The sequence below is a fragment of the Neodiprion lecontei genome, chromosome 3, assembly GCF_021901455.1.
Source record: "Neodiprion lecontei isolate iyNeoLeco1 chromosome 3, iyNeoLeco1.1, whole genome shotgun sequence".
Classification (NCBI taxonomy): Eukaryota; Metazoa; Arthropoda; class Insecta; order Hymenoptera; family Diprionidae; genus Neodiprion; species Neodiprion lecontei.
This window is the reverse complement of record NC_060262.1, coordinates 33,781,052-33,883,394: the sequence shown is the minus strand read 5'-3', so window position 1 is coordinate 33,883,394 and position 102,343 is coordinate 33,781,052. Positions and strand designations below refer to the sequence as shown.

Sequence of the window (102,343 nt, the reverse complement as noted above, 5' to 3'; positions counted from 1 at the left end):
TTTATTTTGCGATGAATGGAATAGTTAGTTTGATGCTATCTGGTTCAGTTTTTTCCTGGGCTTTAATGGGTCAAGGAAGTATTCCAGTGCAATTTCGGTAATATGAAGTTTTTTATTTTTGAAATGACCAAAACAGATATGATCAAAAATTCCTTTAAAAGAAATTTAGATTATGGTAATATGTGTACTGAAAAAAATTCCATTTTTCTCCGATGAAAGTGTATGCGCAAGGAACTTTTGGTAGCGATGCGCTGGAAATTTTCTACCAAAAGTTCTTTGCTCATACACTTTCATCGCAGAAAGTTGACATTTTTTTTCAGCACACATACTACCATAACCTTAATTTTATTGGAAAGAGTTTTTGATCACATCTGTTTTAGTCATTTCAAAGATGAAAACTCGTTATTATCGAAATTTCACCGGAGTCCCCCCTTGATTTATAATCAACTAAAAATCTCCATCAAATCAATATAAATATTTTATCATAATGGCAGATGGTCCTGAACCACCAGTTCCAGAATACCCAGTTATAGGCCTGCAACAAGAAAGAAACGACCTTGAAGCATACATGGAAGAAGACAGCGATAATTCGAATAAAGATTTAACAGAGCAAAATGAAGAGGAAAGAGAAGCTGATATAACAGCTGAATCAAATGCAGATGAACAAGAGGACGCAAGTAATGAATCGGAGGCTGCAGAGGAGCAAGAGCAGAGAGGATCTGGCGATGGTGAGTCTGCGGAGGAAGAGGAAGAAGCAAATGAGTATGATGAACTGAGGCAGTGGGCTATCGAATCCAATGTTGCACACAAAAACCTAGACAAATTGTTAGCCATCTTACGCAAAAGGCTACTACCTGATTTACCAAAATCGGCCAAAACTTTTTTGAAAACTGACTCTTGCCCCTATATCGTGAATGACACACAACGTGGTCAATTTGTTTATTTTGACATAGAAAATGGGCTTCAGCGTACTTTCGACGTTTAATGTTTGCCCCGTAACTTAAAGGTGATTAGCGACCATTTATCAATGCTTTTCAATACATCCTTGTATACCAGTTAGATACTTATTAGTGATCGTCGGCTAATTACCATTATATTCATCCAAATGAAAATGTTTACGATGAATGTATGATGTTAAATTGAATAACGACACTGATAATTTATTGACGTGATGTGTTGCGTTGATAATCAAGTGACGCGATACTGCTTCCCGTTCCTCCAAGAACGACAGAAATATATAGTGATTGCTTTTTGCAAATCACCAAAGTTTGGCAACCGACCGCCCCTTGTGCGCAGTATGTGCCGCACACGTAACTTTGTGGTATGACCGATTGGCCACAAAGTTTACCACAGCAATCTGGTATACCTCTGCATATCGTGACGTACTCTTCCAAGAACTGGCGAAGTGAAGGAACTTCTGAAGCAGACATCGTACGATCTGCGCCACCTCCAACTTGGCTTGAGGTCGTTAGAGACCCACGCTAGGTCAGATAGTTCAACAAGGTTTGAGGATGTCAGTCGTAGTAGCTGCACAACCAGGGGATGCCACTTTCGCCCGTTCATTCGCGATGAACTTTTATCAGCGAGACGGCATATTCGCTTCAGCGATCTAACGGCTTGGCGATAATATAATATCCATTACTTCAGACGTCGATAAAACTCGCAAACCGTATGCGGAAATCCGAGGGCGTATAAAAGTGTGAAAATAAGTGAAAATAAGTGATATACCAGAGCATGGTAATTGACGGCAGTGGAACGATCAGTCGTTAGGAGAACAATGTAGCCCGAGAAGTGATAAATTAAGCCCAAATGAAAAGTAGGTCCATAAAACAGATATAATTGGCCAGAAGACTTGCGTCACTTTGCCGTAACGACGCGTACAAGCAGCCTGAACGCGGCATATGCTGCAGAGGCATTGTTCAATCCCCAGCCCAGCGGCTCAACGACCCAATCAACCCTCGACAAAACTGACGCCTCTAAGTATTTAGCACAGCAGCTTGCTCATGCGTTCTATTAATACCCGGCGAATTCCTGCTTCGATGAAATTAGCGAGAATTTCTCAACCGCGTCGGGAGAGGTGCAGTGGCACCTACTCGGCGATTTCTCTTTGACGAACCGGGGCCTGATAACTCCATCGAATTTGCAGCCATCCGAACGACGGGGAGGAGTGAATTGCCTGGCTGTGGGAAGTGGCGGAAGTACCAACGGCCAATCAGTTCGCCGAGAATGTAAGGATTCGGCAGCGGTTGCACAGCTGGAACACAGCCGCTTAGCCGTGGTTTTCGTCGCGTCTTTGGTCTTGGAAGCTCCGCCAGCTGCGCACATGGTCCCATGTTCTCTATTCGCGATCCGCATTCAACCGATTCCGTTGCTTCAGTTCTCGGCTCGGTACACTCGCACCTTTCCCTATGTTGTGTGGGAGTTTAAGCACGTGTGCAGCGTATTCGGCTACGTGTTCTCGGCTCGTTTCGCTCGACGATCTATTGTTGTACAAGGTGTCACGATAATCCACCAAGGAAATTGGCAGAACGAATACTCCGCATCGACATCTGGCGATGCCGCGACGGGAACATCTAATCCACTTCTCCTCTAGAAGTATACACATCCTTGAAGTTAGTTTGTGTGTGCATGTCACAGAATAGAAGGATACGTGTACTCACCTACGTAGCGGAACTTCTTAACGAGAAGAATTTACTTGTGCATGAAATTTTGTACATACCCACTTTTTTATTAGTGCATTGATTATGGCTCTGTCGATGTATGGTATAAATGATTTTCAATCGATGTGTTGAATTGATTTTACCTGAATAAAAACACTTTTAGTTTAGTAATGCATTTTCATAGTACATAAATTGAGGTTGTGAAATTCAGCGAGATACACAGAACTCGAAGCACTGATTAATTTCTTTGATATTAAAACTGCTTCACGATTAAATATTACATTTATGAATACGGTTAATCACAATTAGTAAAGTAATTGAAACAATTCGTGAAACAAAATTCCGAGACGAAAAATATAAAATTATCCGAGTTCAATATTTTACACGGTTTGTAGAATTGGCGTACGCTTAACAATCCACTATCTTGGGTTCACCGTATCAGATCAGACGAAACTTGACATTTTAAAAATGCTGACCTTCACCTTACTGCACTTGAAAAGCACTGCGCGGTAAACTGCTCCCATAAAAGTGGATTAATAAGGTATTCCCGTAGAGAGACGGGATTCCCTGGAAAAAAAACCTTTCCAAAGTGCAATATTTCCTGAAGCTTGGTGGCGACGTGATGAGATACCGTAAACCGAGGTTACATTTTGGCCTGTTTTTTAACAGCGTTTCGCTATTATTTTTTCCCATGAGAAGCGTCTAGTTTGCGCGTAGAATCGTGCAAACTTGATACTTTGGCTTTTTAACGCAAGGGTAGTAGGTGCATTATCCTCCAACGTTAGGAACGTACAGCTTATACCAGATTATCGCGAATAATACGCTCTTCGCCTGTGGAACTTCGCTGCAGCACGTCTGGCCTTTAATTTAAACGGAGTATAGAACTTATTTTCATTGTTTACCATTTGGTTGTGTGCGCTCTCCTATCTAGCCTGATAACGATAACCGTACATCGTTCCCGATATGAATGACGCATCTGCCATCAACCTACGGATTGCAGAGTTCTCATATCTGGAAAAGGAAATACATATCTATACCGCGCTGCGATGTATGTTTTTTTTCTTTCATTACACGTGAGCTGCGAACGATCGGTTATAAAAATTTATTCCAAACGATGCTTTCGTGCTATCGTGAATTTGTTTTTTCAGTGTCGAATTTCGAGTCATTCTGCGTTTAACGCACAACCCTTGCCTAATATCGGATGGAGAATTTCATTGGCGCAGTCACGCGTTGACGTTAATAAATAACAACAATATACATTGTGTGCCAGTGCCGCAAAATGAAGACACACAGAAGGGGCTCTCAACGACGTTGGCGATATTGTCCCCAAATTTGCTGCCATTTTCCCGTTTAGTAATGTTCACGTAGCAATAAGACGGAGATGAGCCGTGGAACCCGGAAGGCACCCCTCGTTTTTCCCCGAGGTAGAGCCAAGCCACACCGTATTTCGGGTAGAATCCCTACACTCGGTGTCAGATAGGCTTGCGTATCCTCCCTTGTTTTGGATTGCGGTGTTACTTCACTCGAGCTATTCGAGTTTTAAAGAGATGCGCGAAATCGCCGTGTGTTTATAATACGGACGTGTTGCTGCGGCGAGCGTCGTTAATTACGCTGATTTTACCCGAAGTATTACGGATCACGTACCAAGGAAATAATCCATGGATCGTTAATACTTGCACACTTGCTGCAGTAATAAGAGAAGACTGTACTCAGGGAAGGAAAATATGGAAAGGTCCGTTTTGGTATTCGAACAATTTAATCGGTACGTTTTCTTCCTATTTCGAACGATTTTCCGCAATTTTCTGGACCACCGTGTACATATTATCCGTGCACGTGAATCTGTGTTAGGTATTAGGAGAACTACCACGTATACCTACCTCTACCGTGAAAAGGGTATATTGGCGTGCCTTCTGTATTCGTTACGCCAATAATCTGAAGGCTAGATCCTACCATTGACTGATTCGTCCCAGCTTTTGCGCAACGCGAACAACATTGCCGTCTTACAGCCACGATCGGCATATACGTCGATACTTTATCATCGTACTATAGCGGCGGGTGTGCAACATATATCTAGCATACAACGCTTATCTGTATAATATATTTATATATTTTCATAAAGATTTTTATCACAAAGGGGGGGTGGGATGGGGGGTTTACATGACAGCCACCGGAAGTGGCCGCGATATTTATCTTTGTCAAAAATCGTTCCGCCGTTAACGCAGCTTTGCAGGAAGGTAAACCTGGCGAAGGAAAGCACCCGAATTTTTGGAAAAACAAACGATTGAACGAATTAATCAAGGTCCTTGAACCGCACGAGTTTCACCCGAAACACCGTCTTTACCCTACAACCCTTATCGATTATTGTTGTGTGGGGGTGGGTGTATATAGAAATATGGTATTGTATACAGATGGTATAAGCTTCGCAGAGCGAGATGAGTCGCAAAAGTTGTTTAGCCCCACGCGCTTCAGCTTTTCTTACCTATACACGCACACACGCACACACACATACATATATATCGAGAGAATTTTCGTCGCCAGATAAGAGCAGACTCAGAATCTTTCGTCCGAGAAGCTCCACGTGCCTAAAAGCCTCCGGAATCTCATAAAGATACCTATCCATAAATTATGTCAAGTTACTTTTTTTCCTTAGAAATTTCGCCCTTGTCCCTTTTTCCCTACATGCATGCCTAGGAGAGATTTTCGCGGGGTTGTAAAGGGTACCGTATTTTTATTAAGGGTTGATGTTTCCTGAAGTTACGCGATATTACATATCTCCTCCTCAATTGTTAGCCGAGAACAAGTTATCACGCAGATATCTTCAGTGGATTCGTAGAGTAGTTGGATAAATAATTCATAATGATGACAAGAAAAAATGGAATCAATTTTTTTAAAAGTTATTGCGTTTTTCCATGACTTCCTATATTGTTCTTTTCATCCATATTTCGATGTACCTAAACATCGATATACCATCCCCGCTGAGAACGTAGCGTAATTTATGGATGACGACGGGTAAAAGATGTTAAACAGACTTTCTGGTCCTCCGCGTATTGTGAGGACGGGGAAAAGAAGTCGTGCTCCAATACACGTAAAATTTAAGGATTCAGCTGCTGTAACGGTTCCAGCAATTATTTGATAATCCGTCGACGATTGAAATGATTTCGTGATCGAGAAAAGCTTCATAATATAAGAGCCGAAATGATCAGTAACGAGATAGGTAATCCATCTGAAACACCCGCGGTAATCTTGCTCATATATTTTCTATTCTTGCCGAATTCTCCCTGACCAAAGATTCCGGTTGTAACAAAGGAAACGGAGATCTGCAGCCGCGTATTGATGGGATATGATATAAAGCCTCCCTCGGACGGGTGAAATTCTACTCAATTGAATGAGTTTGCCGCAGACGCGAGTCATTAGATACCGTTCGTTTCGTATATTCGCCGCGTGGAATTCACCAGGCGTGACCTAATCGAGAATAATAATTTCAACGAGTTACCGATGCGGATGCTGCGAGCGACGAGTCGTACGGTTTTTTTTCCCCGGTGATGATACTGTAAGCTCGTACCGAATATTATCGCGGATGGAATACCGAAGCCTCGAGCGAAATAGGTTTGTTAAGACAATAGTTTGCATAAAAAAAAAAAAAAAAAAAAACGAATAAACTTTGCAACACGGAATCCTGTAGCCACCGCGTATCTTGCCGTGGGCGTTTTGGAATAACGCGGCAATTTGGTTCACCTTTTTACTCGTCTCTTCCTCCAGCTCTCCCAGGAGGAGAATCCTTCGTATCTTTGGCAAACCCAAGGTATACATCTTACGTTAGCGGTGTGTACAAAATAGGTACAGTTGTGAAGTTTACAACATTTGCATGCTACATGCGTATACACGCCGGAAACCAGTTACGTAACAGAGGCATCTTATTTCTTAAACATTATTCAGATATTCTGTACTTTGAATGATACGTACCTAAATAAATTCAACCGGAACAGTTTTTCGTTTCTTAAAACAATGTTTAGTTTCGACTCTGGTTCGGTTCCGAAAATTTTCACTATTACAATCATCCAACTTCAGATTATCCGTAATATGTAAAGACATAAATTCATTTCTCGACTATTATTTCATCAGTCTTAGACTTTAAAATAACGATAAATCATAAGCAAACGGATTCAGTCCATTTCGCAGCCGGTTCCGACTAACATTTCCATTAAAAATTTCTAATTATAAATATACACGTGACGCCCATAATATTTAATACAAGGAAAGGTAAATTAAGAAGTTACAAATGCTTGCGCTTAATCATGCTTACGTAGCACCATAGTTATAGTATATTGAGCGTGATATTGAAGTACAGTAGGAGGTACTATTACTGTTATAGTTATCATTATCATTATTGTAAAGATTATTATTATTATTATTATTATTATTATTATTATTATTATTATTATTAAACAGGATATTGAATAGGTTTGGTCGTTATCAGATTTTCTATCAATGTAATAAGGTATTCGTATTATGTATATACAAAAATACACGCACGGTAATATTTCACGTTACAGGAATAGCGCAGGGGAAAAAGAAAAATTAAGATTGAGCATAAGCCTTTAAATAACTATAATTATTTATAATGCAATGACAATAATAGTCATTGTCAACTGTCGTTTCGAAAAGCAAATTTACCGCAAGTTTTAAAACTTCTGGTAACGCGGTGAACACCGTGCCGGGAATAGTTGCATTGAACTTTGGTACCGCGATTCGACGTTCGTACATAGACGCCGACATATATTTGGCAAAGTTTCGTTACATTTTGAGGCAAAATGGCGTGGAAAGACGAAAGAGTACACATCAAAGCAAACCCGTATATATGTATAATAGGATCCCGACCGATTTTAGCTATGATGCGTCGATTTTTTGCTTCTCGAAAGGAGTCATTAATAATATCACGATAGCCTCTAAATAATAAAAATGTACAAGCACTGGGCGATGAATTCAAAACTGCCGAGATAAATTGATTGTTGTTTTTGCAATTTTATTGCAGAACCTCAACGTCCACAGACCATTACGACCATTTTTATATCAGTTATATTTAGCTCGAACAGCGTCGTTTCGCAAGACGCGAATCGACTATACATCCACCTCAGCAGCTTTAATCGATATACCTGTACCGATACAGTATACGGGTTATATAATTGTTTTCAATATATCTGCGCAACGATCTTTGCTCGTAGCTGATCCGTTATTAAAAAACAATTAATTCAACTACTGGTTAAAAAAAAAAAAAAAAAAATAAAAAAAATGAAAGTATAAAGTTAGGATTATGGCAAACGTAAATCGCCCTCTATCAATTCATCTATAAATTGCACCTTTCTATTACTTCACTTCGACAACATACAATTATAAGCTGGGTAGCCATATGATACAATTAATATAACGAGGGTAATGAAATCCAATCATTGCTATAACAAGTAGGATCACGATTACAACAATAATGATAGTAATATTTTTCCACAGAATAACAATATGGGTATATTTAGGTATAATAATAATAACATCAACAATAACACGATTTATTTAGAAAGCGATCAAGGTTCGCCATGAAGTTAGGAACAGGTTGAAGGAGGAATTATTGAGTCGCGCGTCGTTCTGGAGATAAACCACAAGGGTACAATCGTTTTTTCGAGTGAAACGTTCCTGCTGTAGGCAAGCAGTTCGCGGAAGAATATCGAATTAGCGGTAGACGACTTACAGAGATGAGTTTTCTTCATCTTCCTAAGGATGTTTTCGAATTCAAATTACACCGGGATGAAAAATTATAGGATTGGCAATGGAAGCGGAGTGTATTGACCCCAATCGTCATCTGGTGAGCAATTCCGATTTAATTTTAAACGGATGCTGCCCGGGAGGTGGGTGGGGGGGGGGGTCTTTGTCGAGTAACCGCCTCAACACTTGTCAAATGTCTCTCGGCTATGCCGTGCCTATATCTGTGCAGTAGGTCGGACGGGGCGAAACGATGGGGAAACGACGGGAAGGGTTCGTTCTCCTCGAGGATAAAAAATGCCCAAATTTTGTAGAATTTAAAACGTGGCCGGATGACAAACGAGTCAAGAACGCCACTCGCGACACGAGGGACGGAGAAGGCCGCCGCCGCTCTTATCCCTGTGTCAAATCCGTGTCTAACAGAATACGCGTATACGGATACATTTGAATATACGTGTACGTGGGCGAGCACACGGGGTTGGCCAAAGATTGAATGTACGTTTGTTCAGGAAAAATTAATTTACAACCGGCCGTCCGAGAAATTTACGACCTCTGTAAACGGAGGAAAAAAATCACGACGACGTGGGGGAACGACGTGACATGTCATACAGCATATTTACGTTAAAAGTACCGCGTTACAGAAATGAAGATCGATGAAACCGAGAGGAAATAATATATTTTTTCTCAAACGATAGATCAAATATCGTTAAATTAACTTACGCCAGCTAATGCGTAGTAAAGATTTTTCGAAAAATTGAAACTCCCCGAACTCAACCTCAACCGAACTCACACACACACACACACATATAATATAATAAACATATAATATACGTGTAACGTTTTCTTCGATTTACGGTCATCAGGAAGTGAAATTTAAACATATTCATGCATAGGGTAACGTCGCTCTGTATAATCTAATCGTAAGCGGGGATGACGGATTCATGCACAGGTAAGTGTAGACTATACCGAGATATATTGCACACGAGGAGATGTAGCTACATCCGCGCTTAAGTAGGATCCAAAGCACTCGAGTTAAGTCGCAACCTTGAGATCTCCAGAACAAAGCGTCGTTGAACGGCGCATCGGTGGAGGATGAAGAAACCGGATGGGGAGAACGGGAACGGGAACGGGAACGAGAAATGGATTGGGGAGACTCTCCAAACGGGGCCCTTCGACAACGGCAAGCATCTTCAACCGAGAAGCGAAAATTCCGCGAATTATATTTCACTCTAGTCTCGATGCGCAAAACCTGTTATTAACGTTTTTACGAATGTTTAACCCCATTCATTGATTCTGTCCGATTGACGTCTGATGGAAGAAGAAAAAAAAAATAGAAAGAAAGAGAAATTTTTTTTACATTTTTTTTACATGACTCAAGTACGCACAAACTGATAACAATCAAACGAATATAACATTGAAGCTGCGCCCAAGTATCAATGCATCATCCGATAGAGATCGCAATGAAATAAAGGATTACTTGCAGACTTTTCGTATTATTCTTCGCTAGCCGCGTATTATATGATTTCGTGAATTATGTCAACGGCAAGTTTTATTTATTTATTTTTTTTTGTTATTCATTATATATATATTTGCCGACATCGTGGGTTTTATTGTTTCTGGATATGATAACATGCTTTTATCACCGTCCGAGCTTTGCATAGTTTTGCCAAAGTATAATGCGTTTCTCAGAATCAAGTCATAAAGAAAAGAAATACACGAAAAGACATAACAAAATGACAATAAAAAAATAAAAAATAAGATAAAATATCTCTTTCGTAATACCGTTGACTCGGTATACACGATTTAAGATATGAAAAAGAGGCTTATTTTATCATCTTTTTAATATACTCCGGGACGGTGGTGTTTTCGAAAGAAAAGGCCGCTTTTAATTGTCTGCAGTGAATCAAGAGAGAAAAAAAAAAAATGCAACACAAAGAAATTTCCGCAGTTATTTAGGCGGTGAAAAAAAAATGGCGATATACTTATAGATGTTACTTTGTGGAGGTGAAACTGTATACATAATAAGAGCGAGCGAAGCGTTTTCTACGTGCCTTTCGAGACTTTGAGACGGGTTGAAAGGCCTCCCGGTGACAGAGAATGGTTTTCGGTTCAGAGACCCGGGTTAAAGGTAGGTTGGTGGGTGAATAGAAAGGAGGAAGCCTCCGCGAGAGCCCCGAGGATGTTTTTCTTTTTTCTTTGATTTTATCAACATTTTTTTCTTCAGTTTAACTTTCGGTTTTTTTTCTCTTATTTTTTAAGCATTGATTTGTTTTTTGGTAAACGGGTATAGGGTATTTATTAGCGAGGCCCAAGCGCGTTCACCGGTGACTATGATAGACACGTATGTACTGCCGCGCAGAGAAATTTATATCCTACACGGTTGAATATAATTTAAATATTTCACCTAACGCATGAAATGATGTACAGGTATAAATGCATACGGGGCATTACTCACTAGCGATTTGTCTTAGAAATAATAGTCTGACAACCAACGTTTAATTATACTAATAATTAAGTTCCGTAGGCACTGAGACACCCTCGCGGGTTGGCACTTAAAGTAGGAGCAAATTTCACCACTAATTAAAACTTACTTACTTACTTACACGGTTATAATTAATTACACGGTTTCGAAAATTTATTTGATGTATCTTCATTTTTTTTTGCTTTTTCTTTTTTTTTTTGTCAATTCTCATTTCAACCTCATTCTTGCACATTATTGTACCACGCGATGGGGATCTTAATGTTCTCTGTACGAATTCAGTCTTCTTCTTCTTCTTTATTTTTATCTTTCGTTTTACGTCCTAAACGGTTTAGGTAAATTTCTGCAGAGTTTGTAAGATAAAAGAATTTAATTCAGCGCACTCGCTTACTTTAAATTTACACTAGCATGTTGGCCTGATTTTGCAACGAGGTACACTTATTTGCCAAATCTCAAATATTTTTCATCTGATTCATAATTTTTCTGTCAATCAATTACAGTACACCTCTCGCCCAATTATCCTTTTTACCCCCATCGCGTGAAAATACCTTCGCGGTGGATCATAGTGGATTTTCTCTCTTTTAAATCTCGTTTGTTTTGACATTAAATATTGACTCTTACAGGTTAACTATACACCGTGCTGTTTATTTGGTGATGCAACGAAATTAAACTACTTCGCAATCAGTTCGTCGACCACACGCATTTTATGCGCGTCTGACGATGCGTTGATTAAAATAATGTATCCTGCTTATTCCACGCGTAAATAATTAATTTATTATATACATCGGCGCAATGCGATTCCACGTGCGATGCATTCCTAAATTTAAAGGAAACAATTCTGTCCTTTCAAATCAACTGATATATCGTATTCACTACCTTCGTGTGTTCTCCTTTGCAGAATAACCCCATAATAACACATCGGGGATCTCCGGATGCCCGTTCAAAGATACTCGACGAAACGGCTTCCGTTCTTCCCGATTAGGATGACAATAGCCTTGCCGTCTTGTTAAAAACTACACTAGAATGATAATATACAAATAATGGTTGTCGCAAGATAACCGCTGTGGCGTGCTCCAAAATCGAACTCTGTCCAACAGCTGCTACTTCAACGAATCACTCCACCTAGACACACAGTAGAGACAAACATAGACATTTACACAATGCGGTCGAAGTAGAAACATCGCACAACTATTAAAATCTTCTTAGTGTTCCTTTTTCAAAGTACGTAGGTAGGTGTTGGCGATCAACGGGCTCTGCTTATCGCCCCGACGATTATCACCATCACCATCATCATCATCATCATCATCATCAAAAGTCCATTCGATGTCTCAGTGGGTTGATTCTTCTGGACCCAGATCGCCTGGCTCCTCTTGGGGCCGTTGACTATCTCTCCGAGGCGTAGCCGGGTCCGAAGAATCCAAGAGTCTTCAGCGTCCGCGTAACCCTGTCGATAAGCTTGTTCTTATACCTCCATATCGTCGTGTCCATCACGCTGTTCTCTCTGTACTCGACGCACGACTTCTTCAGGGACTTGACGCAGTCAGCGCGATAATGCTGAAGCTGGGCGTCCTCCGTTTCTATTGGGTAGCTGGTGCAGCCAGATCCCAGACAAGCTAGCGGGAAGTGATTGTGAAGGGTTACAACTCGTTCTGGGTTGTGAAAGCACTTCACGTACTGATTCGGCTTCGTAAAGTTTTGCGCCCTGTAGACGTGCTGGAGCATGTGCATGTACCTGCAAACAAAACGCTTCGGTCATCTCAATGTTCTTCAAGGAATTACAGCTGCGCGTTAATTACCATAGCCGAGCCGGCCTGAAGCAGTTTTCATCCATATGACATCAGAATAACACATTCTTTTGCAAACCTTGGCTCGCTTGGCGCGAATTCGGATTTAAAAAGTATCATCATCTACTTTTTATTTTTTTATTTATTTAGGTTTTTTTTTGTTTAAGCTGGAATCGCAAAGTGGCAATCATAGTTATTTCGACAAATCTGTACCCACAGGATATACGGTAAATAGGGCAGTTTTTTTAAACAAACATTGACGATTTTTCAGGCATGATGAAATGCATCATGAGAGCACGACGTGAGGGATACTTTTTGCAGCCAAATCCGTACCGAGCGACGGAAGATTTACGTAAACAAATTACCCTAGTGCCAGATCGCATGCAGCAATATTGTACGACGAAGAAGAAGATACGCATGAATGATGCGCGAGCGTGATCCGTAAGCGTAGATCTACGTCGGCAAAACCTCGCCATTTAATGCTGACAAACTGCACTTTTTAGTGCCGCACAAAACATTTTCACGGAGTTTAAGATACAAAAATGGCTCGCGAATCATTGCGTATCCTCGTTCGGCTTGGAGAAGGTCATCCGATCGTGTCTTGAATTCCTGATATCCCGGAAATTATAAGAAGCAGGAAATGCGGATTATTGAAATTGTACGTACCTTGGCACGTCTTTGAACCATCCATGCGAGTGTAGAAGATCGTCGAGGAAGTAGACGTTCCTGACGTTGTAGGAAGCTCTCGATTCGTTCCGGATTTTCAAGGACTTTGGCAATATTCTGTCCATCAACTCCCTCCACGTTGCGTCTTGAACGGGCATGATAACCTCGTCGATGTCCAACAGCGCTATATACTCGTACTCGTACATGTGTTTGTAGAGACAGTCGTTGTACGGTATGAGCTCGTTCTGACGTTTGTGGTTCATCTTTTTAGTGAGGTACATGTGTTGGAATGCGGGAACGTTCGGCTGACCCCCAGGAAGGGTCAAGGGAGTGACGTGTATCTTGCCAAGTTTCTCGTAGTAGTTCAGCACCTTGCTGATATTCGGATGGACCTGAAGTTCGTAGAAGAATATTTTATCGGCACCGAGGAGGGTTATCATTTCGATCCACTCGACCAGTCTGACAGAGAGATCTTCGTGAAGGAAGTCCAGCCCCTTGACGCAAACAGCGAAGTCCTTCTTTTCCGGCGGTTTGTTGTAAATTACCCTCAGATTATTTGTCGCTGTGTCGCATGCCTTCGGCACCAACGACACCGAGGCTGGCACCTGTTTATGGTGACTTTGGGGTACTCTACACGTGATTATGTACGGCTGATATATACCTTGCTTGTAGTTGCCCCACTTCGAGTACCAAACGTATTTGTACTCGAAGGTCTCGACCAGCTGCGGTTCTTTCTCACCCTCGTACCAGATCTGGCAGAAGCTCTTCACAGTCGGTTCGATCCTGTTGATCATGCCGACGATTCTGACTGCCGGCCCAATCTTGGACAGTTCCCTGGTGTCGTAGAAAGCGCCAAAGAGCTGAAAGGAGCCGTTCGAGGTGTGCATGCTCTGCCAGTAGATGTTGTTGAACTCGAGGTCAAATATACTTGGAAATTTGGCGCAACTTTCGTTCTTGTAGTGCATCGCCTTGTTATTTTTATTACGGTTCCAATAGGCGAGAGGTAGACTCGGGAGCCTCGTCTCGATTTCCTCGATCAGCTTGTCCTCGGTCCGTGAAGGGGTCTTGTCGAGGAGCGGCTCCATTTCCAGGGGGCTCTGGGTCACCGGGACAACAGGCTCGCGGGTGTAGCTGGAATCAATCAATTGCTGTAGGAGAAAACGACCGGAGCTTAGGCTGGCTCCGTGGGACGCGGATCCAGCCACATTCTCCTGTACTGTTTCCATGTGACGGAACTGTATAGCGGCGATCATTATCAATCCCCATATGAAGACGAAGAAAAGCGCCTTGCGTACGCAGCGGGCGCTTCCGCTGCACCACGGCTGAAGCATCCTGGCGGTCGTCTCTTTCTCTGGCTCGCGATTCGCCTCCTCCAAGTATCACGGCCCTCCGGAGCAGCGCATGTCTGCAACATTCGGAAAAGAAATATTTTCGTTAGACCAGACCGCGTACGGGGACGGGACTCGATCGATGCGGCTCGGCGGAAACGTGCGGAACCACTGTCGCAAATCAACGCAATTATACATATAATATATATATATATATATATACATGTATATGTATATATGTGTACGACACGCACTCGCGTGGGTTTCAAAGTTATTGTACGACCGTAGTCTGTGTAATTTTGGGCCTCTGTAACAAACGGTGCAAGGTTTGGCTATAACCTAACCGTCTTCCGCTTGGGATTTAGTATATGCTTCGAAAACTTGCCCTCCGTTATAACTCACCAGTATTTCGCTGGAATTTGGATTGAATCATGTCTTAATTTTGTATAAAAAAAAAAAATAATAAATAAAAACAGCTTGATTCACTACGTCGACAAGCAAATTTACAGCAGAGTGGCAAGTTATTATCACTAGCCGGATGATTCGACACGGTGTGTATAACAAGGATGAGTGATACATAATAAAATAATATCGTCAGCGACACTTTGTAGTTCAGGGATGCTCTAAATTTACATTTCAAGTTATGAGCAAATTTCAATCACGTTTCGTGTGGCAGTGTGTCTGCCTAACAGAGCTCATTCCAATTAGGGTTGGGCGACCCGACGCACCAGTTCACTTTGTCGCAATAGCTGAAAACAATGAGCAGGCTGTTGAACCCCGGCGGTATAATCACCGACTGGAATTCGCGCCTCTCTGATTGATTGGAGCGTGGTCGAGTATTGGCTATAATACGATGAAACCAGAAGGGGTGAAATTTTTCGATTGGAAGCACACGGGAATGGCGGGGCTTTATTATACCGCGTGAATGTTCTCGGCAATGAAAACTTCATCATCGAATTTAACGCCGATGGAGTTGACACGCAGTCTCGGTTTTGTTTTAGCCTAACGATTGATTTTCCGTCACTATCAATTTACGGATAGAAATAAAACCACGAGGCGGATATACGGTGCTTTTTTCCTCCGCGCTCTATTTCCTTTCAGGATCTCGGTTTTTCCAGCGTAAGGAGAAAACAAGGGGGAGAGGGTCTGCAGGAGCAAGCTGAATAATTGGGCAATAACTATTCTCGGTCTACCGACTCAGAAGAACTTTATTTCGTTCAGGTGGTTTTGGTAAAGAAGTACTCCGCCGCCGATACAATACCTCGAATATTCTCCAGAGCCAAAGTTCCCCAATGCAAGAAAACAAATTGTCATCGTAGCCGACACGGTCGTGTATAATCCGTATATTGAAGCCGTTTTTGCGGAACTAATTTGTAACTTTTATGCCCAGAAACTAAGTATATGTGTTAACGCGGCATCGGTGAGAAATATACCGGAGTATTAGAAATTTGAGTAACTTGTTTCGAAAGTATGGAAATAGCGTATTGAGGTGATTCGTATTGGTTGATTTGGAAAAAGAACGGTTTAAACAAGTTCCAACGCGAGATTCTCTTTTTGGGTTATGGTTACGGTTATGATGGTGGTGCACAACTAATGCCCCATAAATAAGGATAGCTGAAACGAGGACTGTTCCAAGCGGTGTTAGATACGACGTAACGTATATGAAACGTAAATTTGCCCTAGAGTGAAGATTTACGAGTCTTAAAATCAACGGCGGCCCCGACGTATGGTAGCCTGTGCGGTAAAACACGCGTATTATTCGGATAACGGAGACACAAAAAAGGGGATACATAGTATGGAGATAAAAAAAAATTTCAAAAAAAAAAAAAAAAGAAATGAAATAAAATAACAAGCATGGCGGCGCAGGAGCGTCCGTTTCAATTAATTGTACCGAGGTGTTTTATTGTACACGGGAAAGTACTCGGGCGATACGCACCGGGCGCGGAACAATTGGACGGACCGATATTGTAGCGAAATACTGCCAACGAACCAACCCCGCCAGTTGTTTACACGAGCGTCCTGCGGTTTTCACTTTTAGATTAGTGTACGCCCGCACCGTCTCTTCACATTGCCCCGTTTGTGCTGCAGGGAGAGAAGACCTCGCGGATGGGGCGAGGTTGAAGTTCCGAATTTGAAAAGTTCCGAAAGCGCCTAATTCCGAATTATTTGGTGGCGGAGGTTGAAGTAAGGAAATAAAACTTTTACGAAATAACAAAGTTTCGAATGGTCGGAAAGCCGAAGACTCCAAGTTCCGAAACGAAAGATTCCGAAGATTCAAGTTACGATATAGTGAAATTCCGAAAGTTAAAATATGCTCACACAGCGTAGTTTACCGACGTAACGAGTGGGTGTCAAAAATCAGAAAAACCAAAAATCAAAATGACCAAGATTACGACCATGAAGACAGCGGAACTCCAATACAAAGAAATATCAAAGTGAAAATATTTTACGAGCATTCGCTCGTGGATTCCGTGTGAAAAATCGTGCAAAACACTCAACATTTTTTACTGTTATTCGCAAACGATACAGACAAAGATCTTCATACTTTAGAAACATCTTAGGAGTACCATTTAACAATTACATAAATAGTTTTTCATTGAGATGCCTGCATTTTTTCTCGGTGAATTTGACGTTAAGCGACATTTCGCCGCATACCCGTCACGTACCGCCATGGCGCCATAAGCACCCGTGTATGAGAAGTACAACATCGACTATTAATTACTCGAAATCTATGTAGACCATTCGTTTCAGGTTTTGGATAGTAACGTAATTAATATCAATCAATATTGTGTAAAAACTTGAGGCACGTGGTTGCACTCTGATTTTCCTCACCAATCTTTTTAATATTTCTAAGATTATATTTTCAGTTTCGCGTTTAACTTTATATTTGTGAGAAGCCACGCGTGATGGCAGACGGGTTATTCGTCGGGAATATGCATCAGAATTTAATCCTGTAATATAATGAAACTGTGAATTAAATTTTTGCGAGGCGTTATTCCGAAGTCGGTATGGGGTATTTCATACCACGTGGCCGGATATTGTCGCGCGTCACTCGCAATCAGAATTGAATCGAGCGTTTAGGGGTTTGTAATACACATCCCTTCGAGAGAACGTATACCGATTTTCCGAATTGCCCAAAATTTGGGGGATATATATTGAATTGAAATTCCGAATTTTAAAATTTTTTCGATTTTTTCACAACTATATGAATATGAAAAAGACTGCATTAAAGATTGTGTAAACCGGTATACGTACTCTCGGAGGGATGTATCACAACCCCATAAACGCTCGATACAATTCTGAGTGACGAGTGTCAAGGTCTGGCGATTTGGTACGGAATAACCCGTATAAACGACGAGTAACGGCGGTTGCGGGAGCGAGAATTCGTTATACATGTATTATTTTACAATTCTACATACATCCATACTGAGAATATTCACTGCAGGTGTATAATTTAATACAGAGACATTTTATCTGCAGTTTCCTCGATTTCACGATATATATTTGAATTTTTCTCTCGCTTTTTCCAATACAATTCGCACCGGGAATGCTCGATCAAGTGAATACATATTTCCAACTTGTGAATATTTTCTTGACGATTGCATAGGGTTTTGGATATTCACTAATTAAATTAGCGTTATAATTAACCACGCGCAGAAATATATTTCTGAACTTTCGCAATTCAAGTTTTAATTGCCGTGAAATTTATTTGAGTTTCGCGACTCTGTTGAATGCCACTCGTATACATAGAAAGTCATACCTACCTAACAGCTCTACCTATTTTGCTTACGAAATGAAATCCTGGGCATACTGCAGTTTCTCGTGGATCAGATGCGAGTACCTTATCGATCTCTCTGTGGCCAAGCTTCTATAGCTACGGACACTCCATATCCTTAATTATTTACAAGACTAGCTGACTAATCCAGAAGAGCAACGAATTTCCCTTACTAGTTAGCCTCGTGTTAACGCCTCAACACCAACGATGTTGTAACTTGTCAGCTACTTTCATTCCTTTTAAACCACAGGTATTTCGAAGCTGGAACCGATACTCGAACGGATCGCTACGATTTAGCCGTCAGTGAGTGGAGCAATCTTGAGTCTTCCCTGCTTCTTTTCCCTCTTTTTTCTTCTTTTGGTGTCGGTAGAAACCCAAATATCATCGCAAGATTGAAAATACTTTTACCGTGGCGTATAAGTTCATAGTCAATTATTTGTAACGATATCCCGAAGAAGAACAAAGGCATGAAATTCATGTCCGCATTACCACAATAATTTGACCTTGTGATTCCAACCAACCGCGAGGGATCCGTTGCAGCGAATACCCTAGGAGTAAATTCACTTTTGATATGTATTTTAAATTCGTGAATCGACGAAAAAAGTGTGGAGTAAATTATGTTCATGGATCATCCTCAATCGGTTCGTTTCAAAAAGATTCATAATTTTGTCTATAGATGGTAACGATTTGGTTATAATTGAATTTCTGCATAATTCAATTCAGATGAAATGCAGACATTGAACATTGAAAGTATGAATGTAATAATACGGGTTTTTAAATCGTTAAAATATCACACTGTGACAATTTTCACTGAATATCTTACTTAAGGAACGATGGTTAATGTAAGACGAGAACAGTAACCATACTAAATTTATTGTGATGAAATTTTCGATGAGAAGTCTGGCACGTCACACTGTATTCCCAAGTATACCTAGAATCTATGGAAGAGTTTGAATGACAGTTTTAGATAAGAAATGAGCTGTCCGGATGATAATATCGTTATAACCAACTTGGCTTTCAATGATCTGTGGTAAGATCATACATATAATAACTGTGCATCGCATGACGTCGAATTTGAATAAAGTAAAGATAGATGTCAATTAGGTATTCCGTCGGATATACGTGCACTGAATCCATTAATTCTTGTCCATAAAATGAAAATAAATACAAGAAAGAAAGCTGGCTACTTGAGTCAATGGGAGTTTGCTGGTTTCAGAAACGCACCGAGTCCCAGTTTCAGTCGTAAATCTTCCACGAGGCTTTAGTATGTCGTGTCAGAGGGTGAGGGTGAGGGTGAGGCTGAAGGTGAGGGTGAGGGTGAGGGTGAGGGTGAGGGTGAGGGTGAGGGTGAGGGTGAGAGTGAGGTCCATGGAGTTTTATGGTCCGACGAGTAAACGAAAAGTATATAAGCGGAGTACCTAGGAACAGTACGGGAAGAGTCGAGATAACTTGATCCAGGTTTACGGAACCTTCAGTTAAAACGATCGTCGTGGTGCCGTGATGCCGACAAAGAGGCGCACGGAACACGCGTAGGAACACGTAAAGCGATGTAAAGACGAGATCTTTGCGTGTACGTCACAATCCGACAGACGAGATGTCTGTTCTTTTTGAACGGGCGAGTTCTTGAAAACCGCGTGAACAAATTTTCCACCAGGAAAACGCGGAGGTTATCGACTTTTCCCGAGATAGAAGGAAAAATTATGACAAACCTTGAAACTTCGACACTCGACGGCTCCGTTTCTCAGAATTAATCAACTGATTTTACAATTTTCTACCCCAGGCACTCCAAAACTCTACGGTAGTAAACTTAATACATAGTAAAATGTGTATCGTCTTAAGCCTCTATCTTTCTAACTGCCTTCAAGTTCTCACCCCGAATTTGCTTTCCCAGTGTAGGGGGGCTTTCAGAGAATGATTGCCCCATTCTGACTAAGTTTGCCAACTTTGACGTAGCGCAAAAAAGGGATCTTGTTAGGGCTTTTTTCACTTATTACCCCTCCGGATTACAATAATTACTTCCAGCATATAGAAAAAGTTACGTTCACTCCAAATGTTTCAAACATTATATAATTATTTTGAATTGACGGACCCCTGTTGTTTGTTAAAACGATATAACAGAGCACATTTTCGTCAGTGCGTTAAAATAATGAGGTTATATCGATGAAAGTGGATCAGCGAAGTGATTTTTCAGCTGCCCAATTCCCCCCCTCCAAGCACTTTTTGTTTGTCTGCTACGTCAAAATGGTAAATCTGAAAACATTACGGAATAACGTCAAGACTTCCTGATATTTATGGACTAATATTAGCCGAAATGTCAGGCGCCTAACTTTGTCTGAATCCTGAATCATACAGACTCCGGACACAGCCAAAGGACTTTTTCTTTTCCGAGCGAATTTCATTTCGCGTCACGACCTGCGAGGGCCTTCGGTCGTTAGATCAAAGCCGACCCGTTCAGGAAACATTGGGGGCAACGAATTCCTAGTTACCGGTGTCCCCAATTCCTGTTCGGAATCAATTTGCACCTACAATTGAGGGAAACGTTGACCGGAGGCATCGCCAGCCGATACGCTGTCCAATTTATCCCCGACAATGGCGGATCCTTGCGGCAAAGGCGTTGCTATTACATTCTTCGACTTATCGTTTGCGTCAGATCGTTCTCACTGGGCAGTGAAACGCACCTGCAGACACCCTTTTTCCCAATAATCTGAACACCAGAGGACGCAAAGTAGCCGTTGCTTAAATTCCCCCAGCTCTCGCTGTGATAATCGGCATGCGTAACAGGGTGCGAAGCGGGTCGATTTAACTGATTCAAGAAATACCAATAGACCTCACTAATCCGGATTTAATGGGGTGAGAAGTGGATTGGGTTCGAAGTTTCAATTGAAACTCTGAATGCTTCGATTACCACGCTATTCCATTGTCCGAATGAATGATCTATCGTTTAAAAATTCATCGCGCACCTATACAGCCTTGAATTCTAAGAATGTATTTGACTCTACAGTTTTATATCAGCGCTTTTCTCCCAGCTCATTATACTCCTCGAAGACAATTGGAGTTTATGCCCCGCAAGGTCGTATAAAAACTAACCTGAGGGTGTTTTATCCGTCTGGAGATATAAGCCATTTTATACCCAAGTATATAATCCAACCTCGGCGAGACGACAGGAACCATTATTGATGCCGATGAATGTACAAGATGCGGAAAATGTACTTGTACCGATATTACGTTCCCATAGGATATAGATACTTCATTCTCCTGTATCATGTACGTGTAAACTACGTTTCTCAACAGCTGATCACCGATTATCCGTAAGTTCCAAGCTTTCAAGTTTCTTACTGCCAAACAAAACAGATTTGCATTCTACACCAGACAGCCCGAGGCCGAAAGCCTTCATCGTATACCTACGTAAGTCCAAAGTTAAAGCTTGATGTATTCAAACTTTCATACGATCTTACCGCCATAGACTTACACTGTCCAAGTCGGATTCTGCGCTTGATAAATTAAAATCTGCCACGATGATACCGACGACGTGGTTACAAATAATTTGTACACCTTTCGAATCAATTTTTTGATTGCACCGAAATTGTGGATTTGACTCGATTTGCCGAAACGAATTCACCACATGAATAATTCGTACTCTGGCGGTTCAAACGATGAAATTGGAAAGATTTCCCAGTCCAAATGAATGAACTCGTACAGCTTATCGGAGGATCTCAGATCCCATTACAACGACCTTGCCGTCGGGCAAGCGGCTCTTCTTTTCGAGAAAGTACAAACGGATCTGATTTCGCCTTGATTCACAAACCGGTCACCCGTCGCTTTCGAACGAGCCCAACAGATGCGTGGGAGTGCACGAAGTTATGTACACAATGTTCGTTCCAATACCTACATGGAAAGCAATCTACCGTGTCAGTAGCGACATGATTCAACCAATAACAACCGCGTCGACTATCTCGTAATTTTTAATTAAAACACAGTCCGCGAACTGTTTCGTTGGTCGATAATCTCTATAGATCAGCGATTTGGAGGGTTCAACACCATCACAGAAGTTCGGAAGCTTTTGGGTCATATACAATTTTCCGGGTTACAAAAACCTTTGCTCTATTAAAACGATAGCTTATTCCGGAAGTTGAGTGGAAAACACTACACAAAAAGGTATCTCTGTAACTGGTTTGAAAAATCTTCCGATACGTTTCTGCAACCAAATCGTTCTCTACACTACGTGTATGCGGATGATTGTTCCCGTTTCTCTGAACGTAACACCTGCCTCCACGTGTAGAAACGCGCATATTCTTGGTCCATCTTCAAGACAAAGTCCCGTTAATCTATTCCACATTCCTAGTAGATATTTCCCGCAAAGACTTCGAACGTGGCTTCGGCGCGTTTAGCAGCATGGACTTGACACAGTGACTGGTTCATGGTTTTCGAGCGAACTGTAATAGGCTAGCTGGCTGGTTGGTTGGGTGGTTGGTTGGTTGGTTGGCCGGCCGACTGACCGGACGATTATGACGTTCGCGTGACGGTGAATCGTGCAGACATTTCGCTGCGCTGTATTGCTTCCGGTTGACCGTTCCAGTTCCCCTAGGGTGTGAGCGAGTTGTGGAGCAAGCCGATAGATTAACCAATAATTCCACAACAGCGTTTGGCCCTGAGGTGGATATCAGCGAGTACAGCACAGTTTCAAAACGATGAGGCAATGTTAGGTTTTACGTTTTCAACTATGTTACATCAATGCACCAACGTCTGTCCGTGCAATGAAAGAATATCGCCATAGCTCCGATTGGCAGGAACTGTAGATTACCATCGGAAAATGTACACTCACTCACAATTAGCAAGGCGGAGACGTGATTGATGCGAAATTAGTGTGACGCTCCCACCGTTACATCAAAGGATTACCAAATATATGTACGCCGTCTTTGCTCGTGGCAATCGTCTAATCGTGCGAATTGTTCCAAGAACTGTTATACCAAGTGCGTGGATCATGGCAGAGGGAGGAGTAAGATGGGTGAATTAAAAGAGAGTACAGCGAGAGAATCGGCGGTCGAAAAAATAACGGTAGACTTGTTCCCTCCGGGTAAAAATGCAACAACATGTATATATGTGTAATTGAAGGAAAGAGACGCGTGGGAATATCCGACGTCAAGATACCAGCGACACTATAATTATGAACAGGTTCATCGCAACGATATTCCGTGTAAACACATACCGCACACACGGACAAGGTATCTCGCGTAACATTTCAACGATCGCGAGCTTCCTATCCTGCCACTTTAAAGAACCTTGTGATCAGGCAATTTTACGCTCACGTCTTAGAAGCGCATCCGTTCGTTGAGGTAAAGATAGGAGAAAAGATGTTCGCCGGATAGGATACTGCAGCATCGACTGCCGCGGATGCGATTGAAAATCTGTCAAGTAATCGAACTGCTCTGTTCTGTTCCACCTTGCCACACGCCAGAGTCAGACGCGAAAAGTGGATCAGCTCCCCGGAGTCGAATCGGTCTCAAAGGACGAGAGCTGGCTAGAGTGGCAAAGAGCCGGCGGAGATACAGGGAGTCGACGGTCGTTTATTTAATTATCGAAAGAAGAACGAGCTGCTCGCATGCGTCAAGCTGGGACACGCAATCTTCGCCTTCGCCTTCGGATTGCGGCATTCTATTTCGAGGGAAAGAGAAAAGATAGAATTGCCGCTATCAAAACCCTCGGGAGCCTTTTCGAGTTGGCACTGCAAGTGGTGAAGTAGAAACAGGAGAAGTGCCAAGGTGGATTTTAGGAACCACCGGCACTCGGGCGGTGCTAACGAGGGAGTCGTGTTTAGTCGGTCATTATTTTGATCACCTGGTGACCCTGGTCCAAGAACCACTTCGTCTTATTCCCACCGAGGATCTTGTCTACACCATTACGCGGAGGAGAACCTTAAAGATAATCGACAACCGGAGGCAGCTTGTTACGTTAGTTTAGTTTAAGTTCGATTAGACTTACGGTCACAGTTCAGACGTCGCGTTTGCATTTGTCAAGTGGACAGAAATTACGAGCGATTAGTCAAGCAAGGTTGCTCAAGATTTATTTGAAATATTCACCTAAGGCATCGCCGAGTATCGTAGTTTTCATTTTCCGGTGCACCGATATTGACGTAATACACAATATCGACATTCTGTATGGTTGCAAACGCTTTCAATCCTCATTTATGGTTTATAAAATATCACGGTTTTTAATATACTTTCGTGATCAAGATGGTGGCTATTTTATCAAACTTATTCCAACCCTGAGCTTAAGCTCGAAGAAGGTATGCCAAGTTTGAAAAGACTTTGGATTCCAATATTTGAATTATTATACGTTTTAAAGTTACAACCATTTCAGCTTTCAACGTTCTAATTCGAATCTGGATTTGTAAGCTGAGGATTCGATTATTACACAGGCTGGACGCTCTCCAATTTACCACTTAGGAATTTGACTCGGCACATGCTGTGAGATTCAAGTATTATACCAACATTACGCTCTGGCCTCGAGCATATTCTAGTATTATACCCATGCAACACGTCTACTATGGTTGATTTAAAAAAAAAATCGTGTATATACAATAATATACATGCGTAGGTTTACAGAAACAAGATTGATTATCAACTGGTTATCAAAAACATACACACGGTATATTAATCACAAGGGTATAGGTCTATGTCGAAATAATACGCGCTATTTACAGTCTAAGTCAGATTAGCCTCTAAACGAAACAAAGTTCACGAAGAATGAAATTCAACAGTTCAGCAGCTGCAACTAATTTACATACAGCAACTCTACATTTGATTCTCCGTTTATCCAATTATCATGTGCAAAATTCTGAAAATGTCACTGTGCTCGTGAGTTACAAGTATGACGTAACCGAATGTGAAGTAGGAGTGAAGTAATCTTTGACGTGAAATAGGAACATGGTTTGGCGAGGTTCGTAGATGGCTATTAACTCATCGCTCCCTGCTAAAACACAGCGACGTTTTGTCAGGTGAATTATCGTATCGTGTACAATAATCATTCGCGAAACTATACCTTCGGAAAATGTTAGACCCGTTGGCTGCATTAATTTGCGTTACAGTAGACGTACATAATTCTAAGACCTATATATTCACGCCTCAAGATATTTGATACTTGGTGTTGGCCAATCTATTTCGATTCAAGTCCTATAATATTCGTTCATCACGAATGTGTTTTGCGCAAAGTCGCGAGTCTGCCTAATTGTCTTTTTGCCGCTTGGCATCGCGTGACGCTCTTCAAAGTTCAACCAGTCTGTATAACCGCGATATACGGCGTTGTCATTGCATCGATCAAAAATGTTCTTTCACTCATCGACGAGCATAATTTGATTTTGCACGTATTGTGAGCTAGGAAAATTTACTGCCGTGATGTAAGAAACGCGTCTGACAACGGCGTCGAAACGGGACTCTGACGTTAGACCAGATGGAAGGTGGTTTCCGATCTTTTTTTTTTAACGCCCGGAGCTACCATACGTCTGAGCGAGTGAACTGTGTTAAGAGTAAACAATCGTAGTTCGACCACTCGAGCAGTTCGGGCAATAAAAAATTCTATTTCTAAACAGTAAAACGGTGGCGGATATTATACTATACTCGTTTATAAATACAAATAAAAAACGATCGAGTGACCAATCGCAACGCTTTAATCAAGGTGCTGCAGTTCCACTTACTCTTGGAATTTAACAGTAAGTTATACAGAGAATAAGCGGTTGATACGATTGGGTTTAAAGAGTGTTGCGTGAGCGAAAGAAACACTGGTAGACTACTGCGCAAAGGCAGTGTCAGACAACAGACACTACGGACTGTGCACATCGTATACTTATACACGTACACCGAGAAAAATTTCATTTGGTATGGTAACTAGAAAAATCAGTAAGCCAGGTATCGATAAAAAAAAAAACTGTTTGAATATTGTTGGAATTACGAAAAACGAGGTACACGTAAACCATTTTGCGCTATTGTCGATCCTTTTTTGGTAATTGCAACGCAATATCAGTTTGTTCGGTTTACTCTACTTTTTTAGTTAAACAGGGCTTTAACATCAATTTATTCCTGCACAAGGATTAAATTTTCGCAACAATTACGAGAAAATCTAGTAACAGTGATCGTAATGAGAAAGAATAGCAACGTAGACTTTCTGTTAACAGCTAAAAAACTAATTTTCATTTTCTACCTAGAACTATATTTTTCGAGCGTGGTAAAAACTGAAAATAGTTAAGGACTCGGCGGTAACCGGAACTAAAAATTTCTCTGAGGGTAGTAACGCGGAGCTGGGACCGAATTTACTCGAAAATTGCGAGTGGTTTCCCCCCGTTGCTACTTCCGGGACATCGAGCATATTTGGCAGCTCTACGCTAATTGAAGGCCCCGCCTTAATTAGTGAGGGAATTCTGGATGACACACGTGAGAGAGCACAAGGGAATTTGGTGCAAGACAAGTCGATTCCAACCCGACGACAGTGTAGACCGTAGTCAGCTAACGTCGACTGCAAACTTGCGCGTAATTAGCCATTGCAGTTCCCTTTGACGGGGGCCTACTATAAACAGAAATTTCTCTGTCACGTCCATCTATCGTTCAACATGATCAGCTGCTCTGCAGGGACCCCCAGCAGGCATTCCGGGCCTTTCACGTCCAGGTAATACCGCTGTCTGGACTGTCCGTTACTGGAATATCGACGAGCGTCGCGCGTCCCGATGGGAAAATTTCATATAGCCTCTTCCCATTTTCGGGACTGATGTGAGACAAAACCGGTAGCCGTTAATACGGTTGCAATTTTTACACTATAGATGTTTTTCGTTGGACGACAGTTTTATCTGAAAAAAAATTCACGGAGCAATTGAGATTTTTTCTCAAACCTCTGGCGCGAAAATGCCTCACGATCAAATTATTACAACAGATTACCCTAACCGAATTACTTGACATTCGTCTACGATATTTCATATGGTTATCAAATAATGTGTGATTACTAATTGCCTTCGCGAACAACCCAACCTCAAATGTAGAACAAGTTTCAGGGTCTCTTAGCAACATATTAGAAACCGGGTAAATTGTGTTAAAATTAATAAACGTCTAACGAAAAGAAAAAAGTTAGGTGACCAATTTTAGATACCCGAGTGTCACTGTGTAAATAAAGTTATTGCCCAAGCCAGGAACATGTTTCTCAAGGCAGCTTTTGGGGCAGTGATATTTCTCGTCTAGAAACGGCACTAAGTATAAGGAGGAGTAGGAGTAAGAGTAGGAGGAGGAGGAGGAGGTGGCTGCAGACAGCGAAGCAAACGAACCTGAAAACCCGGCTGACCTTTCACCGCGACACCAAGTCAATTTGGCGTAGTATGGACAGAAATAGAGCGGTCAAACACTGGGCTGGTATGTGTTTAAGCGCGTTGTATACAGCGTGGCTTGCGGAGATAAAAATGTCCATCAAGCCTATCCCACAGCCTGTTATAACATTGGACAGCAGGCGCCGGTTTACGCGATATCCGAACGGAGTTAAAAAGCCGTTAACGAGACTCGAGCGGCTTTATTGAACCCGACTTCCCATCATGCGTGATTCTGATTAATTCTACCGGCCGTGCGTAATATTGAGCTGACCTAGGATACGTCACACGCGCGCGTTCACGTTCGCCATACTCGGAAGAAAGGTCGGAACGACGATCCACGACGATCCACGAGGATCCACGGTGATCCACGTGGGTCGACTTAATTTCAATTGAATTGTCGAACGAACAATAAATTCAACCGACTCAATGAATCTATCAGCGCACTCCCACGCTCAAACAGGCTTGCACGCGTCACAATTATCGTCTGTGTGTTTGCGCGTGCGTGACTCGCACGTAAAGCGAGACTCCAAAGACAAGGCTTTCAAATCATTCTCGACGCCGACGGGTCAATTTTGTATATCACAGTGTCCATTCGCCTAGCGTGACCAGGTGAATACTGAAACCCGGAAGGAAATCAACGTGACATTGTATTAAGAAAAAATTTCTTTTACATCTAAATTTGCTTAAGTCGTTCACGCAAAAGCCTCGGGATCGATTTGATTTACCGTAAAGCCATTTCTCGAAGTTCTAACACCTCTCGTTTGAAGCCATGCAGGGTGTTTCAGTGTCGGAAGAAAATAAGTGATTGTCAAAGTTGCAGAGAAATACCATGAAACGGGACTACGTTATACGTGACGGAGGATTTTAACACTCCAAAAATCTACGTCTAACAATGTAAAAATCCAGGAAAGAAAAGGTTTCTAACGTACGTAGCTATACTTGGTCATTATTACGGTAAACGGTAGGCTCTTGTCATGGATTGCATTGCACAATTTGTTATATAACCGAGGAAGAGTTGTTGGACCAATGAATGTTTTTTTTTTTTCATCCACAATGGTGAATTTACGCTCTGCGAGAAGTATGAATAGCCAATCGTTACATATCGATAGACGAGCCACGGTAATTTCCGTACAGAGGATACATTCTGACGATGAAATATACGTTTTCAGTTTTCTACAAGAAACGGTACGTCATAAACTGAGAGAGACAATAAAGAAACAAGACCAACTGACGGAATACATTTTTATACTCCTCTATGATACAAAGAAGTTCTGTTTCATGATAATAGGAAATAATAATTACGGGATAAAACATGCTGTAGACGCGTTTCGTTGTTGAGAAATGAAAGGGTGTATCCGCCGTACTTTTCTCCTGTTAACAAGGAGAAGATTAAACCTGTAATATTTAACACCCGGGGAAGAAGAGTAATAACTCGAGTTGCAAATATGAACGTAATGAAATCGTCGTTGGTTATAAACCTGGTTAGCAGAAAAAAGCAAAAAGAAGATTTGACGGGACTGAATCTCGAGGTAGACTTAAAACTCGACTGCAGACGAAAATTGCTAGGTGTATTTCAGTTGACTAAAAGTTGCCGGAGCGGAGTTCTACGGACAGTCATTACAGCCATCAACTTTTCTTTTTTCCACAAGCGTCCGACAGCGGCGATACTGACGAGATTTAAGCAAGTAACGTTAACGTAACGAAACATTCAAGTATTTTCCAACTTTTTCATGTCTTTGGATGAGTCGAGTTTTCAAAATATCACAGTACAAAATTTTGTGTTATCGCCGTTTACTTAATTTAACGTTAATTGAAAAATAACGTTTTTTTTTTTTAAATACAGGGTTACATCGACTTAACAAATTTCACGGGGCTAAAGTTAGTAACGTTAACGTGAGATTATCAGTGAATAAATCATTATAGCGCAATTTGAGAACGACTTTCAAGGAGTTGGCTTTGCAAAATATGGGTATATTTTATTCATCATGGTTTACTAAACTTTTGACATTCCTAAAGATGCGAAGTAACGATTTTTGCATCAACGTGCACCATCACAGTAACGTTACTAACTTCCTCCCCGTCGAATTCCAACCTTCTCGATACTGGATCTCATATCGCAGATTCTACACATTGTGAAAAACTTTAGCTAAACTCTCGCTAAAATCACTCTGTGTCGTTTGAAAGGCGACGAAAAACTGTGATCCTTGGTTTTTCTTACGCCTCGAGCGTTCGATAACCGGGAACATTACGTATCAGCGATCCTAGGAGACGGCTTCCAACTCCTCGGAGAGTACTTGCCGCGAAGAAGTGTGACGTGTTTGAAACTAGCGGGCGTATCTACCGCCAGAGCGTTGAAGGATGGAGAAATACCTGTTTCGCAGTCGAAACACTTGCGCGCGCGAGTTCTACTCCGCTAACAATAAATTGGAGATTCTTGAGAGATTCTGCGGTCCATGTGGCGGGCTGCCGCGCCCCTGCAGACAATTTAGAAAACCTCTACCGAGTCAAACTTTAAATTGCTCCGCGGCAACGTCTGCCGGCCGTTCAACCAGCAGGTTCTGCTTATTGGAGACCCCTGGTGCAATCCTGCTACGGCTAACAAGGAAAAAGAAGCCGCAAAAACATCCCGCATATAGTTACGTTTATATAGTATGGAACGGTTCTTCTCCCACGAGCTTAAGAGGTTTCACGTACTTTACTCTCTTGCTCCTCTTTCGACGTTGATGGAGCGTTTCGGCTTTGCCTTACGTCACCGGTTCATCATGGTACATCGATTTAGCGACGTACTTTGAACGATGATGAGCGTAACGCGCGAGTGCTTTGGCTTATTTTTAAGCACTAACAAATTTCAAACGAGTACTCGTGACGTAAGGGAAAGCTTGCCTGATTTCGTGTAATCCGGGCGTTGAAAAACACAAGGCTAAAAAGGTTTCAACCGGAATGTATCTCGTTAGAAACGTACGTACGTTATTTGACAGATCAAAAAACCAGTTACCTTCGCGTGTGACATCGTACAATATAGGTTATATACGAACTGTCAATTTGACCCCGTAATTCATGCGAGCGTCGATACTTGGCGAAAATATAACGACGTCAACGTGTGATAAAGAAAGTAGTAAAGTGTATCGTACCTTCGTCACATTGTGTATGCTGTGTGTCGCTGACGTATTCTAGGTTGCATAATTTTCATGAATAAAGATTGGCTCGATCGCTTTTTGCACGGTGCAAGGTGTTGACTGCAATTTCTGTTGTTCTTCAGAGGTTAATAACACCGCAGTGACTGTCACAATATTAGATTACATCCCAACGTCATAGAATCCTAAATCGCGAATGATAAATTGCCTTTCGTCCCGTCTTGACAGCAGTTTGTCAATAAAGTGAGATGCGCGAGAGAATAGAGAAAAAGAGAGAGAGGGAGAGTGAGAGAGAGTGGGGGCAGGTCGATGTTGTCTGTTTAGTTTATTACACACTGTCCGTTTACACGCGTGATGAGCAAACATCAGACCAGCTAGGTTTACGTGACGGGTTGATAACCTGACGGCATCGTATTTCGGTGTAACATAGACGTTTAAGGGGCATCAGGCACCGGAACCTCCGCGATTTAGGTTTGATAAACGAAGTATAGCGCAGGGCACAGTGTCGCCACTGTCTCCTTATTAATGATAAACCACGGAGCTTTGTTAGGTAAAACCAGAGTATTCGACCTACGGCAAGCGTTCTCCTCTAGACGGTCAAATTAACGATGCGTTACGCATTGATGCGCCGTTTCTAATTAAGTCTATTTCACGTTTGTGATTAGAGGTAGAAGCCAAAGATGCTCGTCAAGCTGTGCCGTATACATGAAAACGGACGAACGGCGGTCGAGGAATCCGTGTAATTGCTTTTGCGCCTCGTAATTACAGCTGCATGTAAAAAAAAGACTCCCGTCACTAAAATTAGCCGATGATTCAACCACTTGCCAAATCATTCTAAAGTATGAGAAAACAATTTCCTTTATTTATTATTTCGGTTTCTTTTTTCGGCTTCTTTTGTTTGTCACGTTTCTTGGTTAGAGCCACACGATCAATTCTGCTTCTGGCGTTGCTGCACAGTTGCGTAAACATATTTTTCAAAGACGGAAACGAAACTAGCCACAGCTGCATCGCGCAGCTGTATATTTAAATTGCTTTAGAAATCTGTATGTGCAAAGACTCGAAATTTGAATATCTTGAATGCATGAAAGTAGAATACAAAATGACCTGAGAAATCAACGATAATGGCTGGCGCCGTATCCTACAGTTGCAGGCCGATTGTTCTGCTGTTCGAACATCTTAATGATCAAGCGAGCCTACGGTTTGAATAGGAAATTTGCCGTGAAACGTTTAGCGGGTAATTTCATTTTTTTTTCCTTAACTTTTTTTCTGTATTCTTTCATTTTACTTCCGACCATGGTACCCCTTGCATTGCTTGAAGCACGTTGACGGGTTAAACGGTGTCCAATTATTACACGATATTCAATTACACAAATTAAACCAGCTTTCTTGCGTAATCCACCTTTTATCAAATTAATTCCAAGTCCAACTAACACAAGCGCGGAAAGCTCCGGATCCAGTCAATGCGTGAGCGAATTACACCCGGTGTGCTTCAAGCTTTGCCAGGAAAACCATCCTGCAGGATACAACGGTTCAGGATATAATCCCGAAAACGAAACAGACTATGCAGAGAAGCCGTGTTTCGCGTGACACTATTCGGCTTGTAAGGGTGCCCGTACCAGTTGAAATTATTATAAATTCAGAATCGTTGCAGAGGCGATCGAATAAGCGTTCTTTGCCGACTTTGCAATCGGCGTGAAAATACGCGTAATGTGCCGCACAGCCATTGACCACGGCCTACCCTCTTCCTCGTTTCGCGAATTACGATAATCGCGAAATCAATTCTCCACGTCAAGCAACGCGCGCATTACTCGATCTTCGTATTTTCTATATTTCTTTGTTCTGATCAATCACCGAATACTCACAATCGGTGAGGCATTCGTTCTGTCGCTTGTATGTCGCGATGCTAATGCCAAAAAGGCTTGTACCCAATTACACGCCCTTTTGGATTCAGAGAGCTATCTGAAGCCAAAAGAGCGTACAATTATTTTTTCCATTGTCAATCGTTCAGTAGACTTATTTTCAAGTTAAATATTGAAAAAAAATATATACGCCCTTTTGGCTTTAAATTTTTGTCCCCAATATATAGCTTATAAATAAGTCTACGGAACGATTGGCAATGACACAAAAAAACAAAAACAAATTATACACCCTTTCGGCATCAGCACCGTAATATTAATGGTCACTCTGTATCGACGATTCAGGATTGAAGTTATATAACTTTCTTCGTTTTCCTTTCAAGCCGTTGTCGTGAAAGAAGATATTTCCATTCAAAGGCCAGTTTCATATTCAGTGAATGGTCGTTCGTTGCACGAAAAGGTCTGTTTTGTTAATTGACAAATCGAGATGGCGCGCATTAATCTCAATAATCGCTTTACGAATACCGCACAATATCCAGACTATACGTTGGTGTTGAATGTTAAACGTTAATCATGCAGCGTTACGCAAGAGACGAGGAATGAACGAACAGTACGTACAACACATCACTCGAACATTCTCTAAATATATATTTTCTCCGTAAGAAGCAGACGGAAAAAAATTTGCGGGCCGACGTGTAAATGAGGGGATATTTTATGAAGAATTAAGTACCATTAAAATACTAAGATCCTGTGAGTAACAGACCTTAATATCAATTGGTTTTCAATAAGAGTAAATAAATAAAAGTAAAAAATAAAAAATAATTTTTACTCTAGGATTTGTGGGACCGATTTGTTTAAAGATTTAATATGATATTAACGGAGTCAACAGCTTTCACAGACACAATGGATGGAATTTTAGCTCAATGCATTCATGATAAAACAAATTATCGTCTCTCAAATTTTTGTTTTTCACTCTAATAATTTTCTGAGAAAAATTATGAAACTATTATTTCAACATTCCTTATAGATTCCTTATCAATTCGTATTTTTTTAGAAATTTTTCGTAACGATACGCCGTGGTTAGAAAAAATAGAAACTTTAGATATACTGAAATAATTTGTTTACAATCAGTTTTTTTACAATAACTGACTTACATTAGAAGTTTTTTCCAATGACAATTTTTGGACACACTTCTCAACGTGTATGTGAGTAAAATGTAAAAAGGATTTGAATATTGCATCGGTACGTTCTCCAAAATTAACTTCTGAAAATTAGCCTTATCGAATACTTGAAATATCACATCATTTAAACCACTGAAACAGAGCAGCATGTTCATCGAACAACGTCACGTTGTGTCATGTTATGTTAGTATAGAAATCAAATATTGGCCAAATACTGCGATCAGTTCTGCACTTTTGAGTCAAACAAAAAACAAATCAGCGAATCGTATAAGAAGACACGCCAAGTTCACGGTTACATAAAAGTGTCTTCACGGAGATTAGATGTCCATTTTATTGTTTAACGAAATATTTTCGTAGTTCGAACACAGACATGGTAAGATATTACGAATGGTGTATTAAAGTCAATTGTTACTCGACATTTTTAATATCTGTCTTGTTTATTTCTATTTGTTATACAGACATTGCAGGTGTACGTAACAAGTGCGCAAATTTGACCACGATAGTTCATACGCGTACAATAATTCTGTACGAGAATTACGAAAACCCACAATTTCAAATGAATTGAATCAATAAAATTTCAGTACGAGAGTCAAAATATTGCTGCAAACCGCGAACGAGTTGAGGATTTTTATTGCGCAACGACATATTGTCTTGTATTACGTTATGTTTTGTTAGAACAGTGTAGAAAGTGAGACTTGGATAAACGGTGCAATCGGTTCTGCATTTTTGAGTCTAACAACCGGCATGTTGTTGCCGAATCAGCGAATCGTAGAAACACGACGGGTAATTCATACGGTCGCATGTATACAAGTGTTTCTACGGACAAGGCTCTCACTTTGTTGTTTAATATATGACGAAATGTATTTACATAATGAGTTTCAACGATAAGGTGAGATGAGACAAAGAGAAGAAAAAAACCCCCCGTTCACTTTCCAACCAGGAGTAGAGTGAACCGCGGCGTAATTAATATAGTTAATAATAATTAATAAAAGCATAAAGTTGACGGAATCCTCGAAGGATGGTGGGAAACGTTTAAGTAGATTCCGGCGGCCCTTGAAATATGTTACAACGTTAATCACAATTTTCCGCGCAGACATTCGAGAAGAGATTGTCACGTAGCGATAAATTCTTACCAGAGCTGTATTATGTAGTAGTAATGCCCGATCCGGTAAATCTGAGAAACCAATATTACTAGCTTTGTGTTAAGAAGCTTTATTGAACAATAATTTACAATTTCATGTATAGTTGTCAATATGGAAACCGAACTGTGGTCACTAATTCAGAATTCCCAAGGCCTATGACGTTTAATCGGATAAATCTGAATGCCTTAAAATGTGTCGAGTTTGTATTAATTAAACTCACTAAAGACGGGGCAAAATTTTACAAGTTAAGAGATATACTATAATTGCCTTCAAAGCGAATAATTGTTAAATGGAATAAGCTACTTTGTGTTCTTATAATGAAATAATGAACTTTCATATTCAAAACTCGTTGCCTTTCCGATCTCTGTTCAGAATTCTCCCCTTTCATCCAACTTCGACGAACGTTTCTTCTACATACAAACAAAAGTTTAATGAAAAATGATTATACGGTGACTTCGTGAACTTTAGGGTTCGAACAAAATAGCTGTAGAAAATAGGGGTCGCACAGTTCGGAAGAAGAAAAATGCTTTCATCGTTAGATTCTGTGATCAAAGATAAGATTTTACATCGCCCGAGACTTTTTTCTCTCTTGAGACACGGTCACGGTAGGGTTTTACTTCTTAATTGGAGCTAAACTTTTAATTACGCCCGTATAATGCCTAAATAGTATCAGACGAAAATGCAAAGAAGACGGCAACGTCGGCTATAACAGTGTTGATCTTTCTCAACGATTCTCTGTAAAATTACATTACTCTCAACGAGTACCAAGCTTCCGCTTGAACAGATTCGAGGATGCAGGTAACTTCAGAGAAGCTGGTAGAAAGAAATTAACGAATAGTCATTTGAATCATTGGCGCATGGACAAGAGTCACGTTTTCACGACGAAAATATAACGGGTCCGCGAAGAATGAGAGTCACTGTCACGCTTTCTGATTGGTTATACGCCCGTGACATGTGCCGAGGTCATTCCCGATTGTTCCAAAGCCGCGTGTAATTTTAATTAATTTCTTACTCCCGTGAGCTTGAATTATACAGCATCCTAAGAATTTCCACTTTTTCTCTACAAGTTGATTGAAAATTCCTCACTCGATTCCCACGGAAATTCAAGGTTGACAACGATTTTACAACTCCGATGCGCCGGAGGAAGTATCTCCGTAATTCTAACCCGTTTGACCATACGCGTACAAACAGCGATCAGCATATTGAAAACATCCGGAGCGCGGAGAACAGGTTTTGGATCAGATATCCATTAATACATCAATTCCCCAGCAAAATTGTAAGATCCGCATTTTATGCATCCAAATGGATTCCGCCTAAAAATGTCAACATTCAAAATGGTCAAGGCTGCGAGTCCCTCTGAAAAAATCTCGCCTGGTTAGCTGTACACCACCGTGACTGTCCCATTCTCCCGTTTCTTGCGGATATTGGTTCGTCGCAGAAAAAGGATGGTAATAATGGAGGCTATCGGACCGCACGATTCATCCGTCAATTTTTTTTCACATCGGCAAATAACCCACGTGACAGGGCAACGTCGGGGGAAAAACGCGCGGTGAAAAAAAAAAAAAAAAAAAAAAAATTTCAGCAAAAAGAAACAACACCGACAGACGAATGAAGTGGATAACATCGAACGTTTCTTCGATAACTCTCCGTCTGGCGTTGCGAAGCACTGAGGAGTATCGGTACACGTGCAGGGCCATCGTGATATATTCTGTTCGTAAGTGCAAAATTGGGAACGATATTTATTAATTACGAAATATTTGTGCGAGGCGTTTCGACCTCCGAAAGCTTAAGAATCAAACCTTAAGTTGTAATCCGCCAATACCGTGCGCGAGATATTCGACCCAAGGTTAAAGTTATAAAATAAGTATTTTACCGTACTTTCGACAAGTCTAATTAACTAGCGAAACGGCATAAAACCGTTTCGTCGCAACCTCGTGAAACTCGACCGTTCAGAGTTTAGACTTTTCGAACCGACGGTTCCGACCCAAGTACAACAACTCCGAATTTTGACCGTATAAATACAAAGACGAGCTTGCGACTAGTCTAGGACGACCCGAAGCCTGGCGTATTCGTGCGTAAATGTTCTATTTCTGTTGCGAAGATCCTGTACGAAAGGTGAAACACGCGACTCGCTTCAAACGAACGAAAGCGAGTTCACGGCATCCAACCCGAGTTGCAGCTTCGGATCGAGCTTTGACGAATGTAGGTACGGGAAACGCAGAGGACGACGTGCGGATGCCCAGCGGTCCGGATTTCTGGGTTCCACGTATTAACCGAGGCGAATTGACTTTTTTTGCTTCCGAGGTTGGCGTCGGTGGCGCGGAGTCGACAAGCGGCCGACGATGAGAAGGCGCTCGCTCGCGTGTCGTCGACCTCGAGAGCTCGGAGGCTGATCGCAAGCCTCGCCGGAAGCTGTGTAAGCATCTACGCCGCGGCGGGACGCTTTTACCTACCGAGCATAGGTGCAGGGTACGGGATACGCGGCTGTTTCGTGGTCGACCTCATCACCGTCTCTTATACCTTCCAGACTTCTTACGTCAGATGGGAATGGGGGAAATCGTCGGCACGGCCACGTGGGCAGAACCAGGACTCGATGAGTACGAGTTACACACACGCGCGCTGTCGCTTCGTTGCACACATGCCTGTCTGTGTGTGTGTGTGTGTGTGCTTAAACACACGCTTTTGAACGTACGCAATGACGAGATGCGTCCGATTGTATGCTCTTGGGGATAAATGAGCGCCGTTCTGAGAATTAGCCGTTAGTTGATGCGATCTAGGTTGTATACGAGCGGTTACAAAGGGTGAAATCACTCGTTTTGTCCACCCTTTCTGATCTAGTAGTTATCTTAGAATGAAAGACACGTAAGAGCTTCCGTACGTCACAAAACGAGTCAGGTCGCTGTCGTCAACCGATATTCTTGTAATGACAGTAGTGTTTCAGATTTTACACTGAAAACACGCATTTCTCACATGTTCTGATTTCGCTGCCTGTTAATTCGCTTTCGGATAATACGTTTCGGATCATTTTGGCAACATCTGCGTTATCAATGCTCATTGTCAACTTGTGTATCTGAATTTTCGACGTTTAATGGAAACGCCGAAGCCGCGTTTGATGAGAAAAAGGAGTCATTTTCAAAATTATCATCTTTTAAATTGAATCACTCTTTTGCATTATTCAATCGAAGCTTTCTCTCTCTGCGTAGAAAAATATTTCTATCGACTTTGACAAAATTTGTCTCCATTTTGAGACCCGTGCATATTCTTTACAGGTATTTTATACCATATTACATTCAGATTGATTTTGAAATGTAGGGCCGCGTGAAAATTATTATATACATATATTAGTTTCTTTCCTTGACAGGTTTTAATGATAGGTGGAATTAAAATTAAGGAATCGACACATTGTAATCACCTCGTAAATCCGAAATAAGGCATTAATCAGCCCGACCTCATCACGCGGCGAAGAGACTTTCACCGAACGTACGTAAGTATGTATATAGGTATAATATACATATATATTTAAAATTCCGAACAACTCTATGTAAATTCTGTATAGAGAGTAGTACAGAACCCGTGTTAAAATCGAAAAACCGAAAGGAAGAGATGAAATGAAAGTGATGGACAGTTTCGCATTGGTGAAACCTTCACAATTATTAAACAAATCTACAATAAAATAAAATTGTACAGCAAGGTGTGCTCCGATCAAAGATTTTTGTAAAATAAAAGTTTGATCCATATTTTCTTACATCTGATGCAGTAAGGAAGACGAGTATAAAGCAAGAAAAAAAAAAAAAAAGTAAAAAAGAATGTGTGATGAAATAAAAAGAGGCCAAATTTATTCGCGAATAAGAAGAGATCTGCAAAGACGTTGAACCGCCCCACGACCTCGACTTTCGATCACACGTATCCATGTACGTATATATGCATCATAATTTTCGTTTTGGTTACAGTTTTGCATCGCCTATACATTCACCGATCAATTATATTCGTGCGGCCACTTTCAAGCAGCGTACGGCTGAACTATAGATATACGTATGTACCAAGGCTACGGAAAGTCCTTGTGTGACAATACGATAAAAATGCACGGGTTAAATTACAGTTTAAAATCATTGGTGCACGCAGTCATCAAAACTCGGAAGAGTCGCGCAAGATTATTTCAAGTCGATGGGTCAATGGCGCGGGTTCGTTTGATTCCACAAGTGGATTCGTGAAGGTAGGTTTTTCGGTGTCTTAGGCGAAAATGAAAAACTGTCAATTGCTTGACGTTTCGGCCCTTTGAGGGGTGTCCTCCTTAGAAGCTGATATATAAGTTGTACAAAAAAATTAATATAAAAAAAGATTTTGTCAACTCCGATACTTACATTAAATACAAAGATTATCATCAAAAATCATCGTAAAGTTCCCAAATGAAAAAAACCATTAGGAAAGTAGAAAACCGTTGTGAAAAGTCAAGTCGGAAGAACGGTAGAAGCTCGTCAATATATAACGATAATAAAGTTATTGTCAGAACAAGGATTGCAAAAACTTATTTCTTCCTTTTGTTGCTTCTTCTGGTTATATATTAATTTATTTGTATAGCTTGTATCTGTATTAACATATTATTAGCTTGTGAGATAATTTCAAGACATTAACAGTTTTTCATTTTGACCTAAGCACCAAGAACCTATATTCACATGTATTGAATAAGTTCGGGAAAGAACATACATTAATAAGTGGATTCGTAACTCTTATATGTGGGCATAGGAGTTACACGTTATTCCTTGAATAGGGGCAGCAATAATTGTGCATAATTGTTGAGGGGTCAGGGATAGAAAAGAAATGATCATTCCTATTTCTTATCCCTGATCCTTGGGGCCGGTAATAGATTCATTCTTCAAGCCATCCCCTTCTCGACGTTCCAATGCCCTGCAATCTGTCCGAGTCTTCGGAAGTTGGTAATCCAATGATCACAGCTAGCGTAGCGGAATGAGGGAGCGAACGCCTCTGACCGATCCCTCACCTACATATTCTGCACGAGTTATGCCCAACTTTTGCCATGTACGGACGAACAATTCAATCGCGGAGAATCGCTCGGAAGTCGAACGCGGGCATTACTGGCTAACAGTATCGATCATTGATCAAAACAACGAATCTCGAACAGCGCGAGCGAAATCGTGGTTTCAGATCGGTCGGGTCATGGTCAACAATGGTCAACAAATAGGAACACATGAGGGAAAATCTGCGGTAGTTAACTGCAAGAACGTCTACGTCAATCGGTATCAAAATCGATATCGATTCCGTCAAGTCTTGATTTGTTATTCTCTGATCGTTGTTATGATCAACGATAAGTATTTGTCAACCGGCGATATGACTATAAATAATTTTTCTTACAGGACTCGTGGTAACCGCCTCGATTAATTTCGAAATTGATGTTTCTTTTTAAATTTGAATCAAACAAACCATTCGTCAACTTATTTCGACCTGCCTCAAGATAACTTGAAAACAAAGAGATTCAGATCGATCAGAGCTGGTCATTTCGTTTGAACCCTGCAGCGGTATAAATATCAAGAAAAAGTAGAATAACACAATCCTAATGTAATGATAGACGATTTTATAGTCTAAGTAAGAGAAAATTTCATTGCCGATTGAATATCACACTCCGTGTATGACGTTTATCGCGTATCTAATCTATAGACTAATTAATGTTAGATATTTATTCCTCGAATGGCTGCCATAGCCAGTACGTATAAAACACACGAGTGATCGCCTTGTGTCGATTCGACGTAAAATCGGCTTTTAAACTGGATGAAAAAATGATTTTATCGCCGCGTCCGCAGATACGGCGATGTATGTAAAAGTGTGTTGTTAAAAGATTCCAGATTAGATGATCAATCATTCCGATAAAGAACCACCAAGGTTCAGTAAAGCCTGTATTATAACCACATCTTTTATATGATACGCAGAATTAACGTGCACTTGTGCAATTTTCATTCTACCGAAATAAACGGATCAATTTACTTCCGAGCAAGTACATAATGAAAAACGTAATAAAAGTGGTGATACGTCAACGATAATGTAACGTTTATCGTTCGTTCAGCGCTCGTAAAAAATCGTAGAACATGTTTTCGCGCGACTAATAAGTACATATCGCTAAAAAATGGTGCATCGGTGAGGATCGGATTCGATCGAAGGCCAACGGATGCCGGTAGCCGGCGATCTCATTTTATTCCTGCATGAAGTAAAATGTACCAGACCCAATGTATTTCGTTTGTACCGTTAAAACAATAACTGCACCGTTGCATATCCGAAGAATCCGTAACCGTCAAACATATGCTTCAAGTAGTTGGTTGAGTACAAGCAGATTTCGAACGGTGTTGAATTTCTCAGCAGGGATCATCGACTCGTCTTTCGTCATCTCGGCACGGGCGATTCGACGATATCTGTATCGTTTTGTACCTTATATCCGACAATCCGTATAATAATTAACTTGTGACAATCCCTATTTTTCCTTTCCCGCATAACAAAACAGTTTTTATAGTTGACCTTACAACATGTATAAGCGTTGCATATATTATATAATACAGCGTGAAGTCATTTTTTATGGCACTTGTTGCTGATAACAATTACACAGGAAATCTACAACTTCAATATCAGATATCTTGAACAGAAAAAAAAAATTATAATTAACCACACGCAGAATGGTTATCAGTATAATGATATAAACAACCCGCGATAAATGGTTTCTGTAACCGAACATAAGTTTCAATTATTTGCATACAAGATCGTAGAAACATCGAACTGTAGTTAAATTAATAACAATTATGTAAGCGTAGGTCGACGAAGCATTGCATATTATTATCGCTTCCATGGTTATAACGAAAAATAACGGAGTTTACGACAAACCAAATTTTTCTCATATATATCAGTTGTGCTGTTACTATATCACAGTAACTGTACATTTTTCCGGGATAAAAAGTATCCTGTGTGTTATTCCAAGATCTAATTGTAAGACACCTTCATACCAAATTTCATAAAAATCCGTTCAACCGTTTTAGCATGAAGAGTTAATTACAACGGTATCACTAAATGATTTCAGTATTGTCATATGACGAAATGGTTTAGTAATAATTATCATTCCGTGAATCAAGTGGAACAAAAAGTATAAACGACGAGTGAATTCATAGCACTAACCGATAATAATAGTTGGTACGATAGAGCTGTATACAAAAAAAATAAAGAAAATAGTTTAAAAACGTGCAAAAAAACTGATAAGCAGCGTCGTAGTTCGAATTTTTCTTCACTATTTCTATGTACATTATACTCATAACGTATAATATTCACGATACCAATCACGTCACGATATCAGGAATAAATTTTCGTTTCGATTATGTCGCTTTCACTATCGTCCTGTAAAAAGCGAAAACGTTTACATTATCCTGGCGTCGTTTAAACTCGTTGCGTATGTTCACTGACGTCACACGCCGCATGCATGACTAATAAAAGATTCCCGTTACATGCGATAAAAATCTAGTACAAGTCAGTGGGTAAGACAGAAATGTAAAAAGTCAGTAACATCTGCACGGACCTCGATCACTCCGTTCTGTTAATTGTGACGAGAAACATCCGTGTTTCAGCTTGTTGAAAATGTATACGAAATTAAAAACGAATAAGGATCAGAGGACCGTATTGTGAAACTAAAATTGATGTATAAAAAAGAAAACCATGCATTCTTACGCTAATCGCAAGTTGTCAGTCTAGCTCTTGAAGATCGAATCGCGAATCGCCCATTAGCAGTATTTGCAATGCTTTGAACTCTTCCACGTGGCAGGGAAGATGGTGCCACGTACTTTAGTCGGGGGCGTGAATCGTTCGCGTCAAATCACAGCAATTTTTTCCTCAGCGAGAGAAATCGAATTTTTAAACTTTAAAACGCGCTTCATCATTTTGTATCCCGAATGCCAGATATAAGATGGCAGGTGGATCGATCAATAAAGAATTCAAAGATGAGATTGCGATCATGTTTGATCCGGCAAGATACTTTCTACAAAAGTTGTGAAAATACTTTTGTGCGATTTCCAGTTTTCAAAATCGCTTTTATTCCAACACCATGATGTTGCATGAATTTCTAAACATTTTGCCAACTTTTGTAAACAATGCTTGAGGGAATTCTCCGAGAAACTCGGACATCATTTGAATTTTTAACAGGAAGTTCACAGTGTCTGGGCAAAATTTCATTCGTTTAAATCCAGACTTACAATTAATTAATTTTTTCAGGAGCGGAAGTATCCGGAGAAAATTATTGCGAATGAAATATTTGAAAAACGACGTACGACGATGAGCCAGAGAATGAACCCAAGTTATAATTTATAACTTGGCGGGTGGAAATGGACATCTAGTTTAGTGCTTGATTTAACTAACAATAAGTTTTAAGACAAATTTTATCAGAACAAATGAATATCCTGACAGGCATTGTCGATTCGGCAAATGTGACCATCTTGAATATCGTATCAACTCGCCTCGCATTTTCAAGAGAATAAAAATTTCACAGGTGATAATAATTAATTACTTGACTACACCGGTCCCTCGTCAACGATGACTTTTTCTTTCGTTTCTTATTTTTGTTTAATTTTTTTTTCTTCGACGATACGGTCTTAGCGAAACGAGATTATCCGGTGAGTATACACAGAGTCATAGCAGCGGCATGTGCCTAATCCACACGATTCCACATAGACTTTTATGATCGTTATCTCAAAGTTTTGCGAAACGTGTAATTTGAGGCTTGTGTCTGTATATATATGCGTAATAAATTTTGTAGATCAAGTGCGCTCGCCAAAATTCGCTGTCGACGATTTGCCAACGGTGTAGAAAAACACGGCATCGTAGTTTGCGAAATAATATAATAGTAATAATATTAGTAATGATATTAATAACAATAATAATGGTAATAATAATAATGACGCATGGACTTACAGAAAAATTTGGCAGTCCGCCGTCACAACATCGATTATATATTGTGACGTGTCCAAGCGGCTGGAAAATCCCTCTTCAAATACCGGAACTCGTAGGCAGGTTTGGTAAGAAGCACAAGGATTCACTGATTTCGATTCACGTTAAAATATCGCTCTCCTCGTTCTCGTTGTTCGCGCACAGTAAGAAGCGAGCAAAGAAGAACAATCACCAAATTGAAGGAATATTTCAAATTCCCAGAAAATTATGTGTACGAGAGTAGGCGGAGCGTTCGACTTTCAGAATCAGACGTATAAAACAGAGACGCAAGATTTACGGAATCCTTGAAATTTGAAGAAAAAAAATAGTAAAATAGACAAAGAGACGAAAAGAGGACGATCATATGCCAGCAACGTGTTGATACGTCGAATTGAGAGCTCGGCAAGCAGATCGGATCAGGCGCACGCACACATTATCACAACCTATCGCGGCGATATTTCAATCTCCATAATCCGTCGAACGCAGGCCTTGAATAATTTTACTATCCGAATTACACTTTCATTCCCAACCGAAAATCATTCGGCCAGGTTTCACTGTTATTTATAAAACTTTATTATCACAGGATGGTAGAAGGCAAAGAGACGACCAATCGAGTCGTCACGACACTTCACCTTCGAACGTAGGGAGAGAATTACACCTTTTATCACAATAAAAATAAATCAAAATAATCCTTATTTCGATCAAGTTTTCCTACGACACTTCTCCGATCGAACGCCGGCTATCGAGTCACGCTTGTGGCGCGACAGCTGATCGCGGCAAGACGAAGAAACCGGCGTCGCGACGTCCCTTCGCGTTATGGCGGCGCGGCGTCTCGGCAGCGACTGAACTGCCCGACCAGTTTTAGACCTTCGACGCGACGACGCCGCGCCGAGCCGCCAGTTTCGGGGAGGCAAACTAACAACCAGCAGCCAGCAGCCGCTGCAGCTCCTCGTCGACGGTGCTGGAATCGCGTCGAGGCTCCGAGATTCCGGTCAGAGTTTTTTCGAATCCGATACGAATTCGAAATTGCATCATTTGCGAAAACGGATACTGGCGATAGGAATGATTCAATTGTGAACACCGTCGATTACCATGAATATGAATTTGGAATTTGGAATTTGTAACATTGTTCGTTTATTATAACAGTTTTCGGAAACGAAAAATTATATTTTAAAATTGCGGGAATACTGAGGATTTTTCTAATGTTTAAACTGGCCGTTACGTAGATACGTGAGGTAAAACTATTGTAGACAAATAGATAACATTTAATGTAAAGATTTCACGACGGGATCCTCGTGCAGTTGAGAAAAAATTAACGATGAATAATAGAGGGTATAGTTCGAAAGTTTCATGTGAATTAGTATTATAGCATATATGTATACGTATATTTAATATACGTGAGAGCATTGTTATATTTTAAAATGAATATTCATATTGTTGTTTTATGAAAATTCAAAAGATGTAAGAGACCTGACAATGAGAATTACGGAAGGTTGAGAATAAAATAGTAGCAAGGTGAAAAAAAAAAATTGTTTTAAAAAATAATTACGTAAGTAAGTTTTGATTAAAGACCGAGTAACTCCGCAACTTTAAAATTGTTCGAAGATGTGCGCACGTGTACGAATAATTCGAATCTTCACGTTCTTGCAAATGGAATGGAAAAATACATCTGAACAAATACTCGGTAATCGATAAGAAAATCGCGTAATGTGTTTTTACAATATTTGCGGACCGTTATAACACGTGTGCAAGCTGTTTGATATTCAATTCTTACATATAAAAATTTATTCTCTTTAGCTGTCAGACTTTGTTTTAATATCCACAATTTCCAGCCGTTCTAAAACTAACTACACCTCTCTATATTACAAGTTTAGATGTGAGAGATGCGGCGCTAAAGGTTCGACTGCACGGTTACTCAAGGTGTGGTAATTATAAACGAATACGATGCTTGACCCGACGCCTCTGGCGTCTAAAGTGTTTGCACAAGTTGGTATATAATTATGATCTATGCTGATGACCGAACCCGCTCGTATGCAATATAGTCTAGAACATATACCGTGAGCAGGTGTTAAACTATTGTACGACGTCATCAAGGTACTTTTACATTCAGGAAACACTTTATTCTCTCTCTTTCTTTCCGTAGGTCTCAGGGATGACAGGATGGGACAATGAACGTGGCAAACGCGAGGCGGAAACCAGATTTTCGTATCGTCGTCATTGCCGCGAAACACATTTATACACCAGACTTTTATATCATACGCATATAATATCATGCAACTAGTTTATACACGTATGTTGAAAAAACTCGTTTTTAAGTATTGCCGAAGTGTAAGGAGCTACTGAATTTACATTTTCACGACGACTTCATTTCGCCTGCTCAAAAGTTAGGAGGGAACGAAATACTCTGACGGACATACTTGGCTAAGATGATAAAATAAATATTCTGGCTGGTGATAAGTTGGTATACACGATAATTTCTCGTTCTTATTCTGAATATTGAATGTTTCAACCTCCTTCGGAAACCGCGCCTCAATGGCTTTCTTTTTTATCCACTAACGAAGAAATAACACTTATCAGGACAAGGCTAGAAGTGATGAGCAAACAAGGGATGAGCTACTGTACCGTGTATTGAATTTTATACGAGCATGCGGCAACTTGACACATTAAGTACACAATGGGAATGAGACAGTTGTTTCCAGACATCGACAGCAAACGAGCCAACATGAAATATATCGCGTGATAATGGACGCTGAAATTTCACCTGAATCGCGATTATAATAAGCGAAGTATAATAAACCAATAAGTATTATTATTATGTCTGGTCTCTGATCCCTGAACGATTCGTCGTTACGATCAAGATTATCTACCTTGCGCGTTATCCTCGATACAGCCTCGACGTTTTTCCATTTATTATCGGATATGGTTTAATGATGTTTATCGCTTCGCTTAATCCCCGATATCACGAAGAAATAACCCTTTGCGTGAATATCGTCAAGGTATCGTCATCGAGAGTAATATGAAAAATGTGTAAATAAAATCAGATAAACTGAAAACGAAAAGGCGAATCGTCCGAGGGGGGTGATCGGGTATCAACTCCACATTGAAGGCACCTACATTATTCCTAGTGAATTAATTTTCCATTCCCCTTATTTCTCTCGTTCTTTTTCGAATATAATTTTCATATCGTACGCAGCTCGTCGTCAGTCTTCGCAACTTAAACATTCGGATGTTTGGTCATGCGAATTCGAAGGCAGCCAATTACGTGTTACATAAAAGTACACATAGCTTTACGACCGCCGACCTCGCGTGTAAAACTTTTACATTATTACATACCTAGATAAAAAAAACTTGGATACGACGTCCGAGACTCCATGCATGCATCGTATTTGCGTGCGCGTTATAGAATTAGCGAGTGTGAGTGAAAACTTGAGTTCCGAAGGGCGAAAGTGTTTTCACGTTTAAAATTTTCGGTAGATATTACGTCTAAGGTGCGTGTCATAATATGCCGTTCGTTTGAATTCATGCGTGCAGCTGCCGTAACGCGTTTCCGATCATTCTCATAATATACGGATATGAGAAACAATACTCAAGGCTTTCGAGTAACGGAAACAATTACGTATCAAATGAGCAGCGAGCGTGCGTGCAGATCTGTTATCCACGTATGCGCAGCCGGTGTTGATAAGGAAACGAACGAGACGTTATTCGTTTTCGTTGATCACGTACCTGTGAGAGATGTTGAGTTCCAGTGGTGATAATGCGACAGCAATAATGCATATTTTTGGCACAAAGTACGAGTGATGAATATGGCGATGTATTTCGCGCCAAGGTTTTCTGCGATATAAGGATTTGCGCGCGAGTGGCTCGCTATGGCACTGAACTTGGTGGCCGAAGAGCCACACACGCAAAGGTGTATAAAGTACGTTGGTTTCTTCGCGGTACGCGATACGCATTATACTCGTTATAATATAACAAAGACCAAACGCGAATCCAGGTGGATATACAAAGAACGTAGCAGCGTAATCGTCATCACGGTTATTAATGACAATAATAGAGGCCAAACGTGTAATACGATTGTATGAAATACGTAAGATTACGTCCTTGGACGCGCGTGTACGTAACTTGTGTCTATAATGAAGAAGCAATTTGCCGCGTATAGATGATACAGCTATTATTTTCCGTAGGTTTACGCGAGGCTGTTTTCTCAGCAGCTGGATAATGTTTACTTTGCGATGGAAACCCGGCCGCCTGTCCTAAAACAATGTTTCTAATCAAGGAAAACATCACGCATGAAATAGCTCCGGAACGTGAGGTTTACGAGTGAGTTGCTCGCAGTCACGGTTGCATGTATTGAATGATTGTGCCGAGCTTCGATTATTCTTCGTCATTCGGACAACATTTACGAACTGACGTGCTGTTCGTTCGTTTTTTGTTTTTTCTTTAAGATTTTGGCGAAACCTTCCTGTTATTGCTGGATCGTTTTAGCGTTTTAGATATTGTGTAATAATAATTTTGAAATTCAATCGTGAGTTGTACTCTCATTACTCGGTAACTATTCCTCATGTACTGTAATCCGATAGTCTCATTCCGCTCTTCATGGTTCCATCCGCTGCATGAATAAGGTGCTATAGTCACAGAGCTAGATTACCGCAGTCATGCCACGCTTTGTTATATATTATAGATTCTTGGTGATCGGTCAATTAAGAAAACGTATTTTTAGTTAACGGTTCGACCCGGATATGGGCCCTCCTCAGAATGATTTATTTTAAAAACTGTCAAAAATAACAAAAACAGGATTTTACAATATAAATAATGGTACTAGAAGTAATCGGACATAAATATTGTAGATGTAATACTCTTAGAGCTATTAAATATTTTTGATAGTAAGACCTTATGATTAATTGAGATAAGGATGTTTTATGGTGTTATTTACCTTTTGAATTAAGTAAGTGTAATAAGATGTAGTCGAATTCACAATTACAATTGGTGGAAACAGTGTTCTTTTGAGTGACGGTAGACAATGTCAATCTTCAAGTTATTTTATATGTGGGAGTTAAAAGTTGGTAGTCATTAATTAAATAGATTAAAGAACTATGTTTCTTCACAGTCAGTATGTCATAGTGTTAAAAGGTTATTAAAGAAGGTCATTTTAGCAATGAAATTAATTCACAGGTGTCAATGAATGAGAGATGAATAAGAGTTCTCGACCTCGTATGTAATATATTATAGATTCTTGGTGATCGGTTAATTAAGAAAACGTATTTTTAGTTAACGTTTCGACCCGGAATTTCGGTCCCCCACGCTTTGTTAATTGTACGTGGCTCTGCCACCTCGTAACTCCGTTTCACTTTCCTCATATTACCAATATATCCGAAAGCATTCAGAGTCCTTTTAATCTGCATCCTTCGCCCGATCCTAAACGACACGAATTCTCTCCAATCTGAAAATCTGCTTCGACTCGATCTCTTCAACGTTATGCCTGCGCCAAATTCAACCATGAAATTCAATCCATCATGCATCGAGTCTGTAAGAAATGACCGAAATATCGCTATTCCGTGAAATATATACAATTCCGATAAACACGCATAGGTATTAGATCGGATAAAGTATAACGTGGACAGAAAGCAATGTCTCACGACTAAAAGCTCGCTTTTCGTCGTTTTTATGGGCTCTTTGGCTCGACGTGAAACCGGCTCTCCAGCTTGAGGCGCTTCGGAAATTTCAGGATTACCGCGATCTTTTCAAATGGGATCGTACATCTTTTATACTCTATCATTGTATAGAAGACCCTAAGAGAAATCCCGGGGAATATGGGCGAAACTGATATTGTTCGGGCAAGGTAGATCGCTCTCGCACTTTCTGCGGTCGTATTTCAAGTCGCGTTTCTATTAAACGAAGCTTTACGGTATAAAAGCTTCACGTCACTAGACTTTTTTTCAACTCCATCCATAAATTGCGTTATAATGAGGCAAGAAAAAATTTTTAAATCCAACTAAATCCAACAGCTTGACTGATTGTGGAAGGAAGAAAATCAATAGGGAGTCAAGTCTCAAATTCCAGATCCATGGAGCTTTTTTCGGGACACCCTTTGTCCCGTGAGCATGTTTCACCGAATTTTATCCCGAGCGATATTCGTGTTAACCCAATACGTGAAACTGCGAACCCAACGGATTAGATTATCGAAATATCGGGAATTTTTTTAACGCTCAATTTTATTGTCCCGTACGATCGTGGTACGCGATTCGCGAGCAAAACGGCGACGGATTAACATGATTCTCGGTGGGAATGCGAGCCACGTCACATTTGTATCATAATTAATGACGTTCGTTGAATATTAATCGAACGAGCGACAATAAAAACACAGGGGACCCACGTATTACATCCTGGAGTCGCGTCGTTTCGAGTTTATACCTATACCGACTGAATTCAACGTACCGGCCAAATATACCACCGCAACACGAGGTGTGCCGAAGGGAATTTGCACCGTAACGCGTTATTGTATGTTGCCAGAGCTATAAATCTACTCTCTCCGCACACCTACGCAATCATTTTTCCTCGTATCCGATGAAAGAACGATAAAAGCATATGTGATCAAATCGAGAAGAATCACTGCGAGGTATATAGGATTGGCATTAAAAAACATTCCTCTTCTGTATCTGCAAAACGGTGCGAAGTCGCACTTACTGGAAAGAAAAAGGTACGTGGAACGCAAGTCGAAGAGGTGTAGAATTTGAATGAAAAATATTCCATTAACGGACGAATGAATATTTTTAAACTGGGATTCAAATTGAAATTGAAAAAGCTCAATTATGTTATCATCTTCGGAGAAAATAGCGATATTCCAGCGCAATTGTAACATCGAAGAATATATTCAATCTTTACGAATCAAAGCTTAATTTCACAGTAAACGAATAGTTCGCAGATTGCTCAATGTTGTTAACAATTGGATAGAAATCAATCGTTTTCGAAATTCGCCGTACGACAAAAAACATCCGTTTGATTACCTAAATCAACATTGATTGGTTGGATATACTTTTTCCAATGTCTGTTTCGCGACATTTTTATTTAAACAAATTTTCAAACAGACCGTACGGTTGATGGACCCTTGATCAACGATCATGATTTTTCCAAAGTTTGAAGGATGAAACGATCGCAAGTTCTTATACTTCGTTAAAAGTTTCACAACGATTTGAAGTTATGAGGTCAATTTTGAACTGTGCAACAGCTGACGATGTTCCACAGATTTTATCAAAATATCACTACGCAACCATCATACCGGAAATAAAAGATGCACGAGTAATGTTTTCACAAACTTATTGCGCGCGTCCCGATTCGTATACATGAAAATTCAAATCGACCCGAAAGCGCATCGAAGAGTAATACCATTGGTCCGTGTAACGAAGATTTATTCATGAAAAATGAACCAATTTATTCCGATGAAATGTTACACTTGGAAGACGAACCTGCACACGATGCCGAAACATCGCAATGGTGATTCGTGCGACGCGGTCGAATTTGTCGTGATTTTTGTCACACCGTCGGCTGTCGGGATATAAGGATACTAATTACTGCCTGTCGGAGAGAAGCAAACATCGCCAGGTTCAATACCTTGGAAAAATGAATTTCCAGTAAAATATTCGATGCGGACGTACAGGGTATTACAATCGGGAACCGACTGATACTGGGAAATGGCAACACCCTGCAGCATGTGTACATTGTGGTAAACGATAGAACAGATAAATGAGCCCGAAAGCTCTCAGCTACGGGATTGTTGGCGAAGGGGGAATGAAAATGGTGAATGAGAAAAACGGTAAAAACATAAAGAGAGAGAGAGAGAGAAAAAGACCCCAAGAAACTAACTGAATGATTGAGGAGCAATTTCTTTGCAAGTTAATGCAGCGGCGGAGGGCAGAAAACAGGAGAGTGCAAAGTTTGACGATGATTTATTCGTAGTTATTGACCGAGGTAAAACGGTGGAAACTTGTTCTTGTCGTCGGGAGATCGATCGGCCATCCCGCCCCTTGTAATAACGTACTAGAGTACTTCTATCGTTTCCATGGCTAAATTCTCCTAGAAAGATCCGTCGGTGCAGATACTCAAGAAGGAGGAGAAGGAGGTGGATGACGAGGACTTGGCCAGCGATGCGTCGAGGACCGTATTGAGAACTCGAAAAGTGTTTGACCGGGACGACGCGACGTTTCAGCCTCTTTTGAAAGACGAGAGATCGGTGCTCCTCCTCCGCTAAAAGGCGGCGCAGCTCCATTAGTCGCCATTAAAATCGCATTTTCCCTGGCGAAATCGAATAACTCGCCGAATACCTTATACCTCAGACCGCGAATGGTTTCGCCTCAGTATTAGGTATACATGTACTGCAATGTCGCCGGTATTCGGACATCTTTGTAATCGTTATCGGTAAATATACGTCGTAAAAACAGCGACGAGTAGCGAAGTTCCTTCGTCGCCTCGCTTGCAGCGTTTGAAGGAAATGAAAAACAAAAAAGAACGGTACTTGATAACCGCTTGGAAATTCAGGGACACGTCTAACCGGAGAAAAGACATTATTATACCACAGAGCGAGTTTCGCGCGAGGATTTAATCGAGGAATCTTCGCATTTTCTCATTCTTATCTGGCTCCGATTTTCTGGTTTGTTCACATTATTCTAAAACCCCGCGGTTTAACTGCATCCTTGATATCTTTTGCACTTGTACAGTAGCGATGAGTAAAATTTCGATAAATCTAAATCAGCGAAAGCATTGTACGCGAACCTTTGGAAACTTCTGTTATCCCAAAATTCAGCCAATGACTCATCATCGCTCAAAAATCGGGTGTGTATCCCGAACAATACCTAAACCAATGAAATCATCAAGCTTATCGGCACTGCCACGCACACGTCCTCCCGCCCACCAACGTCTGAATTATCATATAAAACATCACGCGACGTTATTGAATTCCGGAAAAGCTGGGCATAATGCTTTGCTGTTGTATCTTATTTAAATCCACTTAACCGCAGGCTCTGATATCGCCGCGGGGTGGAGCAATTCGAAGATATTCTCAACTGCGTGGCACGATTAAACCTGTGCTCAGTTGATTAGGTTTATATTTGCGTGAGCAAATACGTGCAAGCATATTTACACATACAATGTACACGTACATATGTATACCTATGCATATATCCATGCCTACAGCAGTCAACGATCCCCGCGCCCTTCCTGCCTTTCCTCAATCCTCGAAAAAAAACCACCACCAGACAGTTAATGGATGATTGTAGTGCATTGTAATTTTCGACCCAGGAAACAGAACATTATTTATTTAAGTAAAATTCGATGTACGTATTTGTACGGCAGGCCGAATCGATAGGTTATAAGTAAAATGTGTACAATCCTCGTGTCGCGGCAGCGTGTACAGATTTAGCGACTTTTGCAAATTATGTACTTTACAAAGCGTGGCAAACGTGAATATCTTGCAAAATTAGGCGAGGGTCCCGCGCGTGAGTCAATAAAATTGGTGAAAGAAATTTCGTTCGCTTTTTTTCTGACGCATACGAGGTATATTATAGACATAATATATTATAACGCAATTTATAGCATGCGCACGAAACTGTCGCTGAATATTAATTATCCGACGTTCCTTTTTAGTCGATGAATTTTTTTCTTTCTTATGTAAAACAAGAAGGAATTATTCCCGGTACACGATGAAAAATGATGGAAAATATTCAAGCCCCAACAGCTGCAAGGAAAGAGAGAAATTAAATAGGAGGTAGGAGTTTGTAGAATATTTCAGGCAAAATATATCTGCGAGAGTTTATACTTCGGTTCGAACTTGGACAAAGTTTGATATGGATTTGGAATTATTGTCCCTTTAATTTGTCGTGGAATAGATGTTGCACGTATGCGAAATCATAAGAATGAATTTTGCGTGTGTGTGTGTGTGTGTGTGAGAAAGAGAGAGAAAGAGAGAAAAGCGTGGGGTCAAAATGCAGAAGGATTAGAAACTAGAAGATTTAGCATTGTCGAATTTTTAAGAATTCAAAAATCTATTTTACACAATACTTAAAATACAGAATGTCGAAATATAAGAAAAGATGTGATGTAAAAAACGTAAAGTATAGAAAACCATAACAGGATCGTCAAAATTCTGATATATTCCAAGTTATTCCGACGTTTTTGAGTCATGGCTTTCCGCACTGACCTTTTTAAAAATTTTCTAAAACATATCTTCACGGTCCTTGGAAATTCGGCATCGTAACCCTCCTCCTTTTTCTAAATTTTTACCCCCACCCACGCCGGACGCCGCGGCTGGAAATAAGGCTTAGAACGCGGAAATACAACGAAAGTCGAGACGCGAGTGACTCCTCCACATTTATCTGCATTTCGCCGCTAGACCGACATTTATCTCAATAAAATAAATTACGGATCAGGGGCGAAAAAGTTCCCTTTAACGAAACGACCATCATGACTGAACGAGACGAGATTTTCACGAGACAAATAATGTTTTCCCTTTCCTTTTCAGCCGAGTTCTTCCTTGTTCCGCAGTCCTCGCTACTCTCGGGATCGTTTTGCCCCACGCCTGTCTCTCTTTGTCAGTTTCAAGCTCTCCCTGCCTTCTTCATCGCTTCTTTTTTTTTCCACCGACTAAAACGCGTATTATACTCGAGCAAATATTTACAAAATTCGCAAACAGTAATCTCGGGAATCGTTGCATCTAATTATTCGAGCATATCTCTATTTTTTCTCCGCTGTAAAGATTTCTTTCATTTTCCCTCAGACTGACAATCACCGCATCGTTTTTCGAACTACAATTTTGCGCAATACCATTGTTCAGCGTAAAATCGGTCGTAGCGATCGAATAAGGAGTTTGGCTCTCAGATCTCTGACCTTAACTGATTCCGGATAATATTAAATATCCGACAATTCGCAAAGCCGTGACGAAATAGGAAAAGGAACTCGTATATAACGTCCACATTAACGCGGATATAACTTGATTCGCGAACAGTCCATCAATTTCGTTACATAATTACAAAAGTTATAATGCCGCGTGTATTTTCAAACTAACAAGTAGGTACAGGTAAGTATAAGTGCGCATGGCAAGTGCTGATAATGTTTGCAATTATTCTGACAATCGGACACAGCCGAGTGCCCGTAATAATTGCGCAACTCGGTGGCAATTCACAGCTCGCGAAGTGAGTCACAAACTGACCTAACTTAACGAAAGAGCACGCAAGATCCTTGAGCGACTCGAATGAATTGAATCTTATACTATTGCACGAAAGGCAAGTCAGCTATAATAAGTCAGACACGTCACTGTGACAAACTAATCTTTCCCCCCCCCATCTTGCTCTTTCTCTCCTTCTTATCCAAGTTCCTGTAAGTCAGAATGGTGGCTTACAATTAGATAGCCGAGCGTCTCTGCAGACTACATCGATTTCCTTCGTTGAATGGGCGACAATTCAAAAAGCGCGCTTTTCCCGTCAATGCGATTTTATGTACAGCTACGCAAGATGGATGGATTGTGGTGAACGAGAGAAATAAAAGGAAATTTTGAGAGAAAAAAGAAGGAAGAAAAAAAAAAAAACTTGTATGAAATTTGAGGCATTTCTTGGTAGAAAATTGTACGTGAAAAACTTTCACCGAAAAGGCTTATCACGAAGGCTCCGCTGCGTTAACATTACGAATTGAGCTACCGGCTTTCGTGACTCGTTTTGCGGTTTCGTGCTGCGACGATTGCGTGCTGTAGGGATGAAAAAATTCGAGGGCGCAGCTACTCCTCTTTGACGGTTTTTAGAGGCAACACTTGTATTAAGACAGATGCCTTCCGGTCTGACGACGCGTTAATTTTTCAAAACGTTTCACGCCGTTGCATTTTCCATAATTCGACCATCGCATCGTGATGTCACAAAAGACCGAAGCATTCTTCAAGAAGGATGCACAAAAAGCGTATCAAGTTTAGAATTTCACTTGCGTCAAAGAAATGTTGACTTTTGAATTTTGACAATTTTGAATTACCGTGTCGACTTTCTCGGCATTCGGCAGGCGAGTCGAGCGTCATAAAACGGGGGTGAAAATGTTCCGAAAAATATCGAAAACGAATATCGCTCGTCCCAGTGTCAATATGCGGTATATGCGATATTATATTCGTTACCATTATCTACGAACAAAGAACTCGCTGAAATCAGTGAGGAATGTTCAATAACCGAATGATGAAAACGATTGGATTGTGAGCCAAAAACTACCGAGTTGAATTCAACCGACATTTGATGGAATTTACCGAACAATATGTTTATAAAATTCCATCGCGACGGCAAAGACGAATCAGGTTTATATTACCGTGTACCCACTCATTGTCAACCAGTAGCCAGACGACAGACTCATGCGAAGCATTCCACGCTCAACCACCGGTCCGACCGTAATTTTTCAACGTCTTCGCTCCCAGGACCCGCGAAATTATTGCGAAATTCTATACAGACAGCGATTCCCTTAACAACGACAAAGATTAATAACTCAAATTATTACGAACGACAACACGAAGAAATTAGATTGCGGGAAATTTTACGATCCGAACATGAAATGGAAACGACCGTGAACATTTTTTTGACTAACTAAATTTACGATACTGAAGTTCGGAAAATTTTGAAAATTCTGCGCGTATAAAAATTTGAAACTTTGAAATGTTTCGATAAGTTAAAGGTGTGGTAGCGTCAACTTTTATAAAGCTACGAACACTTTCTATCGGTTCATGTCTAAATACCAACCGAAATTGGGTCAGGGTCGAGAGAGCGAGACATTTGTGAAATTTTTGGATACGAAACCAGAGCCGCCTTGAATGCAACGACTGAAAAGCAAAACGGTATAATAATTGTCGAAGTGTAAAAAGATGCCTCCCGATAAATGCGTTGTGAAGCAGAATTGACGAGACGTAATTCTTATCTCTTCTGTTGGACGAATAATTTTCACGTAATATTCAGTATTCAGTTAGCAAGCTTCTGCAGAAACTGGACAGTAAAATCTGCTCTAAAAATAAAATCATCAATTATACGTGCAGATTTCACGTAGAATTTATTCATGTTTCGAGACAATAGGCCGAGTTCAACTAAAATTACATCAGTATCGCAGCCGCACGATAAATAATGATGGGAGTGCAATTACCGGAAGCCGCGTCCTCTCGAGGAAAATTGAACCTTCCAGACGCCACCGATTCGATAACTACACCGCGAGCACTCCAGAGCTGACTAAGATCCGATCTCTTCGTGACATAATTACGTCTATGTAATACACTTACAGACGCACTGGAATATAGCGTGTATGTATGTAACGACATGCATATACTTTGTACGTTACGCGCGATCGTCGAGAGCGCGAAATTAAATTCATTTCAATTTTGCACCAGCGGCGCGTGCAACGTCACCTATATAACACCACGCAGGCTCATACATACCTATGTATAATATATTACACGTTTAGCATGGTATTTAGGTACATAGTAGCGCACATGCACCGCGTCTCCCATGGGTGTACAGAATACAGGTGCACGGAAGCGAATATAGTGCAGACGGATTCCGAGTCTGCCATGTTCTGGGTCCATAAAACTTTGCCTATGAAAATCAAACCTCTCGGTGAAACGATGATATTGGAATCGCTTCAGGCGCTTGGCACCTTCGGTTGACGTGCAGTAGAAAAGAATACGAGGTCCGTAGAGTTTGGCAAAAATAAACAGAAAACTAAAAAACAAAACAAACATACCCGTGTCGAGTGGTGCAGGGTGATCCGAAAAAGGCGAGAGTCAGGGAGAACCGAGGGAGTCGATCCGGCAGCTGCTCCTGCATCCCGAAACGCCGAAATGGGCTGCAAGGAGAAACCATGAAAGTGTAAATTACGGTGTAGCTTAGGAGGGTGCTGCTTCTTATTTTCACAATTAGGACGCACGGTGCTTAGATGAGAAGGTGACTGATGAGCGCATTCAGCGTCCATACTGCGCCGTAATTAGTCTTTTGAAATTTGCACCGTCTCTGAAGAGGCTTAAACGAACAATTTTCAATGTCTGAACGAGTGTAGCCGATGATTAGGAACAGCCACAGACAAGGAGCCAGGAAATTTTAGAGAAGAAGACAAAGTGTGTAGAAAGGTCGGAGAAGCTTTAGAAATGCGTCAGCTGTTCGTCGAAGTGAAAGCTGCGTAAAATGTCACGTCTAAGGGGTCATGGAACGTTTTTTTTTTTTTTTTTTTTTTTTTTTTTTCAGAAGCAGCTTATTGGAACGAGTTTTTTTACTCAAGTGTTTTCTCCTGCCTCTAGTTCTATTCATTGAGAGTGCCGACGAACCGGTTTTAATGAAGTTCGACAGGTGAACATCGTGTGGAAGTTCGTGTCGTTAAAGCACCCGTAAGGTTTTCAGAAAAATCGTTTTAACTCAACTTTAGAATTGTTTGAAACGTGGTAAACCGTGATAAAGCGAAGCCTAATAATATTTTGCAAACTCGATTCCTCTGAAATCATCATAAAGGACCCCGCAGTAGCTTTATGGAAATTGGCTCCCGGTCGAATTGGTTGGATTTTCAGTATGTCATAGTACATATTCTCCTGATCAAAAATTTTCATGGACACAAGCCCCAAAACCAGTAGTTTCCGAGATACAGGTGTTGGAAGAAAGGAGTGCAAATTTTTTGATATCTATGAATTTCGTGATTTTCATGAATTATAAATCTTCAAGTGGAGTCGAAATCAAATCATTCACTCAAAAAACTGCACGGCTGTTTCTCAAAGATAGGCACGAAGCTCTGATTGATTCTATCAATGCATTCATTTCACCCATGAACTCGCTAGTTTACTGGAAAGAGACGCAACGTCAGATTTCGCGTGAAAAACGAGATTCTCTGGCTCTAGCAATAATCGACTTGTTCTGTTTATCACGCGTGTGCGGAGTCTCTGAAAATGTGAAAATGGCTGTATAGTATTCGAGTGATATATTATATTCCAAGTCTCCGTTGAAGCTTTGTAATCCATAGGTATCAAAAAATTCATACACCCCCCTTCCGGAGTCTATACCTCGGAAACTATTGATTTTTGGAACATGTATCTATGAGAACTTTCGATCGAGAGAATATGTACTACGACATACTGAAAATGCAGCCAATTAGACCGGGAGCCAATTTCCCCTCTCAATCTTTTGTTGATTCGATATTACAAATTTCAACCACATTTTTGTTCGAATTCAGCGATAATCTGCAGATCGACAAAGTCAAACTTACATTTTTTCACCCGTCGTCATGTGGCGTCATTTTATTTCGCGATGCTGTAATTCCGACACACGATACATTGCAACCGTTTGACAATATTTCCAGCTCAGAGATCATTTCACTCGATTCTTTTGCTCGAAGAGATAAACGGACGAGATTTTCAGGCAAAAAAAAAAAAAAAAAACGTCCGACCGGCAAACTTTTAGCGAAATCGCGAAACTGCTCATGTTTCAACTGTGCCTGAATGAAGGTCAATGGACGTCTAGGCGAGATACGCTGTACCTACTCACGTATACGCGGGTATACGGGGTCCTATAAACCACACGAGGTACAGGACGCTGGTTTTGGCTTTGGTTGGCTCATTTCCAACGTGAAGGGTTCTTTGCGCGGGACGAAGTGCTCCACCAATATACTCGCTCACCAACCAACCAGCCGACCGACCGACCGACCAACCACGCTCGAAACTCCGTGTAGTCGAGGCAGTCGATTTAGGACTGATTTTCTTTTTACTCCGGTCTGCTTTTTTATTCAGGAGCCCGACTCAGTGATACGGAAATATATTGCCCGACGCACGCTATCCAAGTTACCGCGAACATTGCGCCATTACTTGAACCGCGGTATAACATTGTGCGGGATTTGGAACTCCTTGGACGAGTGCAAAGGACTATTTTTCCCCCTATCCAACGCGAGTTTCAGAGTTCTAAAAATGGTTAGTAAGACAAGGTCAGGGGATGCAAATTTGAAATCGTGGAACCAGTAAAAAATATATCTTCTCGAAATTGAAAATCACTTGCAACCATATTTTGGATTCTTCGGACGCTTTGATTGGACCGAGTAAATTTCTGCGAGCCTCTCGCTCGGCTTCGAACCGCACAATAAGGTTCCGACGTTGACGATCACGTTTCGCAATTTTAGTATATCGTGGCAGGAAAGCCCGCGTAAGCGTAAGAGGTTGAATTCTAGCCACGCGAGACCTCAGGCAGAGGATAAAAAAAACGGGGCATTCTAGAATGAGCGGCGCGGGGTGATATTTGCGAAGCGAAAGACGAGCCGAAGGGGAGACTAAATATATATATATATATATATATTTATACGATTGAAATATCTGCAAGCCGTATTTTTTCAAATTCTTACTTTATTTATTTTTCATTTTTCCTTCGTCTCTCTGAGCGGAAGGTAAAGAGAAGCCGAAGTTCAGCTTAGCTTCTAACAAGGAGATTCCCAGTTGTAACTCTACGGTCAAGGGATAAGTGGCCCAAAATATATAAGAGTTAAAGGAAAAACATAAAGAAACAACAACCGCAAATATTGAAACAATTTATATTTATACGCTTTGCGTTACAATATCAATTTACCCTGCAGCCAACAGAGATCGGGACGGGATCTGGGTTAAATACATGAGACCCGCGTCACTTCGCGGAACTCTGATGCCCACGTCAGTGCCTCCAATAAAAGCGTCGGACAGGGAAACCGGCGCTCCGCGCTTTCCCAGGACCCTCGTCAGTTGGTCGTGAAAAGGAAAAGAGAAAAGCTCCGAGGTCCGGATAAGGAGAACTTGCGAAATGTGCAATCAGCCGTGAAAAACAATAAACACTTCTTAAACGTTCGAGGCTTCGCAGCCGGCCGGCGGGGGATTCTTATCTTTAAAGAACTTTTTCCTTTTTCTTCTCAGTTTCTCTTCTCCCGACACGTTCAAGGCAAATCATCGATAATGAAAATTCCTGGCGAATTCTCACACAGTCGTTCCGATTTTATCCTTTTGCTCAATGTCTAGCCGTGGCGCATTGTTTCTTAAAAATGAGGACGACGTTGTGTGATCGAAAAAGTCACGGACACGGTAGTTTTCGAATCGGAATGAGGCGAAGTTTGCCAATCACGATCCACGATCAACTTTACAGCGAGGGAGAGAATCGGGAACGTCGCAACGACGCCGGCTAGTCACCAAACCGAGGTTCGATGGCTGTCGCATTCCGGAATTTACCTCCAAGTCGAACCAATATCGTGGTAAACTTCAACTCCCTCGGACCATTCGAAAGCCATACCTAATACCGCCGACCTTATCGACTCGGCGACGGAGTCGGATGTGCTTTATAGATTTACAATCAAGCGAAAGTCCAACATTTCAAAACAGACGTGAAAATGTTCCAATAACTTTTGAACGGTCTTGACCTTACGTTTTGTATCGGCGAAAATCAATCGTATTTTTTTGAAGTTTAGTGTCTCAGTTAGCGTCTATTCATTGTCAAGAACTTGAATTATTCTCTAAAATATCTCAAGCTACCAGATCCCCATTTGAAATGTTGATGAGAACGAGACTTCGTGAAAGGTACAAAGCTCGAAGTTATGAAAATTCGGTACCTAATCTTAAATTTCCGGAGTAGTATCCAGTCGAATTATTTCGAGCTGTGCAAAGGTTTTGGTACAAGATACACCAAGTACTCTCTCGGCATAAATTCCTAACGAGAGATCGCAACCAAGTTTGTTGGCGAGTAAAAGCACCTGGTCCTTCAGGCAGGTGACAAGAGACAAGGCTTTTCCTAATCTAGTTAGCTGAAATTTTAATAACGTTTCAATGGAAGCCAACGACGTTCGCTTAAAAAATCAGCAATATCAAAACTAAGATGTACGAAAAAAAAAAGAAAAAAAAAAACTATCCGCGCGGCAAGGCGTCAACGATATTGCGAAGATGACAAGAAAGAAATCACGACGGCCGTTATTCTATTTTATCTCACTCCTCTCTACTCTGTTTACCGGAAGGAATTCGACTGCGATAAAAATGGGTTTGATTCCAGTACCCGCACACACAGAGTGCGGCCCATATATACAAACCACGCTAGATCTAGATCGGGTTGGATTCGAGGGATACATACACTGACGTATACGTATTATAGCACGTACGTATACAAGAAGGGTTCGCTTTTTATCCCCAAACACTTCGAACCGCGGCGAAGTGGGAGGAAGCAGAGGCTGACCGAGCTGCTAGTGGCGGTTTCAGACAGACAGTGGGGGATAGGATTATCCCAAGTAGCTTTTAGAACCCGAGTAAATAAACATCTTAAAATCCCCTGCAGGAACTATTTCACTCTTTTCATTTCCTACGCCGTTGGTCCAGCGGAGCTTACTCGACCCGACGAAACCCAGCGAAACCCGGCGCGAAGCTCCGAACCCGGGCTGACCAACCAACCAACCGACCGACCTGCAGGTCGAAACTGGAAACATGGGGAGCCGGAAGTTGCGTCACGTAAAAAACTTTCACAGTAAAACGATCCTTTGGGAAAGCGGAGCTGTTGCAGCCCGGGATCCGTGACCGTGGTCCGACGACTCCATCCGCGGTATCTGCCGCGTGAATTTAGATTCCGTAGTTATAGGTATACCTATATACGCGTTACGTACGGCCGTACAGGAACGGTTTCGTTTCTCGGCCAGCTTTTAGGACCTCGAACCGCGAGGCATCCGTTCGCTTCGGCTGGCGCCACCCGACCTGGAGAATCGCCGGAAGTGGAACAAGTGTCGGGGATCCGGCATATTGGAAGACGCCATCTGGTCCTCGGATATTTACTATTCCCTGAGAGTCGTATTTTGTTTAATAAGTCGTTTATCATCCCCCATATTTCACTCGATACGAACTTTACGTGCGATAAGATAAAGGCTGACGGGCTGTACCAACTTTTCGCCGCCTTGCAGGCACGTCGTGCGATTTCTCCCGTACATCGGTAAGCGTATAACCGATTCCCCTTAATTCTAGAGGGGCCATTCTCGAAAATTGATTTTGCGTAAAAAAGTAGGTTGCGCGTTTTTACCACTTCGATACATCTTTGAAATGTTTGACTCTATCGGTACTCCGATTATTCAATTCTTGCCCTTTCTACGAAACCTGTTTCGATTCGCCGTACTAATTGCGCGAAACAAATTTGCGCAACGCGATTCATCGTACACTGAAAACGGCGCGAGTCACGAAACTTTTACCACGGATTTACGAGGTGTGCGAAATTTCCCCGCGGTGTGAGACGACCAGCTCCGGTTTTCCTCTCCACGTCACGTGATCAAACTTCCGTCACGGAAGAGCCGGGCCAAATATTGCCAATTTTCTATAGCTATATGTGCGGTGTACGTCCCTACGCTTGCCAATATACAGTTGGCATGGCCCTGGGCGTCTCCCAGGCGGTCGTGGACGTCGTTTCGTGTTTCGCCTCGAATCTTAATGGTATACGAGGGTGATATTTTGGGAATGGCTGACAAAGGGCTCGCATGTGTTGTGAATATTCCGCAGGCTGGATTCAGCCTCACGTTTTACTTCGCGGTTAAAGGATGGTATGAATAATATAATTCTTAATTGCCCTCACTGCCGAGCTTCAGCCGAGCTTCAGCCGAGCACCGAGACGCACATGAGTGTATAAATAATGCATACGATGTACCCGATGCTCCCATCGTACACCTATGCATTATATTCAATTATAAATTCGGTGCAGTGAATCGCGTGAACGGGAAGAAATCCGTTGCCTGTGAGTTTCCGATTTCAACCCTCACCAAACTCCCTCTCCGTAACCGAACATGATTACATGAATATTGTACAACTGCAGAGGATCGGATTACTTTTCATCAATTTTACGGATTAATTTTAAGTATTTATTCGTCGGTTTGATTCCTACGAAAATGACGAAGCAAGTATTTCGATGGAAAAACGGACTCGACCGAGTCTTTGAATATCAATCATGCGGAATATATTTCTCCGAGCGTCAACCGCCAGAAACGTGAAAAGCTCGTGGGAACAGACGTGTTTTTCTCACGGCACCGCGGTGTAAGGTATGTGACTCCTCTCGCCGTACGAAAATCGGGGAAAAGCGTTTCCTCTACACTCGCTTACTTATTAATTTCCTCGCCAACGGGGAACGTCGAAAGAAAGATTTCCATCGCCTCCTCAATTATTCAAAATCGCTGTGCCCGATCGTCGCGACTGTCGGGTGAATGCAGAAGACTTATTTACAGACAGCTACGTTAAAGCTGTGCCTGTATTTTGTCCTTTATATATACGGAGGAATCGTCGAGCAATAAGAACGTGATTTCCGACTCAGATTGAGTGTGAATATTCCTCCGAGGACGAAGAATGCGATCAGACTCTGAAAGTTCTATTCGATTCATGCTAGTATTTGAATTCCAGTAGCTATTCGAGAGAGCGAGAAGATATAGGTACGTGTAAATTTCAGTTCAGAATTCAAATCTTGTCAGTCTGGAACACTCTTCGCGAATAAAGTGTAATTTTTTTTTTTTTTTTGTTTTTTTGTTTTTTTTTTTCTCAAACTATAATAGGGATCAACTGTAACTCCGAAAGAAGATGGTGACGAAAAGATGTCGAGGCTGGTATAGAGTATCCGAGGCGCGTGCAGACGGGACTTTGACAGGCTCAATTTTCCCCTACTTAGATCGCAGGCTCCGGAGATTTTCGAGAAGCTCGAAACTCTCTCACCCCTTCCCCCCTCCCCCCTCCCCCCTTCTCGCGCCGTCGTCATCTCTCTCTCCCTCTCACTGCGAAGACGACGAAGATTCAACCGAGTAACGCGTAACAAAAGCCCCTCGGATATCCGTTGAAAGGTTTAACGTTACGGCAGCGATTTCGCGAATATGAGTACATACATATCTAAGAAAGTTGAAGACAGCAGATATAGCGAGCGAGGCACAAGTCGCAAGATATAGCTATGCAAATTCCATAGATATACTGATCCAGCGAAGGAATATATGTATAATCGTACGGATATACAAGAGAAGAATCGATTGCGGGAAATAAATGAATGTATAAATATGCCATTTGTTTGATTTTTTTTTTTTTTTTTTTTTGTCGAACACCTCGACTTCTGTAGCGTGTGCAGCTTTGCGGGAAATTACCGTGTCATTACTCAGTGACACCAGGGACACAACTGAACACTAATAATACGTGTTACGTGGTTGATTTACCTCAAATAACGACTGTCGCGTGTCACTCGGCACTGCAACGGTTGATTATACACGTAATGCTTTCTCCGAACGGATAATTGATTCTGAAACGAAGATCAGTATTCGCCGCTTGTACTATGACTGTTTTAAAAAATAAGCCGACGAAATCATTTCCAACAATACTTCCTGAAACAGACGATCACACGAAACCAACCAACGAAAATCGGCACGAAAGTAGGCATTAAACAAAAATTTCACAATTCGTGTGTTTACGGCATAACTTATTCGGCGTGGTAAGGTTATTGCTTGGCACACTTGTATACGTATGTACGCGTGATTTCTAATCTTTCCTTCGATATGAAACCGGAAAAGTCCGGCAGTAGCTCGGCGACTTGATAAAGCACGATTAAATCCACACCCGAATGAAAAGGCCGAAATGACGAAGGGCTCGGGGATTAGATTCAAATATAATTCAAAGCCCCTGCGAAATTGAGAGCGGCCCTCGGGCGAGCGTGTTTTGCATAAAGGCAAAGACAAACCGGGCCGGCATACGTATTGCTGCTTAAATACGTCGCCTCGACGTGGCTAGAGGACGATGTATAAGTTTTACGGTATACATCTACCGGGAATCTCACGTGCGGATGTCGACTTAAACGGATGCCGGAAGGACCAGGAGGAAAGCAATGAGCGATGCAGCTGGTGCGGGAGCAGCGGCTGTCGCTCGTTCGCCTTCCATTTTTACAGCTTTGCACTTTTTCCCAGGATGTAGGTACACGGAGCGATCATCGAGCTTGCAGTCGGCTTGATACGAGTAGAAACGACGGTCTGGATTTGCCGAAGAGAGGAGATGGCAGGTCGAAACGATATTGGAAACAACGTAGGTTGCATCGATAGAATAAGGAAGGCGATATGAGATCTCTCGCGATCTTCGAGGTATCTTATAAGTAGAATCAAGCGACCGTGTGCGGGTTGTCGAAATATATAACTGTGCAGATTCTGCGCGGTGGGATTTCCTTTCGAGAAATGTACCTACCGCTGAACCCGGTGACCAAATATTGAAACGAAGATAACCCACGTAGAACAACATAGGCGCCGCATATGCATACGACTGCCAGAGTGAAAAAGTTTCGAGCACGTATCTTTGATATATTCCGGAGCACACTGCGCGCCGCTTGAAACTTTGACCGTACCTACGAGGTTGGCTATAAACTAGGTAAAGCACATATACGGAGCGAACTTTGATAACTTGATGAAAAGTTACACTGGCCGAGTAAAGTACACAAGAGTTATGATATACGAAACGTTGACCCCGGTCAATCTCGGCCAAACATTTACCCGGAAACAAAGTGTGCGAAACAATTCTTCGGACCGTCAGGGTTCAGCTTCTGTAAATTCACTTTTCGCATTTCCCACCATTCGAGTCTTCCGATTGGTTTGCAAAGTTGAGTGCATCGTGCGAGGAACCGACTTGAATAAGATGTATCGTGTGATTAAAGTTAGCAACGTTAGTCCAACGATGCGTGTTCAGGATATATCTTTACTTCGCGCCATTAGAGTTGTTTGCAATGAAGTAAATCATGCCCAACCAAACATACCCGTATTTTAAAAAAGCCAACTCCTTGAAGGTCATCCTAAAATTGCAAAATCATGAATTTCGTCCCGATGTTTCGCGAGGCTAACGCTGCTTACTTCGACCTCGTGTTATACCGTGTACAGCCCGGCTAAAAGTCTAAATCGGGGTCCAAGGTAGTTGCGGTGTCCAATTGGCAACCATCCTGACCACAGACAAACGTTTGGCCTAGAAATATCCCAAGAGGACCAGGCCTAGTGGTCGTTGGTCGTTCGGCTCGGTCGAATGATATGACGGTCCTTCGGTGTTCGGGGGCGTTACGAGAGCCGATTAGATGAGCAGAGCAGACGATGGGGAGATGAACGCGACGCGTTCTTCGCGGTTGAATCGTGTCAACGTGACGTAGGATTACCGATCGTCCTAATCTCTCACATGCGCGTTACCAGCTCACAATCAGTCTGGAATTCGGAGAGCTCTAATACGTACCGGAGGGCAATGAGGTCGGGGCTTGAATCTTCGAAGACAATAGTCAATCGCCTGCACGCTCTATTTGAGCAGCTTCCGACGTGAGTCGAGTAGTTGTGGATATGCGGTCGTTGAACTTGGTGAGCGAGACCTTGTGGGTTCGTTAAGTGTACTGTAAGAGACCTCCACCGAAAGATTCGCGGTCAAATCACTTTGGTAGACGCGGTTCTCGTTTCAGTGCTTATTTCCGACTAGAGGAGTTGTGGATTCGCGAATGCCGGTGGAATGTTCGAGCACAACGAACTCCCAAGTGACAAAGGACATTGTACAGCGTGGACACCCACGCGCGTTTTACCGCTAGCAATCGCAAGAAGAGATCTGGAAATTATCCGCCGTTCGACCAGGCGGAAGAGATTAATTTATTCAATCCCTTTTCATTGATATCAGAATTACGTATCGCCAACATGCTGGGATTACATTCGTCCCGAAGAGCAATAGAGTGAGAGAGATAGACCGAGAGGAAAAGAGAGCACCGTGACTCTCATGGGGAAACAGTACGCTTCGTATTCACCGCTGGCAATCAGGGCACGTTATCAAAAGTCCAAGCGAACTAAATAGCCCGAATTCTCCGCTCGACTGCCGCTTGGCTTACGTCCCAACTTTTTATTTACTCCATCAATTAATGGCTAAATGATTTCCTAGTTGTAGCGATAAACTTGTTACGCATCGCGCGCTCTTTCACTGTCTATGCATGAGTAATGTCGGACGGAATGAATTCCACCATGAAATGATGAACTTCCCCTGTGATTCCTCCTCTCTAATTGCCCCCTTATCTAAAGTTTCCATCTTTTTTTCTGGGTACCTTTACAAATTGAGTCTGTAATCGCGGCAATTTGTACTTTGATCGTTACTTTGAAACGAAACCACCTTGTGTATAAGCCAGGTAAATTTATCGTTGAAGAATCTACATGGCGCCTTCGCGTGGTATCGTCATCGCGTCAAGACTACACACACATCTGATTGCGAGTGTGAACGATCCTTCCTCGAAGGAAAGGTCAGCAGCGGCAGTCACAGCGATATCAACCAACGTCCTTTCTCTTTCACTGCACTTTCAGTGGAAGCCTCGATTCGACGAGCTGGTCTTTTTATACAATATATCCCCTCGGTGACTTCATCGAGCTGCAGACAAGCCCGCTAATTGCGGGATGAGAAATTATGATACCGCGCGTTTGATTTAGGTGTTATTTTCAATTTGTAAAACTGGACATGGCGAAAATTTGTAAGCTACTTCGCTGCAATTAGCACTTGACATTTTCTCACAGTCAGCGCATTGCACCGTTCAACCGAACGAGAGATAATGCTTCTCTAATCAAGGTCTACCGCATTCTTGAATATCATCCGCGGGTTGTGCAACGCTGCAATTCAACTCGGTGGACGGACGTGCCTGACGATGGGTTCAATTGGTGGACGATGATATAGGCGTCGACATTCACCGCACGCGTACGAAACGCATGCTTCCGAAGGTCGTCTAGAGTCGGTGGAGTGATACAACTTGGATAATTGAAAAACAAATAACATCGCACCAAGCGTCATCAATTCAAATGTCAAATAGAAATCCTAATTGGTATACCGGAGAACTGATATTCGACAGTGAATGTATCGCGCATGAATCGCAATCAGTGCAGGCTGTCCTATCGGGCCTTGTTTGCAGAGAAAGAGAGTGAGAGAGAGAGAGAAAACCGGTACCACGAAAATTTAATTATCAGGTACGGGTGACAATGGACGTAGACAAGGTCACGCGACGATCCTGAAAACTAAAAAAATTTGCAGTATGCCTTGGAACACGGATGCACTCTGAACGGTACGAAGATCAAAAAAATTCCACTATCAAACTCCAATCGACTCGGTCAAGTTCAACATACGTTTTATACAATACTCGATTTCTGTTTGTACTACGTGATTTTTCATTCCGTCATCACGCGTTGCGCGTCTTGATGAAACTTCCTTTCTCCGCATTTAAAGAGCTCCAACGTAGGCATATTCATCTCCGATCAGCCTTTATAAAACAGCATATTCCATGTTCAACGAAGGATACTTACGATGTGTATTTTTTCCCCGATAACCATGCTTTACTACTATACGTACTTTTACAGTGTAAAGGATAAAGCGATATTCACCTGTGCCTTCGTCATTGACGAGTGATTCCATACAGGAGTATATTTTCAGATGTATTTATTTTATCGAGAAAAAACGAACTCTGGCCGAATCCGAGTCGTCTCACCGTTTCGTGGGGATTAACGCTGTGTACATGCAGGAGTAAAAAAAAAAAAGTGAGGAAAAAATTTCAATTTCATTAAATCGCAACTCGACACGAATGCCTAGAGGTCGCTGGCAAATGGCAGTGTCGTTTTTTTTATTGGCAACTGATACCTACAGACCGAGGGGGAGAGACAACGAAAAAAAAAGAAAAAAAGAAAGAGGTACCGGAAGAGCAAATATACTGCGCCCGCATCCCCGGGGAAACATATTGAAATACGTTTTCGCAAGTCAATTCTACGGGAATATTTTTTCATTGGTACATACCAATGCAATCTCGCCCTATGCGAAATTGAGCTTCGTATATTAAACGTTGAAATTGGAGGTTGGCCTTCATATTTATTCGTCCGGAAAGTTCTCTAAGCCGAGGATAACAAGGTTCTGTCTGCGTAACGTCATTAATTATCAATAACCAATTCGAAACTGGGTAAACCTTCTGATTTATTAAACTCATCACTGACTTATAGGGTCTGAGAAGTTCGGGATGATGCTTTTTTTTTTAATTGTTTTTCTTTCTCGTTAAAAAGTGATGAAAAACTCGATATTTCATACCGCTGCACAAAGTCGCGGAACTATATATCTAAAGTAACGAAACTTTCAACTTAAATACACTTTTAACAGGCTCTAGTATACAGTTCCGAAAAAGTTCACCCTTGCCATGCAGGTCCTGTATAATGTACGATATTTGTACACCAGGGAAGTGCGCAACCTTCCCTCGACTTGATAATCGGTTTTCGGTTGTCACCGTAAGAACGAGAGGCGTCGCTATTGTGCGCTCTGGGAATTACACAACTTTCGATATTTGAGAGAGCTTTTGGCGAGGAAAGTTTCCCACCCGATCCGTGGTTTCAAAGCGCGTAAATTGCGCTGCGGATAGCCAAGGATTTACCGTCAACCCCTGTGGTTACGTCCACCCGAATTCCTCTAGTAACCCTAATTCCCACCCAATATCCGATTCCCTCTCTCCATGTAATTTCGATTCCAAAACATCGAGGGAATACCAAATAATATTTCTCCAATAACGAACCTCCGCGTCGGTCTTCTTTCATGCGATGGTTATGTAATGCCGGTAAACTGATATATCAGGTCGTCAAACACCGTATGTGTCTTTAATTCGGGGAAATCAAGTTTACATATAGTATCCTTCGGCAAAACGTGGAAATTAAATCTGTAAATCCATAAACACCGAATATTTGTGCTCTTGAGGGTATTTAGAAATTTGACGATAAATGAAAAATTTACATCAAATCTTGCATCATTTTAAATCATGACGGTACTTAAAACGATTTCACTTTCGAATGCTGTTAAATATTTAAATCCCGATGCTAAGGCATTTCCTTGAATTTAGGCCTATTAATGTAAAGTTTCTCAACGTGCGCAGATGCACAGTGAAAGGGAAAGAAAGATAAAAAGAATAGTTTGAAACAAAAAAAAAAAAACAAAAAAAAAGCAGACTTTTCAGAGCAATTTTCAGGCCCATGTAATACCCTCAAAAGGAAATAACTCACATGTTTTCCGCAACATTTGTGCAATCCTCGCCGGAAGAAGGGTCTGAAATATTAAATAGCTTGAAATCCACCACGCGGGTGGTGGACAAGGGTCTCAACTTTGTACGACGCTGAATCAGGTTTTTCCTTAATCTCTAAAATGGGCTGCTCTAAAGCATTAGGCACAAGAACGTAAATCGACCTCGACAATTCCTCCTTCCGAATGTGCAGTAACGGTGACTAGTTGCAGCTTCGCTTCAAGACCAAAGGTGCACAAGAAGAATTGCGACAGGTTCAAGACTTCGAGAAGAGAAGATTCATACGTCACGAGTGTACGTAATTAATCCCAAACCGTATATGAATTCAGGACAGAGAAGTGACGGAGTCGCGGATAGTTGGCTGAAGCAACCCTGTCCGCAGTGCAACGCGTCGCGACGCAACTCGACGCCTCGGCAACTCGTTCCGAGGGTTAAGGTGACTCGGCTGGTGCATAGCAGCGCAACCGTGCAGCGCCCTAGAAGAGGAGCTTTTGAAAAGGGTAAAAATGTTGCAAGGAAAGTAATACCTCACAGCGTTAACGAATAGCCGCGGAGTTTCGAGGAAATTCTAACGAAGGTGCTTCAAAGTTGAGAGTAAACTGTAAGCTATAGCGACGATGTGCCCGTAGGTACATTCAGCGTCTCTACGTCCCTACAGCAAAATCTACGAGTAGTACGCAGCCACAGAGTTGATACACTACGTTTCTCAAAAGAGGCGAAACGCTTTGAGAACTCTCGGAGAACACGGGGCAGCACTGCCGTGACTTTCTTCCTCAATCTCTCTCTCTCTCTCTCTCTCTTTCTCCCTGCTACGTCACGTCTGCATCAACTTATTCCTCGCCCAAGAAACCCGCTGCGTCCACGTTACAGAGAATTAGGGAACAGTAATTAGGATCCAAGTTTTGCCCGTGGAGTTTGCTCCGCAACTGATAAGATTATTTCGGAGGAAATCGAGGTAAGTAACCGAACGGGAAAGAAGAATGCTCGTCGGTCTTACTTTTTGACAAGGAATATGCCTCGTTAAAAGTCAGAGTGTCAACGGCCGTTTATAATCGATGATGAAAGAGTTCAGTACTAACGGTGAGAATTCTCAGAGGTTAGGTCGAACTGAACTTGAAACTTCGGTTTGTGGGACTAGTTAGTTGGGTCGGATTAGGTTCCACAGCTTCACGGTTTGTAGGTTCAGTTGACGAAACCATCGAGCATAAGGTTCCGCTCCGCAAAACATGCCTCGAATGGTCTCTGATGCTTTGCAAATACCGCGCGAAGTTACGTGGATAATTCAGAGACCGATGGCGGATTAAAATTTGACTGCGTAGTTGGCGTTAGCTTTTTTCCAATGATTCTAAACGTCGGGTATAATTGTAGTTCGGCTCGAATTCATTGAATTCTTATGCAAACTGAGAGTATAATTGACAATTTCAACTCTTGAAGAATAAATGACGAATGAGGGCCTCTTTGAAGAACGGCTTACGGGTGGAATCGTAGAGGAAATTCCGAGGGAATGTAGAAACCAGAAGATAAAGGTTAAAAGAAGAAAGAAAGTGAGAAAGTGAGAAAGAAGGAAAAAACAAACAAAGACTTTCGTGCGGTGTGAAACATCTGAAACGGAAAACGGCATCTCTGTAGTTTCCTATACTGAATTATTTAGCGTAAACAATATTTGAAACGGTAAACTTCTACTAATTCACTCGAAAATTACGGTAGATAATTCGTATTTTCCTTCCGAACCAAGAATAAGAAAGTCAACGTGATCGTTGGGATGAGAGATGGTGGAGTTAATTAAACAAATTAAATTCGCGCGACGATGCTGTCGCAACGATTAATTCTATTTCGTGCCAAAGCTAAAGTTTGCGTCGCATCCCCGGGCGGTGTAAAGATCGACGATCAATTCTCATCGACGGATTATCGCCGCTGTTTTAATATCGTATCAACAGGTAATTGATACCCAATGTAAGCCCTACCATCAATTTCATCATCCGATGAACTTTCCACCGGTTACCGGCTCCCTGATATTTCCATCTGCTGTGATCATTCAAATTAAATGAGTTCGTAATTAGGTACGATAGAAAAATTAGTTACTGCACCAATAGTCCATCTATACGAACGATTAAACAATTCTAAAACGTTGGACATTCGATAAATGATTTTAAAACAAATAAGTATAATGCACAAAGACATTAGGTAAGATTCGTACCGAGACTAAATATTAATTTCTCAATTTCTATTTCTTTTCGTACAAAGCTACGGCAGGTCGTATCTTACGTATTCTAACAATTCGATATAATCGATTCACGGATGAGTTACGGTATACGCAAACCAACTTCTCCGGAGGCGAATAATTTTCATAATAAATAATCACGTCCTGTCTAGTAGAATCTTATTCTCTAAGTAACAACGACGAGGCTTATTTTCTCCGAGAGCCCATCGTTCAGACTCTTATAGAATGACTGGAATGGAATTACAAAGCTTTGACAAATTGTTCAATAAGTACGTACGGCGCTGAATCACGTACAAGTTATCGACGAATTTCCTGTGCGAATGAATAACTTTCGTTGAATAAAAACATGAATAATATAAACTACAGTTTGAATTATTTTTCGATTATCAAATTCTATCGGTATAATCTCTGCTCCGATTTCCTCACGGACTAATCGTTACTCGTTACGAAGTTTGCGGCTGATCGATTTCGCACCTTTAAAAACTAAAGAAGCAAAAAACGAGAAGATCGAATCTCCAGTCGACGCTCTTGTGGTCGGCTTACGCAATTATACTTGATGTAAATAGTACAATGATTCCGTTCTATTTGCACATAATCAACGGAAAATGCCGCGGATGGTCCGAGAGTTTGATTCAGTGACGCGTGCGGTATACGTATGTATAATAATGTATTCCGCCGATGTTATGCACTGGATAACAAGGATGTGCGTGCATATTGTACACGCGTCAGGTACACAATTTCTCTTCGTCTATTGACGCACGGTCAACGTATGTAACACAGCGAGTAAGCGAGGAAAATGCGAAGCCGAGGAATCGCGTCAAGTTATTATTGGAAACATCAACCGGTCCACGTACTCATCTGAAAATCCAATCACGCTTTTACCGTTAATCAGAAAATACACCTATCACGAACAAGGACTGTTATTTACGAATGGGCAGCAACCCACTCTCTCCGTGTATTACAATCGACGTCGTCCATTGAGTAATCGGAGAATAATTAAATTCCTACCGATGTATACTCTGCATTTTAAAACGTGAAAACGACACAAATCCACACCGTAACGAGATATGTTTATACTTATATAATTTAATGGTGAAAACGTATAACGCAAGTAAAAGCTAGGTGAAATTTATATCCTCCTGCTCCCGCGGGGATTGCTAATTCTACCGCTTATCCTGGATTCATTTTTAACAATTCCACCGAGCTACTTACACTTCGCCGGGTTTACGAATGTATTCTGATGCGAATATCTATGCTCTTCACTCCAGACGATCATCGCCCTGGTCAAACGAGTGGATAAGAAAATGAATCACAATTACCTTGTCATTTATATTGGGTAGATCGCGGATTAGATTGAATTTTTTACCGCAAGTCGTACATGTGGAAGGATTACTAATTAATATACGTACACTTTAAGGGGGTAAAAAAATCACTTCGAAAGCTGGATAGTTGTCTTTGCAAGCTGGTGATGTCTGTATAACAACGCGAACGATCCTCATTATTGAATTAAGAATGGCGAGTTTAAAAAAAATTTCTGTTTGGTCAATTTCCAACGGAATATATACGATTCGAAAATATTTCAATGGAACGTGGCTGCGATACGTTGCGCCCGATGAAAAGATTTACTTGAGGATTAGTATTCGCATGTAAGACGGTTACCTACATTCTCCTCTCAGGCTTACCTACATCGAATAATAACGGAAGAAACTTGTTCGCGGTTTGTGACAGGCTGAAAATCGGTCGTAAAGTAATAGCAACAACGTTAATCGGTCACCGACGGAATACCGCGACCATGACTCAGAATAAACCTGGAAGGTGCGTACACACAATACAAGTGTAATACGGAATGTATAATATAATAATCGTATTCGAGAGGCAAGGGCAAGAGAAAAAGCACAAGACTCGTCGTCGTCATCGAGTAAGTGTATCGATGTAGTATTTGCGATAAAAGTTTCACATTGGAAAGTCAAACGCGGTTACACGTTCATTTTCGTAAGTAGGCCGGGGTTAAGTCACTTCAGCGTCCATCGTTTCGCCGTTGAGTGAACCTAAAAACGGCAATCAACCGTCTTGCCTGCATTCCGTAGAGTCGATTTCATCTGCAGTTCTGGATACAAGCTGAGCAGGTGCGAACGGAACCGGAAACGAATGAATCGGACCGAAAGCAGAACGACGAAGACGGACAGCCAGCGAAGAGTCTTTTACCTCCGACAGTCGGGCGAACTCCCGTCGAAATTTATTAGTCTGATTTATCGTTATCGCAATTAAGCTAAGCTGAGGGAAGGACGCTTTATGGCCATAACGCAAATTAAGAACTTTGATGAACTCGTATAATCGTGATGAACCATAAAATCTGAAGCAGCTACCTAACCGCTGTCCCGTTAATCGCATTATTTATACGAGTCAGTCGTTTGCAATTGGGATCAATCGAAACGCAGATTTGGAAGTTATTTCAAATTTTATTGCCAAGAACTGCTTTCTTATTTCATCAGCATGATATATGATGTAAATTTAAAAGCTGTCAATTCATTTTTCACAAACTTCAACGACGATCGAGGGTTACGATCGACTTAACAGTTGGCGAATGTCTGCAAAGCTGAAAATTACTCTTCGAAGAGTAAAGTTTAATCAATATCGAAAAATTTATCGCGTCCTGTAAATTTCTATTACATATTGCATAGTGCGTTGAAAATTTTCTCGATATTATTATAAATCGTACGTTTGTCGAAAATCTTTGAAGAGTTATGATATCTACTAAAAATCCCTGCGATACGTGATAAGGATTAATATCAAAACTTCATCTCCTAGGGTGTGTATTGTGAGCGAACTCGTGAAAAAGCATTCGAAGAAGTCGTTGAATTTCATTTTCATTGCGGATTTCATTGACGTTATCGAAATAATATATTGCGGTTGTCCGTTCATCGGATCGATCGTAACTGCACGCGAAACGACGAATTAACCGACTGCAGCAAAAAATCCGTTGCTCCTTTTCGTAGCAGCAACTGCATCGGAAATTTTATCTAAATCGACGTTCGCATTAGCTGCATTGTGGATGGTATAAACTGCGAGATTATGCGAGCAATTCTTGAGTTTGGATCGATTCTATCAATAACAGATCGTCCGTACAGGCTAAACCTCGGGCAAATTACTGCGGGAATTATTCATAAGCCGCGATACGGGTTCGACTCGAAAAGCACCGCTACATTAGAAGCGCGATCCAAGCGATTAGCGAGACGAGCTATGTGTAACGCGAGTTATACGTGCAGACTTAGGGATTTCGTTCGCACTCCTAAGCGTAAAAAGTACAGTAACCACGTTTTGCACTTGAGCGAAAAAAGAGACAAAAAGCAACAACGATGAAACGTGAAACCAGTATTTTATCCGTTATCCCGACGAACCTTTCAAATTTTAACGGATCTTCGCGTCTCTAAAGCGATTCGTCTTTCTTGCGTCGCTCTTGACACGTATGTACAATTTGACTCATCTTCACACGAGGATAGATTCTTGATTCAAATGGATAATGGGCTACTTATTTCTGTATATATTTGAATAAATATACCTGAACCTGGAAAAAAGCAAGTTTGGCTTCGTGAGAGTCAATTAAAGCCCCAGTGCTTTACACGCCCGAGGCGAAGCCTCGGTCGGGGGAAAAAAAAAAAAAAATTAAAACTGCAAACCATTCAACGGTCAATTGGCCACGGTGAAAAATATTTAGACACGGTACGAAGTACGCGATGATTTTGAAAAAATTATTCTTTAGGAACAAAGGTGGCCTGCGGCAATTGCCAGGCCAAAAGCACAACTTTTTGTACATACGAGTTTATAGTCATCGTCGAATGAAATCAACACAGCGTAAATCAGAGGCTCGCCATATTACTCGTCATTTCACATCGGTAAAAAACTGAATTTCTCTTGCGAAACGAGAACGTTTTAGGTATGAATAATTTACCCGTTTAAATAATTTTTGTAGTTTTTTCAGTGTCAAATCAGAATCAAATAAATTTCACGCTTAAACCTGCCCCATGTATGTTCGTTGTGCGACGTGACGGAATTATATTTTAAACTAGAATAAACGGGCACTATATGTATAATAATGTGCGGTTTGGCGGATCGTGTTAGTCTTCGTTATAGAAACAGAAGTATAATATTTAATCGCTGATCAAACAGTTGGTTTCGTTTCTCGACTTCGATATCACGCGCGTGTGCTTAATTGCCCGAAATTAATTGGTACGAAAAAAATTTAATTTTTCCATTCCGCGTATAAGGGAAATAATATTGTAGATGAGAAATAAAAGGCAGACTAAAGCAATTATTGACCGATCAGAAATAGCTGTACACTTGTCAGTTGTTCAAGTATCACGCAACTACAGCTGAATGTTACGAATTACTTCCTAAATTCGAAATGATACCGAAATGACGACTCGGATAATCACTCGGAAAATTCATACGTAGGCAGCGAATTGATGTATAATTTGCCTAGACGGCGTTGTATTCCAAAAATTCGAATATCACGCGACGACAGGGCGGGTAAAAATCAATTCGACAACTTCGAAGTGAAACCAATACATATAAATATCGTACGGATACCTGCAGAGCTTGTGTCTCTAAAAGCACCGAGCTTTATACGTTACACTCGCATACGTACGCGGTAAGGCAATTTATTTGTCGGTATTTTAAATTGCAAGGGCTCCTCGATGCTTGTGCAATTTAGGAGCATAAATTATCAAACCATAATTAGAAGCATAAATTACTGTTCACGTTGCATCGATTATATCTGCAGCATCGGAAGAACTGTCTCAGGGTAAAAAAAATACTCCGACTTCAAATCACTGCCAATTCCGGTTACCAACGAATCGATAAATCTTTACCCAAAAGTTACGAGTCGGTTTCGACGATAAGCAGACGAAGAATATTCGAGAGAATAAAGCTCAAGCGTCAAGTGTCCGCCTTAGCGTCAATTAGGGTGATGCTTGTGACGTACGGAACGTTAAACGCCACGCAGGGAATTAAACTGCTGCATGTATAATGCGCACGATGAAGTTAATCAGCTTGTCAAAAACTGCGACGTACTGTCTGAAATTGAATTGCAGCTTTAGGTGATCTATCGGGTGATTAGTGTCGATTGTCAATCATCGCTCGACAATCAAACGTACAATGTGAGAATTTCTAATGGTATTTGTAAATTTGAAACGAGAAAATGAAGATGCGTCTAAACGCGGGTTCGAAGAACTGGTAACTCCTGCGATAACAACCGAATGAATCCACGAAAAGTAATCGAAACGGAAGTTAAATCAGTTTTCTTCACACGAAAAACAACCGGCGAGAGCCAGTGAATATTAAAAGTTGAGGTGGAAGTTGATTTTTTTATATAATTGATCTCGAAAGTAGAGGCAACCAACATTAAAAAGTTGTTGAGTATGAGTGACGTTGAAGATAAAGTTACTATCGTGGCTGTGAATCAGACGCCAAGCGACGTATTGTATTGACAATAAGTAGCATATGTTTAATTGATTGTTGGGATGGTTTGAGGTGCCGATCGTCAATCGACGTTCAAAAATACCACTAAGGCTAGCCGAACGACGTGACGAATGGATGCTATGGTTCTTTGTATGCCAGGTGTCGACAAGTTCGAGTCGCTTTGCATTCACTCGACGTTGTCGAGAGCGTATAATATAATGGATACAAGGATTTCGTGCGGATTTGACACACGGTGAAGGAGTCGAAGACAGCACCGAGACTTTTTGATCGTTCGCGTCCTTCGCGTTCACGGATGGAACTTCAAGATCGTCGATTCGTTCCGAATTTCACGTTTAAATTCCTTTGCCGGATTTCACTCGATCGCTTTAAAATCGAGGTAAGAAAGTCCGAATGAAATCGCATAAATTTGTTTCCCCAAATAGTTAACTTAAAATTAATCTCTCGGTAACACCTTTGTCGGCTTGGTTTTTTCATTTATCCTCAATTGATCATCTGCGCGACCGGACGCTACGTCCATTTCAATCAATCTACAATTTTATACAGCAGTAGATGATAAATGGCCGAGCAGCTACTCATTAGGACTGTTTAAACGATGTATAATTTCCCAGCTCGTAAAGAGCTGTAAAGTAGGCATTAGGAGTTAAAGCGGCATTTAAGGGCCAAAAATTACGGCCAAGAGCGAATTCGATTCGGTGATGCGTTCGTCGTTACGACTCCGAAAGCCTGCGGCGTACTTGAGGATAGAGTGAAATTCATGGGGTGTCGATAAGTTGAAACGTGCAGCCTTGGCGCCTAAGTGATGGATAAGTATGAGCCACGTGAAAGAAGCCTAGTCGGAATTTAATGAAACCCAACTACGAGCGGATATGTAATTAATCGACATCCCGACTCCGCGGATGTTAGCTAATCGCGGTAATTATCATCGAGGTCACGTCTCGAGCAGCATTATCATCAAAATGTCTGATGTGTGAAATTGGACAGTTTCCATAGCGATTAACGACACCGATAAATTCCGCAAACGTGCCGATAACTGGTATTGATTGTTAATATAAGAAACGTGTGCATACAAACATTCATTTTTCCAGTATCATACCTTTTCCAATAATCATTCCAGCAGCTGGTCATTACTCCTCCTCCTCCTCCTCTTCATCCTCCTGGAAAGCTTACGCCGCTGTTTGCAACGTTTTTGGCATTTTATTCATAAATGTTCATGTTTTTTTTACTTCCTTTTCGCGGGCGGCGCCGGCGATTTATTTACCTAGACGGCATAAATTGCACGGCAAGAAAGTGAAGAGGAACAACTGGAATTTATCGAACATATCTTTCGGCGGTGTTGTAACGTCGAGGAATGGCGATGACGTGGAGCGTTTTTGTTCACCTCGAGGTCTGGATTAGACGGCGAGTTTCAGCAGCACACAATTCGCGTTCTACGTAACCGGAGCAAGAGGCCGTACAAAAATGGCAATAACAGTAAAATAAGCCGCTGCTTTTCAGCGTAGGTACGTGAAAATTGGCAATCAAGCACGTCGGTCTTCGTCGAAACAACTCATTAAATTCCAAACTCCATCAGAGGCTGTTTATTGAAGATTCCGAACTCCTGCCAGAAATTCGTCAAACTCGAAGGTTTCGCCGTCCGACGTCGGAGACGCGAAATGAAAATGAGTTTAGTTACGCGTTGAAATTCTCGTTCGAGTGTCGTCGGAGGCGGGAAAAACGGTTGACGACGAAACGAGTTCAGCAATGCGCAAATACTCGGCACGTGCACAGGTGTTACAATAGTTAGCGAATAAGCTATTCTCGGCGCCATCAAATCGGTTAATTGGCATGAAAAATAAACGAACAAAGATGATTCCGAGGCTATTCCTGCCGATGAAGTTGACTGGCTAGAAAGGATTCACCTCGCGGCCTTGGCCAATGATGAGGATTTTACCGAACCTCTTTGATGAGCTCACGAGACGCGTCATGATCCAAGTAAACATCCGACTCGCGCCATTGCGATTGATCATCAAACGACGGGTTAATTAACCTCTGACCATTTTGCTCTCAGCTGAGCAATCGTGACTGCACCGACGACGGTAGTTTAATTAACTATTGAGCCACCTGCGATACTGCAGTCAACCTCAGAAATTGCACTCGGCGAAAAGTTCTCCGGTCTTCGGCTTAGACTCTCCGTCCACTTTCAGGTTTCCCGGTTACTTTTTCTGTACTTTTAGTTTCCTCCAATTTAGGATTCGCGGACTCCGTACGCCTTGATCATCCCGCCGAGTCGACGAGACGCTTTATTCGTCTCATCGTTTCACGCTGCGTGCCGAATCACTGGGTTTGCGAATCTGGATCTTTGCATTCGCAAACTAGTTTAGCAAGTCTAAAACCCGCTTTGTGCTAGTTGCATATTATTATGCATACTTTGTTGAACGACGAAATGAATTCTATCGTCGATGGCGTAACTTCACGCAATAAGTATGCCTCGAATTTATCCCAAACGCATTTTCATCGCTGTATCAATTCTGAAAATTGAGCATTTTTTGTGTGAAATCGAAGAAACACGCGAACGGACAAAGTGACCAAGGTTTACGCACAGAGAGTATATAATGTATACGTAACGTTGAATTCCCGTCTCGTAACTTCTATTGTTATTCCCGATGGATAATCAACTTGATTATTACTTTATCAACGATGCGATCGAACGAACCTCCTCCTCGTATCTCACCGAGCACCACTCGAATGGCGTTGTTAAAAAAAGGTTACGCTTAAAATCGCTTGCGAGAACATCTCGCTTAAAATTTTCAAATTACTTCTCCAAGCGCGGAACTGTTATAATAACTACGTATAATCGACACGTCGAAAAATGTTCGCGATAATTTTCAGGCCTGCGAACTTTAAAGCCACAGTGAGTTATTAGGTACGCTCATAAATTCGAAGTTGCTGCGAGGGCATAATTGAAGCAATAATTACCTTCAACTCGAAACGTGTGCGAAACAAGCGCCGAGTAATTAACCGAATTTATACCACAACGGTAACAAGAATCACCGCTTGTGTTAGCCGGGAGACTTTGAAGTGAAAGAAATCACATCTTCGTGCGGTACTTCGGGCTGAATGCTACGCGTAACTCAATCAAAGGAATAACCTCGTTAGGAACGTCGTCTCGGGAGCAAATGCGGAATAATTAAATTCTTTCCGGAAAATGGCAGGCAAAACCGCAAAATATCGTCGAAATTCTTCGTTCGGCCAACCCCGAGGGGATCTGAAGATTCGTGGATCGATTTCGCAAGATTTTTCTGTGCGTCTTATTCAAAGGAGGAGATTATACGAACTTTTTGACCCGAGCCGTCCGTCAAATTCGCTCTCTTCGCTTTGTGTGCTCCGACCTGTCTTCTGGAGTGTCGGTAAGTAGACGAACACGAAACGTGCAAAGCGCCGACAACTTTCCAAGTTCATGAGATTACTACTCTACTTTTAGATTCGCACTCCGTTCGAGTCTATTCAGAAACAATCGAACGACGAATTGCAAGATTTGAAAGTCTTACCTCGGCCGTAACGTCTTCCGTCTAAATTTCTCGAAGTAGAAAATACCCGCCCACCAATTTGCAGAAGTGTGACATGTACCCGCTACCGCAGCCGCTAGGGTTTCTTTTCTTCGGCACAAAACGGCGTTTTGTCAAAAAAATAGTTTCTTTCACGTCCGACAGGCACCAATGAGGTACGTACTAAACGCTTTAAATTGTCGTCCAATTACTTGTGTTTTTCTACAAATGAAAACAGAGACTAAACGGCAGGTATCAAAAATTTTTGTTTGCTCAGTTCAAAGTGTTACGTGTTGCGAAGAACATACCTACTCACGTACACCGAAATTCAAAGGTCTTTGATGAATGAGCGATATTTTCACCTTTCGACAGCAACTTTTACTTTTACCGCGTAATCTCGCTCTGAATGGCGACGTCCCACGGATCGTGATTAACGCCTAATTATCTTTTGAAATACTAATTGAGTGTTTAAAGCGCGGTGAACATGTCCTCGGTACTCGTCGTGAAAGACGAATGAAACTTCGAGCCGCACGACAAAGGATGAAGTGAAAAAAGCGCCGCCAATTTTTTGAAACAACGATATCACATTCTTACTTATACGTGTATTGACGTACCTAAAATATTTTCAAAGACATGCATTTTCAAGCTTCAAGTTCAGCGTAATTCGAATTCCCGATCTGCCTACCAAATTTCTCGTCCAATATCATTGTCTCGATAAAAGGTTCGTTAAGTATTCATGAAATAAAGAAATCGCGCGACATTCTTATTCCGCATTTTTTCATCATATACCTGGTGCAGAATAGCGAGTGTAGTTGGCAAAAAAAATAGAAGAGGAATTCCTTGTTCTTATTCTTCTTCGTTCTCCTTTTTCTTTCGGCAATTTCGCACCGTGCCGTTAAAAGTATAATAACCACTTACCAATTAACATTTTTCACTCAAACCTTCTGGCTGTTATTTCCATGCGCCTGTTACGACTAACGTCAATATGGAAAGTGATAAAATTTCCTGCCGCATGAAAATGGCAGTAAAGCTGAGTTAACTCCCGCGTATTTAACGCAACTTGTGGTTAAATTATTCCGTTAGAGTTACTCGATTTTCCCAACCCATCGGTCGGTGCACCTTGCAGGCAAATGATGCACCGCCGATCCAGCCGGCAGCCATCACGCCATTTTCTCGTAAACTACCAGAGCGGTTTCTTTTCTTTCTTCTCGTTTTATTCTCTTCCCTAGTTTCTTTTCACCGCGGAATTTCTTTTTCACCATTCTTTTTTAGCGCAATCCTCTTCTAGTAAGAAATAAATGCGGCGCCGCGTATTCGGTTTACCCTCATATTTTCTTCTATGCTTACATTTATTTTTTTTTTCCCGGCGTATACTTCTGTATTTATACCAGTGTAGAAAATATTAGATAACGTGTCACACGCGAATGGTTTATTATAACACCGTTAACGTTCTCTAGCTCCATCAATATGTCGAGTCAGCTCTTACGTATTGCAGCAACGTTTCCATATCAACGAGATAATTAATTCTTTTCTTTTTTCTTTTCCAAATCATTAACGTTAGTATTATATCATTTTTATTTGAGATTTTCTCCAGGAAACTCCACTCGTGTTTTCATTATTAACCGCCACTTGGTACCTGTCAGGAATCGATTGTAAAACAATAAAAAATATCATAAATTAAAATCAGATTACGAATTTATACAATTTCAACGAAAAATGTTAGGAACATGCCGCGAAGCTTATAATTTTGAAGGTATGTCGCTTCGGTCTACCGACTTACAATACGACATTACTTATTTATTATTTAACTTTGAATCAATAATATTTGATATTTTCTTTACCACACGAGCTGGAACAAGTTTTATTACATTGTATTAAAAAATTTATTCGCCTTCAAATAAAATTCCATTTAATCTGTAAAAATTTTTAATTACGCACCTCTGAATATAACGTATTGTGCAAGATTTTCTTCCAACAATTCTCATTCATTTTGAATTTTAACCTACAAGTAACAGTCGCAGGAAATCGGAGGTCTGGATTGAAAATCGAGAGTTTGAATTGATTAACTGACAGACAGAGAAAAAGTTTGGTGGAAAGGGAGGGAAAAACCGTATAAAAAATGAACAGCCTAATTCGGAACTGTCGGGTAACTTTTTTCTCGTGAAAAAAAAAGCCTTCGATCCCCGGGTACGCTGAATTCTATCGTGAATAACGAATCATGTCGCGTAATGCGCGTATCGAGGACGTGTACCTGTGTGTATACATGATCAGCGTCGGTATCGAGCTGCACAGGATCGTTTCTCCCCCTGGCTTCGGTCGTTAATTTGTCGTTAGAGTAGGAATGATTTTCCGCAGCCCCCGTCGCTGTTGGGAATAGTTCCGTTTTGTAATTGGACAATGTAACAACGAACACGAAGAGTAATAAATTGGGTCTGCACATGAAGAGCGTGCATCGTCTAATGTAACCGCGGTAATACCCACATTTTAACAATTTTTTTCCCAACTTCTTTTCTTTTCTTTTTTTTTTTTTTATTCTCCTTTAAACATTTTTGCATGACCGACACATTCAGACCTGCAGGCAAAACGGCGTCGCGGATAGCCTAAAAGTTCTCTTGGCCAGCTTCATCTGCATGTAAATACCTTCGCCTACCTATTTTCATTAGGCACTAACGGTGCTCGATATTTTTCATTTAACTTGAATCACTCTCGAAACCACGAGCTGAAAAACAACAACGAACCGTCGAGGCTAATACTGGTAACCGCAATGCAGGATTTATACATTATGTAAACTAGAACTCGAATCAAACTCTTTATCAGTGAATCAAACATTTTTTAAATTACAAAATTGTATTTGGTTCAATTCGATTGAACTACGTTCATTTTTCTCACTTTAAGTTTTCATTCGTGTACTAATAATACTGATTTTATAGTGAAAATGTTAATTTCCCAGATAAATTGATAATCAGTGACAAAACGCGTGAAATGTGTAGACTTAAAAATGCAAAATATTCATACAGTTCCTGTGTAATGGGTTTATTTGTATTGGCATTTAATTTTCAACACTCGATATAATTCGTAGGTCTGGATTACAGGCTCGATTGAACTCAACGAGGTCATTCGACATGTAGGCACCCGTACTGCGTATACAGGTGTGCATACATATCGCGTGTCTAATAGTATAAAAACGTATGTAGCAAAAAGGTGTATAAATTTTTTTTTTTTTCGCGGCATTTGCTACAAAAGAACCCAAATATAATTCGACTAAAATGAAGAAAAGGTAAAACGCTTTATGTTTGACGAACACGCCCTTATTTTTATTCATCGCATTTATAAATAGCGTAAGGTTACATCCGCCATTTTTTTGTTTCTTTCGTACGCGACGCAAAAACCTTCAACACATAAAGATTTATCGATTTCGGAACGAATTTAAAAATTTTTTTCAAACACTCATCGAAAATTCTGTCAAAAAATAATATCGGATCTAACGGTATAAGGTCTTTGTGGGCACATACAACGTCAGTGAACGTAATTATTTTTCATAAAGTTCGATACGAAAGGGCATAACCGGCAATACTTCCGATATTTTACCGTTAAATGGTCAATTTTTTTAATCTCAACATTTTTGACTGTATCCTCATATTTTTCGCGTAAATACAAGGGGGAAAAATACGCGTGGTAAAATGTCGTATAATGGCGGATACGTCCTTATACCATTAGAGAGGCGATATAATACGTATAATAAAACGAGAAAAATGCGTATCCGTACAGAATTGTGATATCAATTTCAAATGGGATTCCTTGCTGCTGCTGAAACGATGAAATCTGCCGCAGACAAACGCAGAATATTATTCCACGTGTAGCATATCTGAAATAATACAGTCTCGCCTTGAGGCTTATGATACGTACGGGCACCTTTACAGGTGATATACATGTATACATGTACATATGTACATCATGTATAAGAGAGCGACGACCCGGTAGCGTGGGAGGAAATGGTCGATTCTACCAATACATAAATACGTAATGCTAAATATTCCGCCAATTGTGAACGTCTGAAACTCCCCGCCAGCCTTCCTAGACATATGCCGGTTCGTAGGTCTTCCGTATAGTCTTTCAGAGATCAATACATCTCGCCGATTCTATCGTTATTGTCTCCCGTTCGTCAAACGCCCTTACAGGTTACCTATGTACCGGCATATCGTCGATAGTCGTGTAGATATTCTCTGAACTAGGGCTCCGCACCTTTACACAAAGTACGATGTGAAGAACGCCGCGCTCTATTCTCGTCGGGAAAAACATTCCCGTGCTAGCAATATGCTAATTCGAATTATCGCGACAAAGTTTTGCCATAAATTTGAAAAGTGTGAATTTTGCAAATTTCCCGCGTAACCTTGCTGCGAATGACCAAGTGCCGCTTTACACGTGTCGTTTCACAGTTTCGGTATAAATCGAAGTGATAATTCAAGCGTAGTATCTACCAGACTCGAATCTGCAGGGTTAACCTCTTCACTCTAGGTTCACCGAATCGTGATAACGAAACATTTGTCACCATCTATCGAGTAAAATCGATACGATTGTAATTGGTTAACGAGTCATTACGTGGTAAGGAATTGAAGATAATTTTCTCTGATTGTGAGCGAAATGTTGTTGATGGACAATATATGTACATTAAGGTAGTGTTGGAACAGGTCATTTTTCAATTTCTACCGGCTCACCCCCCAAATCGGCTCCACATAATTCAAAACTAATTCTCTAATTTTTTCAAATTTTTATCTCAACTTTTTACAAAATTTTTATGAAATTTGGTACAGGGAGATCTTTGGTTCGCTGATTACGAGTCTGAACTCAAAGTTTGAAAGTTCAAAGCGGCGGATCCAATATGATAAACAACCCCAAAAGTTACTTAATATTGCCATATTGGATCCATCGTTTTGAACCTTCAAATTTTGGGTTCAGACTCGCGATCAGTGACCCAAGAAACCGCTAGATATCAAATGTGATCTAAATCTGTTCTGTAGATTTGACGTGCCTCTGAAAGGGTTGAATGGAATCCACCCTCTTTGGGGCACGGGTTAGAGTTGAGTTAAAAATCTGCAACAATGAGGGAATTATGTTCGAATTCTTTGAAGCCAATTTGGGGGGCGAGCCGGTCTAAATTAAAAAATGATCATTTTAAGGACCACCCCTAAATTGTACATCCATTGACGTATGTTTCTGCACGGTACGTGACTTCAAAAGTAGATAGACACTTGTCCTAACTACAGAGTTATGTAAGCAGTACGAGGACCATTACGTATATGTAATGTCCAGTCGTAGCAAAGGCACTTCAAGCATACCTTGAACGCCCAACAATAGGTGAACATAAAGTGGTGCATCACGGTAGTAAACGTACGATTAACTATGGTAAGTTTGATTGCGGCGTGATCATATGCAAAGTACACAGACACAAAGTGCACGAGTCGAATCGATTCCAGCCATTTCCACTGGACGCAAGCTCGATCCGTTGCACGTGGGCAGGTAAAATATCAGATGCACGCCTTTACACTGCAGTTAACGACGGTGTCACCGTGGAACAGAGAGAGTTTGCCGGTGCTTCAAAGCTATCAAAGGCGCGCGTCCGCTCCGCCATCAGGACGTGGTATTAGCGACCGTGTATAAGGGCGTGGAGGGGTGTGGGAAAAAAGTATAAGGTATACTTCCACGAGCCGAGGGTCAAAAGAAAAGAAGCCTGCCTCGGGTTACGAGCGACGAAAGTTGAGCTTTTGTTGAACGACAAACGCCACTGTTGCTTTATTACTGCAGTACCTACACAGTGAGGTAGACCGCTCGTTGTATACAATATGTACACGGGAAGGGATGATGTACGTAGATGTGCCAGTACAGGAACGGGATACCCGAGGTATGAAAAGAGAAAGGAGATGATCGCGAAGAAGGAGCAGTGGGAGATGGAACAGAGACCGGAGAGAAAAAAAATGAGGAATGAGAATCTGAAGAGAGAGAGAGAGAGAGAGTGCTTCTCGAATATTGCTACTTTACCTCGACTGCTCGACGACGGTTAAGTTACACCCTTTAAGATCCGACACACCCCCTACCTCCAATGAATTCAGAAACTCGTTTCATCTCGAAGACAGGGAAAATTTTCCGAAGAAGGATTTTGAAAGAACATAAAATCGCGAGTAGTTTTCATTCAGAAGCTCCTTTCTCTCGTTACGAATAAAAATTATTTTCCGTCGTGCTTATGGATATATTTACAAGGACTCGGTCCTACGTAACGACGATCGAAAACTGAAAGAAGAGGAGGAACCCTCTAGACTTTTCCCACAGAATAGTTGACGAAGAAGTTGTCGAGACGTACTGTATTATTAAACGACTGTGCAAGTAGTTGTCGAGCAGGGTGTAAAAAATGATTGCATAAAATTGCATGCGGACTTACGTTATAATTTATGGAATAATAACATATCACCGGTGTCCGGAGATCAGGTCACACATCGCAATCGCCGTAGACGTACGTCGCAGGAAACGCGGCAGGAAAGACGCAATCTGCAAGGAAACACGAAAAACGGTGATTAGATTTTTACGAGGGAACGCTCGTGAAGAAGGGGTTCATATAAGCTATGGAGGATATAATAACGTAGCTGAGCGTAGCGCGTAACTCAAACTACACATTTGTGCGAGCGAGGCGTATCCCAAGATGGGTTAAACAGGGTACACATCAAGCGGTCTAGGAGAGCCACACAAATCTTGCCAGCGCATGCAAATCACGTGATAAATTTATTTACATTAAACCGTAACGCGGGGGTAGGACTATACGCCCGAAGATAACTGTAAGCGAAACTCTATCCATTACCAACGCTGCAGGGGTTTATAGTTTTGGTACCGTAGACTGAGGCGAAACTCTCTGACGAAGGATATAACGAACCCCGCTTAGTACGTATACGTATATCCGGAGCAATTATGCGGTGCTTGATACGACAGGACGAGAGGGTGCGCGGAGAAATGAAGAGGGAGGGAGGGAGGGAGGGAGAGAGAGAGAGAGAGAGAAAAAACGTTGAAGCTACGCAAGCGTTTCGACGTTGCAGCAATCGCTTGCCAATCACTGAACCGACGATCGTAGAACCAACCGGCAAGTTGATCACGACTCTCGAGATACGCGTTACAGGCTCCTGATAAGTGTATACTTCTGGCGCAGCGGCAAAGCCTGACCGTAACCTCCTGACACCGATGAATTATTCTGATCCTTAGAGATCAGAAGTTGAACGTTGAGGGGAATAAAAAAAAGAAAAAAACCAGTATACAAAGAAGACGAAAAAAAAAAAAAAAAAATAAGAGAAGCAGTAATGAATAAGAAAAATGAACGAAACTGAAGGCTATTTCTGAGGTGAAAGGAAAATTGATATTGCTTTTTCTTGACGCGTTTCAAAGGTATACATATACACATATATATATATGTATACACATATAATATAAGGTAAGGTAAGGTTCCCAGTACGCAAAATGCCTTCAGGAAAATCAGCGTTATATTAGCACCGAGACTCTGTACACTAACGAAAATTTTAACAAGTCAATATTTTTTCTTTTTTTTTTTTTTTTCCTCACATGTCCTCGAAACTTTCTAAATCCTCGTGAAATTGAAACGAATTAAATTGCTCGAATTCGTGAACTGTTGTAACGCGTGTCAAGTAATTTCTACACACATCGTTCAAAATCATGCATAAACCGCTGCCCACGTACGCATGCAAACATCAAAATGTTTTGTAACTGAGAATTGTTTAAGTATGACTGGCCTCAATACGGTACAACGAATTTTTTTTTTTCACCATCGCTGCAGCGCAATGTAAGAGTTGGACATAGATTTATTACGAGAGTATTTAAAACGGTCAAGTGGCTCCTTAATTACGATTGTGTAAACGAACTAACGGCTGGAATTCATTTACTTGAGACGTATAATATGGTGTTTTACGTGCGGGTATATATGTGTAATTGAATGTCACTCGGTAGCCTTCGTCAGTAAACTTTGTAATAAGTGATTACGCGATGCGGACGAATAATTATATGCTGTTTACGAGATAATCATCGCCAGGCAAAACTACGCGTGTAATGCATTATTCGATTACATTAAATTGCAGAGAATGCTAAAGACACGGAGAATAATCTCTAGGTATTTATTATACCTACGTAATGTAAGTAAGCGTGTCTAATTAGAGTGGTATTAAAGTAAACGATGCAATTCTTGACTCGTCATTAAATTTTTTTTTTTTTTTCTCTCTATTTTCGTTCGCAGAGGAAACATTTCCGCAAGCACGCGGCTCGATCCTTTTCAACTTACCGCGAGGCCAACACTTGAGTCCTTGAGTCTGTTTAACTCTCGAGTTTTATTTTGCGATTTAATAAAAATCACGTTGTATCCAAGCTCTCTAATTTTTATTGACAACGAGATTTATACCGTTGAAAAGGTAACCGTAACGAAATAAATACATTTTTACAAAAATGAATAAAAAATTAGTCAATTTCAAAGAGTTTCAAGTAAATTTCACTCAACGGTTGTACAACGCTTCTCAATGCTCAACTTCTTCAAGGCAATTGTCGATCTTTTAGAAAAAGAATGATCGACAGTTTATGATGATTTTTCGAGGGAACGAACAATCGTGCAACGTATAAATCATTCATAAATCTGCTCGAACGATTCATCAGCGCGGTTTTAATACAGGCGTCAATTGCGCGACATCTGCAAGAGGCGATTACTGAATTCCCGTCAATTACCGAACACGTTATTAGTGCGAAGGTGTGAAACGGAGGCGAAAATACCCCAGACATCGATAATTATGCGGTCTGTGGTGGAAGCTAACGAACGAACGGATTTGCAGCCGCAATTTTGCGGCCGGAGCGCTTTTAAAGTGGGGAAAAGAAATTCGAGGCGTTGGTGGAGAAAAAAGAAGCAGCGTCGTGACGCACTCACGGATTCGTGGTCTGCAGGTTTGCAAATAGCACTAAACCCGTGACCGCATACCGAACGAACTTTGAACCCCTGAAAGGATTACCAGTAAACGACCAGCAACGACGATTCACCTGAAACAACGCGAACTCGCGGCTAAACGCGGCGAAACGACGCTGGTGCAACAAGGCTGGCCGAGCGGCCGGTGCTACGTCGTCTCTGCTAACGAGGGCCGTTAGTTTTAACAACAATTGCAACCAACGCGCCGGAACACGCGCGCCTCTCTCAGCCAACTGAACTGCAATTGCGAACCAGATGGGCCAACAAATTACACCCTCTGATGCAGTTCCGTCTTTCCGGAGAGCAAATAAACGCGCAAGCGCCGAGCGTTTCGGTCCTTACGACCGTCCAACTTTGAAAATTTACACACGTACCGGATATAAATCCCGCGGCATTTTAACGACTTGTAATTTTGCCGCTTGCGCTGACGAGAACGAGAAAGAGAAAGAGGAATAATAAGTCTAGGGGAAAAAAAATTTCAACACAGATCGCTCGTAACCGATGGAATTCACTGAGATCCTGTCTGTGGTCCGATCAAATAGTGTTCAAGTTTTGTTAACTCATCGTTGAACGGTGTCTCCAATTATACAATTACGATAAATCGATTTTTTATGCCTAATTTTTTTTAATCCGTCAGCAATCTATTTTCCATTGCAGTAAATGCGACAACTGGGGTCAGTTTCTGCCTTGACCGTACATTTGTTAGATATGTTGAAACGGTCAGTGACCAAAGGCCGCTTGAGAATTTTTATCGATCTATTGCGATATATCTTATTCTAAATTAACAATTGAATAATCACGGGGTGTTCTTGAATGTTGAAGCACACGGAGCACATGATGTTACTCGCAAAAACATTGGATGAAGTACGAATCGTACGATTAAAGGAAGTGGAGAAGAATATCGATTATACCCGTCGCTGCATAAGTTGGTGAAAAGTTGATGTAATTTGTTTGTCTCAGGCGGCTGGTTGGTTCATTCATCGGTGCATTCACCCTGAACCCAATGAATTGTAGAATATACCGGAAACAGTTTATCCTTTCGCGTTTAGAATCAATCGGCCGATCGACTGTAAAACCAAGTTTCACAGACGAGCTCGCAATTGGCGATGGTATAGGTGAATTTTCATGCGGGGCTGTAGCGGCATGGTGTTATTTATGCACACCTCTGCAGTACGGGTGCGCATTTCTGTACGTGATTCGCGTACCAAACGGGCTATAGAATTTTTCCAAAGAAACACCTGATACGTGGATAATCAAGTTATTTGTCATCCTGGCTCTTGCAGTTTGAAAAATTATTCGTTTTTAGGTTCGACCAGAGATTAACGAAGTCCGTTCCCTGTAACGGATTGAAGTACCTGGCATACCCTGGATTCGTGGCGGTATACAGCGAGGGTTGCAGGAGGCAAGGGGGGGGGGGGGGGAGGGGGATTTGATAAAGACTATAAATAAGTTTATTTTCTGGTGTCGGCGATGTGTCTCGTGTTTTTGGAAAGTTTTCTTCGGCATCGGAACTTTCGGTAAATTCAACGCGAAGCGACGGTGCTTTGGCCCCTGGAACTTTTCACTTACTGCAAAAGTTTGTTCATTTACCGCCTCCGGCTGAACGCAATACATCTTTTCTCCTTATAAACGAAAAGCTCGAAGTTTGCCACGCGGAAACCGATCATCTCTGCTGATCAGCGATAAACTGATAAAATACAAGAAGTATAGACGAGAAGTGATAGGAGAAATGCTCGACAGGCACTTGACCGAAGAGAATGAAATCCACTTGAGGAATGAGGCGAGGAGGAGAATTAATTACCAGGAGAGGCGACGACAGCTGACGATCGCGTTTGCCAGGTGGCGTGTAAAACGACGCCACGTGAAGAACGGTAAGTCGAGACGCACATGCGGCGAATTGAATCTTCGACCGTGCATCCGCCAAGAGGATGATTCGAAAGACATATGAGTGAAAAAAAAGAAATCCAACAACGAAAGCAGTCGCAAGCACTGTGCGGTGATCCAATTATACATGTCAGGATGGAAAAATTCAGAATATTTAGGGCTGCGGTTGATTTATCGTGGCTTTGCGATGATGAAAATACGACCTGAGATGCGAAGTTTGAAAAATTAACACGCTGTCGATAAGTTTACGTTTTATTTCGATCGAGATTGCCTCTCGAAAATCTGAATACACGGATGACTACGGACAATCGTTGAAACGGAAACGAGGAATATCTGAAACACCGGCGTCGTTAGAATCTCTAAACGGAGGTGGGGGGATTACTTTAAGTCGAGTAGGGTCGGGAGGAAAACAGCTTATGGGTATAATAAAAGCAAGAAATCGTTTATACACGGTTAGCAGCTTAGGTTTGAAAAATAGAAACACTCACTCCTGGCAACGGGTTAAGTGTGACTCGACGTCGGCAGACATCTGGAAACCCAGAGGCGACATTACCAGACGATTCTGCATCTAAACTGCAGCCGAGTTTCTATGCGGTGAGAGCTGTAGACGGACGAGCAAGTGTCTCAAGTTACGGGCGCGCATACGGGAGTACGTGTAACATTTTCTCTCGCGGTATGCATGTACGCGTTGCATGTTCCCAGAGAATATACGCGGCTCGCTGTTCCAAAGCGTACGTACCTGGGGTACAAGACGAGAGTAGCGCGCAAGGATAGTCGTGGAAAACCGACGTACCTAGATGTCTGACCGCAGGTGTGACTGGGATTAGCGAGGACTCGAGTTGGGTTATCAGCTCGGACGACAAAGCTGGCGTTTCGAAATACGTACGGCGAAATACACTTTGCCCCTCTTATCGCAGGGTTTACAGAGATCTGCGCGTAGATAAACGGGTGTATTAATACCGATACCCAAGGCTCTGGGAATCGGGCTAATTTGTCCCTCGAGAGCTGTCCCTAATTTTCGAACCGTGTTGATCGGCCGAACGGATAGGGGTAAAAGTGAACGTCAACGAGGAAACGGCGGGTACGATGTGCAAATTTTTGTAATTCTTGCAAGGTGCGATACAGGGGATGACGCGAATCGTGGCATTTCCCGTTCACGCTGTCGCGAGTAACTCGCGTATCCTACCGAGACATTTCGGAACTCACGCTTCGAAGTGCGGTTATAAGCATGGTCCGGCAGAAAGTCTGAGCCGTTAAGAACATGTGGCTGACTGAGCAGGAGGCAAAGAGTGTAACGATTGCGAAGCGCCTCGAAGAAAAGAAATAACGAAGCCCGGTGGGAGTTCGAAGAGTAAACCACTTCAGCGGCAGCCCATTACACAGAGTCAACATGCCGCGTATACTCCTCTCTTTCAACTCCGGATAATCGCTAATAAGAGCCGTACATTTTATTGCCGATGAGAAAGCACAGCCGAGAGCTGGAAATTGAACAACAGCCAAACCGAGAACTGGGGGTGTGATGGAGGCCACGGCGAGTCAATTTGTCGAAAGGTGGAAACGATCGGCGTGCAAATCGAATCTCTCGATGTTCGGTACACCGACACGCATCTCCAGCAGCATATAACGAGCGATGATAAATCTTCGGGTACGCACGACGAGACCGTTAACCACGTCCCATTTGGCATCGATCATAGCCGACAAATGGTTGAAGCATCGATCGTTTCTCGATGTATCGACGATGGACTGTCCCTTCCGGTTTACCGACTGGACGTATCGTCACGCATCCGGCAACGTATCGATATGAACCTCCGTCCATGGAGGAGAGTCAAGGTATGATATTTACACTGTCTCCACTTCTGAACCGGAAACTGACTCGACCGCAACAAACTGCGGCGAAACTGCAGCGTTCTGTGCGCACGTTTTCTGACGGATAAAGTGCGCCATTCACTCTTCGCCCTGGCCGACCTTCTTATCCTTTATCCGTTACTTTTTCTTTTCTTTTCTTTTCCTTCTTTTCTTTTATCTTTCCGGGGCGACATACAAGACGCCGGAGACAAGAGAGTGAAATAAAAGAAGCACGGTGTATTTATCTCCGTGGGTTTTTAACACTCGGGAATTTAGAGGTAGTTTCAAGTTTTTTACGACAGCTTTCCACAGTCCACAAGTTGCAACTTTGTCAGATAAACCTGATCTCTCTCTCTCTCCTCTCTCTCTCTCGCTGACTCTCCCTATCCCTCTATTTTCTTCTATTTTAACCTATATTATTTTTACTTTTATTTCTATTTTCACTCATTTTTACCTGATTGATTTATTCATCCGTTTATTTACCTGTTTATTAGTTTTTTCTTTACTTACTGTCCATTTTAGTTCTATACATCTTTATCTACTCTTGTCTCTGTTCTTGTGTTATTCCCACAACTCTGGTTTTAATTTCTATTCTAATTTTGTGTTATAATACGCGTTTCATGTCATAAGTATGTTACATATCCTAAGGGGACTTGTCCCAGGACGAACAAATGCCTCTCTCTCTGTATATCTCTACACCATTCTCTCTCCCTCCGTTCACTTCCTCTTCTTCTTCTCCTTCGTGTTCCTCCCCTCGAGTCCTTTCCTCACTTTCTCCTGCCGAGCCTTATATACATACATATATATATATATATCGAAATTCCTACCGAATTCCTCCGGCACCCCGCGTCGCCTGTCCCGCGTTGTCGTCGAGACGTGGATTTCTCGCGAGAGTTCGCAAACGTTTGTCTAGCTCGCTAATTTCGCTCACAGAGTTCAAGCTCGTAATTTTCGCAGACTATTAGAGATTCTCGAAATTATAGTAATCCCCGGAGAGGGAATTAATTTCCCGCGGCCTTGATCCGTGCCCACGCTCAGACCAAATCGTGCGGCCAGTTAAGCTTTTTGCCCTCGTCTAGACTCACGTATAATATTTATCCAAAGCCTTTCGGTCAAGCATGCGGGGTTTTCCTTACCTGGAAGGTTAATTGAAAATGTAAATTGCTCGTGACGTAAACCAGATATTTAAAAATTTTTGTTTAGTTCGAAAAACGTCGAACGCTGAAACGTTGACCACCACGACGCCAAATTATCACCTAAAGAGAACCTAATCCTTCTATTTTGGTAAGCTCTGCGTCTGTCTTTGATGGTTTCTACCGATGTACCTACAATTATGGATACATAACATCGTCAGATGGTGTGAGAAGTGCTCGTAAGTTAGTGTAATTTTCACCGAATAGAAAATCACATCAGAAAAAGATTCGAGTGTCGTTTCTGACGTAGACGTAGGTAGGGGAGGTGTGTGTATACAGTCCGAATTATTTACGATGCAAGATCGAAAGGACGCTAAATCCTATCGGGCTTTCATCCTTCACCAGAGCGACAGACGTGGTGGCCGAACTGTACAGACGGCTACGAGGCGAGGGCAAGAAATGGGATTGTTTTCTCGACGGGAAAAGGATAAGGAGAAAGAGGAGGAGGAAGAAGATGAAGGAGAAGACGAAGAAGAAGAAGAAGAAGAAGAAGAAGAAGAAGAAGAAGGAGGATGAGGAGGCCGCAGCATTGTGTTACCTTGTGAAAGATGTATAATCGTGTAAGTGGGACGTCGCTGGGCTTCGCCCATTTCCTGCAGGGATCTCCGCTCCGCACGAGTTGCCTATTCGTCATTTCAGACGAATCGCTCCCACAGGAGACTCCAATTCGTCCTCGATATCACTTAACTCGAGCCAATGGAAAAAGATTTCAGATGATTCCGAACCACCACGGAGCAAAGAACAATGTATTTATCTGTACAACCAGCCGCTGCAGCCAGAGAGGGAGAGAGAAAAATAAAGCCTCACGCCATCCCACAGGGCAAAGCTCGTCGTTTCTGCCGCACAGGGTGGCGATAAAATATCAAACGCGTTTCATTTCTGACTCATTGTCGCTTTGATCGCCGAAAAATATCATTTTTTTCTAAACATTCTTCCTAATTGGCTGAGAATTTTCAAGCTTGTAACCTTTCAACGTATTATTGGAGGAATAATTAATTGTGAGAGTCTGTGATGTTCCCTTTATGCTTCCTTGGGAACTTGATGTTTTTTTTTTTGCTAGCAATGAAACGTAATACGGTTTTTCTTTCGCTGTTCACATTCTACTCTCGAAATTCAAAACGTTCCAAGAATTTTATAATACTCAATTTTTCCGATACTTTCTCATTAGCGGAGGTATTTTTCAGAGGCATTCAATTTCTGAGCTAACCCTGTCACTGTAGCGGCGATACCGATTCTTTGCCAAAATATGAACAATATCCGTGTAACAAAGAGCTGCGAGAATGCGAATGGGTACACGATACAGCCCATTATTCTTCAGGGGTTTCTCAAAAATAAAAGACGCAGCTTTTTACAATGTGGGGTATATTTATTTAGCGAATTTTCAAGCGTTATTTTGTCATGCCGTCGCGCGACCCATTATACGCTCGATAATAATGTGCCGAGCGAGAAAATGATCAAATTTAGCGCTAATTTTATTCCGCACTGTTTAAACCGTTCCCAAGCGTCGTCGTCACACACTGACAATTTAATTACGTTATTATATCCAGCCTGCAATATCTGATCATCGTTGCTGCATAATTATTATGCTCTAGCACGATATTTGTGTAGGTAGTATAGACTGTGTCAAATATCAACTCGACGAAGTATCTCGTATGAAATTATTTATGTGCATAGAACAAGGCGCAGGGATAGAAAAAAGCGTAAAAATTGCCCAAAGGAAAGAAAAAAATTTTTGCGCAGGCGAGTATAAATTTATGTATTCCGTGGTGAATATATAAGGGGTGTGGGTGAAATATTGCTCGTATACAATATCTAATACTGTGTAAAATAATTCTGCATATATAATACAGAATGTTATACAAGTAAGAAATTCCAGTGAAAAAACGGACCGATCGTGATTCGAATGAAAATGAGGTAAAAATCGAAGTGCCTGAGGTTTATAGACTCTCCAATTTGCATTACGCTAATCATTTTGCATGCTAGAAATTCTCAGGTACGTATGTTATATACGTGGATTGGAAATTGAAAATTGGTATTTTGGCAAATTTTATTGTATAAAAAAAATAATCACATCGACTTTCGACATCGACTCGTTTATGGAAACGTCCGAGACATGCCTTAAGCATTGCGAAAATAATATACACAAATTTTCAGAGAACTTTTGACGCTTTTCAAGTCACGGTGACCCGCAGAATCCGAATAACAAAACACAGAGTCGGATTATTTACTGCATACAGCATAATTGGACCTTCATTTGCCGTTGCAAAAGAAAAAAATGAATCGTCCAGTATTACGCGGTTTTATAATTTACAATGAAACGACTAATCGTACACGTGAAAGTCACACCCAACATTTTATAATAACAAAACACCAACTTATCGTGTCATTATTTTTCATTTCCTTATTCACTCGTAGCAGGCTGTAATTCCTCTACCGATAAAAGTGGGTAAATACACTTCTCCGTGCAAATACGCACAGAAATTTATGAAACCCTGATGAAAAGTTTTAAGAACAAAACAAAAGAAACGAGATTAAAATATTTATTTCACTCTGCAGCGGCGTGGCGATACCTTCCTACCACCCTATAGATGAGATCTCGACGCGGTGCAAACGGTGGAGAAAAATGAAACGAAAAGATTGGCAAAGTCGCCAACGCGCGGTTGGAAGAGTACAAGGAAGGTATAAGTTGGCTCTGTACACAGCAGCAGCTGCAGAGCGAGAAGAGGAAGCAGGGAAGAAGAAGAAGAAGAAGAAGAAGAAGAAGAAGAAGAAGAAGAAGAAGAAGAAGAAGAAGAGGTTGGTGCAGAGTATTGGTATGTTGAAAGGTGGAAAGGAAGAGAGAAGCAAGGCAGAGAGGTAAGGAGGAAAGATGGGAGCGCGGAGAGAAAGAGGAATATTGTAAAGTCGATTTGGCGCACGTGGAAGGAATCGGGAGATTTTCATGCAGCACCGAAATACGGACAATTTATTTCCAGAGACGAAGATACGCCTCGCGTGACGGACGAGAGTTGCAGCGAGGTGCAGCGGAGGTGGAAACGCGTCCGCCTCCGAAGATTCTTGAAAAGCTCGATCCGCGATCCGCTCGAATGGCGAAGCCGGAGGCGCCGATCGCGGGTTTAATGACGATAAGATCTCTTATACTGTCATTACGTTAGTCTTTTAACGAGGCCGCCTCGCCCCGGCGCTATTCATATTTTCCTCAAACCGGTTGGGGAAGGAGGTGAGATCAGTTAAGCTCGCCTAAAGAGGGATGCGGGAAAGAGGAATAAAAGAGCGTTGCAGAGGACGGAAGAGAAGTGGCTGGTATCGAGGAGGATAAACTCCCTGTAATTCATATCTTCACCGATTCCGTGTTCGTAAATTTATGGTAAACAGCGATCGTGAAGTGAGTGAAGAAATTTCATTAGCTTAATTTGAAAAACCGTAGCTTCTACACGTTTATTTAACATCGTTTCAGACGAATATTCGAACTTGTTTTTTTCATCTAGACGGCAATCAACTGAATTAACAATCATCGTGGGTATTAATTCTGTCAGATTTTATGCTTGATGAATAATCTGGTCGTAAAATATACGGTGAAACGAAGATCAAACTGTTTTCGATGAGCACGCGGTTCGGTTAGATTCATATCTACCCTGGAAGTGAAGAAAAAAAAATATCCTTCCGGATGCTACGTAAGCAGAACAGGAAATCGATCTGCTGGAAAAAAATGACTGAGTTTGTTAGCGAAATGGCTTTGAATTACAGCTGGCGTACTTGACGTAATTATTTTCTTGCCTTATTAAAAGTTGTAATAGACGTAAAAGCGGTTTTATTTCGTTACTTATTTTATTTATTTCGTTTACTTGGTAGAACTTGGTTACAGCTTGTGAAGTAATTACTGGAATCAGTTGAGTGAATCAACTATTGAAATCTTGTTCATTTATATAAGAAATAATAGGCAAGCGACAATCTATTCTTGAGAGTCATTCGCTATCGTTTATTTCAAACGATACGGTTAAACGCAGGAACGGTTGCTAAATTGATTGCTTTATTTTTTGCAACAATTATAACAGTATTGAAATTATTACGATGATCAGATACTTGGGCAATTAAAGAATGACCCACTTTTAACTGACATACAAATTGTCATAATGTAAATCAGTTTCTTTTAAGATAATTCAGATAGAAATTCGAAAGTGCAGACGTGAAAATTAATTCAGACTAGAGATGAATAGAAAATTCTTTGCCCGTTACCAAATCCATAACTACGTGAAATTGCTTGTTATTATTATTGTCATCTTCACATCAGCACGGCTTCATTTCGTTTCATTTTTAAGCCTAATTAATTTTGACGTTTACTCAGAAATTGACATATTTTTACCATCTCTCAAGACAAACTTGAAATATTATTCGAGGAAAACGAAAATTGAAAACGAAGAGAAAATGTCCTATAAAGAATCTTTAATAACTGAATATTACACCGTATAAATAGAATTCTTTTACCCGTGAGAAGATCCCGTTCATTATTTTACTCCTAGCTATACGATATACCGTCTTCTTGTTACACTTCATAACAATTACCCGCTTATAAGCTGCGCGCGATGCAGCATGAGGTGTAATTATTAATTAGCAGTCGCGTTACAAACACTCGCGAGTGGCTGGCGTAATTGTAAAATATTATACAGTAATGACATTAAGCAGTGATTTGCGATGAGATTCCCAATTCCAGCGTGGTGTATATTGGTTCAACCCGTTGTTGCCTGTAGCTTATACCAACCTAATTCACGGTGCATTTAATGGGCGTGCAATTCTCCGCAAATTCGAAGCCAATGACGCAATCCGCGAGCAACGTCAATATTAGCTCTACCAGCTGTTGGTTGTATAGGTGTTTGAACTATCTTAAACGCGTCAGTGCTGACCCAGTGACGTTTGCACAGTTCTGTCCTCCATGATGGTTCTACCGCATATACCTGTACCTATGCTCGCGGGTAAATAACAGAATGGAAAAAGGAATCAGTGAATTGTGATAGCGGATGAAAATACAATTGTCGTCGGAAATTTCCAAGCTAGATTTGCGTTAAATGTGAGTTTAACTTGTTATCAAACATTCCAGATACGAAAGAATACGATTGTCCAACAAAGCTAACTTATCGTTTTATCTTGGTAAACTAAAGTATTTACACCATAAACAACAAAGTTTGTACTGTAAGTTTTCCGAAAAAGTATACGGACGTGATTATAGATCCTTGCACCGATCGTGGAAATACTTGTTGAAATATTTGTGACGATATTCACAACCGCGTGAGCAGCAAGTTAGGAATGAAACCTCTTCGGATCATGACTACGGCGCGTCGGCTTCGAAAGGATCTCAGAAATGTTGGTTGAATAGGATCGACGCGCTATCCATCCAATGCCGCAGACTTGCTTCTTCAGCTCATTGTTTCATTGTTTCAGGAGAAAACAGTTTCCAATTAGACTTTCATATTCTATGACTATAAATGAGGAGTCTTGCCGAGGAAAAGGAGGAGAAGGAGGAAGAAAGTCTGCTCCAGACTTTTGACAAAATTTGTATTTATATTCATAAGACAAGGCACTTGCACGTGAATAGCTTCAGGTACCATTTCCAAAGCGACGAAGTCTCCAGTCGGAAAATAAATTTCCATTCTTCTAATTTCTGCCCTCCCTACTTTTGGTACCTTCGTAAGAGCAATTAAACACCTGGTTGAAGTCGACACGTCAACTTTCGGCGGTACTCGAAACCCTTTCGTTCCTTCGGCCAAAGGTCACTTCATCAGACCACACTGACGGATTGAGAAGCGATTCAACCCTGACACACTGCGCGAAGACGTGAACAGCGTACGGAAGTCGGTAGATGATGAGTACGTTCGATTACACGAGGCATCTGCTCAAAGGTAAGAAAATTAAGTATTCATCAGGTATACGTTGATTCGACATTATGGAAACGCGTCTTTCCGAAAGCCTAGAAATTAATTCTACTGATTTACGGCATCGCTAACCATAGATGTAGTAATAATTAATATTCACGCGATACGTGCGTAATTTGTTTACAAGAATTTGTCAAGAAAGTTATTTATGTATATATCCGTATGATGTGAAAGTGGCCCTGCCGACTTA

At 41.4% G+C, this 102,343-nt stretch overlaps 2 protein-coding genes and 1 long non-coding RNA gene across 4 annotated transcripts; 2 read left to right on the top strand and 1 right to left on the bottom strand.

Annotated features, from left to right (window-relative positions):
• Window positions 1-487: 487 nt before the first annotated feature.
• On the top strand, window positions 488-985 carry LOC107223147 (histone H3.v1-like). The gene has a single exon (XM_015662743.2). The coding sequence runs from the start codon at window positions 488-490 to the stop codon at window positions 983-985; it is 498 nt and encodes a 165-aa protein (XP_015518229.2).
• Window positions 986-10,034: 9,049 nt separating this feature from the next.
• On the bottom strand, window positions 10,035-88,818 carry LOC107223181. 2 transcript variants are annotated; one of them, XM_046733863.1, is made up of 4 exons: window positions 88,746-88,818; window positions 57,795-57,896; window positions 13,341-14,745; window positions 10,035-12,622 (listed from the first exon to the last, which is right to left on the bottom strand). In XM_046733863.1, the coding sequence occupies exons 3-4, from the start codon at window positions 14,669-14,671 to the stop codon at window positions 12,274-12,276; spliced, it is 1,680 nt and encodes a 559-aa protein (XP_046589819.1). In that variant the 5' UTR covers window positions 14,672-14,745; window positions 57,795-57,896; window positions 88,746-88,818; the 3' UTR covers window positions 10,035-12,273. The 2 variants fall into 2 exon arrangements, with proteins under 2 accessions (XP_046589819.1, XP_015518279.1); XM_015662793.2 differs by lacking the exons at window positions 57,795-57,896; window positions 88,746-88,818 and adding an exon at window positions 44,046-44,928.
• LOC124293338 lies at window positions 82,025-100,670 on the top strand. The gene is made up of 3 exons (XR_006903272.1): window positions 82,025-82,174; window positions 82,249-82,488; window positions 98,783-100,670. It is a non-coding gene; the product is annotated as an uncharacterized LOC124293338 (long non-coding RNA).
• The last annotated feature ends 1,673 nt before the right edge of the window (window positions 100,671-102,343 follow it).

Bases quoted from the DNA above. Each gene is read 5' to 3' on its own strand.
- LOC107223147 (XM_015662743.2), top strand. From the start codon at position 488: ATGGCAGATGGTCCTGAACCACCAGTTCCAGAATACCCAGTTATAGGC.
- LOC107223181 (XM_046733863.1), bottom strand. From the start codon at position 14,671: ATGCTTCAGCCGTGGTGCAGCGGAAGCGCCCGCTGCGTACGCAAGGCG. The intron at 12,623-13,340 runs GTACGTACAATT...TTTTGTTTGCAG, and splicing joins TGGTTCAAAGACGTGCCAAG to GTACATGCACATGCTCCAGC.